Genomic DNA, 144,179 nt, shown 5'->3' with positions numbered 1-144,179 from the left:
AATTAATATGTATAATATATTTATATATTATATATTATATATATGTGTATATATATAATTATATATATATAATTCATCAGAGAAAAGCTTCCTGAGCCCAGAAAATAGTTAGGTTAGATCTTAAATAGTGAAGTTAATGTAAAGCTTTCTTTTTAACAAGTTTCGAAACCACACATCCAAAACTTAATACGGCTAACTCTAGGTAGGTTTTATTTATTTATTTATTTATTTATTTATTTATATTTTTTAACTGAATGAAACTTCTGTCTCGTATCAGCTTATATAAGAATTAAGTAGGGTATATATACATGTAAATAATAACTAAATTTTAAAAAATAATAAATGTGTTGCACAAATACCATCAACAGAGATGGATAAACAAATGTGATATACACATACAGTGGAAGAATATTCAGCCTAGAAAAAAAAGAAAATTCCAACACATGCTGCAACATGGATGAGCCTTGAGAACATTCTGCTTAGTGAAAGAAGCCCATCACAAGAAGACAAATACTGTACGATTCCACTTATGAAGTACCTAGAGTAGTCAAATTCATAGATACAGAGAGTAGAATGATGGTTGCCAGGAGCTGAGAGGAAATGGGGAGTTACTGTTTAATGGGTACAGTTTTAATTTTGCAAAATGAAAAAGTTCTGGAGATTGGTTGCACAACAATGTGAATATACTTAACACTACTGAACTACACTTAAAAATAGTTAAGATAGTAAATTTTATGTTATGTATATTTTACCACAATTTAAAAATTTTTAATTAAAAAATAAATGTCTCGAAACATACCAATTCTTACTTAATAAAATCTTTTCAAAAACATACTTCCCACCCAACTTGTGGGCTGCTGATATTCTGGCAAATCATAATGTTGATGCCAATGGTTCTTCCTCCTATTGTCAAGGCTTTCCTGTCCCCAATCACTTTTTAAAATTGATACATAATAGTTGTACACATTTATGGGACACATGATATTTTGACACCTGTATACAATGTGTAATGATCAAATCAGTGTATTCAGGATATCCATCACCTCAAACAGTTATCATTTCTTTGTTAGGAATATTGCAATTCTTCTCTTCTAGCTATTTTGAAATATACAACATATTATCGTTAACTATAGTCACCCTACTGTGCCATCAAACACTAGAACTTATTCCTTCTATGTAACTGTATGTTTTGTACCCATTAACTGATGTCTCTTCATCCCCCACTCCCCTCTTCCCTTCCCAGCCTCTGGTAACCACCATTCTACTCTCTACCTCCATGCAACCATCTTTTTTTTTAGCTCCCACATATGAGTGAGAACATGCGATGTTTATCTTTCTGTGCCTAGATTATTTCACTTAACATAATGACCTCCGGGCTCATCCATGTTGCTGCAATGACAGGATTTCATTCTTTTTTAAGGCTGAATAGCATTGTAGTATATGTACCATATTTTGTTTATCCATTTATCCATTGATGAACACTAACGTTGATTTTGTATCTTGGCTATTGTGAATACTGCTGCAATAAATATAGGAGTGCAGATATCTCTGTGACATACTGATCTCCTTTCTTTTAAATATATACCCAGCAGTGGGATTGCTGGATTGTATGATATTTCTATTTTTAGTTTTTTGAGGAAGCACCACACTGTTTTCCATAATGGCTATACTAATTTACATTCCCACCAACAGTATGAGAGTTTTCTTTTTTCCACATTCTTGCCAGCATTTGTTATTTTTTGTCTTTTTGATAATAGCCATTTTAACTTGGGTAAGACAATATCTCATTGTGGTTTTGATTTGCATTTTCCTGACGATTAATCCATTTTGAGTTGATTTTTGTATATGGTGAGAGAGGGGGGTCTAGTTTTTTTCTTCTGCATATGGATATTCAATTTTCCCAGCACCATTTATTGAAGAGACTGTCCTTTCCCCACTGGATGTTCTTGATGGCTTGTCAAGAATCAGTTGGCTGTAAATGTGTGGATTTATTTCCGGACTTTTTTATTTGGTTCCTTTGGTCTATGTGTCTGTTTTTATGCCCCTACCATGTTATTTTGATTACTATAACTTTGTAGAATATTTTGAAGTCAGGTAGTGTGATGACTCCAGTTTTGTTCTTTTTGCTCAGAATTGCTTTGGCTATTTGGGGTCTTTTGTGGTTCTATACAAATTTTAGAATTTTTTTTCTATTTCTGTGAAGAATGTCATTGGTATTTTGATAGAGATTACATTGAATCTATAGATTGCTTAAAGTAGTATGGGCATTTTAACAATATTAATTCTTCCAATCCATGAGCATGGGATGCCTTACTGTGTTTTTTGGTTGTTTGTTGTTTGTTTTTGTTTTTGTTTTTTTTTTGTCTTTTTGAGACAGAGTCTTGCCCTGTCGTCCAGGCTACAGTGCAGTTGCATGATCTCAGTTCACTGCAACCTCCGCTTCCTGGGTTCAAATGATTCTCCTGCCTCCACCTCCTGAATAGCTGGGTGTATGGGCACATGCCACCATGCCTGACTAGTTTTTGTATTTTTACTAGAGACAGGGTTTCATTATGTTGGCCAGGCTGGTCTTGAACTCCTGATGTCAAGTGATCCGCCTACCACAGCCTCTTAGAGTACTGGGATTACAGGCATAAGGCACCACATCTGGCCTAAATTATGATTTTCACAGAACTTCATTATGTTTTCAATTATCATCACAATCCTAAAGTTTATGCATTTACTACAAAGACTCTATTAGTCAGTTCCTTTTGCTAATATTCAGTTTCTAGAGTACGTTTGACGTCAGCTAATATATTTGTTGCTAGATTACATTTGATGTCAGCTAATATATTTTTGTCATTTACATATTATTACTTACATTTGTCCAATTTGGATTTTTTATTGTAACCATAGTGCAATAATATCCCCAGTTTTTAAAAATGGATCAACAGTTCATTATAGCATAAAAGGGGTTAAGAAAAAGTTAACTAAATACTGCAGTGCGGGATAATTCATAGATATAAATAATACATAAGAAGTCAGTGTGAATATAGAGTATGACTCTGTATTACTGGGGCAAAAGAATATGTAATAGTGGTGGCAGAAAAAAATGAATAGGAATGAGAAATACAATAATTATATGAGAATTAGATGCTATCTATAGATGCCTGTGCTTCACCTATTATGAAACTGTCAAATAGTGGCAGGAAGCCACCACAGCCTTTTTATGCTTTTCAAAAACAATGCACAATGACCTCTCTGGTGAACCCACTGAGATTTTCCAGAATAAGCTAAAAATTGTGCTTTCCAGGATTCTAAAGGTTCAAGTTGTACTGCTGCCAAGAACTTTGTAAAACCACTCACAAAGTTAATAGAAATGTTGTGCAAGAAGGAAAATTGAATGGTCTGTTGGCAAAACTCTCTTATCAAATGATGGTGTTGTACATCATCTAATATCAATGGCATTCTGCAAAAACAAGTACTTATTATGGTGTTTATGTGAGCAGATATTTTACATTACAGCAAAAATATGTTTGCTTTTGGCATATGTAATGAGCATACGTGAGTGAGATGTGCTCAGTGTTTTCTTCTGTTGATCTCTGAATACCCAGGTTATAAAAGTGATTTTTTATTTAGGTAAAAATTATTGTGGGCGCCGGTACTGAGGTAGCGCCCGCTATGCAAGCAGCAATGCCAAGCTTTGCTAGGTGAGTCAGATTGATGGCAAGTGATAGAAAAATAATTGCAACTGCCTTAAGCCATCGAGTGTTTATTCGCTCACACAATTGAATTCAGATACTCAAGAAATATCATCACACTGGTTTTGTCTCCATCTTTCCTCTCTGCCTTCTGCCATGTTAGCTTCAATTTCAGGCTCTGCAGAGTGTCTTCCAGCTATTCTAGTCACATATGCTCTCATGTTGAAGTCCAACATGCCACTCTTCCAATAGCCCCAACTAAAGTTTATGAGAATTTATTGGCTAAGTCCAACTGGGTCACATGCCCATCCATGAACCAGTTTCTATGGCCAAGGCAAGGCAATGCTTTGACTGGTCACACCTAAGTCACCATCCACCCTAGGAGAAGGGGGTTAATTCAACTCTCCCCAAAGCACAGTGTCTGACATGCAAGGAGGGCTGGTATCCCAAAGAAAACTCAAATAATTATACCAAGAAAAGTTTGAATGAATGATGGAGATGCGCCAATAATAGATGTCAACTCTAGTGTCTTAGTAAAATGACAGTTTTTTCACACTCCTTTATTCACTTAGGACAGCTGGATGTTAGCAATATGCTTCTTGAATCAGTATGGAAGTAATCTGACTAAATTGCCACTACTCAGAGCATGTTTCTTCAACATATTGTGAAAAGTCATAGGAGCATGCGTAAGATGGCTTTTTCACACCAGAGTGCATTAACTATCAAGCAAAAGATGCTGACACTGCATACAAGTGTGACACTGATAATGCCAGCAAGGACCATTTCTGCATGTCCCAGTGCTTGCTACTTTCCAAAGTGCAATTCAGTGGTGCATTTATTTATGTATTTGATACACTATATATGCACATATTTCTGAGGCACATGTGATATTTTGTTACATCCATAGAACGTATAATGATCAAGTCAGGACATTTAGGGTATCCATCACCTGAGTATTTATTATTTCTGTGTGTTGGGTACATTTCAAGTCTTCTCTTCAGGTTATCTTGAACTATCCAATACATTGTTGTTAACCACAGTCACCCTACTCTGTTATCCAGCATTAGAATTTATTCCTTCTATCTAACTGTATGGTTGTACCTATTAACTAATCTTTCTTCATCACCTCCCGCCCCATACACCCTTCCTACCCTCTAGTTTCTATCATTCCATTCTCTATCTCCATGAGATCAACTTTTTCAGCTCCCACATGAGTGACAACATGCAGTATTTGTCTTTCTATGCCTATTTCACTCAACATAAGGACCTCCAGTTCCATGCATGTTGCTGCAAATGACAGGATTTCAATCTTTTTCATAACTGAATAGTATGCCATTTTTGTATATATCACATTTTTTTCATCCATATGTCTGTTGATGGACAGTTAGGTTGATTTCATATCTTGGCTATTGTGAATAGTGCGTCAATAAACATGGGGGTGCAGGTATCCCTTTAATATATTGATTTCTTATTTTATTTATTTTCTTATTTATTTATTTTTTGGAGAAAGGGTTTCACTCTGTTGCCCAGGCTGGAGTTCAGAGGCAAGATCATAGCAGTTGCAGTCTCCAACTCCTGGCCTCAAGCAACCTTCCCATATCAGCCTCCTGAATAGCTGGGACTACAGGCACATGCCACCACACTCAGCCAATTTTTAAATATTTTTGTAGAGACAGGACTTCACTATGTTGCTCAGGTTGGTCTTGAAATCCTGGCCTCAAGCGATCCTCCTGCCTCGGCCTCCCAAAGTGCTGGGATTACAGGTGTGAGTTACTGCACCCAGCCTGATTTCTTTTCCTTTGGAAAAATACCCAATAGTGGTATTGTGTTTAATACATTGAATAGTCTGAATTTATCACTTGAGATCCAAAATACTGTGATTTATAATGTTCAGCATAAAATATTGGACATAAATATTTTTTTAAATATTTTTAAGGAAATCAGACCAAGGTCCAAACAGCTCAATCACAAGGAATTTGGCCCTCTTTCAACCTTTGATGAATTTCTTCATTTGTGGAGAAAGAAACCACTGCTGTATTTTGGGGCTACATTTTGAAATCACATTCAGTTCTAGTTAAGCAAGGCAGATTGATCTCATATATGTATACATCTTAGGCCCCTCTTCAAATCCCACTAGAAAGACTGAAAGGAAATTTTTTAGGGCATAAACTCACAAGGAATCAAAACACCCATCAAAATGACAGCAAATGAGATATGACAACAAAATTTTGAAAGCTGGAAAGTAGATGGCCAAGTGGCAAATAACACAGTAAAGCAGAAAAAGCTAAGTGCCTGCAAGGTGGGAAGCCAAGAAGAAGCAAGGTGATTCGTGTCACAGAACCCCAGAAAAGCTTAGGAATTAGAAGGAGAGAGCCTGCTGAAGGTGGGTTGCAGGGTAGAGCCAAAAACAGAGCTGGTGAAAATTCTTTAAAGGAACAGCTAGACCTCAGATCTTTGTCCCACCCCGACATAGTCCTAAATATAGATGAATGTGTGTAAAAAATTTACTTGACTTATTCATGAAGAAACCTGCAGCATATGAAAGCTGTTTCAAAGATCATTTGAGAAACAGAAATTTATATATTCAAACAAGAAAAAAGTGCTGATATAAGCACATTAGCATCAAAACCCTTAATACCCTACAGGGCAATAAAGCCATAACCTTTGGGGTTATCCTTTCTACTGCTCTTGGTCAAAAATCTACACGTTTACTTGTAAGTTTACAGAGTATGAACCCTAATTAAAAGTGTCAAACAGGGCCGAGCGCGGTGGCTCACGCCTGTAATCCTAGCACTTTGGGAGGCCGAGGCGGGCAGATCATGAGGTCGGGAGATCGAGACCATACTGGCTAACACGGTGAAATCCCGTCTCTACTAAAAAAATACAAAAAATTAGCCAGGCATGGTGGTGGGCGCCTGTAGTCCCAGCTACTCGGGAGGCTGAGGCAGGAGAATGGCGTGAACCCAGGAGGCAGAGTTTGTAGTGAGCCGAGATCGCGCCACTGCACTCCAGCCTGGGCCAGAGAGCGAGACTCCGTCTCAAAAAAAAAAAAAAAAAAAAGGGTCAAACACAGATACATTCTCCTAAAGAATGAAATAAACCTTGGGCAGGCCTGTTGGATAGTGCTGCCATATGACATTTGGAAGACTTTCAGTCACCCTCTTGCCTTGTTATATCTTTCACATTATTTTTTCTTGATAAGAGAAATAAACATCTCTTTGAAAGGCCGTTCTAACTTAGCTTTTTTTTTTTTTTTTTAGCTTGCAGCTGAACACAATCACAACTAATAAGCCCTCTTCATTGCAGGGAACTTGGCTACTGAGAGAGAGAGAGAGCTCCCGAATTTCAAATCGTACAATTCCCACCACAATAAGGGATTGATTTAGGCTCTTTCTAATCATGAATTGGAATAGCAAAGGCATGTTGATACAAGTAGTAAGCTGTGTGGAAATTGTTTTCACTGTCAACCACAGCCCCTGAAATGGGTTTCAGAGCCTATTTTGGTGATTAAAAGTTAGATATTTACTTTGTTTTTGAATTCCTGCTGTAATAGTCTTTAAAAAAATCTTCAAGACAATGAATGCCTCTGGCTTAATGTGGCAAAGTTCACTTTTAGAAAGTACCAACATGAACTCACATTAACAATCCTCTAGATTTTATCTTCCTACCTAAATATGGTCAAGTCTCTTCAACTTTTAAAAACAAATCTCTCCAGGTAACCTGGGGGCTTGTCTTAGTCCATTCCAGTGACTATTATAAAATAGTGTAGACTGGGTGGCTTACATACAACTTTTATTTCTTACAGTTCTGGAGGCTGGAAGTCCAAGATCAAGACACAGGCAGATTTTGTGTCTGGTGAGGGCCTCCTTCCTGATTCATAGATGATGCCTTCTCGCTGTGTCCTCACATAATGGGAGGGGCAAGTGAGCTCTCTGGGGTCCCTTTTATAAAGACACTAATCCTGTTCATGAGGGCTCCACTGTCATGATCTCATCACCTCCCAAAGGCCCCACCTCCTAATACCATCACCTTGAGAGTTAGGATTTCAAGATAGGAATTTGGGAGGGATACATATATTCAGTATATAGCAGGGCTCATAGGGCATTCATCATCTTCAGTGATGCCCATTGTGCTTCGCTTCTCTTTTTCTTCATCCTCAGATATCTGTTCCTGGAGGACGGGGAGGAGCCTTACCATCTCTGCATCCCAGCAGCTCCAGGAACAGCTCCTGTGCATGGCAGATGCACACTAACTGCTTGAAAACTGGCACTAATAAAGCAGACAGGGAAGAGCAAAAATCAAAGAAAGAAAAACCCAAAGTAAACAAAAGCAACAACAATCTCCAAATTTTAGAAACAGAGGCTCACAGGCGCTGTTGCTACCCTTCCTTCCATCCCTTACAATCCATCTACTGTCTGCTCTGCTGCATGATTTTTGCTAACAGCATGGATGGCATCATAACCACTAACTCAATGGTCATTTCTTATTTTTTATCCTGCTTGATCTCTCTCTGCCAATTTAGAGTTGAGAAGGAATTATCAGAGAGGATGAAAGATAATCTGGAAAGCACAGTGTCATGAAAGTCTACAGAAGAATTTTGAGAAAGAAGTGATCAACATCATCAAATATTGTAGAGAGGTAAGGACCAAAAATCATACCATAGTTTTTGACAGGTAGGGGGTCATTTGTTTGAAAAGAGATTGTAGCCACTTGGTATTCAAAACTTCCCTAATGTTCTTCTACAGTAGTTTTTCACCATTCGATCATGGTTTGTCACTGTCTGCAAATGCAGAGGCCTGCTCTCCTCAAATCAAGGACAATGGCTAATTTTATTGGTTGATTGCTAATTCCAAGAAGTTTATACCTAATAAACTTTGCTTCAAGTTGTATTTATGGTTGTTCCTGTTTTGTCTTTTTTGCCCACTCTTCACTTTTCTTTCTTTCTTTCTTAGACAGGACCTTGCTCTGTTGCCCAGGCTGGGATGCAATGATGCAGTCTTAGCTCACTGCAGCCTCTGTCTCCTGGGCTCAAGCAATCCTCCCACCTCAGCCTCCCAAGTAGCTAGGACTACAGGTACACACCACCATGCTCAGCTAATTTTTTAACTTTTTGTAGAGACAAGGTCTCACTGTATTGCCCAGGCTGGTCTCCAACTCCTCAAATCCAGCAGTCCTCCTGCCTTGGCCGCCCAAAGTATTGGGATTACAGGCATAAGCCACCAACACCTGACCTCACTCTTCATTTTCTATACAGCAATGCACCCATTGACTTTTGCAAAGCAACTCACAAACACCACCAGAGCCACCCTTTGATGACACAAAACTAAATTTATTAAACTTGCTGAGTAAGGAAGAGCCCTGAGTTTACAACATCTCAGTAGCGACTCAAAAGAAGGAAGTTAGATGGCTGGGCTCAGATGGTTCTAAGGCTGGGCTGGGTAGAGAAGGAACATATGTCAGATTTTGTAAACCACACAAGTTGCTGAATCTTGGAACACATGGGTTGGATGGGTTGGTACTAAAACAATTTGGGCTGAAGCAGTTTTTGTTGTAAGTTTATGGCCTGCCTTTCTAGAGCAGAACGTTATGTTATCCATTATAGAAAAGTATGCTATAAACGGTGCTCTAATATGACATTGAAAGGACATGTGGCCGGCATTTTGCCTATTTCTAAGTTTTGCATATATTTTTCTTAACAAAAGTAAGAGATCTGGGAGCAACATGAAATAGCACAGGGATGACAAATAGATTTCACCAATAGATCCAATTTTGCACCATTGATGGCACAGTGTTAAGTTGAGAAGGATTTTTGAAGACCTTTTTGGGATCTTAAAGAAAGAATCCCCTGGCCGGGTGTGGTGGCTCACACCTGTAATCCCAGCACTTTGGGAGGCCAAGGTGGGCAAATCATCTGAGGTCAGGAGTTCAAGACCAGCCTGGCCAACTTGGTGAAACCCTGTCTTTACTAAAAATACAAAAAATTAGCAGGGCACGGTGGTGCGTGCCTGTAATCCCAGCTCTTTGAGAGGCTGAGGCAGGAGAATCGCTTGAACCCGGGAGGCAGAAGTTGCAGTGAGCCAAGATCGTGCCATTGCATTCCAGCCTGGGCAACAAGAGTGAAACTCCGTCAAAAAGGAAAGAAAGAAAGAGAGAGGGAGAGAGGGAGGGAGGAAGGAAGGAAGGATGGAAGGAAAGAAGGAAGGAAGGAGAGAGAAAGAGAGAAAGAAAGAATCCCATGATCTATTACAACATTATTTTAGGGTGCTTCCTGTCCTGAAGAAATTGGAAAGCTAAAAACTACATTTTCTAGGTTCTCCTGAAACTTGGGTTTCAGATGTGCTTTGGATTCTGCCAACCAGATGTCCCCAAGCCAGCAGGGCATGAGGCACCCCCAGATTTTATTTTGTTTTGTTTTTGTCTTTGACTTTGTTTTTTGGTTTTTGGTTTTTGTTTTTAGTCCAAGTTCTAGGCTTAACCCCGAGATTTTGGCCTAGGCATGGCTGTGCCTGTCTTCCTTGAACTATATGAGCCAAACCAAGACCCTGCCATGAAACCCCTTTGTTACATAAGTGAATCCTAGCTGAGCTTCTGCCACTTGCAATCAAGGATCCTGAGTGACATATCTATTTGCACATAAAATCTTGCATGCAATTTCAGGCCCTCACAAAACCCATCCACAAACTTCAGATTAAACAGCTCTACTCTAAAGACTTAATTATTAAACAGCCCTACTCTAAGGACTTAATCATTTTACTCTGGACGTGTCTCCACAATACTGAAATCTAGTAGAAAGTTTAGAAAACCCCTATTCATATACGTAGAGTCAAATGGTTATAAATACTGTCACTTCTGGGAAAAAATGATTATGAATAATACCTTTGGAAGGTCCAGAAAAAAAAATTAGTCTTTTTTCCTCCATTTGCTCACCATAGTACCTAAAATCCAGTCAGAAGTATATATTTCTCAGTGTTAAACAATGACACCTTATTTATACTTTTTTTTTTTTTTTTTTGAGACATGGTCTCACTCTGTTGCTTAGGCGGAGAGCAGTGGCACAATTACAGCTCACTGTAGCCTCGACCTCCCAGGCTTAAGCAAGCCTCCTAGTAGCCTCCTACCTCAGCCTCCCTAGTAGCTTATAGTCCTTGTAGAGACTATAAGCACACACCACCACATCCTGCTTATTTTAAAATATTTTTGTAGAGACAAGATCTCACTTGCTGCCCAGGCTGGTCTCAAACTCCTAGGCTCAAGTGATCCTCCCACCTTGGCCTCCCAAAATGCTGGGATTATAGTCATGAGCCACCATACCCAGCCTATACTCTTTTTTTTTTTCAACAAATAGGCACCACATACACTGCACTACATGAAGAAGATAGGCTGGTCCGAGTGCAGTGGTGTTTACAACGACGTGATCACAATTAGTTATGGATGTCTTTGTTCTTTCTCCACTCCCACTGCTTCATTTTGACTAGCTGAAAAAAAAATTAAAAATAAACAAATAAAAATAAAAACTTTTAAAAAGAAGATAGATATGATTCATGCCACCATGGAGCTTTAAGTCAAGTGGGTGAGAAAGACAAGTAAGCAGGGGGGCTCTTACTTAAATGCCCCTGAGTTGTCATTATCATTTATTAAACTAAATAGAAATCTATTTACAAAATATTCAATCAGTTTGGCATTATCTACTGAAGCTAAACATATGCCATCCCACGACCCAAAAATCCAACTGCTAGATATAGACCCGAGGAAAATGGTGCACATGTCTGTCCAGAGACTTATATAAGAATGTTTAAAGCAGCTGTATTTATAAGAGCCAAAACCCAGAAACATCTACAACAGGGCAATAGGTAAACGCAGTATGGTATATTCATACAAATAGAAAACTACACAGCAATAAAGGAACCAACCCAAATGTCCAACAATGATAGACTGGATTAAGAAAATGTGGCACATATACACCATGGAATACTATGCAGCCATAAAAAATGATGAGTTCATGTCCTTTGTAGGGACATGGATGAAATTGGAAATCATCATTCTCAGTAAACTATCGCAAGAACAAAAAACCAAACACCACATATTCTCACTCATAGGTGGGAATTGAACAATGAGAACACATGGACACAGGAAGGGGAACATCACACTTCGGGGACTGTTGTGGGGTGGGGGGAGGGGGGAGGGATAGCATTGGGAGATATACCTAATGCTAGATGACAAGTTGGTGGGTGCAGCGCACCAGCATGGCACATGTATACATATGTAACTTACCTGCACATTGCGCACATGTACCATAAAACCTAAAGTATAATAATAATAATAATAATAATAAAAGAAAAAAAAAAAGAACAAATTTGGCCCGGCGCAGTGGCTCACACCTGTAATCCCAGCACTTTTGGAGGCGGAGGCGGGCAGATCTCGAGGTCAAGAGATCGAGACCATCCTGACCAACATGGTGAAACTCCATCTCTACTAAAAGTACAAAAATTAGCTGGGCATGGTGGCGCACGCCTGTAGTCCCAGCTACTCAGGAGGCTGAAGCAGGAAAATCACTTGAACCCAGGAGGCAGAGGTTGCAGTGAGCCGAGATTGCACCACTTCACTCTAGCCTGGTGACAGAGCGAGACTCTGTCTCAAAAAAAAAAAAAAAAGGAACAAATTCCTGTTGCACCCAACCATGTGGATGAGTCACAGACACAACAATAAGTGAAAGAAGACAGACACTAAAAAGTATGTACTGTACCGTTCCATTTAAGTGAAGTTCAAGAATGTGTAAAACTAATATATGGCAATAGAACTCAGGAGAGTGGCTACCTCTATGTCGGGGAGTGGCATTGACTGGGGAGGGACCAGGAGGGAACATTCTAGGTTGTTGTAAATGTTCTATATCTTGATCCGATTGATTTTTTTTTTTTTTTTTGAGATGGAATCTCACCCTGTCCCCTCGACTGGAGTGCAGTGGCACGACCTCAGCTCACTGCAACCTCCATCTCCTGGATTCAAGCGATTCTCATGCCTCAGCCTCCCGAGTAGCTGGGACTACAGGCATGCACCACCGCACCTGGCTAATTTTTGTATTTTTAATAGAGACGAGGTTTCACCATGTTGGCCAGGCTGGTCTCGAACACCTGACCTCAGGTGATTCACCTGCCTTGGCCTCCCAAAGTGTTGGGATTACAGGTGTGAGCCACCACGCTTGGCCCCAAGTGATCTTTATGTATGGATTTGTATATGTAAACATTCACTGAGCTGTATTAGGTTGATGCACAAGTAATTGTGGCTCTTGCCGTTGAAAGTAATGGCAAAAACCTCAATTAATTTTGCACCAACCTAATATAAGATTGGTGCATTTGGCCAGGGGCCCTTTATCCTTCCGTAACATTTCTCCTAATAAATCTCCTGCACATATAATTCAGTCTTGGTGTTTGTTTCTTGGAGGATCCAAACTGACAGGGCTCCCAAAAACAAGTGTTCCAAGAGAAAGGAACCAGAACCTACCAATGCTTCTAAAAGCCAGGCCCAGAACTGGCCCAGGGTCACTTCTGCCACATTCTCTTGTTTAACTCAAGTCATGGGCCAGCCTGACTCAATGTGGGAGGGGACTGCCACAGCATGAAGATTGGAGCCATCTTTGCTGACTAGCTGCCACAACTGTATGTATGTTATATCTCTATTTTTAAAGTTTTTTTAAAAAATATCCTGTCATCTGGATAGACCTTGGATTCTGAAGCTGCAGATGAAGAGTGTGATGTGGAGGTCAAACAGCATAGAGGGAGACCTCTTGAGGACACCACCTGTGTTCTTGCCATGCAGCAGCATTGAAAGAGAGACATTTGCAAGTGCTGCTGATCACATTTGGCTTCTGTGAACTATCTGTACTCCATTAACAGGGGTCATTCATCTGTCAGCTCAGCCTTGTACGCCCTCTGATGATGAGGCAGCATACGCAGCCAAGGATAGGTTAAGACAAGCACTAGCTGATTTCGGCTGATTTCATTTGTGAGCTCTTGTCATGAAATTGTTCAATTTAATCGTTATTTGAGTTTAATATAAACAGTAATCTAATCTAATTAAGTAACTGCACTGGATCAAATTTGGCAGTTAGAAAAGTAAAACACGGCCAAGCACAATGGCTCATGCCTGTAATCCCAGCACTTTGAGAGGCCAAGGAGGGAGGATCACTTGAGCCTAGCAGTTTGAGACCAGTCTGGGCAACACAGGGAGACCTCGTCTCTACTAAAACACAAACAAAAAAAGTTAGCTGGGCTTGGTGGCGCGTACCTGTGGTCCCAGCTACTAAGAAGGCTGAGGTGGAAGGATCACTTGAGCTCTGGGAGGTCGAGGCTGCAGTGAGCTATGATGGCACCAATGCACTCCTGCCAGGGCAAAGAGTGAGACACAGTCTCTAAAAAAAAAAAAGGAAAGAAAAGGGCTGGGCGCGGTGGCTTGCGCCTGTAATCCCAGCACTTTGGGAGGCCAAGGCAGGCGGACCACCTGAGGTCGGGAGTTCAAGACCAGCCTGACCAACGTGGAGAAACACTGTCTCTACTAAAAATACAAAATTAGCTGGGTGTGGTGTTGCATGCCCGTAATCACAGCTACTCGGGAGGCTGAGGCAGAAGAATCGCTTGAACCCGGGAGGTGGAGGTTGCGGTGAGCCGAGATCACGCCATTGCACTCCAGCCTGAGCAACAAGAGTGAAACTCCATCTCAAAAAAAAAAAAAGAAAGAAAGAAAGAAAAGAAAAGTCAAACACACCATTGTGCTTTCTTTTTAAAAAAGAGATGGAATAAGTCTCAAAAAAGACAACAAATTTTTTTTCATATATATCATGCCTTATCAACAAATGTTTGTAGTCAAAAGACCAGAAAAGCTAAGACAGAAAAGGAAAATAAAAATTGAGGTAGGAAAGGCAGCTTTTACTAAAACACCAGAGTAAGTTAGTTAAACCACAGGATCCTCAGGTTCAGAAAGGACAGAGCCATAGTGCATGTTGGTTAATTCCTACCTGGAGTTCAAGTCCAACAGAACTTATGTCTTACCTGGAGGGACTTAGCTGAAACAGAATTTTTTGCACTAGTTAGGTTGTCTGGGCAGACATCCTCTTTGGCAGGGTGGGGACAAAAGGGGGGTCTTACTTTTTAAATTGAAGTATAATTGACATAAAACATATATAGTTTTTGTTTTGTTTTATTTTGTTTGTTTGTTTGTTTGTTTGGAAACAGGGTTTCGCTCTGTCACCCAGGCTTGAGTGCAGTGGTATGAACACGGCTCATGCAGCCTTGACCTCCCAGGCTCAATTGATCCTCCCACCTCAGCCTCCCGAGTAGCTGGGACCACAGGTGCATGCCACCATGCCCAGATAATTTTTGTATTTTTTGTAGAGACGGGGTTTCCCCATGTTGCCCAGGCTGGTCTCAAACTCTTGACCTCAAGTGATCTGCCCACCTCGGCCTCCTAAAGTGCTAGCATTACAGGCATGAGCCACTGCACCTGACCTACATAGATCTTAAGTATACAGTTCTATGGGTCTTGGCAATTATGTATTTGTGTAACTGATACCAAAATCAAGACCTAGAATATTTCATTTTTTGTTTTCTGAGACAGGGTCTTGCTCTGTCACCCAAGCTGGAGTGCAGCAGCACCATCATAGCTTACTGCAACCTCTGCCTCCTGGGCTCAAGTGATCCTCCCACCTCAGCCTCCAGAGTAGCTGGGACTACGTGCATACCACCATGCCTGGCTAATTTTTTGTATTTTTTGTAGAGACGAGTTTCACCATGTTGCCCAGACTGGTCTCAAACTCCTGGGCTCAAGCGTTCCACCTGCCTTGGCCTCCCAAAATGCTGGGATTTTAGGCTTGAACCACTGGGCCAGGCCGATGTAGACTATTTCTTCCATCTTAGAGGTCCCTTTTGCCTCTTTCCAGTCAATCCCCATGTACCTACCTTCCCCACCCCTGCAAGTCCCTCCAATTACTTTCTGGATTTTATCACTATAGGTTAGTTTTGCTTGTTCTAGAATTTCACTTACATGGACTCTGACAGAATGGCTTTTTTCATTCAACATGATGTTTCTGAGACTCATTCATGTTGTTGCATGTGTCCTATTTATTTCCTTTTTATTACTCAGTAGTATTCCATTGTATCAATATGCTGCTATTTGATTATTAATTCTCCTGCTGATGGATATTTGAGTTGTTTTCAGTTTGGGGCTCTTAGGAAGAAAGTTGCTAATGAACATTTTTGTGCGAGGTTTTTTGTTTGTTCGTTTGTTTGTTTTTGACAAATGGTTTCATGACTCATGAGAAAATACCTAGGCGTGGAATTCATGGGTCCTAGGGTAGATGTAGGTATAACTTTATAAGAAACTGACAAAAATTGTTGTACCTTTTTTTTTGTGTGTGTGACAGAGTCTTGCTGTGTCGCCCAGGCTGGAGTGCAGTGGCACTATAGAACTCAGCTCACTGCATCCTCCACCTCCTGGGTTCAAGTGATTCTCCTGCCTCAGCCTCCCAAGTAGCTGGGATTGCAGGTGCCCACCACCACGCCTGGCTAATTTTTGTATTTTTAGTAGAGACAGGGTTTTGCCATGTTGGCCAGGCTGGTCTCAAACTCCTGACCTCAGGTGATCCATGTTGTACCATTTTAAGTTCCTACCAGCAGTTCAAGAAAATTCCAGTTGCTCCACATTGTTGCCATGACTTGGCATCGTCAGCTTTTCAAAATTTTAGCCACATAGTGGTATCTCAACTGGGTTTTAATTCCATTTCCGCGATAACTAACGATGATGAGCACTGTTACATGTACTTCTTGGACATTCCTATGTCTTCTTTCATGAAGTGTCTGTTTTTAATGCCTTCTATCTGCCTTTTTTTTTTTACAGCCTGCATTAATTTCCCTTAAAGAAGCAGTTCTCCAAGTCTGCTGCCTGGAAGAGTTCTGTGATGAAACAGATCAATTCAAGCAATACATTTAGCCAAAATAGCTTTCTATGCTGGTCCAGTTTCACCGTTAAAAAGCAAATATGCTTGCTGACATAAATTGGTATAACCTTCCCAAAGTAAAATGCTGACTCTAGCGTTTTACTTCCAACTTTGGGGTATGTATGTACTATAAGCAGTTTCACCACAAGCATGACCACTATAGACTATGGTCTATTATAAATAATGTTTCAAAAAAACCAATGTATTTGCTTTTAAATGAACTCTAGCCTGGGGCAACATTGAAAATCATTAGTATTTCTATTCTGAAAAAAAGAGGCTGAGGCAACAAGCATAATCAATAATTAATAATCAATGAGTCTTAAAATACTTTAGAATGATTGGCATAAAATATACTGTAAGAGCTCATTAAAAGATAAATGAGAAAACTTCATTTTCACCCACTACAAAGTGTTTCAATAAAGAATTAAAATCTTACAGAGAGGAAGTCGTGGTCTTATGAGGTAGGTTTACAGCAGTTCATCTAACTTTCATGTTGGCTATCACTGGTGACACTAGCTTCATCTTTGTACTTAAGGATTAATCAGTTTGAATGCTTGATTATTCCGTCTTTGCTGGTGAAGACTTATTAAATGGCACTTTTATATGCTATAAGGAACTTAGTATTACTGAATGTAATCATAAATATGACGTTAGGGTGTGATACAATGGCCATCAGGTGAGTCTCATTCCACTTGACCGAAAAAATAATCTCTTTTCTTCTCCTGTATCCATTGCATTATGCTCACATTACAACATTTCAAAGTTTTCTGATTTTTGCCCACTGTTCTTATATTTGAACTTTTATTTTCTGTGCTTTTGAGTACTGATGCCAATTTGTCCCTATTTCACAATAGCAATTTGCCTGATCTAGAGTATTTTAGGCATATTGTACTGAGTCACCTCAGCCGGAACATCTCAAACCTTAGTGTGCATAGGAATCACTTGGAGTTCTTGTTAAACTGCAAATTCTAATTCAGTAGGTCGAGGGTGGACCCTGATTCTGCATTTCTAACGCTTTCAGGGTACACCCATTCTGCTCACCAGGGAGCCCACTTTAGTAGTAAGGGACTATAGAATAATTGCTGTCACCATTTTGACTGATATTCAAATGTAATTTACCATTAAAACTTTTTTCAGACAGGGTCTTGCTCTGTCACCTAGGCTGGAGTGCGGTGGTGAGATTTTTGCTCACTGCAATCTCCACCTCCTGGGCTCAAGTGATCCTCCCACCTCAGCCTTCTGAGTAGCTGGGTGCATGCTATCACACTCAGCTAATTTTTGTAATTTTTGTAGGGACTGTTACGCCATTACTCAAGCTGGTCCCAAATTCCTGTGCTCAAGTGAATCACCAGCCTCAGCCTCCCAAAGTGCTGAAATTACAGGCTTGAGCCACCACGCCCAACCAAAACATTTTTATTGATCACAATAATTGCACTTATTTATGGGATGGGTCCATGTGATATTTTGATACACGCATACAATGTGTAATGATCAAATCAGGGTATTTAGGTATTTGATACATACATACAACGTGTAATGATCAAATCAGGGTATCTATCACCTCAAATATTTATCATTTCTTTGTATTGGGAACACTTCAAATCTCTTCTAGCTATTTTGAAGTATAAAATAAATTACTGTTAACTGTATTAGGCTGTTCTTGCATTGCTATAAAGAAATACCTGAGACTAGGAAAAGAGGTTTAATTGGCTCACGGTTCTGCAGGAAGCATGGTGCTGGCATCTGCTTGGCTTCCAGTGAAACCTCAGGGAGCTTTCAATCATGGCAGACGGTGAAGGGGGAACAAGCATGTCACATGGCAAAAGCAGGAGCAAGCAAGAGAGAGTTGGGAGAGAGTTGCCACATGCTTTTTTCTTTCTTTGGAGAAGGAGTCTCGCTCTGTCACTGAGGCTGGAGTGCAGTGGTGCAATTTGGGCTCACTGCAACCTCCATCTCCCGGGTTCAAACAATTCTCCTGTCTCAGCCTCCCAAGTAGCTGAGACTACAGGCACATGCCACTACACCCAGCTAATTTTTTGTATTTTAGTAGACACGGGCTTTCACCATGTTACCCGGGCTGGTCTCGAACTCCTGAGCTCAGGCAATCCACCTGCCTCGGCCTCCCAAAGTGCTGGGATTACAGGAGTGAACCACCACACCCGGCCAGCCACATGCTTTTAAACAAAGCATCTCATGTGAACTCAGAGCAAGAGCTCACATATCATGAAGGGGATGGCCTAAGCCATTCATGAGGGATCTGCCCCCATGATCCAATCACCTCCCACTGGCCCCACTTCCAGCATTGGGGATTACAATTCCACATGAGACTTGTGTGGGAACAAGTATCCACACTATATCATTAACTACAGTCACCCTGCTGTGCTGTGGAACACTAGAACATATTCATTCTATCTAACTGCATTACAAGTTTTTAGCTACACAAATATTGCATCATGGCAGGTGATGTACTTTGCCTGCCTAACTGCCATCTCATCCCCACCTCCTCCACAAACCTTCTGTTTATTGATACAACTCCCATTTTATTTAGGGAACAATCTGACATTAGCTATTATGCTCCTCTTATCCACTTTACCAGACCCCCTGCATCTAATAATGGCCACGTTACCCAACACTGGCCAACAAAATGAAGGGAAGAATTCTCCTAGGACGCTTCTGGGAAAGCTTTTATTTTCCTGCTGAAAGAGACTGTAATTTAAAAAACACCACCCTCCCCCCACTTTTTTTTTCTTAGAGACAGTATCTTGCTCTGTCACCCAGGCTGGAGTGCAGTAGCATGATCATAGCTCAGTGCAGCCTCAAACTCCCAGGCTCAAGTGATCCTCCTGCCTCAGCCTCCCAAGTAGCTGGGACCACAGGCATGCACCACCATGTTGGGCTAATTTTTTATTTTTTATAGAGACAGGGTCCCACTATGCTGCCCAGAATGGTCTCAAATTCCTGAGCTCAAGTGTTCCTCCCACCTCAGCCTGATTACAGGCATGGGCCACCACACTCGGCCGGGTTTATATATATTTTTAAAAGAAAAGGCCACCCATATGTTCTGAGGATCCTGGAAAACATTGGGATAGGTCCAGAAGTTAAAAACAAACAAAACAAAAATAAGCACCTATCAAAATATCACATTACTTTATCTTCTTAGTCCAATTTAAATACCATTTTTTTTAAGTTCTCAGATGTTCTATGGAATGGGGAAGCTCCTGACCAAAGTCTTCTGGCTTATGTTTTAAAAACTGTCACCAAAGAAAATGTTAGCTTTGCAAAGCCAACCACAAGCTGAAATGCAAGAAGAAATGAGAACTAAGACATTTAGGGTGTTAAAAATAGAAATTATAACTAGCAATAGTATCACCCTGCTTCCTGGGCTTTTTGTTTCCATTTCTTTCACAAACATAATTATGAAAAATATTTAAGCTGTTAAAATTTTTTGAGATGATTGATTTTCTGAATTTAAATGTTGTTATAACTCTTAATGGGTGTCCATTCTAAAGAAACTTGACAAAGTTTAAAATTTTCTACCTACGTAATGATTTCTACATTTAATATGTCAAGCTGAGTTTTGTTTCTGTCAGGGCTGCAAAGCTATATATTTCTTTTTTTTTTTTTTTTTTCTGAGACAGAGTCTCACTCTGTTGCCCAGGCTAGAGTGCAGTGGTGCGATCTCGGCTCACTGCAACCTCCGCCTCCCAGGCTCAAGCAATTCTCCTGACTCAGCCTCCCGAGTAGCTGGGATTACAGGCACTTATCACCACGGCCCAGCTAATTTTTGTATTTTTAGTAGAGACAGGGTTTCACCATATTGGCCAGGCTGGTTTTCAACTCCTGACCTCAGGTGATCCACCCACCTCAGCCTCCCAAACTGCTAGGATTACAGGCATGAGCCACTGTGCCTGGCCCAAAGCTATATATTTCTGTTTTCAGTGTTAAGTAGTAGTAGGTTTCTTTCTCACAAAGTTTGCTATGAAGTTTTCAGTATTTCAAGCTTGTTGTTTCACAAAGCGAATAAAATGGGGGAAGTTGGAGCAAGATGGTGGAATAGGACTCTCCAATGACTGCCCCACCACCACCTCTGCCAAAACATCAATTTGAACAACTATCCGTGCATGAAAATACTGGCCGGGCGTAGTGGCTCACGCCTGTAATCCCAACACTTTGGGAGGTCGAGGTGGGCGGATCACCTGAGGTCCGGAGTTCGAGACCAGCCTGACCAACATGGTGAAACCCCGTCTCTACTAAAAATACAAAAATTAACCAGGCATGGTGGTGGGCGCCTATAATCCCAGCTACTCAGGAGGCCGAGGCAGGAGAATTGCTTGAACCTGGGAGGCGGAGGTTGCAGTGACCCAAGATCACGCTACTGCACTCTAGCCTGTATGACAGAGCAAGATTCCATCAAGGAAGGAAGGAAGGAAGGAAGGAAGGAAGGAAGGAAGGAAGGAAGGAAGGAAGGAAGGAAGGAAGGAAGGAAGGAAGGAAGGAAGGAAGGAAGGAAGGAAGGAAGGAAGGAAGGAAGGAAGGAAGGAAGGAAGGAAGGAAGGAAGGAAGGAAGGAAGGAAGGAAGGAAGGAAGATATGAATATAAGAAAGATATAGTCCCTACCTTTGAGGATCTTAGAGTCTACCAAAAGGGAGATGGGCACGTTAACAAATGAGCACTAAAGTTATTTAGGTGCAAAATTAAAAATCTGGGCTGGCACCGTGGCTCACACCTGTAATCCTAGAACCTTGGGAGGTCGAGGCGGGAGGATTGCTTGAGTCCAGGAGTTCGAGACCAGCCTGGGCAACATAGCAAGATGTTAAAAATAAAAATTTAGCCAGGCATGGTGGTGCGTGCCTGTGGTCCCAGCTGCTCAGGAGGCTGTGGAGGGAGGATCACTTGAGCCTAGGAGGTTGAGACTGCAGTGAGCTGTGATCACGCCACTGCACTCCAGCCTGGGTGACAGAGCAAGACCCTGTCTCAAAAAACAAAAACGAAAAAAACTGCATGTGGCTCTATGACTTCCAAAGAAATGAATGTTCAATTCTATCCAAAGCAGAGGGTAGGCTTCTTTGAGGAGGTAAATCCTGTTGTGTCTCTAAAGATGTTCAAAGATCAATGGTGGGTTAGTCTGTGGGACTCAGGGTGGGGGATTATATGCGAGTTGAACCAGCAGGAGCAACGATACAGGGTGTGAAACAGCAAGGTGCATTCCCCATTAAAAAAGCTCTGTGTGCCCATTCTCTATAGTTTTGAGGTGGGGAGAAGGCATTATAGTGAGATAACATGTAGCAGGTAGTCATGTATCACAGCTAAGGACTTTGAACTTTATCTTAGAGGGACGCAGAAGCCATGGGCTGGCCATTTTTATTTATTTCCTAGCCTAAATCATCCTGATTCTGAGCAGCTACTATGGTCTATGATTACTGCAATAGACTGTTTTCAAAATGGTACCATCATTCCCCTCCCTATATCCCTGCCTTGGGTAGTTCTCTTCACTCTGACCCTTGAGCTTGGCCACGTGACTTGCTTTGGACAATGGGGAAATAACAAACATGACACTTGGAAAGTGCTTGCACTGCAGTAATAAAGACACTATACACTATGATCCAGCAATAGGACTCCTTTGTATTTGATGAGTTGAAAGCAGGTCCACAGCAAACCTGCACAGAAATAATAAGAGTATATAAGGAAATTGGGAGAAACTAACAAACAAATGAACTAAATGTAAGACATTGACTGGAAACTGTTTCACAGAAGTTCAAAGACTATACATGAAAATTTATTAACCTCATAGTTAATTAGTAAAAACCAATATAAAAACACAAGACGATCCCATTTCACATACACTAGATAGACAAAAATAATTCATTAAAACATTAGATCGTTCCAATGTTGCCAATTATATGGAATAAATAGACACATGTGCAAGAATGGTGGAAGGGTCAACTCATACACTGTATTAGAAATTACTGGTAATCTTGAAGTTTCCCAGAACCTACAACCCAGCAAATTTTCTCTAATGTAGAAAATTTGTTATGTATAGGCACTTGCAAACTTAAGTATGATTCGAGTAACATTTTTCATAAGAGAAGAACATAAAATCAAAGAAAGCCAAATACTATAATAAATGGAATGGATGAGCAAATTGGGTTGTCCAAGACTCAGACACCAGCAGGTGTGAAATATCCTAGGGGGAAGAAAACAAAGGGATGCCAATCCATTTACTTCCTTTCATGGAAAGTGCAAATGAGGCAACATTAAATAAAACACTGCTTGGTGATAAATAGTGGATAGTAAAGCCATAAAAAATATCCACAGAATGATAGATAGTGGTCACCTCTGATGACAGAAGGCAAATGAAGTCAGGGTAGAGCACCACAGGGAGACTACGAAATGCCCAATGTCTGTTCATTACTGTGAGCCTCCAGTCTAAAGAATTTTATATGATGTTTACTAAATGTAAAACAGAATATTTTATGCATTTTTCTGAATAAGATATAATTTATTATACATATAGGCCAGGCACAGTGGCTCATGCCTTTAATCCCAACACTTTGGGAGGCTGAGGCAGGCGGATCACCTGAGGTCGGGAGTTTGAGACCAGCCTGACCAACATGGAGAAACCCTGTCTCTACCAAAAATACAAAATTAGCCAGGCATGGTGGTGCATGCCTGTAATCCCAGCTACTCGGGAGGCTTGAGGCAGGAGAATTGCTTGAACCTGGAAGGCGGAGGTTGCAGTGAGCCGAGATCACGCCATTGCACTCCAGCCTGGGCAACAAGAGCAAAACTCTGTCTCAAAAAAAAAAATTATTACACATATATAAAGAATGACTTAAGCACTAAAACTATAATTTATTTATTTATTATTTATTTATTTATTTGAGACAAAGTCTCACTGTCGCCCACACTGGAGTGCAGTGGTGCAATCCTAGTTTACTGCAACCTCCGCCTCCCAGGTTCTAGCGATTCCCCTGCTTCAGCCTCCCCAGTAGCTGAGATTACAGGCGTGTGCCACCACGCCTGGCTAATTTTTGTATTTTTAGTAGAGACAGGGTTTTGCCATGTTGTCCAGGCTGGTCTCAAATTCCTGACCTCAAGTGATCCAGCCGCCTCAGCCTTCCAAAGTGCTGGGATTACAAGAGTGAGCCACTGCACCTGGCTAAAAACTATAATTAAAAAAAAGAAAGTCCTTGCACTTTGGGGTTGTTCCTGGGACCCATGCGGTCATCATCTTGTGGACAAGGTCAGGATGCCCTTCCAGAGACATGTAATCCAGTCACCTTCATCACTCTAGCCAACAGCCAGCACCCACTCCAGATATGTGAGTAATGCATACTACATCAATCATTTCTATTAATGCATAATCGTTAGGGAAACTCAGAATGCTAGAAAGAAGGAGGCATGTCACTCATAATTATACTACCTAAATATAACTACTATAAGCTTTTTTAGTATTTTTATTTCCAATCTTTTTTTTTTAAGTTTTTTGAGACGGAGTTTCACTCTTGTTGCTCAGGCTGGAGTACGGTGGCGCAATCTCAGCTCACTGCAACCTCTGCCTCCTGGGTTCAAGCGATTCTCCTACCTCAGCCTCCCAAGTAGCTGGGATTACAGGCGCCCACCACCACACCCGGCTAATTTTTTGTATTTTTAGCAGAGACAGGGTTTCACCATGTTGGCCAGGCTGGTCTCGAACTCCTGACCTCAAGTGATCTGCCCGCCTCAGCCTCCCAAAGTGCTGGGATTACAAGTGTGAGCCACCGCGCCTGGCCTATTTCCAATCTTATCTGCCCAGATTTCTCTATATGGTTATAATCAATATATATGGACAGTTTTGCAGCCCGCTTTTTAATTTGTATTAAACAAGTATATTTTCGGCCAGGCACAGTGGCTCACACCTATAATCCCAGCATTTTGAGAGGCTGAGTCAGGCAGATCACTTGAGGTCAGGAGTTCGAGACCAGCCTGTCCAACATGGCGAAACGCCATCTGTACTAAAAATACAAAAACTAGCCAGGTGTTGTGGCAGGTGCCTGTAATCTCAGCTACTCAGGAGGCTGAGGCAGGAGAATCGCTTGAATCCAGGAGAAGGAAGTTGCAGTGAGCCGAGATCGTGCCACTGTACTCTAGCCTAGATGACAGATCAAGACTCTGTCTCTACAAAAAAAAAAAAAAAAAAAAAAAAAATTATATTTTCGTATATGTTACACTTTAAATATACCATGTTTAATGGCTGGGTAATAGCCCATCTGATCCGGCAAATGAACTATAATTCCTTTGCTGTTGTTGAAAAATTAGGTATATGATGTAATAAACCTTTAAAACCTTTAAAAGTAGGCACCCTGGTCAGAGCAGACCTGGGGACCTGTGAGCCCTGCACCCAGTTAACCGCTGAAGGGGTTGGCTCAGGCTACCAGCCCCTTTGGTGAGAACTCTGCCTGGGGCTCCGCTGTTGGTTCTGAATCATGGAGGTGAAGAGGACTTCTCTAGCCAGGTGACGTTCTTGTTGAAAGCCATAGTCTACCTCAATCGGCTCTTCCTGCAAACTGTCTTTAAGAGAGGTGCCTGCCCCCACTGATCCAGGAGCTAGGGTGTAGCAGCTTCCATGGATAGGGAGGTGGGCCCTCTTGTGACCTTTGTGTGGAAGGCAATGTTGACTATGCTTCTGCACTGGCAGGCATCGCCTTCCACAATGAAGGGCGCTGGTTGAATGATCCAGCCACAAGACCCTCGTGGTGCTGAGCTGGACCTACTACCTCAGAAGAGTGGCTCCCACAGCACTGGCAACAGTACTTGACATACGGTTGTCCAACTGGAGCTTCACAATAACCAAATCTTTAGCTGTCCTCTTCATCGTCAATCTTCTCTCTGATCTCCAAGCTGGAGAAGCTGCAATGGCACTGATCCTTGTGATCCTCCTCATCACCAGGGGTCTCTTCATCTTCACCTTCAAGTCCACACAGCCCAATGTGGAGGGCTTCGCCTTGGTGCTGGAGACCTTGCTCATTGGTGGAATTCGCTGAACCCTCACCCGGACATTCCTGCAGAAGGCTGATCTTGGCTTCCAGGACTCCATCGACAGTACGTTCCACCTGCAGCCACTCACGTTTCTGGGGCTTTTCCCTCTCTTTGCTGTATGTGAAAGTTGCCATTTGTCCACATCTGGGGAAATATTTCATTTCCAGGATACAGGGCTGCTCCTGGGGTACTTGGGAGCCTCTTCCTTGGTGGGCGTCTCACCTTTGGTTTGGACTTCTCTGAGTTCCTCCTGGTCTCCAGACCCTCCAGCCTCACTCTCTCCATTGCTGGCATTTGGAAGGAAGTCTGCACTTTGCTGTTGGTAGCTCATCTGCTGGGTGATCAGATCAGCCACCTGAACTGGCTGGGCTTCCTTCTCTGCCTCTTGGGAATATCCTCAAAGTCCTGCACTCCAGAGATGATGACAGCTCTGAACCCTTGAAGGGGCTGGGCTCCAGTTCCCACCTGGAGCCACTGCCCTGAAGCGGCCAGCAGGAGGAAGATGACAATGGGGAGGAGGAGTACTTTATGGCCCAGAGGCAGCAGTGACCAGCCAAGGGGAGCAGCTTGAAAGCAGGCCACTCCCCACTAACTCTTGGCAGTAGCTCAGGGGACCTGGGTGGCTGGCTCTTCATGGCAGCTGGGAGCAGTGGACCGGGAGTCACCAGGGCATGACCATGTGGTGTGGCCAGGTCAGGGACTTGTGGCTCCTGCCCCTCGCTTTGGAGCATGGTCAAACAGAGAGGGTGAGCACCAGGCCAGCTTGGGGCCAGCCAGAGCTGGGCCCAAGCTGTGCTAGAATCACAGCAGGAGATGGGAGTGGGCTGGTTCTCCTCAACTATTTCCCAGACTCTGACAGCCAAGTCTCATTTCTGCGGCTTAGCAGCTTTCTAAGGGGACTGGGTTTGGACAGCAGAGCAATTGGGAAGGGGATCTGGAGAGGCTGGGGCCCTCATCACCTGGGCAGCATCTTTTCTCAGAGAGCAAATTTATTTATACTTTGGAAATACATGGTTCACGGTCCAGAGAAAAGGAACAAAAAATCCCTCATAAGCATAAAGGTTTCTTCAACTTTAGGATTATTCCACATAACATTCTCATGAAGCAGAGCAATTGGATCAAAAGGTGTGGATATCACTGAGGACCAATACACATTACCAACTCACATGAAGGATTTCATACCAGTTTACACACCCATCAACATTGTCTGAGTGGTCATTTCACCAAAGCCTCAAAGTCCCCATGGGTTTCTGTAGTTGTTCATTTTGTTTTGTTTTCTATCTTTTTTAATTTGGGTGAGAAATTAATTCTGGTTTTCATTTTAATTATTTCTTCAATAATTAATAAGGTGGAAGTGTTAGAAAGTCACATTTTCCAGTGCCTATCAGAGCACTAGGCTAGTTGATTTAAGTTGTGTTAAAATAACTTTCTTCATATCCACACAATAGCTGCTTCCAAATTTCCATACAGTGTCTAGAAATAGCTGTTTGAATCTGTATTTGCACAGCAATTTCAAAATATTGAGAAGATGTCAGTTGTCTATAACTAAGAATAAGCCTGCCCAGTGAAGATTATTCGGGGGAGACCTAAACTCCCAAGCTACCCATTGGTATTGCCAGGAAATCCACACCACAATATTGCTGCAATTTACAGATGAGTACCCTAAGCCTTGGAGGTTTTAAGAAACTTGCCTGGCTGGGCATGGTGGCTCAAGATTCTAATCCCAGCACTTTGGGAGGCAGAGGCAGGAGGATCACTTGAGTCCAAGAGTTCAAGACCAACCTGGGCAACATGACGAAACTCCGTCTCTACAAAAAATACATAAATGAGCCAGATGTGGTGCATGCACCCGTAGTCCCAGCTACTAACTAAGGAGGCTGAGGCAGGACCGTCCCCTGAGCCTAGGAGGTCAAGGCTACAGTGAGCCATGATCACACCAGTGCACTCCAGCCTGGGCAACAGAATGAGGAAGAAGAAAAAAAGAAAAAGGAAACTTTCTCAAGAGTCCTGTAGATATATAAACGTCATAGAATGTAAATAGACGATCAGGGCAGAGTGGATGGGGGTCCTCAGTTCATAGAACAAAAATCAAATCAAGTAGCAAGAATGACATAACATCGTTACAAGATCTTTCTGGTACATCTCAAATACAATCACTTCTTATATCTCTACTGCTACTACCCCATCCAAAGCACATCCTCTCTGTCTCTGCTGGATTACCACAGTAGTCTGCAAACTAGTTTCCAAGTCCATCCATAATCCTCTACAGTTTACCTTCTACATGTCTCCTAAAGATGTTAGCAACCTTCTTTTTTTTTTTGAGACGGAGTCTCGCTCTAGCCTAGGCTGGAGTGCAGTGGCGCAATCTCGGCTCACTGCAACCTCTGCCTCCTGGGCCCAAGCAATTCTTCCGCCTCAGCCTTCTCAGTAGCTAGGACTACAGGCTCATGCCACCACACCTGGCTCATTTTTTTTTTATTTTTGGTAGAGACGGGGTTTCACCGTGTTGGCCAGCCAGGCTGGTCTCGAATTCCTGACTTCAGGTGATCCACCCACCTTGGCCTCCCAAAGTGCTGAGATTACAGGCATAAACCACCGTGCCTGGCTGCAATCTTCTTTTTCCTTTTATTCATTTGGCAGTGAAGGGAACTTGCGTAGGTGACTCTGGTCAGCTTCCTCTGACATCTTGTAGGTCCTCCCCACCCACAGTGGAAAAAAAGAACCATAAGTACATGAGCCCAAGCTGATGCATTCCCCACCTGTAGGACTTGGGCTTTGCCCATGCCTGGGTAGGAAGAGCAGCCAGACCATCATCTCGGCCACCCGAAACAGTCTCCCTCATTCTCCCTGCTCAATTTCCAGCCTGCCAGATGGAGGGGTGTCTTGAGTACCTGCTATGGGACAGACACCATGTCAGATAATAGGTACAAGACAGTGAACAAGACACAAGTGATTCTAGAATTTTGGCACTTATTTTCTAGCAAGGAATACTGACAAAAGTAAATAAACAAAGAAAATTCACGCAGTGTGATAAGCATTAGGAAGAAAGTACAGTATGAAATTAGCCTAGAAAGTAATAGGGAGGGCAGTCAACTGACTTATATTGGGTGGTTGACAAAGGTCTCCCTGGGAAAATGACATTTAAGCTAAGACTCAAAGGAAGAGAAGGAGGAGTGGGGTTGGGGTTGTGGAGAGGCTGAAAGAGAACAGTAAGTTCAAAGACCCTGAGGTGGAATAAAAATGGGCAAGCTCAGTGATCTGAAAGATCAGAATGTTCTTGGTGCACAGTGAGCAAAGGGAAGTTTGATATGAAACGTCCCTGAGATGTAAGCAGGAGTCCAATCACATAAGGCCTTAGAGACTATGATAAGGAGTTTGGACTTCATTCAAGGTACAATGGAAAGGCATAAGAAGAGTTAATGAAGGGAAGAAAATTAATCAACTATCCTTTGATGTTTTATGAGAAATGGATTGTAATGTTCATGAGTGGTGGTGGGAAGACCAGGTGGGAGCCTGTGGCTCTGATCAGGTGAAAGTTAATGGTGGCTGGGACTGGGCTGGTGGCCATGAAGATGGAAAGAATTGGAGGGCTCTCAAGATACATTTTAGAGGTAGAATCAAAAGAAATTGCTAAAAAGGAAAATCCACATTCACCAAATACTAATAGATTCGTTTGTGTCTTTAACAATTAAAAAATCACTAAACACCCCTAGATCAAAATGGCAAAAAAAAAAAAAAGAAATGTAAAGACTGTCCTAGAAAGAAATGTTGGTCAGGCGCAGTGGCTCATGCCTGTAATCCCAGCACTTTGGGAAGCTGAGGCGGGCAGATCACAAGGTCAGGAGTTCGAGACCAGCGTGGCCAACATAGTGAAACCCAGTCTCTACTAAAAATACAAAAAAATTAGCCGGGCCTGGTGGCGGGCACCTGTAATCCCAGCTACTTGGCAGGCTGAGGCAAGGAGAATCGCTTGAACCTGGGAGATGGAGGTGGCAGTGAGCTGAGCCGAGATCATGTCACTGCACTCCAGCCCGGGCGACACTGCAAGATTCTGTCTCAAAAAAAAAAAAAAAAAAAAAAGAAGAAGAAAAAGAAAAGAAAAGTTATACTGCCATTTGTGATTTAAATTTTAAAAAATCATTCTGAAGGACTTCGATGAAACAGTCACTTATAATTGGATGGCTGATGACTCACAACATGCATAATCATTAAAAAATAAACTTTTTGGCTGGGCGCGGTGGCTCACACCTGTAATCCCAGCACTTGGGAGGCTAAGCTGGGTGGATGCCCTGAGGTCAGGAGTTCGAGACCAGCCTGGCCAACATGGTGACACCCCGTCTCTACTAAAAAAATACAAAAATTAGCCAGGTGTGGTGGTGGGCACCTGTAATCCCAGCTACTCGGGAGGCTGAGGCAGGAGAATCTCTTGAACTCGGGAGATGGAGGTTGCCATGAGTGGAGATCGCACCATTGCACTCCAGCTTGGGTGACAAGAGCGAGAATTTGTCTCAAAAAAAATAATAAAATAAATATAAATATAAATAAATAAATAAACTTTTTTTTTAATTGAGGATGACTCCAAGGTTTCTGGTTGAATAATGAGTTGGTTGGCATTGCCCTTTACTGAGATAAGGACAACTGGGCAGGGAAATAAGGTAAAGGTTGTGCACAGGGATTAAGAGTTCGACTCTAGACGTGTTAAGTTTGAGGTGGGCTTAGTCTTCTTGACTCTGGATAAGGTAAACACACGATAGGTCTTTATAAAAATAAATGTGACAACAACAAATAAAGCACTAATAACAGTGGAGAACAATCTGTAAAAGACCTTCCAAGAGTAAAAGCACCCAAAACTGCTGTGTTTCTCAGAGAATTTATTTGAAACTTGCAAATAATAACACTATGAGATAGGTACAGGATTATTGCTCTCTTATTGTAGATGAGTAAACAGAGAGTGGAAATTTTAAAAACTCATCCAAAAAATACACATCTAATAAGGGGAGAAATTGGGATTATATAAATTGTAACAATCTACGGTACATGTAGGAAAAGATTATTTTTCGAAGACCTTGTGCCTGATAGTACGTTATTGTCTCCCAGTTCCAAACTGGTCCTTGCCAGGGCTGGGGCTCTGCAAACATTTCTGCTTTGCCAGCTGCTCTCTGCTAGGCTCTGCCAGTAGGGAGAGCTAGATAGAGACTGTAAATCGGGAAAAGGGAAAATAGTCTTGCTCCTCCCCATCTGCTTTCTACATCTTGACTGCAGCAGTTCCTTGCAGCAGGGGATGGTACCCTCTCCCCTGAGGTCTGGGTCCCAGTCCCTTCCTCGACGTTTCTAAGTTTTAATAATTCCAACCTCTTCCTTTGTTCACTCAGCCTTCCTTTGCTCACCTTAGAGTTCTCTTTTGAGTCTTTCCTAGGTCAAGATCCTTTATATTAATTTCTGTTTAAGTGACTGATGTGGTTTCTGTCTCCTGATTGACCCATGGCAGATACAGGCCTAAAAAATGAAAATTCCCAGCCAGTGTCACTGATGAATATAGACGCTAAATCCTAAATGTAATTTTAGTAAACTCAGCAGCAAAACAGTTAAGGCTCATGACATGGATCATCCTGGTGAAGCAGGCCTAATTTAATATGTTAAATTAATGAAATTTAACATATTATTATGCAAGACACAATCAGGAACAGGGGAGACAATTATGACCAAAATCAAAGTCCTGTCCTTCACGGAGCTTCAGCGAAGCCAGATATTTCTTGAATAGTCACACAAACACATGCTCTGTGAGAGCTTTTTATTTATTTATTTATTTAATATATATATATATACATTTTTTTTTTTTGAGGTAGAGTTTCCGTTTGTCACCCAGGCTCGAGTGCGGTGGCACGATCTCGGCTCACTGCAACCTCTGCCTCCCAGGTTCAAGCGATTCTCCTGCCTCAGCCTCCTGAGGAGCTGGGATTACAGACACCTGCCACCACACCTGGCTAATTTTTGTATTTTTAGTAGAGACGGGGTTTCGCCATGTTAGCCAGGCTGGTCTTGAACTCCTGACCTCAGGTGATCCGCCCGCCTTGGCCTCCCAAAGTGCTGGGATTACAGGCATGAACCACCAGGTCCAGCAATTTTATATATATATATATATATATATATATATATATTTTTTTTTTAGACAGCGTCTTGCTCTGTCACCCAGGCTAGAGTGCAGTGATGTGATCATGGCTCTACTGCAGCCTCCAACTCCCAGGCTCAAGTGATCCTCCCATCTCAGCCTCCCAAGCAGCTACGACTACAGGCACATGCCACCACACCCAGCTAATCCATGAGAGCTTTTAATAGGGTATGTGACATGGTCAGGAAGGTCAAAGGTCAGAGAAGGCTTCCCTGAAGAAGTGACACTTGGACAGATATTTGAAGGACACATAAATAGCTATTGAGGCAAAGAGACAAGGAAAGAGCATGTGCAAAAGTCATGTACTATGCTGGGCACAGTGGCTCACGCCTGTAATCCCAGCACTTTGGGAGCCCGAGGTGGGCAGATCGATTGAAGTCAGGAGTTTGAGACCAACCTGGCCAACAGAGTGAAACCTCATATCTACTAAAGATACAAAACTTAGCTGGGTGTGGTGACATGCACCTGTAGTCCCAGCTACTCAGGAGGCTGAGGGAGGAGGATCACTTGAGTCTGGGAGGCAGAGGTTGCAGTGAGCCGAGATCTCACCACTGCACTCCAGCCTGGGTGACAGATCGAGACTCTGTCTCAAAAAAAAAAAAAAAAAAGAAAGAAATCTCCACTGCAGTGTGCTCATCTGGGGTGCTTTTAAATATCTCACACTGCACAGCAGACTAATTATGTCAAAATTTGGGGGGAAGACCCAAGCATCAGCATTTTTTAAAATTCCTCAGGTGATTCCAATGTGTAGCCAAGGTTGACAATTGACAGACTATCATTGCATTCAAAGTCCTATTCTAAATTCTAGTGGTGTTAAAATAAATAAATAAATAAATAAATAAATAAATAAAGCCTGCAATGTGTGCCTCAGCTGGGCGTGGTGGTTCACCACTGTAATCCCAGCACTTTTGGAGGCCGAGGCACGAAGATCACTTGAGCCCAGGAGTTTGAGACCAACCTGGACAACATAGTGAGACTGCCATCTCTAGTTTTAAAAGTAAATATTCCTTTTGGTAGGAGATAGCTAAAATAAAAAAATACGTAACATATTTTTAAAAAGAAAAAAATGTATGCCTGTATACGGAGTTACTTCACTTATTAATAACATGCTATTTTCACATAAAGTAATTTTTCCTTGAGCATTCTGGTCTTATACAATTAAAGATAAGCAGGTTGGTCAGACATTTAAACTTATAACTGTTTGAACCTTATTAATTGCCCACTTCAACAGAACTAGTGAACTTAAGATGCAAATGAAAACTGCAAGTTCAAAGCTATCAAAAAATTAATGATTGAACCTCTCTGTTGTTACAGAGAGATGATTATTTGATAACACTCATGGTTATTTCAGAACGAAAGGAGATGCCTGTTATAAAGAAAGATTCTAATCTCCAGTCCCTTCATCTAGAATTTTAAAATTGTAGTCACTTTTTGGAAAAAGTTTTTATTGTGAAATAATTTCAAATTTGCAGAAAAGTTGCAAGAATAGTACAAAGAATTTCCATATACCCCCTTCACCCAAACTTATCAATTGTTAACATTTTACCATTCTCTAGATAGATAGGTAGACAGATGATAGATGAATGTAGATAGCTGTAAATAGTTTCGATTTATAAGAGAGTAAGTTTATCATGTCCCTTTACCCCTTAAATACTTCAGAGTGTACGTCCCAAAAACAAGAACATTCTCTTACATAATCGCAGTTCAATCACAAGAATTTGGAAATTTAATGGTGCTATAACACTATTATCCAATCTACAGCTCATATTCAAAATTTTTAATTGTATCAATAATGTCCTTTCTAGCACTTTCTCCCAGTCCAGGATCTAATCCACAAGTACACATGGCATAAATCATGTCATGGCTCTTCGATCTCCTTTCATCTGAAATGGTTCTGTTAACATGTTGCAGAAAATCCTTCAGTCTGGGTTTGTGTGATGTTTTCTCAAGAGTAGATTGAGCTGCACTTTTTTTTTCTTTTTTTTGAGACAGAGTCTCGCTGTGTCGCTTAGGCTGGAGTGCAGTGGCATGATCTCAGCTCACTGCAACCTCCACCTCCCAGGTTCAAGCAATTCTCCTGCCTCAGCCTCCTGAGTAACTGGGATTACAGGCACCCGCCACCATGCCCGGCTAATGTTTGTATTTTTAGTAGAGACGGGGTTTCGCCATGTTGGCCAGGCTGGCACATTTTTTTTTTTTTTTTTTTAGGCAGAGTCTTGCCTCCCTCTGTCGCCCAGGCTGGAGTGCAGTGGCATGATAACGGCTGAGTACAACCTCTGCCTCCTGGGCTCAAGCGATTCTCATGCCTCAGCCTCTCCAGTAGCTGGGATTACAGGCACCCGCACCCACGCCTGGCTAATTTTTTGTATTTTTAGAAGAGACACGGTTTCATCATGTTGGTCAGTCTGGTCTGGAACTCCTGACCTCAAGTGATCTGCCCGCCTCGGCCTCCCAAAGTGCTGGAATTACAGGCGTGAGCCACCGCACCCAAGTTATACATTTTTGGATGGGGATACCACATAAGAGATGATGTGTTCTTCTCGGGGAACCACATCAGAAGGTTCATGACGTCAACTTGCCCGATTGCTGGTGATGTTTGCTTTGATCACTTGGCTAAGATGCTGTCTAGTGTCTGTCAGGTTATCATGATAATGTTACTAATTTCCCTTTGTGATGTCATCTGTGGGGATCTACCTGCAGAGTCCAGACTAGGCTGAGGTGAGTGAGGCTTAGGGATGTAAGCAGTACTCCAGGCCCTGTTGGGGAGATCCTAGTCTCCCTTTTTAAAGACACCTTGTCACGTAATCAGTTCACCTACCGTCTCTTATCAGGTTCAGGAGGAAGTCTTGCAAAAATAAAATTATGCTATCAAAATTTTAACAGGAAATTTAAATCAAATCAAGACATCAAATTTGGCATAATTGAGAAGAAAAGAGAAAGCAGGAAGCGTAATCTAGGCAGGTGGGGATCAAATAACAAAAGCAAAGCAAGCAGGACAGGGCAGGGTCTGCTGGGCAAACTCGGAGCAGAGAGTAGTTGTTGGGATGACTGTGAAGGCCTCCTAACTGGGGCCCCTAAGTCCATCCTTGTCCCCCTACAGTCTGTCTCAGCATAGAAAGCCAAGTGATCCTTTAAAACTCGAAGTTACACTTGGAAGGAAAGGCTAATGGCTCACAGGGCCCTGCCCGAGCCACCCACACCCACCTTGCTGACCTCTTCGCCCACTGATTGCCATAGCTCAGTGACCTTGCAGTGCAGAGCTGCTCTGCTCCAGTCCTGCAAGAACAGAACAAGCCCACCCACCTCGCCTCGCCTCCCCTGCCTCGGGGACTTTGCGCTATGTCCCTGGGCCTGGGACATTGTGTCCCCAGATAGCAATGTGGCTCCCTCCCTCTCCTCCTTCAGATTTCTGCTCAACCTTCTCAGCAAGACCTTCTCTGACCAACCCCCGCAAAATCCTCCCTGCTACCTCCCTACCTCCCTTCTTTGCTTTACTTTTCTCCAGGACACTTATAAGCAGCCAACAGACAAATGGGGTTCTTTGCTTCGTCTTCGACATCCCACTAGAATGCAAACTCCATGAGGCGAGGAAGTTTTGTGTCTTGCTCACTTCTGGATTCCCAGAGCCTAGAACATGTCTGGTGCATAAGAGCTCAGTAAATGTGTGTGTGTGTGTGTGTGTGTGTGTGTGACAGAGAGAGAGAGAGAGAGAGACTGAGACAGAGAGAGATAGAGAAAACGAAGGGAAGGGAGATCAGATAAGGTTGAGAGGTAGGTTGGAACCAAATTTTATTGGTTGTCTGACACGATGGATTTACCATGAAGATAATGAAGATTAAGGAAAGGTCCTAGCAATGTGCACATGGCCATGTGTTTAAATTTGCAAAAGTAGGCTAGGTTCGGTAGCTCATGCCTGTAATCCCAGCACTATGGGAGGCCAAGGCTGGAGGCTCACTTGAGCCTAGGTGTTCGAAACCAGCCTGAGCAACATAGTGAAACTACAACTCTATAAAAAATACAAAAATTAGCTGGGCATGGTGACATGCACCTGTAGTCCCACCTACTTGGGAGGCTGAAGCGGGAGCATCGCTTGAGCTCAGGAGATTGAGGCTGCAGTGAGGCGAGATTGCACCACTGCATTCCAGCCTGGGTGACAGAGTGAGACCCTGTCTCAAAAATAAAATAAAATAAAATAAAATAAATTTGCAAAAGTAAAATGCTTAAACTGCAATCAGTTAGAAACACTGTCTCCATTCCAACTTCCCCTCCATTTCAATATATGCACAGAGCATAGTGCTAAGCTGGAGCTTTTTCCCGGGGTTCTCAGCTCTATGTGGTTCCAGGTTAGCACTGGCCACTAGAGACATTCTGCAGGCGATGTGGAGGGTAGATGTACACCAGCGGGCATATTTTTGAAGTTCTGAAGGTTAGTCTGGGGGTGTGGGGGTAGGCACTGTGGCAGCTTGCAGGCAACGTCACTGATCTGATCCCTCACTTAGGCGACACTGGACAGCTCCTTCAGCGACTCCAAAGCCTGGGTCAAATGCATGTGTAGTTCCACGGCAAAGAGTACCAGCTTCTCGTGCAGGCCACACACGACACCATGACAAGAGGTGGTAAGAGGTTGGACACGTGTTCCAGTTTGTCCCTAAGCATTCCAATTGTTATCCACATGCAGTTCTCCTTCCAAATGCTGGTGTGGCTGACCTACAGCAACTTCAGGCTCAACAATAAACACGGAGGTTTACACATACTCTTCCCCCAGTGGCATAGGATCAAATCCCTATAATAAATCCCTTATTCTAGATCTCTCATGGCAGTTCTTCTTGTCAGATCGACCCCTGGCTGATACACTTCCCGCTATGCTCAGTGACATTAGAGTGGCTACAGGCATTTTGGGGATCTAGCTAGGGGAAGTCGAGTTGGAGATATATTTGGCTAGGGTTTACAGAAACATACGTGTTTGGCAGTCATTTCCACGAATGATTAAGTCATTGATTAGCCATCCAAATAAGGAATAGCTCTCAGGAATACTCCTACACCCCACTGCCAGAGGACATATCACAATATGATCATGTCCGAGGGCACCTGGCACCAGATGCAGGTAGTGGACAAAAAACAAGGCTTATGGTCAGGTGCAGGGGCTCACGCCTGTAATCCCAGCACTGTGGGAGGCCAAGGTGGGCAGATCACCTGAGGTCAGGAGTTTGAAACCAGCCTGGCCAACATGGTGAAACCCCATCTCTACTAAAACTACAAAACTTAGCCAGGCTTGGTGGCGTGTGCCTGTAATCCCAGCTATTCAAGAGGCTGAGGCAGGAGAATTGCTTGAACCCGGGAGGCGGAGGTTGCAGTGAGCTGAGATCACGCCACTGCACTCCTGTCTGAGCGACAGAGCGAGACTCTGTCTCAAAAAAAAAAAAAAAAAGGCTTAAAATGCACAAAGCCAGAAGCAAGTCTGGGGAAAGTTCTGCCAAGCATATTATGTGATTTTTCCAGATTTTGTGATGTTTCTGGTATTTGTCAGTTTTTTGACATTTGTAATGTGTCGTGATTTCTCATTCCAAGTAATTATTCACTTTTGTATCTAATGTTGTACTATGAAGTTCGTATTATTGTTCTTAAAGCGGGCCCCCAAACTGCATAAGCTTCAGCACCCATGAGATCATATTCTGCTCTTAAATATCGAGCTGGAGAAACTGGAATCCACTCTGGAGCCAATCAGAAACCATCACAGGATTCTGGCAGAAGAATGGAATAATCAGATCTGTACCAAGCAGTGATGTGTTGGAGAAGGGTCATACTGGCTCATGAGAGCTCATTGTGAAGTTTTCAGGAATTTTATGAGGTGACTGACGTCAGATCGGTAGCTTGAAATCAGTCACTGCAGGAGTATTTATACCACAGAAATTGGCAAGTGCTGCAAATCAGGCCTTCCCCCACCACCAGAGAGCCGGTTATTAAACATATACCAACATATCACTGGTATAATACCAGGTGATTCCCTTGGTCATAAATCTTCATGAGAAAATATCCCTGGAATGAATTGACTCTCAAGTGTAGCTGATAGAGGTGGGGGTTAGGGAGGGAAGAAAGGGTAGAAGGCATCGCAGAGGAGAAGTTGCTTAAAAGCTTTAAGTACCTGAAGGAGAGAAATAAAGAAAAAGGATGGGAAACTCAAGAGAAACAAAATTGTACCCATCCCCCAACTTTGTCTGAGATGAATCCTGCTGATCTTCCATTCTACATGGGAGTGCACTGCAGTGAAGCTTTTTGTTTTTGTTTTTGTTTTTGTTTTTGTTTTGAGACAGAGTCTTTCTCTGTCACCCAGGCTGGAGAGCAGTGGCGCGATCTTGGCTCACTACAACCTCTGCTTCCCAGGTTCAGGCGATTCTCCTGTCTCAGCCTCCCAAATAACTGGGATCACAGGTGCATGCCACCACACCTGGCAAATCTCTGTATTTTCAGTAGAGATGAGGTTTCTCCATGTTGGCCCACCTGGTCTGGAACTCCTGGCCTCAAATGATCTGCCCACCTTGGCCTCCCAAAGTGCTGGAATTACAGGTGTGAGCCACCACACCCAGCCTGCAGTGGAGATTTTTGAGTTTGTGTGTTGCATGGTTACTTGGGCAAGCTCTGATTATAACATATGTAATTTAATATTCTAAATTGGATTTAGAATCACAATCAAAGGTCATTGTCTTTGTTTCTGGGGGACTTTGAAGATATATTAAAATAAATATGAAGATACGTATTTTCAATGACGTTATTAAATTACACAGATCATATTTTGTCTAGTTTAAGGTGCCATGATTATAAGATACACCATTATTTTATATATAAAACTAAGAAAAAAAATGTTGCCAACTATACTATGACGTATTTCAGATGAAACGCTAATTCAGAGATGTTAAAATGTGGGGGAAAAAGAGAATGAGTCTCATAATCAGTGAAATATGAAATAACCTTTGGATCTCTCCTGGGCTAAAAACATTGTTTGAGAAACGAGGAAATTATAGATCCGGAAGAGCAAACCATCTACTTAAGGGGATAGGCCTAGTTAGTGACAGAGTTGGAAATGAAATGCAATTATCTCCCTGCCTTGATCAGAGCTCACAGTGATTAGAGAATTTCATACATCAGAGACAGCAATAAGGGGCTAATGTGGAAGTACCTTTTACTTCTGAGAATACAATGTGCTAAAATGTACGGATTGTCCTCTGATAAATCAGCAAATGCTATATAGGACAAAATGACAGCATCTGCTAAAAAGGTCCCCATATCTAGCATTGGTTTCTTTTTTTTTTTTTTTTTTTTTTTTTTTGAGATGGAGTCTCACTCTGCCTTCCAGGCTGGAGTGCAGTGGCGTGATCTCAGCTCACTGCAACCTCCGCCTCCCGGGTTCAAGTGATTCTCCTGCCTCAGCCTCCCCAGAAGCGGGGATTACGGGCACCTGCCACCATGCCCGGCTGATTTCTGGGTTGGTTTTTTTTTTTTTTTTTTTAAGTAGAGACAGGGTTTCACCTTGTTGGCCAGGCTGGTCTTGAACTCCTGACCTCAGGTGATCCACCCACCTCGGCCTCCCAGCGTGCTGGGATTACAGGCATGAGCCACTGTACCCAGCCTAGCATTGGTTTCTATTATAGATTTCCAGTGTCTGTAATAGTGCCTTGCTGAAATATTTATTGGCATATTGTAGGTTCTCAATGAATGTTAGATGCATTTATCTAGCTCAGTGACTTTCTTGATGACTTTGAACCAGTTACTTCATCTCTCTGGGTCTGCTGCATCTTCATCAAATGAGCATACTAATATCCTTCACTGAGGGGCATAGCAAAGGTTAAATGAGATGGGAATGTAAGTCTGCCTGGCACAGAAGCTGGCCAATGGTGGAAACATCAGTGTTAGTTTTCTTTACCCTTAAGGTGTTGTTGTTAGATTCAAAGTCGTTTAAATGCCAACTTTGTAAAGCCATTCAGAAAAATCAATATTCCTATACAATCTAATGCTCTTCTCCAATATAGTAGCCAGTAGCCATGTGTGGCTATTTAAATTTTTAATTACCCAGGTGTGGTGGCTCACGCTTGTAATCCCAGTGCTTTGGGAGGCCAAGATGGTTGTGTGAGATCAGCCTGAGAAACATACAGAGACCCTGTCTCTATAAAAAAATTTAAAATTAGCCATGCACGGCGGCTCAGGCCTGTAGTCCCAGCTACTTGGGAGGCTGAGGTGGGATAATTACTTGAGCCCAGGAGGTTGAGGTTGTAGTGAGCCGTGCTTTCGCCACTGCACTCCAGCCTGGGTGACAGAGCAAGACCCTGTCTCAAAAAATAAAATAAAGTAAAAATAAAAATAAATGTATAGTTAAATGAACTAAAATTAAAATTTCATTTTTTCAGTCATTTTAGCCACATATCCACTTGTGGCTAGTGGCTGACGTGCTGGACAACACAGATATTGGACATGTCCATCATTGCAGAAAGTTCCATTGGATAGTGCTGCTCTACATTCATGAGAGGACCACGATGCCCCTGTTTTTTTCCTCAACCCAAGCAAGGATGTCCTAAAACATGTTATACCAAACGTCACTTGATTTGTGCGCCCTCCCGTGGCTAGAGGTGGAAACTGGTCTGCGTTTAGCTAATGAAGCCGCACATTTATAAAAGGGATAGCTTAGAAATCTTCAGTAATCTGACTACTAGAAAGAAAAGTGATATAAAATAGAATATGCATTTTGAATGCTCTAGAGACTGCTAAGGAAAATCTGTTTGAGAAGGTTTGATCACGTAATCCTATTATTCCTATATCTCGGTATTTCCTGGACTACCTACCCTTGTAGGATAAAGACATTCTCTATTTAAACAAAGGATGGTACTATATGGCTGTTTAAAAGTGCGGAGAGACGGGCAGGATTATTCGATGAATGATCCCAGGCGCTCTCTCAGTGGCACCTGGCAACAAACAAGCTGGAACCTGTGGCTCCCCCTGTGGGGACTGGGAGGACTAGACTGAGACTCCACTTCCCACTGGATGAAGGAGACTCCTGTTTCTGGGTGCCGGGCACCTGGCCCTTCCGGGCACTCCCCCACACAGCTGGCACCAGAGCTTAGCCTGCCTGGAGCCTGAGCCCAAGAGTTTATGCCCGACCTACCACCCATGCAAGGCTGTTCTCACGCTTGCGCATTAGAAATGAAGAACCGTGGAGGCGGGGTGGGGCTTCCCGCGAAGCAGTCCCTGCCTGAGTTCTGCGGGTCCCCGAGCACCCTCGCCACAGGATGCACAAAACATGAGGGACCTGGGCGGCCGCTGACTCTTCTGCCTGGGATTTCAGCCTCACCAGTAACACCCCTGGTGCTGGGGAGGGGTGGGGCGGGGGGAGAGCTAAACCTCTTTGTACAGATTTTTTTCTGAAGACATTAATATATTAATATTTCCACACACACACAAAATCAGTAAACACAGAGAAATACAAAGAAAATAAAGATCACTCAAAATCCTGTCACCGAGATAAAATCACTAATACAGCTAAATATACGGTTGTACTACACATAATGACATTTCCCCCTACACTGGTTTACTTAGCTTTAAGAGATAGTCAGTGAGCAATGCACGTGGCCAAACAGCAGCTGCCTCCTGAGGTCTGGCACAGCTTCCGGGTCCCTCTCCCACGCAGGACATGCACAGTACAAGAATTGGGTTGAACTTGGTGCAGTTCTTCAACTCAGAACAGCTACCCCTTCAAATGGGCACCTACGTGTGTACACTGTGTTCGGTGCATTGTCCCTGTCTGGGAGCAAGTGCCAAGTCACATCCCTTCTCGTGCAGCTGCAACTCATCAATCAAGAGTTTCACAAAGAATGTTTTTGGAAACCAGGTACACACTGACCCGCTAACGTTCCACATTTATCTGAGCCCACTACATTCTGGGGCACAGAGACACATCGTGTTGGCTCTTCTTTTTTAAAAAATTAGCTTTATTGAGATGTAATCACATACTATACAATTCACCCAATTAAAGCATACAAGTGACTAGCTTTTAGTACATTCACAGTCTAATTACAGAACATTTTCATACCTCCTAAAAGAAAGCGGACAAATTAGCAATCACTCCTCATTTTCCCCCAAACCTACCAACGTTAGGTAATCACTAATCTATTTTGTGTATTTATGGGTTTATCTATTCTGGCCATTTCATATAAATGGAACCATACGGCCGGACGAGGTGGCTCACGCCTGTAATCCCAGTACTTTGGGAGGCCAAGGTGGGCGGATCACCTGAGGTCAGGAGTTCAAGACCATCCTGACCAGCATGGTGAAACTCTACTAAAAATACAAAAAAAAAAAAAAAATTAGCTGGGCGTGGTGGCACACGTCTGTAAAACCAGCTACACGGGAGGCTGAGGCAGTAGTATTGCTTAAACCCAGGAGGCGGAGGTTGCAGTGAGCCGAGATCGCGCCACTGCACTCCAGCCTGGGCGACAGAGTGAGACTCCGTCTCATAAATAAATAAATAAATAAAGGAACCATAAATTATGTTTTTTTGTGTGTCTGGCTTCTTTCATTTAGTATGATGTTTTCAAGGTTTATCCATGTCGTAACATGTATCAGGACTTCATTTCTTTTTATTGCCAAGTAATATTTCATTGTATAGACACAATGCATTTTATTTACCCATTTGTCAGTTGGTGGAATCCCATTAATATATGTGTATCCTTACACCAGTACCACACTGTCTTGATCACTGTAGCATGTAGTAAGTCTTGATCTAGGGAAGTGTGAGTCCTCCAGCTTTGTTCAAGATTGTTTTGGCTTTTCCAGATCCCTTGACTTTTCATATGAATTTGAGGATCAGCTTATCAATTTCTGCAAAGAATTTAACTGAGTTAGGGATTGCATTAAATCTGTAGATCACTTATACTGTTTTATAACCTGCTTGCTTTTCAGTTAAATATATTGTGGACATCTTTCCATTTCAGTAATTACAGAGTTCATCTTCTTTCTTATGTAATAATTCAACAAATATTTATTAAACAATTACAAGACACAAGGTGGTCTGGTTTCCTAGGTAGAAAGCTTCTTTTTTTCTGGGTGTACATGTACCAAAAAGATTACTTACAGCTTTGCAAAATGAGGTAAATATAGATATAGCCTTTTAGCTAGACTAAGGTTTCTTGGTCTCAACATTATTGATATTTGGGGATTACTCTTTGTCGTGGGGGGCTGTCTTGTACATTGGAAGATGTTTAGCAGCATTCCTGGCCTCTACCCACTAGATGCCAGACGCATCCCCCTCTCCCAGTTATGACGACCAAAAATGTGTCCAGACATTGGCAAATGTCCCCTGGGAGGCAAAATTACCCCTGGTTGAGAACCACTGAGCTAGACCTTACATAATCATTTATGATGATTCCATAGTACATCCCATGAATAATCTACAATTTATGCAACTAATACCCTATAATTCCACGTTCCTGTTGCGCCCAATTTTTTACTATTTTTTATAAAACATTACTTTTAGAAAGTACAACATCAGCTCGTTGGGGTAAATAACTATATCATGTTAGATTTTTTTTTTACTATAAAAGTTCTACGTGAAAATTATTTTTTCAAACAATTTTGAAGCTAAAATTAAAAGGATTTATCTCTCAATCCTACTCCCCAGAAATAGTGTATGGTATGTTAGTTTTAAATTTTTACATTTATTCAGAAGTGAAGTGGTGAAAACCTTCTTTTAGTGCATTTTTATCATTACATGTGATAATTTTGTCTATTCACTGCACATTTTATCTGGAGCTCTCCAAGCCACATTTTTCGAGCTGCTGGTCTTGGCCCATTCGTGGAATCAAATTAGAAGGTCATGAGCAGCACTTTTAAAAATGAAATAGAACAAAACAGATCATATCAGAGTATATTATACATAACAAAAATAAGTACTATTTTTTGAAAAAAATGTTTCAGTATCAGATAGACAGATGAGATAGACATATAGATGAAAAATGTATGCGTAACTATAGGTTGCAGCCAAGAAAAATGTAAAAGCCACTGCTGTAAGCAATCTAAATATACATATTTAACATTCCTTTCTATAATGGTAGTAAAGTGGTGGATGGGGCAAGTCTCTTCTTTCTTGACTAGAGAAGAATAATTAATATAACATAAGCAAAAATATTTAGTGTTAACAGTTACCCCCAGAAAAACAACACCTATTTAATGTAAATTTAAGTTACCCCTAGAACAACAAAATACTATTTAATGTAAATTTAAGGTCCATCAACTCAAATTACCCTGACTCCTTAGGAATTAAATGATAACATATGGGCTGGTGCAATGGCTTACGCCTGTAACCCCAGCACTTTGGGAGGCTGAGGCGGGCGGATCATGAGGTCAGGACATCGAGACCATCCTGGCTAACACAGTGAAACTCTGTCTCTACTAACAATACAAAAAAATTAGCAGGGTGTGGTGGCACGCACCTGTAGTCTCAGCTACTCGGGAGGCTGAGGCAGGAGAATCGCTTGAACCTGGGAGGCGGAGGTTGCAGTGAGCTGAGATCGTGCCACTGCACTCCAGCCTGGGCTACAGAGTGAGACTCAGTCTCAAAAAAGCAAAACAAAAAAAAAAACACCAGGCATAGTGGCAGGCGCCTATAGTTCCAGCTACTTGGGAGGCTGAGGCAGGAGAATCACTTGAACCCGGGAAGCCTGGGCAACAGAATGAGACTCCGTCTCACAAAAAAATAAAATAAAATAAAATAAATGATTCAATAGGAATCATCCACAGCGCATTTATACATTTACAACTTAAATAACATTATGATATACATTATGATGGTTGCTGATTTTTTTAAATCTAGTTCTCTAATACCTCATCCTTCACTCAGTTTGACTCATTAAACATGACCAAACACTTATGACTGCCAGTAGGGAGAATGGGACACGGTAGCTTATATAAATGTTGTACTTCCCTTCAGCAAGGAGAAGTTAGAATGGCAGAGTTCATATGGCCATGATGCTCTTGAATGTCTTTTAATTTAATGCCAGGATGAAACAATAAAGTCCATGTGACCAATTTACACTACTATATAAATCTTTATGTTCATTTAAGACTAAATTACTGTGATATTTGGCTACACGGCATGGTTAACAAAGGATTTCACTAAAATCATAGAATAATTAAGATTTCCTGGCCGGGTGCAGTGGCTCACTCCTGTGATCCCCACATGGGAGGATCCCAGATGGGAGGATAGCTTAAACCCAGGAGTTTGAGACCAGCCTGGAATATAGAGAGACCATGTCTTTACAAAACATGCAAAAAATTAGCCAGACGTGGTGGCATTTACCTATAGTCCAGAGAGGATTGCTTGTGTCCCAGAGGTCAAGTCTACAATGAGCTGTGGTCACATCATTGCATTCCAGCCTGGGTGACAGAGAGAGACTTTATATCAAAAAAAAAAAAAAAGAGAGAGAAAAGAAAAGAAAAAAAAAGAAAGGATTTCCCCCCAAAATTTGAATATTTACTCTAACTTGAAATGATCATATTTTCAAGGTCGCTGAAGCTGAATTATAGATGAATACACAAAATGACCTTCAAACTAAGCAACAGAAAACATTTGCTAGACCTGAGAAACACGTTTTCCCCCAAAGTTTTATTTAAAAGATCACCAAAAAGACTTGATAAAGAAAACTTTTGAATCCTCTGTGTGAGCCTATTCTTTGCCGGAACACCCACAGCCAAGTGATGCCAGCTTGGCTGATCTATCAATGCAATCATTGAAAGCCACATGGCAGAGAGAGGAAAAAATAATAAAGTGAACCCTTTTGGAAATGTAAGGGAATAAAAAAACAATTTATCTCTACTTATAAATACAGGATTTCATTCTGAGATCTAGTCCAACTCCTCACTTCAGAGATGAGGAAAATGAGTCTTAGAGAAGATAAGGCTTTTTAAATTAATAGACTATTTTTGTGAGCAGTTTTAGGTTTATAGAATAATTGAGCTGAAAGTACAGTTCCCATTAATAGTTTCCCATGTTAATCTCTATTACTTTAATTTCACACTTGTTAATCTTGCATTAATATGGCACATTTGTTATAATTGATCTGCCAATATAGATGCATTATTATTAACCAAAGTCCATAGTTTACATTAGGGTTCAGTCTTTGTGTTGTACATTATATGGCTTTTGACAAAGATACAATGACATGTATCCACCATTACAGTACCATACAGAATAGTTTCACTGTCCTAAAAATCCCATCTATTCATCCCTCCCTCCCCGCTCCTGAATCTCTGGCAAGCACTGATCTTTTTACTGTTCCATAGATTTTAGCCATTTTAATATATGTGTAATGGTATCTTCTTGTTTTAATTTGCAATTCTGTAATGGCGTATGATGTGGAGCATCTTTTCATATGCTTATTTGCCATCTGTAGATCTTCTTTGGTGAGGTGTCTGTTCAGATCTTTTGTGTTTTTAAATTGAGCTGTTTGTTTTCTTAAGGTTGTGTTTAAGAATTGCTTATGTTTTGGATACCAGTCGTTATCAGATAAATGTTTTGCAAAAATTTTCTCTATGGCTTATCTTTTTGTTCTCTTAACAATGTCTTTTGCAGAGCAGTTTTAAGTTTTCATAGAGTTCAATTTATCAATTTTTCTTTTTGGTAGATCATACTTTGGGTGTTGTGTCTAAGCAGTGATCACCAATCCCAAAGTCATCTAGATTTTCTCTTATACTATCTTTTAGGAGTTTTGTAGTTTTGCATTTTACATTTAGGTCTCTGATCCATTTTGAGTTAATTTTTGTGAAAGGTGTAAGGCCTATATCTGGCTTCAATTTTTTTTTTTTTTTTTTTGCATGTGGATGTCCAGTTATTCCAGCACCATTTGTTAAAAGGATTATCCTTTGTCCATTAATTGCCTTTGCTCCTTTGTCAAAGAGAGGTAAGACTTTTTAGCAACACCTCGAGGTGTTATTTTCGTATCAGTTCTTTTTGCTGATAAACTGACTACCGCTCAGTGTTTAAGGGAATTGTCTCTGGAGTCAGACGATCTGTTTTTTTATCTAAACATTTTCAATTGCAATCTGTGAGATCGTGGGCAAGTTACTTAACCTCTCTCGGCCTCAGTATACTCAACTGTACAATGGGTTTGATGATAATAACATGATTAATAATAATTGTAAATAACATGATTAACAATAATTGTAAGGTTATCAGGAGACAGATTAGATAATATAGGTAAAATATCTCGCATACAGTATGCCCCCAAAAAGTGTTGAGTAAGGGCTGCTACTATTGGAGTATTCCAAATTTAACTTGCTTTCTGCCTTGGGGCTCACTATTGAAATATACCAGACAAAAATACATACACATCTTTCTTCATTCTCTAAACATCCTTCTAATTTTTATAAAATTATGTACCATTTAAGTAGGTTTTTTTCCAAAATCACTTTCTCTGCAAACTCATCTGTGGTGGCAGCAGCCAGATCCGTAGTTGCTCAGTGGTCATTGATGGAGGAAGGGGCACAAGGAAACTTCTGGGTGTGATTGAAATGTTCTGTTTTTTTGTTTGTTTGTTTTTAATTGTAGTTGTGGTTTCATGGGTGTTTACATCTGTCAAAACCCGTTGAATTGTATACTTTATATGGGTGCAGTGTATTGTACATACATTATACCTCCATATAGCTAAGACACACACAAGCAGGAAATGTAAATACTATCTGAATATTGACATCAAGGAATTATTGTTAGTTTTTTACATATGAGTGGGTATTGTAGTTATTTTGAATTTTTTGAAAAGTCTTTATCTTTTAGAGATGCATAGAGAAATACTTGCATATGAAATAGTGTGATATGTAATATTTGCATCAAAATAATAAGAGATGGGAAGGGTGATTGGGGAGAGAGATGAAACACATTCGACTATGAGCTGATAACTATTGCAGCTGGATGGTATGTACATAGATAGTTCATTCCACTATTCTGTTTTCTTTTGTGTGTTTAAAATTGTCTATAATTTTAAAGCTTTTTAAAGAACCACTCCACACATACAGGAACTGTTGCCTTTCTTTCAGTTGATAAATGGAACAGTACTGAAAGCATCATTAAGGTTTTTTTATTTTTTTCTACACACCATTTATTTTTTATTTATTTCATTTTTTTATTATACTTTAAGTTCTAGGGTACATGTGCACAACATGCAGGTTTGTTACATATGTATACATGTGTCATGTTGGTTTGCTGCACCCATCAACTCGTCATTTACATTAGGTATTTCTCATAACACTATCCCTCCCCCAGCCCACCACCCCCCAACAGGCCCTGGTGTATGATGTTCCCCTCCCTGTGTCCATGTGTTCTCATTGTTCAATTCCCACCTATGAGTGAGAACATGCGGTCTGCACACCATTTATACTTTTTAATTACAATTTTTGAGATAATTGTAGATTCACATACAGTTGTAAGAAATAATATAGAGAGATCCCCTGTACACTTTGCCCAGTTTCCCACAAAGGTAACATCTTGCAAAAGAATAGTATAAGATCTCAACCAGGATAGCCAACCCCTCATCTGATTTAGATTCTCCCAGTTTTACTTGTCCGTGTGTGTGTGTGTGTGTGTGTGTGTGTGTGTGTAAAGTACTATATAATTTTATCACCCAAAATTGTAGGTTCGTGTATCTACCACCAAAGTCAAGATACTGAACAGTTCCAATACTACACAAGCACAAGGATTCTTCATTTTGCCCTTTTATAACCATACTTACCTTCCTATACACCACCCCCCATCCCTATCCCCTGGCACAACTAATCTGTCCTGATTTTTATTTCAAAAATGTAATATGAGTGGAATTATATAGTATGTAACCTTTTGATATTGGCTTTTTTCACTCAGCCTAATTCCCTGGAGCTTCATCCAAGTGATTGTTTGTATCAATAGTTTCTTCCTTTTTATTGGTACATTGATGATATGTATGTACCACGGTTTGTTTAACCATTCACTAGTTGAAGGACATCTGGGCTGATTTCAGTTTTTAGCTATTACAAATAAAGCTGCTGTGAACATTCACAGATGCATTTTCACCTAACATTTTGTTTTCTACTAGTATAATAATTTTCCCCTCTATCGATTAATTTCAGATGAGTAGTAAGTTTGCAAACTTTCTGAATAAAATCTGTTGGCTTAATAGATCTGTACATTTGAAGCATGTATAATTTCCCTTTAGAGATTGTAAAGTATTTTTTCAACAATATAATTAATGTCTCTGATTTTTCTTCTAACCTATTTTGAAAAGCAATTCTCAATAGGCATTTGTAAGTGACCTTACAATTATAGACCTTTTGATGGCTATAATAGCTTTACATCAGTGCCAGTTTTCTCTTTGTAATAATCAAACTAAACAATCTTGCCGTACCTGCTGTACCTCATAAATATGTATCAGAAGGCAAATTTTCCGACTGATATATCCATATGCCGTCACTGAGGGCCAGAGAACATGTTACAGATTTGAAATTTGTGCCCTTAGGTCTTTCAGTATAGTACAATAATGAAGTAATTTACATTCAGCCACAGTTATATTGCAAATTTCCAATTTACTAGGGAATTCTATTTTCAAAAACCATTACTGATCCTCTTAAAAGTGAAGCACGGTTTTGTTGTGGTTATTTGCCTGCCTTCTCTTAGTCCTAAGCTAACCCCCTTTCACTTTGTTTGTGATGCTAGGGCTGGCACTGCAATCTGCTTTTCCCAAACTCCCTTGCTGGTTGCCTTCCTGTTAGGTTCTGTCAATGGAAGGTTCTGATGGGAGATTGGAAGGGGTGAGAAGGGTCTTCTTGCTGCCAACTCCTATCAACAGCCTCCCAACACACATGGCTCTGGCCTCCACTTTCTTTCAGCCTTCCCAGCACCACCATACCACACAGCTGCCAGCACCAACCAGCCACACCTTCGTTGGTGATCTGAGTCTCAGCCGAGTACTACTCTTCTCAGTTGTCGGAGTAATGACTGTGGGGAGTGCCAGCCAGCAGGTGAGGTAGCTGGTATGTACCCAATTATCTGTATTGAATCAGCTCTATGTGAAATACTTAGCATAGCTTTTGCTTTCCAGAGTGTTGTATCTTTCTTATACAATTGCAAGCACAATTTTTTAGTATTGTGTCTGTGTCCTCTCCAGCTACAAATGTCACGTTCCTTATTCAGGATAATCTGTGGTTAAATTCAGGACTTGGAGAGAGAAGGAGGTAGGTTTACGCAAATATCAGATTTCTTTGATGGTAGGCAACAAATGGACACAGGCTAACTTAAGGAAAAAGGAAATCTATAAAAGCTACGTAGGAGCTTTGCACAGTGGCAGTATCGTAGCCAATGAGGTTTATCTGAGGCGCGATTATTGCTCATTGAAAAACTACGTAAGAGCTCACAGAATCAAAGGAGCCAACTTGGAAAGGGGAGGAACCAGAGCCATTCCAGAGATCCAGGAAGCAGGAATCAATGCACTTGCACCTCCAGGTGTTTCACCAGCATGAATCTATAGAACTCACATTCCAAGAAGGGTGTTGCCCACTGGGGTCGGGTGCCCTACCTTTTAGCTGGTAGAGAGTGGGACATCCTGATGGACAGTCCTCCCAAACTGTAACTGATTAGGGAAGAGTAGTTCACTCAAAAGGAATCAAGCATGCTGTTTCCTGGAAAAGGAAAAATGGATGGTGGCCAGAAATTACAACAAACGTACACTATAATGAATTTCAGAAGAGGTCTTCAGTGGTAAATAAGAATGCATTGTATATGAAAACTTTGAATAAAAGAACATTGTGCTTGGAGTGAAACACTCAGGGCTATGTGTCTACAAGAAGATTCTACAGTTAGGAGAACTAAGCTTTAGTGATCTATTCTACAGAATGGTGACTATAATAAATATTAATGTGTTATATATTTCAAAATTGCTGAGCGTATATTTTAAGAGTTTTCACCACAAAAAATGTTAACTATGAGAGGTGATGAATTTGTTAATTAGCTTGATTTAATCATCTCACAATGTAAACATATATCAAAACATCACATTGTACCCCATAAATTTATACTACTGTGATGTCCATTAAAAATAAAATTAAAAAAAGAAGGTTTACATGCGAAGCTTTCTCATTGCTGCTTATGGATTGGGACAAGCCTAAGAGGAGTTTCTTGTTCATTATTTTTCGTTTGACAAATATTTATTTACCACGCCCCAGTGATTCTAAGTCTAAGCCTCAGTAATTCTGGTCTAGGTCATTTCCTTTATTCACTGTCCCCAGTGCAGAGCTCAAGTGGCTTAGCCTCAACAGCTAGCAACAGGGTATGCTGGTCTTTTAGAAATCTAGAGGGACACCCCACAAAGGTTACATATTAACACATTTGTAAGTATAAAACAGTTACTTCACTTTTCCTAATAAAATATCACAATAGTCAATGCAAACAAAGTACGAGTTCAAAGAACAGTGTATTTTCTATTAAAATAATTTTCCTTCAACTCCCTCTCACACAATTGCATTAAACAATATTTTAAAAGACATTTCTTAGAATTTTATCACATTAAGACAACTCTTCATTTGTATTACTCCTCTGACATTTTTTTTCTAAAATGCATGCGTTTTTTCTATTTATATGAGCAGTATGCATCCAGTGGAAAAAATTTTAAAATAGGGCAATATATGAAGAATAAAATAACAATATACTAGTATCAAGAGACAACGGCTATTAATATTTTAGAGTATTTTCTTCTGCTCCTAATGATGACTGGATGAATTTGGCCAGAAACAAAATTGGTATTCCTTATGCTCCTCTTTTGCTTGTATAATTTTCAGATCTTTCTGTAACAAGCTTTGTTTTTGTAATAAGAAAAACAAACAATAAAGGAGAGTATAAAAGAGCAGGGTCTCTGTATGTCTTGTTCATCCAGCTAGCTGCAGTTTCCAGAACACTGCTTGGCTCACAGTAGGTACTTCAAAAATTTTTTTGAATGGCTAAAACTTTTTTGCCCCCAACCTAGTGAACCATAGCTGCTAATGAACATGGAATCACTCTGCAGGTATGTCTGGGTATTATGTCTCTGATTCCTTTTAGTAAATAGTTTATTCTATCCATAGGATCACTTTCACTGTCTTAATATAAGACTGATTAAATTCAAATTCCAACTCCAACACTCACTAGCTATGTCACCTTGGCAAGAAACGTCACCACTCTGGCTCAGCTTCCTCATCTGGTAAGCACCGGTCCAGGTGCTGAGGGCACAACAAAACAAGAATCCTACCCTCTAATCTACATTCTAGTGTGCAAGAAAAAGCCTGTGGACAAACATCTGTCAGATGGCGATAAGCGATAAGCGCTGTGAAAAAACAGAAAATAGAGTAAAGGGGATAGGAGGTGATTACCTGTGGGGGTGGATGAGGGCGTGTTGCTATTTTATAAAGGGTAGTCAGGAACAGCTAAAGGTTTAAAAACTAGGCCCAGCACGGTGGCTCATGCCTGCAATCTCAGCACTTTGAGAGGCCAAGGTGGGCAGATCCTTGAGCTCAGGAGTTCGAGACCAGCCTGGGCAACACGGTGAAACCCTGTCTCTACTAAAAACAAAACAAAACAAAATCTGGGAATGGTGGCCTGTGTCTGTGGTCCCAGCTACTTGGGAGGCTGAGATGTGAGGTTTGCCTGAGCCCAGGAGGTTGAGGCTGCAGTGAGCTGTGATCGTGCCACTGCACTCCAGCCTGGGTGACAGAATGAGAGCCTCTCTCAAAAAAAAAAAAAAAAAAAAAGAAATAGAAATTTAAAAATCATAGTGTAGTGTTTTTCAAACTTCAAGTTGTGACTAAGCGCAATCATGAAGTCCATTTAGAATTTGCATTTTCGAAAAAATGAAATAAAATTCATCCCTTCCTTGTGTGGGTGCACCTGTTTGTGCCTTACTCTATTAGCTGAGCACGGGAGAGACAAAAAGAACCCCAGAAAAGTGCCAGAAAAGATTAGGACCAGAGCTAAGAGGTTGGGGAGAAAGGCAAAACAAACCCAACAGTTAAGCAATCCAAGAGAGAAAACACATCACTTTTTTTAACGCAAAAAAAGTAGTACGGAAAAAAGGCCAAAAAATTAAATAGAATTGACAGATTCAATCTAACAACAACAGAAATGCAAAACTAATGAAATATGCTGTACATGATACTTTCCGATTAAATGCATGATAGTGTGTGAATATTCTCAGAAATTCCCAAAATATTTGTTCCATATTTCCTTCTCTGACCCTCACTGAGGTAAACAGTATCAAGATTTTAAAGCCAAGTCGTCTGGGAAGATTTCTTTTCTTTCAGTCCTTTAAACATTTCTTTTAATAGGTTTTGGAAATCATGTCTACTTGTCAGAAATGAGTACACTGTATTAAAGGGATACAAATCATCTCCCAAGCCGCCTCTTGCTTTGCACACGAGGTTCTCTTTGAAGCAGAGCCATAAGGTACAATTATTCTAGAACAAGGTGGGCAAACTACAGTCCTCCGACTAAATCTAACCTACCACGTTTTTGTATGACCCGCGAGCTGAGAATGGTTTTTCCGTTTTCAAGTGGTAGAAAAAAAAAATCAAAAGATTTTGTGACCCGTGAAAACGATTTTAGTGTCTGTAGTTTTATTGGAACACAGCCAAATGCATCCATATTTTCCATGGCTGCTTTGCGCTGCAACGCGACAGAGTCGAGCAGTTGCCCCCAAAGCCTAAAATATTTACTATCTCGGTCCTTGTAGAAAAAGTCTTGCCAACTAATGTCCTAGAATATGAGGGCTGTATTGCTTAAACACCCTTCCAACTCTCTTCCCTCTCTAGCCACCCCCTCAGCCTTAGGCACTAACAAGATTCCTTGACCCAGAATGGGGGGAGGGCGCTATAATAATGAACTGTATTGTATCGGAAACAAGACAGTAAATATCTACAGAAGGGAATGTGACTGGTTCTGCCACTGACTAACGTCTGGGTTTGCGTCCCAGTCAGAAAAGTGGGCATGACAGCGGCATCTGCAAGATAGCATCTGAGCATGAAGGCACTTGGAAAGGTATCAAGGCAGCAAATGTTCCGGGGGTGCTTTTGCAAGAGGAGCCTCTCTCGGAGCTGGACGTACACTTCGGTTCCCTTTGCACGCAGGCACCTTGGTTGCCTCCCCCAACTCCGTCCCCTCTGCTCCTGGCCCTCATTTTCTTCTCTCTATTCCCCTTTTGGCCTTGCAGCCAGCTTTCTCCTCCCCCGACACACTCCTCAGGGGCTACGAAGTTCCCGAGCAGAGCAGGGCTCAGGTAAGCAGGCCCAGGGTAGTTCAGCCCTGCTCTCTCCAGCTCCGCCAGCTTGGGGTGGGGTCGCGCTGGGACCCCTGCAGGTGACAAAAATGACTCAGCAGGGGCCGAGGCTGGGATGAGAAAGGAACACCAGTGCAGGAACAAAATCCCCTGAAGCACGAAGAGGCCGCAAACCATCGTCGTAAGGACCCAAACATCTAACAAATTAAAATGTAACAGTGTAAATCGGCTTCGGCCCGCCGGCGGCCTGTGCCGCCACAGGCTGCACATATAGCCTAACAGGGCGGCCCGGCGGCTTTTGCAGGCAGAAAACGCCCGCGGCCTCTCCAAAAGATCTCCTCCGTCTGAGACCAGCCCCACCTCGGCCCGACCGGGCCCCAGGAAAAGCCAGTCGGCTGGAGGAGAACATTTCAGGGGTGCAGAGAATTGCATGTCCGTGATTATCAGGGAGACTTTGAAGGCACAGTAATCTCTCGAGAACAGGAACCATTTTCCCCTCTTGCTCTGAGATTTTGCTTGGCTAAGCGGCGGCAGCCTCCCTGCCCCCCTCTCACCCCCACCACCGCTGCCGCTACAAGCAACCACGCCCCGCGGGCCCCAAGGCTCGTCGCCCCGGGGCTCGCGGCCCCCGCTCAGCAGCCAGCCGCGCCTCCATCCGCCCCGCCCTCGCGCGCCCCCATCCGCCCCGCCCCCTCGGGCCCTCATCCGCCCCGCCCCCGCGCGCCCCATCCGCCCCCGCGGCCGGCCCTGGGAGCGCCGGGCGAGCCCTCGCGCCTGCGCATCGCCAACTTCCTGCCGCGGCACGCTCCGCCCTCCCCCAGAAGCCCGCCTCCGAACGCCGCGTGAAACCCGCCCGCCGCGCGTCATTGGTCTCGGTGCCGGAGCCGTTGGCTCCCAGACCCGCCTCTCCGCCTCCTCTCACTTTTCCCAGGGCGGATGCGCCTGCGCTCAGCTGCCTGGGCGGGCTGGGAGGCGCGGGTTGAAAAGTCTCGTTCCAAGTTTGGAGAGAGAGAGAAGAGCGCCTCAGACCTCGGTACCCGCGAGCGGGGAGGAGGCAGGAAAGAAGGACGCGGCGTCTGGGGAGCACCCAGGCAGCAAGACGGGGCCCGGGCTTTCGACAGCGGGGAGTGTGACGCGCTTGGGAAAGGCAGGAGCGCCAGCGGTCGGGCTGCTCTTGGCTAACGAGGGGAGTCCGAGGCGGCGGCGAGGGGCGAACGACCCGACGCAAGATGGCGAGTAAAGAGAGTAAGAGGCCCTGCGGGGCGGCGCGCGCCGGGGCCGCGGGGGGCGGCGGGCGCGCGAGGCCGCGGCACGCGCCGGCGAAAGGCGCGAATTGGCGTGCGGAGCAGGGGGCGGGGCCGGGCGCGAGGCTGGGCGCGCGCCTCGAGGGGCCTGCGCGGGACGGGACCGCAGCGCCGAGGGCTCCGAGCACTTCCGGAGCCGGGCGCGGGGCCGAGGGCTGGGCCCCCCTCTTCCCTTCCCTCCTCCAGCGGCTGCGCTCCCTCCGGCGTCCTCGGCCCCGGGGCGGAGGCGGCCCCCGCCGCCGGGAAGCGAGCGCCGCGGCTCCTTCTACGCGCGCGCGCGTTGACCGCCTCGGGGTCGCGGCCCTTGTCCGGGGGTTGCTGGAGCCCTCAGGCCTATGGCTGCCGAGGCGGGCGTCGTGGGAACTGGGGCCTCCCCTGATGGGGATTGGAGAGACCAGGCCTGTGGGCTTCTGCTACACGTGCATTTGTCTTCCCGACTGAGTCGCGCAGCCCCTGTACGTACAGATCGTCATCTTAGAACAGGTGCGAACAGCTGTAACAGGATAAACAATTTCCATGTCCGTGTAATTGACTACCCAACATGGTGTACGCAGGGGGTATTGATCTCAAAGGAAAAAATAGGCTTCCTGATTGTTAGTATTTTCTCCACCTTCTGGAAGAGCAGTTAGTTGTCCGTGTCCAAATTAGAGGTAAAAGGAAAGAGTACATGAGGTGTGGCCATCTTGAGGTGACCTCCAATTTCTGACTTTGATCCATCTCAGCCACTTAATCGTGTGGGCTTTCTCCAAATTTCAGTGTTTGAAGATACTGTGGAGGAGCGTGTCATCAATGAAGAATATAAAATCTGGAAGAAGAATACACCGTTTCTATATGACCTGGTTATGACCCATGCTCTTCAGTGGCCCAGTCTTACCGTTCAGTGGCTTCCTGAAGTGACTAAGTAAGGGTTTCTGGCAACTTTTATTTTGTTTAAATTTAACTGTCGGTCTGAATTTCCTAGTTTTGGCGTTTTATGCATAGAATATAAGTATGTAATCAGCCCTTGCATGAGGTGGCAGGTGGTTTTTATTTTCAAAACTTACGTGATTTGTGGGATGATTTCTGGTGTATAGTGTGGTGGTAAAAGGGGAGAAAGAAGCTGTTGTGAGATTAATGGTGTTTGGAGGAAAGACTGAATATATTTGACGTTTCCTGGTCTTGAATGTAGAGCAGCATCTCTCTGGGCCCAAACTAATGCGTTTCTTTAAAACTTTATTGAAAAATAGAATATTTACGGAAAAGCTAACACATCGTAAGTGTTGTATGGCTTGATAAATTTTTACAAAGTGAACACACGTAACAGTTACCCAAGATAAATACATTTTAATTGGTAAAAGGAAAAAGATCTTGTCAACAATTGACCAAAGAAAAGATGTTATCGGCTTATGGAATACACTTAGAGATTGCTGTTAGTCTTCATAAGAGTATTCTTTTCTGTTAGATGTGCAGTTTCTCTGGTAATAATTGCTGGCATTTATTGAGCACTCAGAACAGGGCCTGGCACATCTGAAGAATCTGCGTCCTGTTGTTTGTTGTAATCCTCATAATAGTACTATGCTGTAGGTACTTTTCATCATCCTTGTTTTACTGATAAGGGAACTGGGAGTGAGAGTTTAAGTGCCATCCCGAGATCACACAGCTGGTCCCTGCATTAGACTGCCTTTCTCATTCACTTGCACCTTTTCTAGTAGGCACTTGACCATGTACTTTTAAAGTGTATTAAATATGGGGCCAGGCACAGTGGCTTATACTCCTGTAATCCTAGTGCTTTGGAAGGTTAGCTTGAGCTCAGGAGTTCAAGGCTGCAGTGAGCCATGATTGTGCCACTGCGTTCTAGCTTAGCCAACAGAGTGAGACCCTGTCTCCCAAAGAAACAAAAAACAAAAAAGCATCTTAAATTTGGGTGTTGCGGGCATATAATTTAAAGAGGATTAAATGAAACTCTAACCTAGAAAGAGGATTTGCAACAAGTTATAAAAATAATAAGCTAATTTTGGCCGGGCGCGGTGGCTCACGCCTGTAATCCTAGCACTTTGGGAGGCCGAGGCAGGCGGATTGCCTGAGCTCAGGAGTTCAAAACCAGCCCAGGCAACAAGGTGAAATCCCATCTCTACTAAAATACCAAAAAAAAAAAAAAAAAAGAAAAAAAAAAAAGCCGGGCGTGGCAGCGTGTACCTGTAGTCCTAGCTACAGGCTACAGGGAGGCTGAGGCAAGAGAATTGCTTGAACCTGGGAGGCGGAGGTTGCAGTGAGCCAAGATCGCACCACTGCACTCCAGCCTGGGCGAGAGCGAGACTCCATCTCTTAAAAATAAAAATAATAATTATAATAATAGTCTAATGTATATAAAACTGCACTTACAGTGGCCAGGTTCTCCATATGCAAACATTGATTTCCATACAGATAGGAATTTCCACTAGGCTTCCCAAAAATCTAAATGTAAATGTACAGATGTGGGAAGAGTAGAGAAGAACTAAATGATGGCGACTTGGAAGCATTGACGTTTACAGCCACCTTTGAACAGATTGAAAAATAGATTAAGCATCATATACTCGGGTATTCAAGTTCTGGTTTGGAGCATCGTGTGCATTTGCCTCTTTGGTCTGTTAAGCAGATTTAAAATGTATTAACTAAATTTACCTTTTGGGGGATCTTTTTGACCCACTGTAACACAATAGAAAACAGCAGGGGCTTTAAACTTAGAGACCTGGGTTAGAATCATGCCCCTGCTTCTTCTTAGCTTCATGAACTGGGGCCGTGTTGTCTGGGCTGTAAATGGAGATGTTGGTCGTACTGACTACCTACATTTGAGGGAATGAAATAAGATCATGTTAAAGTGCCTGGTGCAGCATAAGTACACGGTAAGTGGTGACTGATGCTGATTCTCCCACCCCTTCCTGTTCAGAAATAATTTGTCAGGATTGAAATAGCTCTGTGTTTCTTCATTTGGATTTCAATGAAAGCTACTTGCTGAAGTTTTTTTTTTTTTTTTTAAATGTTACCTATAATATGTAATACTTATGAATGTAACAAAATGCTTTAATTAAATTATTTAATGTGTATCATGGTGTTCTTTGTATACAAAGCTGTTGTGGGATTGGGTTGTGGGATGTGCAGTGGCTTAGAGAATGTAGGAAAATGCCAAGCAGCCTGCATTCTTGGATGTTGAGGATTGCTGTGTGGTACTTTGCAGGGTTCAGTTTGGGGTATAAAGGGACTGTGTTTTATCACCATACAGAACAGTAAAAATGTTGACTGTTCTCAATGCCTGATTCTGAGGAACAAGATCCTACTCCACCTCATAGGCCTTTCTTCTGCTGACTTACAACATGCTTCATAATGATTACTTGGACTTTCTTAGCTATTGTCCTTCAATTGAGTTAGGTGATTGTCCAAATAATTGATTTGGCTTGCTTGCTTGCTTGCTTTTTTTTTTTTTTTTTTTTTTTTTTTTTTTTTTGAGACAGAGTCTCACTCTGTCTCCCAGGCTGGAGTGCAGTGGCGCCATCTTGGCTCACTGCAACCTCCACCTCCCGGGTTCAAGCGATTCTGCTGCCTCAGCCTCCTGAGTAGCTGGGATTACAGGTGTGTGCCACCACACCCAGCTAATTTTTGTATTTTTAGTAAAGACAGGGTTTCACTATGTTGGTCAGGCTGGTCTCAAACTCCTGACCTTGTGATCCGCCCGCCTCGGCCTCCCAGAGTGCTGGGATTACAGGTGTTGATTTGGCTTTTAAAAGGTTTTTTTTAAGTATCTCTAAGAAATTTGTTTTAATTAGATAGTTATTTCATATCTCTTGTTGAATAATGTCTTAAATATATTGAGACTAACTTACTGTCTACCTAAAAAGCTTTGTAATTTTTCAAATTCAGGAAGTACAAAAGGACATAGAGTGAAGAATAAGTCCCCTTTCCACATCCCTTACTGTCCTACTTCCTTTCCCCAGTCATTGTTTTCAATTTCCTAACCCATCCTTGCCAGCGTGTAGAAGTGCATACCTGTATCTTCATTTTTTATGGTAGCAAGTTCTTCACTTGAGTTTGTCAGTAAGAGTATATATTGGAGATTTTCCTGTCAGCATGCTTGGATATGCTTGTTCTTTTCAAGGGTGCCATAGAATTTTGTTTATGGATACACTGTGTAATGTATGATACCAGTTCCTTACTGATGGATATGTAGTTATTTTCAGTCTTTTTGCTGCTATAAACAATACTGCTGAGAATAATCTTGTAATAGGCTATATTTATGTGATGCTTGGCTAAATTTCCTAGTGGTAGTTACTGGGGTCAAAGGATTCTGCACTGAAAATGAATAGGCTTTCTTAACCATTAGTGCTTCTGCAGCCTTTAGGTACATCCAGTATTGGAGGAAAATAGTGTCATATTGATTAGTTTAGGAAAACAGGATGTGTTTTAATGATGGAGGTGAAGGGATTTCTAGTAAAAAAGAAACGTCCTCATATGATGATCAAGTTAGGGAAAACTGGAATAATTAAATTTGAGTCCAGAGGGATTTTTAAGCTCCTCCAGTCCGTCTTGGGACAGTATTCCTTAGAAAGGGCCTGTTACTGACCTACCTGTAATTTTTTACCTGTTGGTCTTACTTTTCCTGCTTAACTCCACAAAAAACAAGTCACTTTTTTCCTTTGATGACAGTACCAGCATTTTTCTGTGGTGCCTTCTTTCCCTCAAGCATTATTATTTCTCTTTTTAAATATTTATTTAAATTTTTGTTTTTATGGTTTTTTTTTTGTGGAGATGGGATTTTGCCACGTTGCCCAGGCTGGTCTCGAACTCCTGGGGTTCAAGTGATCCGCTTGCCTCGGCTTCCCAAAGTGCTGGGATTAGAGGCGTGAGCCACCGCATCCGGCCAAATATTTATTCTTTCTTTCTCTTTTTTTTTTTTTTTTTTTGGAGACAAGGTCTTGCTATGTTGCCCAGGCTAGACATGAACTCATAGGCTCAAGGAGTCTTCCGTAGTAGCCCTAGTAGCTGGTACTACGGGTGCACAGCACTGTACCTGGCTTACCCTTTCATTTTAAGCCACTATTCCCTGTAAAGGTTTGATTTTTGTCCAAGTCCTCATAAAGTATGTTGCTTAGAGCCTAATTTTAATGGTTTTACTGGTTAAAAATAAGTGGGCAAGCCAGATATGCTGGCACACATCTGTAGTCCCAGCTGCTGAAGAGGTTGATGCAGGAGGATCAACTTGAGTCCAGGAGTTGGAGGCCAGCCTGGGCAACATAGTGAGACCTTGTTTCTTAAAAAAAAGAAAAGGTCGGGGGGGAGGGGGGGGCACATGTGCTCATGTGCATTGCCCCCTACACACATATAAAGACCACCTAAGATGTAATTAATGAATTTTTTGATAGCCACATCATATTCTTGGTTCACTGTGTATGTATCAACCAAGACCCATGTCTTTTTTTTTTGGGATACGGAGTTTCACTCGTTGTCCAGGCTGGAGTGCAATGGTGTGATCTTGAGATCTTGACTCACCACAACCTCCGCCTCCCAGGTTCAAGTGATTCTCCTGCCTCCGCCTCCTGAGTAGCTGGGATTACAGGCATGCGCCACCATGCCCGGCTAATTTTGTATTTTTAATAGAGATGGGGTTTCTCCACGTTGGCTAGGCTGGTCACGAACTCCCAACCTCAGGTGATCCACCTGCCTTGGCCTCCTAAAGTGCTGGGATTACAGGCGTGAGCCACCGCGCACAGTTGTCTTTTTTTCAAACACGTTGCTATTGCTTAGTCACGGCTGCCTTATTCTGTTTTTGGGGGAGTGTGTGTGTGTGTCTCTTCTCCGTGTGCACGCACTTTTTTACCGAAAGCCAAATTTTGGTAAAATTGCATCTTGTATTTTTTTATTACTAAATTACTTGCCTAGAAATAATCTTCAATCTTTTTAGAAAAAAAAAATTGAATCCTTTGTGCAGCTGAAATTTAGAAACAGATAAATGGCCTAACTTGTCGTGTGTTAGGGCCTAGACCCTTACTTCTCAGTCCTCTTCATTGAAGTGGGACCATGGAGCACAGTTGAAAATAGTGTTCTAGATAATACAAATGGGAAAGCCTTTTTGATAGATACTGATGCAAAAATCACTGCTCGGACCAAGGTGCCAAGAGGTTTGGGCAAGTTCTTCAGCCTCAAGATGTTTCCACAGAACAAGGTAACAGATACCTCAGTAAAATTGAGAATGTTCGTTTCATAAACTTAGGTATCATAAACGTCAGGGAGTTTCATATCATGCCATTTGCACTTATAACCTGTTTTATTCAGTGAAGAAACTGAGGCCCCAGGGAGGTTGTGTTTTAAGCAACTGCATTTTAGTTTGATCCAGGATTTAAGCTCAGTTTTTTTGATTCAACACTTTCTGTCCATACTACCTTGTAGAATTTCTTATTGGGAAATAAGAAACATCTAGTGTATAAGATATTTTTAGGTGGGAAGAAGATTTCTTTAGGTGGGAAGTTGTGATTTATGAGTGTGGGGATTGTTGGTGGATTCCTGTGTAGATGTTTGTCTGTGTTTACTGAGTTGGGCCTACCTTCCCCAGAGTGCTGCTCTATAAAAGGTAGTGTTCGCGCTGACAATTGAGGCACAGGAGGATGACTCTTTGGGAAAGAAGCAAGCCCTCTGCATGTTGTAGCTAGAATATTTTCTTATATTTGCATCTGTGGGGATTGTAAAGTTGGTAACCAGAGGGGGAGAAGATACACAGTTGATGCTAAGTATATATTTGCTAAAGAAATTTGAATGTATTTTGAGGGAACTATACTGAATTTGTTAGCAATTGGAGATTTCTTGTAGGATTAGTGTGACTTATTTTCTTTCTTAAACAGACCGGAAGGAAAAGATTATGCCCTTCATTGGCTAGTGCTGGGGACTCATACGTCTGATGAGCAGAATCATCTGGTGGTTGCTCGAGTACATATTCCCAATGATGATGCACAGTTTGATGCTTCCCATTGTGACAGTGACAAGGGTGGTAGGTATATCATATATTCCAGTATTGGTGTCAAAGGGAAAATGCCTCTTCCAAAGCATATGCTATTAAAACTATACTATTAGCTTTTGGCCCAGTAATTTAACTTCTAGGACTTTATTCTACAGAACTACCCACCCACATGTGCACAAGGATTTTAGTCATAATTGCAGAATTGAAAAATTAGGATCAACCTTGTAACCCAGATGTTGGTTCATAGAAAGTTGGTTAAGCACATGGTATGTTTGAAATACTACTCAGCAATTAATAAGAAAGAAAGGCCAGGTGCCATGGCTCACGCCTATAATCCCAGCACTTTGGGAGGCCAAGGTAGGAGGATTGCTTGAACTCAGGAGTTCAAGCCCAGTCTGAAAAACACAGACCTCATTTCTGAGAAATGAATTTTAAAAAAATTAAATTAAAATTAAAAAAAAAATTTTTTTAATGAGAAAAATCTGTAGGAACTGGTATAGGAAGGTATCCAAGATAAATTAAGTGACTAACTGCTATGTGTAATTACAATATTCCACTTTGGTAGAAGTAATATGTGTTGGTGTGTGCAGTGGATATTTTTTGTTTGAGGAGAGAGGCAGTAGGGTTAATTTAGGAATCTGTTGGCTGGTTTTTTCTTTTTTTAATTTGTCAAGCATATACTCTCCTGTTTCGGTATTCCCATGACTACCCCAAGTTTGGTGATTTCGCTAGGACTCCCAAGAGCAAATTATACTTGTGGCTAAAGTTTGTTACAGTAAAGAACACAAAAGCAGCAGGAAAAAGATGTACATTGACAAGTTCAGGGAGGTCTGGCACAAGTCTTGTCCAAGGCCACACAGGATGTGCTTTCTGGCAGCAAACTGCAGGGACATGTGTGAAATATCTCTGCTCAGGGAAGCCTGTTTGGGTCTTGGGGTCTGAGGCTTTCATGGGGGACTAATTGCATAGGCACATCCTGCTGACAACCAGCCACAGCAACTGAAACTTGAGGACCCCAGTAATACAAACTGAGGACCCAGTAATAAAAGAAGGTATGTGTCATCAATCTTGATATCTGCAAAGTAACCTCGACAGACTGGTACAATGCGGTCCATTGCTCCAGGTGCACACCACAAAATCATCAGTTCATCAGTGACAGAACATTCTGAGGTGCATGTTCCCAGGAGTTAGCCAAGGGTCAGTAATAGGGTCCCAGTGTTCCTCAGAGACTCCAGGGCTAAGCACCCAGACTGCTGTATTAACTCTTTCTTCACAGTCCCAAATGGCTTAACACTATTAGCACTTTCTAATACATGCCTTAGGGTTTTTTTCTTATTGAAAATAAAATACTGGCCAGGTACAGTGGCTATGCCTGTAGTCCCAACACTTTGGGAGGCCAAGGCAGGAGGAACGCTTGAGCCCAGGAGTTTAAGACCACTCAGGGCACACAGCGAGACATTGTCTCTATCAAAAAATAAAATTAAAAATCAGCCATGTGTGGTGGCACATGCCTGTAGTCCTAGCTACTTGGGAGGCTGAGGATTGCTTGAGCCGAGGAGTTCGAAGCTGTAGTGAACTAGAATCACACCACTGCACTCCACCCTGAGCAACAGAGCAAGATCCTGTCTCAAAAATATTACATTCTTTAGTGTAGTGAAACTCCTAGGTTGTATGGTGTATTCATTGTCAGCTTCATAGAAAACTATTTTCCAAAGTGATTTACCCAGTTTACTACTCCCACAATTTACTGTTCATTCCCTGACAACTGTATGCATTATTTCTTTAAATATTGGGGGTTTTTTGTGTTTTGTTTTTGTTTGTTATGAGGCAGGGTCTCGCTCTGTCGCCGAGGCTGGAGTGCAGTGGTGCGATCTCGGCTCACTGCAACCTCCACCTCCTGGGTTCAAGTGATTCTCTTACCTCAGCCTCAAGAGTAGCTGGGATTACAGGCGCCCACCACCATGCCCGGCTAATTTTTGTATTTTTAGTGGAGACTGGGTTTTGTCATGTTGGCCAGGCAGGTCTCGAACTCCTGGCCTCAAGTGATTCGCCTGCCTAAACTTCCCAAAGTGCTGGAATTACAGGCATGAGCCATGACTCCCGGCCTGAATATATTGTAATCAGAAATTTTTAAATGGCTTTTAGCCCTGAAGTATGTATTTACCGGGCTTGCAGTTTAACAGTCTTTGCATAATGATGTTAATATATTATTAAAGTTACACATCCAGTGTATTCTAACAAGCAGCTGAAATCAGTTAATACCTTTGTTAATATTCAGTATAATATATATATATATATATATATTTTTTTTTTTTTTTTGAGACGAAGTCTCGCTCTGTCACCCAGGCTGGAGTGCAGTGGTGTGATCTCAGCTCGCTGCAACCTCTGCCTCCCGGGTTCAAGCGATTTCCCGAGTAGCTGGGACTACAGGCGCCCGCCACCACACCTAGCTAATTTTTTGTATTTTTAGTAGAGATGGGGTTTCACCTGGTTAGCCAGGATGGTCTTGCTCTCCTGACCTCATGATCCACCCACCTTGGCCTCCCAAGGTGCTGGGATTACAGGCATGAGCCACCACGCCCGGCCAATATTGAGTTACATTTTTTAATGGATATTATCATTAAGACAGTGACTTTTCAAAATTTTAAGTTTGAGAAAACAAAGCTGTGTGTTCAAAGTAAATCCTACTTGGAAGCCCCGCCCCTCCCCCTTTTTTTTTTTAAAGGAGAGCTCTTCAGGTTGTTTTAGCTAAAGGAATCAGGAAACTTGAGTATCTTTGTAGCAGAAGGGTTAGAGCCACTGGAGTCCATGGAATGGGATGTTGAAGGTCAAAGTGGAGCAGATTTGGAGCAGTCTTAGGAGGGAGGAGACGATTGGATCAGGAGGGGTCTTAGCATGCCGAGGCACACTTCTTCCATTGACACCATGGAACAGAAGGTGCTACGAGGAAAAAGGATCCTTTTGCATGTGGTCACATGAGAGTAGTGGGGTAGAGGAGCTTTGGAGTAATCGTGGATTTGAGATATGGTTTTTTCAGCCACACTGAAATAGTAAGCTATGTTTGCTTCAGAGAGGAACAGCTAGATACTGATATTAAGACATGGAAGCGAATGTTCATTAAGCATTCCACATACAAGGAGCTGCCTGGAACTGAGAAATGGTTTGCTCCTTTTGGTGGTTGCTCCAGGCCCTGGTCTATTTTACTTCTTACCTGCCTGGCTCCAGTAGGCATTTGTGTTAGTTGTCCCTGACCTGAGACACAGGGTGAGCTAAAATGGAATGTGCTAAGAAAAGGCAATATAGGTCAGGAAGAATAACACAATTGTAATGTGAACCCTCCTATCTTTTTAAGCGTCAGCAACTAATTCAAGTTTTTTATCTGTAAGCACAAAAAAGAATGTTCTTGTTTGCTCTATTTGCTTAGATGTTCTCTACTTGTATTCTTTCTGCTACCATGTTGCTACTTCTTGGAAGTTACCGTACTTTTTATATGACTTTGTTACTTTACAAGGCCTTTTTCATGATTATTTAATACTATAGTCTTATTCACACACCAGATAGGCGGAGAGGTTAACCTTGGCACTGCACTAGCAGTTAAACCAAGTATGCTAGCAGGGCCAACGTATGTGTGTTTAGGGACAGGTAGGGGTTAGCGTGGGTTTCTGATTGATTTGAGGATGCTTCTGACTTCAGACTCAAAGGGTGTTCATACTATGGAGGGTTAAAACCTTTCCTGTTTTGATGAATCCTAAAATAAGATGCTAATTCAGTGCAGTACTTCCAGTGAGTTGTATTTGAACTAAAAAGCTGTTTGTCATCACGCCACTGCACTCCAGCCTGGGCGACAGAGCCAGACTCCGTCTCAAAAAAAAAAAAAAAAAAAAAAAGCTGTTTGTCTGCTTATTATATGGTTACTTGGAATTTCAGTGAATAACTATATCATCATCATAACTGAAAGAGGACAGTTGTTTTAGATCCAAGGTGAAACTGAATTAAGTTGCATAAGGCAGCTACCAATATTTTCCAGTGCAAATGGGCTTTAAGAATAAATTGATGTGGCAAATGAACCCACATTTTTGAATTTTCTCTATGTATGTTTCTGTCTTTGTCTTGTCAATTTGTGTTGTATTCTGCCAGGTCAAAATCTGTTAGGTTGATTGAACTAAGTGATTTGTGAATTTTAATCCTGAGTGTGTGTGTGTGTGTTTCTTTCTCCTCACATTAGAATTTGGTGGCTTTGGTTCTGTAACAGGAAAAATTGAATGTGAAATTAAAATCAATCACGAAGGAGAAGTAAACCGTGCTCGTTACATGCCGCAGAATCCTCACATCATTGCTACAAAAACACCATCTTCTGATGTGTTGGTTTTTGACTATACAAAACACCCTGCTAAACCAGGTATTTAATAATAGAGTCAGGTCATTACTTGAGCAGTTTTCTTGATTCAAACTGGTAATGTTTTTAAGGTCAAAGTAGCATACTTTATAATATTTAAAGGTCTAAAAATTGCTTTGGGGGTCCCATAACCATCCTCAAGTTCAGGGATTTGCCAGAACTACCTAAAAGCAGCTTATACTAACAGCTAAAGTTTATTACAGCAAAGAATCCAGAGCAAGAGTAGGAAGAAAAAGATACACATCAGGGGAAGTCCAGAGGGGTTAGCTACAGACGTCTGAGTCCTTCCCATCCAGGGCCACATGGGACATGCTTTGTCTCTAGCAGCAAACCATAGGAACATGTGCTAAATGTCTCTACCCAGGGAAGCCCATTTGAGTTTCAGAATCTGGGATTTTTGTGGAGGTCTGTTGGCGTGGGCACATCCTGTTCTATGACCAGCCATGGTAACAAAATTGAGGACCCCAATAGTGAAGCCAAATACATTGTGAATCTTGCTAAACAATCCTACAAGTCTTGACAGGTCCCTATGGCATACCCCACTGCTCTGGGCTTACACAACTTTATCAGTCAGTGACGTGAAGAACTTTCTGAGGGTCACATTCCCAGGGGTTGGCCAAGGGTCATTTATGGTTGCAGGCTACCCTAGAGGCATGCAAGGACTGAGCAACCAGACCTGCTGTGTTAGAAATATTTCTAAAAAACGGGGGGGTTGCGGGGATAGGGTTACCACTGCCCATATTTGTAGGATAGCTATAGTTTTTAATATTTTTGTGTTGGGGATAGTATTAGGTTTTCCAAAGAAACCAGTCATTTAATGGTCATGAGGCTCAATTTGCATTGGGTATTAAAGACCAGATCTTGTTCATGTGCAATTGCTGTAATGGTTCACTCAATGAAGGAGTGAGAATTTACTCTCACCAGTTCTGATAAACAGAGAATAACTTAATGTTTTTCATCTTTTCTTAGACCCAAGTGGAGAATGTAATCCTGATCTCAGATTAAGAGGTCACCAGAAGGAAGGCTATGGTCTCTCCTGGAATTCGAATTTGAGTGGACATCTCCTAAGTGCATCTGATGACCATGTGAGAAACGTGTTCTTTGTAATTTGTTCATATAGTGAGAGCTGACGTGTCACAGCTGTACTGAAGGAGGACTATATGGATGAAAGGTTTTCTAAGATAATACTGCTGATTATTGTGGTAACATTCCCCCAGGACTTGAGAGAGATGGTTTTCATATTGCCCTGTATGAGTCTTCGGATTCCACAAAGCTCTTTTGAAGTAGCCTTAGAATGGAGGGAGCATAGGCAAAAGGCCTCCCATTATTTAAAAGAGGACCCTCCAGGCCCTTATGATGGAAACTCTAGAGTGTTTGTGGGACCTGATTAATATAAAGTATTTTTTAAGCGTACAATTCAGTGGGTTTTAGTATATTCACAAACGTGCACAACTATTGCCACTAATTCTAGAATGTTTTCATTCGCTCTCTGAAAGAGAAATTCCATACCCATTAAGCAGTGACTCCCCACTCATTCCCTGCCTTCCCCCAGCTCCTAGTAAGCACTAATTTATTTTCTGTCTCTAGAGTTATCTGTTCTTGATATTTCATGTAAATGGAATCTCGTATATGGCCTTTTCTGTTTGGCTTCTTTCGCTTAGCATAATGTTTTCAAGTAACATTACTTACGTTCCATTCCTTTTTATGGATGAACAATATTCCACTGTATGGATATACCACAGTTTGCTTATTTGTCAGTCGATGAACCATTTGAGTTCTTTCTACTTTTGGGCTATTTTGAATTATGTTACAAGCATTTGTTTACAAGTTTTTGTGTAGATATATGTTTTTATTTCTCTTGGATATATACCTAGGAGTGGAATTATTGGATCATATGGTATCTCTGTTTAATTTTTTGAAGAACTACCAAACTGTTTTCCAAAGTGGCTTTCCATTTTACATTTCTACAAGCAATGTACAAATGTTCCAGTTTCTCTACATCCTCACTAATGCTTGTCTTTTTTATTATAACTATCCTAGTGTGCATAAAGTGTTATTTCCTGGGGGTTTTTTTTGTTTGTTTTTGGGTTGGGGGGGGTTGGTTTTTTTGTTGTTGTTTTTTTGTTTGTTTTTTGAGACGGAGTCTGTCTCTGTCACCCAGGCTGGAGTACAGTGGCACGATCTCAGCTCACTGCAACCTCCACCTCCCAGGTTCAAGCGATTCTCCTGCCTTAGCCTCCCAAGTAGCTGAGATTACAGCCATGCGCCATGAAACCCAGCTAATTTTCGTACTTTTAGTAGAGACAGGGTTTCACCATGTTGGCCATGCTGGTCTTGAACTCCTGGGCTCAAGCAATCCTCCTGCCTTGGCCTCCCAAAGTGCTGGGATTACAGGCATGAGTCACTACGCCCGGCTCATTGTGGTTTTAATTTGCATTTCCCTGATGACTAATGATGATGAGCATCTTTTCTTGTACTTACTGGCCATTTGCATATCTCCTTTGGAGAAATAGGTATTCAAATTCTTTGTCCATATTTTAATTTTGTCTTTTTACTGTCGAGTTATAAGAGTTTCTTATGTATTCTAGGTATAAGTCCCTATGATTTTCAGAAATTTTCTCCCATTCTGTTGTCTTTTCACTTTTTTTTTTTTTTTTTTTGAGACAGGGTCTTGCTCTGTCACCCAGGCTGAAGTGCAGTGGCTCAGTCTCAGCTCACTGCAACCTCCACCTCTCCAGCTCAAGTGGTTCTCTACCTCAGCCTGTCAAGTAGCTGGGACTACAGGCACCCACCACCACACCCAGCAAATTTTTGTATTCTTTGTAGAGATGGAGTTTTGCCATATTGCCCAAACTGGTCTTGAACTCCCGGGCTCAAATGATCCACCTTCCTTGGCCTCCCAAAGAGCTGGGATTAATAGGCTTTCTGAAAGGATGCTTCCCTCCAAGTGTGTATGAGACAGTTTCCCAAGTAGGGAAAGTGGATTGTACTCAGTAACCCAATTACTAGTACCTTTTGAAGAGACCAGGTTGGGAATTGGTAGTAATAATAATAGCTGACATTTACCAGGGGCTACCCACTTGCCAAGCATCATGCTAATCTTGCCAGGTCCTTCTGAGTCGGTGTGAATGGCAGGAGCACCACATGTTCCTTTCTCTTCAGTTCACACACATTGAGTGTCTTCATGTGTAAGTAACAACAGAGACTGAGGGCATATGTATTGTGTAAAAAAAAAAATTTTGTTACTGGGAAAATAGCCGTTACTGGGAAATAGCTTTGTTACACAAAGTCGTTCATGTGGCCGGGCACAGTCGCTCACGCCTGGAACCCCAGCACTTTGGGAGGCCAAGGCGGGTGGGTCACCTGAAGTCAGGAGTACAAGACCAGCCTGGCCAACATGGTGAAACTCCGTCTCTACTAAAAATACAAAAAAATTAGCTGGGCTTGGTGGCACACACCTGTAATCCCATCTACTCGGGAAGCTGAGGCAGGAGAATTGCTTGAGCCCGGGAGGCAGAGGTTGTAGTGCACCGAGATTGTACCCTTGCATTCCAGCCTAGGCAAGAGAGAGAGACTCCGTCTCAAAAAAAGGTGATTTAATAAAAACAGATGAAGCCCTTTCATGATCACATGCTATGAATTAAAAAAAAAAAAAAAACCATACCAGTGTCGGTGGAACTATAATTAGTGCTAATATACCTTCATGGGATTATTTCTTATTAACTATTGAATGAGAATCGTTGCCCTATACCTTGCAATATTTTTTCATTAAAAACTTAAGACTTTCCTCTTAACTCTTTCTGTGATAGGATGTCAAGGCCCACATCATGAGGCCTCCTTATTTGTGGGCTGCTGTGACCTTTGAGGCCCAAGCAAGGCCCCATGGCCTCTCCTTGGGCTCTGCTGACGTTTCAAGGAGCACATCACTGGGGATCTGTCTGTGGGCCCCAGGCCTTGACCTCTCAGAGTAGACTAGTAGAGGTTTCTGGCCCACTGTCGTTTACCTGTCCCATCTCCTGATGTGTGTGGTGATTTCTGCCATGAAGTGAAAGACTTGTCCATGAGGCTTTTGCTATGTGAGAGGCAGAGTTTAATTTTAGTTCCCAGTCTTCCCATCCCAGTGTAAACTTTTAGGATGTGCATTTGTGTTCAGTAGATGCTGAGCACCGGACTCTTGGTAATTTGTTGTGTTGTCTAAGTGAATTTGGGGTACTTGAATGTCTGAATGTATGTAGGTAGAAACTCCAGCATCAGTGTCCTTGCCTGCCACTGTACTCAGTCTCCCCTCCCCCTCATTACAGTGGAGTGTCCTTTTCCTCTGCACCTCACATGGAGGCTGTACCCACATACTCTTCTGTTTGCTTATATTTTCTCTCTCGTGTTTACCTCAAACTTTTATATAGTTGAATAGTTTTGTTTGTAATGAAATTATTTTAAATAAGATGTTAGCATTTAAATTCAATCTCTTGACCGGGCACAGTGGCTCCCACTTGTAGTCCCAGCACTTTGGGAGGCCAAGGCAGGCGGATCACTTGAGGCCAGGAGTTCAAGACCAGCCTGGCCAATATGGTGAGACCTCCGTCTCTACTAAAAATACAAAAAAAATGAGCCAGGCATGGTGGCTTGCACCTGTAATCCCAGCTCAGGAGGCTGAGGCAGGAGAATCGCTTGAGCCCTGGAGGTGGAAGCTGCAGTGAATCGAGATCGCACCACTGTGCTCCAGCCTGGGTGACAGACTGAGACACTGTCTTGAGGAAAAAAAAAAAAAAAAAAATCAGTCTTTTATAGCCCTTGTTTTTTTTTTCTCTCCTTCTCTCTTAGACTGTCTGTCTGTGGGATATAAACGCAGGACCAAAAGAAGGCAAAATTGTGGATGCTAAAGCGATCTTTACTGGCCACTCAGCTGTTGTAGAGGACGTGGCCTGGCACCTGCTGCACGAGTCATTGTTTGGATCTGTTGCTGATGATCAGAAACTTATGATGTAAGGTGGAAAGTTCAGTGGGATCTTGTTAAATGGGTGACCTGAATGACCATCAGTGATTGCTGCAGGCTGTAGTTTGATTTTTTTTTTTTTTTTTTTTTTTTTAAGTTACGGCTTTAAAAAACAGCTTTAGGTAGCTTACTCCTGTAATCTCAACACCTTGGGAAGCTGAGGCAGGAGGATTGTTGAGACCAGGAGTGTGAGATTCTGCTCTACACAAAATTTAAAAACAAAAAATTAGTTGGGTATGGTGGTGTGCACCTGTTGTCCTAGCTACTCAGGAGGCTGAAGTGGGAGGATCACGTATTATTTAGAAAAAAAGAAAAATAGGTATGGACATGTGAAGGAACATACTTGGTGTGATGGTAAATATCAAAATTGAGATCCAGAGTGATGCGAGTTGGAGGTCAGGGAGGAAAATGATTTCATCAAGGTGTGGCCACAGGGCTTCATTCACTTACAATCTTATAAAGAAATACCTGAGGCAAATGTGACAAAATACTGGGCATTTGTCAAAACTAGTTTTAGGTATCAGATTGTTACATTATTCTCTACATAGTCTATATTTTGTGTACGCTTGAAATAGTTGGTAATTAAAATAGGAATCTAATTAAAAAAACAGGACTAACAGCCCTAGCTTGTTCTCTGTAGGTTTCGAATGTATCATTTAGTGGTCGATGTCTGAATCACCAGCTGTGTGGTTGGTTTCTTCATGAAGGGGAGCGCATAGTGGAGCTAGTTGTGGAGTGCAGTGACAGTGATGTGAGGCCGAATGTGAGTGTGTCCTCCCTGGGTGCTGTGTGCCTTTACCTTTGTGTTTTAGATGGGACACCAGGTCCAATACCACCTCCAAGCCGAGCCACTTGGTGGATGCGCACACTGCCGAAGTCAACTGCCTCTCATTCAATCCCTACAGCGAATTTATTCTAGCCACCGGTTCTGCGGATAAGGTTTCGAAGTTTTTACATTATTTGGTGTTTATAAAACCCAGTTCTCTTGTGCCTTAATCAGATATTTGAAAATTCTTAGGTAAAGCATAGAAATCATTTTCACTTGTTATTTTTCTTTAGACTGTAGCTTTATGGGATCTTCGTAACTTAAAATTAAAACTCCATACCTTCGAATCTCATAAAGATGAAATTTTCCAGGTATGTGACAGTTTTCTGGTGTCTGTATGTCAGGAAATGAAATCCAGGGATTCATCAGTTAAGCTATATCAGACTTGTGGGTCCACTATTGAAAAAAATGTCTTGTACATGGTGTTACATGGAGATGTTCATAGGGTAAGGTACACCTTGTTGAAGAATTAAAAACCTTCTGGGATGGTTATGGGGTCAAATAAATTTATTGAGATCCCAGGCTGAGTTCCTCAGTGCTGGGGAGTGCTGCCTTCCTGAGGACAGGATGGAGCTGAGCCCTTTCGGAGCACTTGAAAGTCGGGGACAAGAGAGTGAGGCCATCAGGCCAAAGATAAGATAATAGCGTGCAAGATGGGAAAATATCAGATTAGAACAACAGCCACAAACCTAGCAGCGGATGATTCTTTAAATACATTTTCAAAATTATCTATTACTAGGTCCACTGGTCTCCACATAATGAAACTATTCTGGCTTCAAGTGGTACTGACCGCCGCCTGAATGTGTGGGATTTAAGGTAACTTACAGTCCTGTGACAAGATACTGCATAAATACGCTCATCTGACAAGTTACATAGTAATTCATAAACTAGAAAAGCAATTTGGTAATCCCCCCTTCAAGAAAGCTAATGTTAAAGAAACTTCTAAGCATCTTCCTAAAGAGCCTTTGTTCTGTAAAATAGAAGTGAAGCAGCAAATGGACCATAAAATAAATTTCTCTGGTGTGAGTTTTGTCTCTTAATATTCAGGCGTGAAGGTGTATGTGTCTGTTTTTGTTTTTGCATTCAAATGACTGTATTTGAAACACACTTGATATAGAGAAATCAAGATGTTAGCTGTTTTATGTCTCATTGGATCTCATCGTACGTGTAGGCAGGGCTTTTTTCTGGGTTTTTGTACCATTTACTTTGCTTTCAGTGATTCATTCTGCAGATGTGCACTCCTGCTGTGGGTTGTGTAACTGCTGGGGAGACCTTTGTGAAGGGGACAACGACAGCCCAAGCCGTCAGAGAGCTTATGTTCTCTGGGGCCTCATTGTATAAAGAGTTTCTCCCAATTTTTAAAGTTCCTTTACTTCAGACTTGCTGTTCTAAGAATTTTAGACTCCTTTACTTTTTTCATCTGAGCCTTTACAACTTAATAAAGTTGCTCAGTTACATACTCCTCCGTAAGATGTCATCTTAAGTTTAAATCATAAAATTACCAAAAAATAACTTATTTCCTGCTTGTATTAAATATATTGCTTTGAAGTGGATTGAATTTAGTACAGGTTGAGTATCCCTCATCCAAAATACTTGGAATAAGAAGTGTTTGGGGTTTTGGAATTTTTAGGATTTTGGAATATTTGCATTATACTTAATTGGTTGAGCATCTCAAGTCTGAACTGAAAGTCCAAATTCTTCTTCTTCTTCTTCTTTTCTTGTTTTTGGAGACTGAATCTTGCTCTATCACACAGGCTGGAGTGCAGTGGCGCAATCTTGGCTCACTGTAACCTCTGCCTCCCAGGTTCAAGCGGTTCTCGTGCCTCAGCTTCCCGAGGAGCTGGGTCTACAGGTCTACAGGCACTGCCACAGCCATCATACCCGGTTTTGTATTTTTTACTAAAAAAAAAAAAAAAAAAGCTTTGCCATATTGGCCAGGCTGGTCTCAAACTCCTGACCCCAAGTGATTCTCCCGCCTTGGCCTCCCAAAGTGCTGGGATTACAGGCATGAGCCATTGCACTCGGTGTGAAAGTCCAAATTCTGAGTGTCACGTGGTGCTTAAAGTTTTGGATTTTGGAGCATTTTGGATTTGGGATGCTCAACCTGTATATTAAAACCAAGACTGCCTTAATTATAGAGGCAGTAGTCCTCAGTATATAGAAGAGACGCTGGAGAATAAAATGCTTGTATGTAAAACTTAAAATAGCTAATGTTCAGGGTTCTGATGGAGCAAACTCTTGTCGCGATAAATACTTGAAGATGTAGAAAACCTTTAAAGCAGACAGTTGGGGGCGTTGTATTTGATTTAAAAACAATTTTAGTAGTAAAATAAAACCTAAATCAAAACTATAAAGAGGTCGTATGAAGCGTACAGCAAGGTTTGGAAGTCTGATGCCCTGGCAACTGAATTGCCCCTGAAGGTGCCAATAATTTGTGAGCATTGTGTAATTTCTTCTTAGAATTATTTCTTAGCTTGTTTAATATTAAAATTACATTAGATAGGGGGCCAGGCATGGCGGCTCATGTCTATAATCCCAGTACTTTGTGAGGCTGAAGCAGGAGGATTGCTTGAACCCAGGAGTTCGAGACCAACCTGGGCAACATAGACCCTGTCTCTACAAAAAAAGTGTAAAATTACATTAGATAAAATTTGGGATTAAAATGGTGAGTGTTAGCAACTGTACTAACAGGTGGAAGAGAAGTATTGTCTAGCAATCCCACAGGTTTGAGATTGTTTGGTTAGTTTTATGGGAAGGAAAAAAAATGTCTCACTTGGAGGGCTGGGTTTTGTTTTTTAGTTACTAGTAAAGTCTTTGGGCCTAGGTATGAGGACAGGGCTGATATTGATACATAAAGAGTGATTTCACTGTTGAGCACTGGCAAATTCTACAAATTGAAGTTTTTGAGAGAAAAACCATAAAAACCTTTCCTTGGCTTACACATTTTGTAAAGTTTTATTGCCATATCTTTAGACAGATCTATAGTACTGATGTGTAATTATATTTTACTCCTGAGATGCAAAAGGCTTTGAGTGAAGTATAGGGATTGCACATCAGTTCAAGTGTAGATTTTTTTAACTATACATTTCACCTTTTAATTCTAAGGCAATAAACAGTTAATGAAGGGATTTGAGTTAATGTTTATTATTAACAATAATTCCTCATTCTGCAGCTTCAATTATGAACAACTCTAACTTATTTCCAGAAAGTAAACATCCCACCCTTACACCAAATATAAACAGTAGCCAGGTGTGGTGAGGCCGAGGCGAGAGGATCGCTTTTGAGCCCAGGAGTTCAAGGCTGTAGTGCACAGTGATCGTGCCTGTGAATGAATAGCCACTGACTGCAGCCTGGGAAACATAGCGAGGCCATGTCTCTAAGGAAAAAAAAAACCTAATTGATTGTAGTATAGAAATAAGTTGTTTTTGTGAGTGTGTGTGTGTTTTAAGATTACTTTCTGGGCTGATACTGGTTTAGCAGATGCTCGTGCTACAAGAATTTCACTGATGAAAGCGTTATATTCTTTATTCTTACAGTAAAATTGGGGAAGAACAATCAGCAGAAGATGCAGAAGATGGGCCTCCAGAACTCCTGGTACGCATTGGCTTATAGAAGATGAAATGCCATATGCAGATTGGATTGTCATTGATCTCTTTATTTCGAGAATGAGTCAGAACTTTGAATTCTAGCTCTTGCAGATGGTTTCAAAATGGAGGCCCTGAAGGTTATTGCAATTGGGCTTTGACGTTTATCAAAAATAGTAAATGGAGCCCAGTAGGTTTTTATGAATGTTTCACTGAGAATGGTTTGAGGTCCTGGAAAATAGTGTATAGTAATTTCTCACTGATTTCAACTCTGGTATTTGTGATGGTTTGGGGATGGGGAGTGAGTATAATTGCTATTCAGTTGGCAGTACTTAACATTTCCTAACAGTATAGAAAAATTTTAAATGCTTTTTAAGTTTCCTGCCCAGAAAAGGAGTGCTTTCTCAATCTTGATGCTAGCAGAGCCCACTATCTCCCTCCCATGCCTGATTGAAGCATCACGCATCTCCTTGGCCCTTTGAAAGCTTATGTGGTGGTATCTGCCCATCCTCATTCTTACCGTCTGAGTCCTTCAGTGCTCACTTCGTCATTTTTCTATGAAGCATTGCCGGATTTAGCAATGGTTCCCTGTCCTTGCTCTGAATCCAACATTTGTCTCCTCCCATTATTTGGCAGATAGTCACTCGTCACTCTGTCATTTATGATTTTAGTTCTAATGCCAGTACTCATTTTTGGCACACTTGTACTTTGTCCATGAGTTTTATTTATTCATTTTTTCTGTGAACCTATGGAGTGTATTGAATGTCCACAAGTTTTCAAAGGTAAAGAAGGCCCTTGAGAGCAAGCCCTGCACACACAAGATGTTCACTAAGCCCACCTTGTAAGAATGCCCCAGTCCCTTTTATTGTGATGACAGCTTTACTGAGATAGAATTTACATACCACAGTTCACTTCTTTAAAGTGTACAGTTCAGTGGGGAGGGAGTGTTCTTGGATTTTGGGGTTTTTTTTTTTTCTTTTTTTGTTCTTGAAGTCAGTGGTTTTTAGTATATTCATAGACTTGTAAAACCATCACCACAAATCAATTCTAGAACATTATTCATCCCCTCCGAAAGAAACTATAGCTATCACCTCCCAATTCTCTTCTTCCTCCAGCCCTTGGCAACTACTATGCTACTTTCTGGCACAATAAGATTGGGCTATTCTAGATATTTCATATAAATATGACTTTTGTCTTTTGTCTTTTGGGACTGAGTCTTTCACATAGTACAATGTTTTCAAGGTCTCCAGCTATTTTTTTTAGGGAGAAAGGAAAGCGTATTACTTTGTATATTATGGCTCTGCAACAATTCCAAGGTCCTTGAGAAAATACACTAGGATTTTGCTTTTCACAAGAGAGCTTGAAATCAAGGGACATTTGAGAGTAGTAAACTGGGCCTGGGCATGGTGGCTCCTGCCTGGAATCCCAGCACTTTGGGAGGCCAAGGCAGGTGGATCACGTGAGCCCACAAGTTCAAGACCAGGCTGGGAAACATGGCAAAAACCCTGTCTCTACAAAAAAAAAAAAAAAAACATAAATTAGCCAGGTGTGGTGGCGCGTGCCTGTAGTCCCAACCACTTGGGAGACTGAGGTAGGAGAATCACCTGAGCCCAGGAAGTTGAGGCTGCAGTGAGCCATGATCACACCACTGCACTCCAGCCTGGGCAATGGGAGTGAGACCCTGTCCCAAAAACAAAGTAGTAACTATTCCACCAGTATGCTTTGATAACCCCTGTATGTATTCTAAGCCCCAGTGATCTTAAAATATATTCACTTGTGTACCCCTTAAGAGTACTCACTCTGTCGCCCAGGCTGGAGTGCAGTGGTGCAATCTCAGCTCACTGCAACCTCCGCCTCCCGGGTTCAAGTGATTCTCCTGCCTCAGCCTCCTGAGTAGCTGGGACTACAGGTGCGCAACACCATGTCCAGCTAATTTTTGTATTTTTAGTAGAGACGGGGTTTCACCATGTTGGCCAGGATGGTCTTGATCTCTTGACCTCGTGATCCGCCCGCCTCAGCCTCCCAAAGTGGTGGGATTACAGGTGTGAGCCACCGCACCTGGCCAATATATTCACTTGTGTACCCCTTAAGAGTACTTTAAAAAGCTGTTTACCTCTTTTTTTTTTTTAAGTCAAGGTTTGGTTCTATCACCCAGGCTGGAGTGCAGTGGCGCAGTCTTAGTTCACTGCAACCTCCACCTCCCAGGTTCAAGCTGTCTTCCCATCTCAGTCTCCTGAGTAGCTGGGACTACAGGCACACCCCACCACGCCCCGCTAATTTTCGTATTTTTTGTAGAGACGGGGTTTTGTCATGTTGCCCAGGCTGGTCTTGAACTCCTGAGCTCGAGCCATCCGCCTGCTTTGGCCTCCCATAGTGCTGGGATTACAGGCGTGAGTTTTACCCAGCCCCACCTCATATTTTTAACCCGATAAGATTATTCGGTAAAATAGATACATTGCATAATACCTAGTTGGCAGGCAGAGACCTCATTGTCAAACTAGAGTCAAATCAGACTTTGTCAGAAAGTGTGATGTCCCAGTTCCAAACAATGTATTTTGTACTGTCCTTGTGAAGAAGTGTTTCGTTTAAATCTTAATTCTAAGATAAATAAGGCATAGTGCGTTCCCACGAGGTTGTCTCTTGCAGGGAACACCTGCTGTCTTCAGAATTGTTGAGCGAAGCTGTCTCACCTTAGGCATAGCTTATGAGGGACTATCTGGAGCTATGCTTTTGGAGCCAGGGATTTTCTTTTGCCCTGGTGCTATCTGTGTACGTTGGAAAGATGGGCAAGAAGTATGCCTCTCTTAGTAAAGTGGAGAGGGGAAGAACCAGAAGACTCCTCAGGCCCCTTGTATAATAGCAGAGTATGTTACATGGCATATAACAGATTGATTACCTTAGATGTTTGCACCTAACTGTATATGAGCAAATGATGCCGGATTAATGTTCATCATAATCAGTATGGAAATGGCATTTTGATTATGTAGGAAAATGTTTTCATTCTTAAGGGATGCAGACTGAAGTCTTCAGCCATTTCATTGTATAGGCTCTTGGATAAAGCATCAGTTATGCTAGTAGTACTTGGTGAATCTAGGTAAAGGGTATACAGGTATCCATTGTACTATATTCTGTCACCTTTTCTGGAGGTTTGGAAACTTGCAAAATAAGTATAAATAGATCACTGAGCCTGTACCAGCCTCTCTCTAAAACGAGACAGCACCCACCCCCAGTTGAAATACTGATGGCTCTAAAAACTTAGTAAAATCTTTGTTAAGATTAACAGGAGAGTATATGAAACCAAAGCTTTTTTTGTTCTTGTAACAGTTTATTCATGGAGGACACACTGCTAAGATTTCAGATTTTAGCTGGAACCCCAATGAGCCTTGGGTCATTTGCTCAGTGTCTGAGGATAACATCATGCAGATATGGCAAATGGTGAGTTAAAATGTTTTTCTTGAATGACTGTCTTGTAAAGGAGAGATTTACTAATTACATAATGTAATAAAGTTATTTCAAATATGTAGGTGCATATTATCCCAAACATTTACAGAAACCGTTTAAAAGAACTTTTTCCATTTCAACAATACAATCTTTAGTCCCGTATGTTGCTTCGTCCACTGTTTGCTATTTGTAGCACCTGTCAGGTCAGGAGAAATCTCTGCATCTGCACTGATTTTCATTGTTGTTGTGCTCTTCATACACTGGAGTCTTGGCATCGCTACCGTCTCCAGTGTCTGTTCTGTGTGGTAGGCATGAGAGATACGGGAAGGAGATGTCAAGGCATTCAAATGACACCAAGTTCTCTGAGGATGAGCACTAAGTACCTGACATTTCTAAGGTGTTGTTAACCAAGGCTTCCATAATATCTGGGCTACCACTTCCTCTAAACGATGCTTGAAGTGCCTTTGGAAAACATCTCTTATGAACAGTGATTGAAATAAGTAGTGCATGGATGGGTGGCTAAGTATACATATGGAATTACACACTGGCAAAGAATTTTTCAAAATACTGGCTAGCCTACCATTTCCTTATTGAAGTTTTTAAGAGAGAAATGTAAAAATCAAACTAGTAAGTTCTAAATAGATTAAATTGTCTTTACATGACCTTGTGAAAACCATAGGGAGTTTTTACCTGTGAATTTATTTGGTTATCTCCAGGCTGAAAATATTTACAATGATGAAGAGTCAGATGTCACGACATCCGAACTGGAGGGACAAGGATCTTAAACCCAAAGTACGAGATGTTTCTGTTGAATGTAATGCTACATGAATGCTTGATTTGTCAAGCGCCAAAAAGGCATTGTATAGTAGGAAATGTAAGTGGGGTGGCTTATGGCTTCTGTATCCTCTGATTCTAGCACTTTCAAGTGAGCTGTTGCGTACTGTATCATATTGTAGCTATTAGGGAAGAGAAGAATGTTGCTTAAGAAAGAACATCACCATTGATTTTAAATACAAGTAGCAGGGTATTGCCTTTGATTCAACTGTTTTAAGTCCTCATTTTCTCAAACTAAGTGCTTGCTGTTCCCAAATATGCAAGAATAACTTTTACACTTTTTCCTTCCAACACTTCTTGATTGGCTTTGCAGAAATAAAGTTTTAAAATAAAACTTGTGTTTTTTTAAAAGCTTAGTAGGGGTGTGGGGGGGGGCGGGGGAGTCTGCTTTTTGAGTAGAAATGGGTAAAATGGTACCTTTGGACTCCTACAGTTAAGGCCACATGGATAATAAAAGAATACACAGAAGCTGTTAAGTTTATCATACATATTTACTTAATCTATACAGAATCAAGTAGATAAAATCAGATTCACATTAGTGAAAAATCTCTACAAAATGTCTTTGAAAAGCAAAACAAGACTGCCTCTTAACAATTCGTATCCTCATGAAAGACGTGGGCTGTAAAAATAAAGCAGTGTGTTTAGCACAAACTAGAAGATATCTGCATCATTTTTTTTCACAGTTATTTCCATCTACAGTCTGAAAGAGGTAGATTTTTCTGCAACACCTGAGAATTGAATTGTGATAACCAGGTGTAATAAAGGCAGTTGCATACATAACTGAAAAATACTGGTCTCAAGACCAAGAAATGTACTCCTAACAAGTCTGAGGATGAAATGGTCCATATTACCCAAGACCCAAGTTTTCTCTACACCTTGGAGTCTACCGTCACTATAAATAATACACATCACGATTCCATGATGGTGCAACAATTGCAAAGTGAATTCAACATTTAAACCTTTTCTGGGCCAGCCTAGTAGCATTACAGTGTTCTAGAATATGGTAGATATGGGGTGTGCTACAAAGCCCCAACACTGGGCTGGTGAGGTGATCACTGTAGGAGGATGTCCTTCTCAGAGGGTCCCATTTGTTTTTATTCACAGGGTAATGGGAGGAAGGGTTCTGAAAGGACAACAAATGCATCCCAGACAGAATCCATATCCTTTCAACACTATAATAGCATCTAGCTAAAAATACAAAGTAAGCCAAAAGCAGCAGGCCAAGTACTGTTAATCAATCACATTGCTTTAAAGCCCTTGGAAGTATGCAACAGGCCCAAGATTTACAATCATCTTCCACACAGGACAAGCACCACAAAGAAGCGTGGTGGGCTACACAGATGGCTTAATAAAATGTTAAGAGCTGTACATCCAGCAGAGTTCTTGTGAAATGTGATCATTAGTACTAATTTTAAGGTAGATTATATTTCTGATCTATACCTGCATTCCCCCCCCGACCAGGGAAATGAGTCTAGTATTTTAGTAGCAGAACAGGGTGTACTCACAAGAGGCTGTTGGAGGGTGTTGTTTTTTGCTTCTGACTCATTTTGATGGTAATTAGATAATCTACTTTACTTTGTGGATTTATTTTCCTCCACTGTCTGGCCCCTTGAATTAACATGACTGATGGTGAAGGCTTAGATACAACCCTCCTCCACTCCAGGCGGTTTCCTATCTGTTGGACAATTTTCAATTCTTTCAACCCAGTTTAGACCATGAATGTGACAGGACTTTACAAATAACACTTGTAACAAAGAGAAAACCCTTTTAACTGGACAAAACAGAGTTTATTCAGTCCAGTAAGCAATTTAACAAGTGTCAGTCTGATAGTTTTGCTCAGTGGAATGTGCTAACATCAGTTCTAGTAGAACCTTTTATTTCATAAAGCATTTCAATGCAAATTATACCAGGGACAAAGTCAAAACTTCCATCAGTGCAGCCTGATTAATCATCTGCATAACTGAGCCACATTCAACATTGAAACAAAGAACTAATTCAAAAGTTATATGCTTAATTTCAAGTTTTCCCCCAGTCCAAGTGTACAGACCATGATAATACTGTGGCTTTTCTTTTTTCTTCTTAAAAAAGAGATGGTAACTAAGAAGGGGGTGAGAAACAGACTGAACGCATAAGTAACAGATCCTGACTAACACTCTGCCAAGTCTTCCCAAAGTAAAAATGTTGGTGCCAGTGTTTGTTTTGGAAATGAAAATCAATTTCGGTTGGTACTGATCCATAATGAAAATTCCCTTTTGAAAAACCTGGAGTACTTTGCTGGTGGAATTTTTGTAATAACTTTCAAGTAGCCAGAAGGTATTGGAGAAACTTCTGCCTAGTGAAAGTGACACGTGAATTGACCGTCCTTGTCTTTGACAAGGGACTTCATTGAACGGCAAAACATGAACACCAGTTTTCAAAGAATAAGTGGGCTTCTATGGGAAGTGCAGAATATGTACTGAAATCCCAAATCAGAATCAAACACAAACCGCCATCCTCTACGGGAGCCCCTCATGGTCCAAATCCCACACCTGAAACCAAAGCAGGATGACTGTTCAGTCACATAAACACTAAGCTTATTTGTCTAGTGATTTGCCTGTATGTACTATTTTGTCCACAAGTGACATCTTTATATACATATTCTGCTGAAACTTAGGATTCTAGGCATGTGGCCATCTCAATTTGTCCCGAGATATGTTTTCAAAAAGCTAATTTCAATCAAATATGCTTCTGACCCAACACTAGTTTTATTTTTACTTGGCATTTAAATGGGTTATTAGACAAAACTAATCACCTTGGTATTTTCTTTTTCTGAATAATATTAATGGGGGGGCTAAGACGTTTAAATTAATATTGTTTTCACGTCAAGGAACCATCGTCAGAACAAAGTTCCCTTGTAATGGTCGGCCCTGTCAGTGAAATTTTCATTAGGATGATAATGTGCAAGGAGCAGGAAGAGAAGGACAAGGCAATGAACACATGCATTCCAGTGGAAGGAGAATGAGGCCGATGTGCAACACAGCTGAGGAAAATTTATAGATTAAACTATTCAAAACTGCTAAGCAGCCTCCTGTACCACATAAGTCCAGTAGTTCTAAGAAAATACAGATATGGTAGAAAAAGTAAGAAAATTTTCACCACAAAACCAATAGTTAACTACTAACAGAGAAAGTTATACACAAAATATATCTCTCAATACAGTGATCACACCTCATCTTAGTCAACCGACTCAATGGCCGGAGCAGAGCCTGTGGACGGGGGCTTTTGCACGGCGCTTCTCTGGCTCTTGGGCTCAGCCTCCAGGTGCGCTCCCAGGGCTCTTTTCGAGGAAGTGTTCAGCTCCTTGTGAGAATCCAGGGCAGTACAGGGCTGCATCACAGGTGTTGCTAAATCCCTGTTGGCCGCTTTGATGGATACCTGCTCTTTCAGGACTTCCACCTTCTCATTGAGCTCATTCCTTTCTGTTTGAAGAGCCCTGCACAGCTTCTCTAACCGTTCCAGTTTTATTTGAAGGGCCTTGTACTCTTTATCACGGACTGTTTTCTGTAAGAAAAAAGAGGATTTCTGTAACCTTGTTAAATATCAATCAGGTTACAAAAAAATTAAGCCAGCTGAGCCATATTGGACACTTCTCACCTATGGAACATGTTCCATCTCTTCAGCCCTCCTAACATTCTAGCTAGCTAGCATGACTGCACCCATAACTATACCGAATGAGATTTAGCATATTGTTTCGGGGGGACAAAATTAAATTCCTTTTGTCACTTTTTTTTTTTTTTTGAGACAGAGTCTTGCTCTGTTGCCAGGCTGGAGTGCAATGGTGTGATCTCGGCTCACTGCAACCTCTGCCTCCTGGGTTGAGGTGATTCTCCTGCCTCAGCATCCCAAGTAGCTGGGATTACAGGTGCACACCACCACACCCAGCTAATTTTTGTATTTTTAGTAGAGATGGGGTTTCACCATGTTAGCCAGGATGATCTTGATTTCCTGACCTCGTGATCTGCCCGCCTTGGCCTCCCAAAGCTCTGGGATTACAGGTGTGAGCCAAAGATAAACTTTTTAAGACATTTCCTATTGAACTATTAAGGAAATTCAAGATATCACAAACAGTAAGCAGACACAAAGGCCTACATACAGAAAATGACTCACATCTACATAGATTTCTCCTCTACCAATTTTTAGATGAGAAGTTTGTTGTTTTTTTTTTTGAGACAGAGTCTCGGTCTGTCGCCCAGGCTGGAGTGCAGTGGTACAATCTCGGCTCACTGCAACCTCTGCCTCCCAGGTTCAAGCAGTTCTCCTGCCTCAGCCTCCTGAGTAGCTGGGATTACAGGCACCTGCCACTATGCCCAGCTAATTTTTGTATTTTTAGTAGAGACGGGGTTTCACGATGTTGGCCAGGTTGGTCTCGATCTCTTGACCTCGTGATCCGCCTGCCTCAGCCTCCCAAAGTGCTGGGATTACAGGCATGAGCCACTGCGCCCAGCCGAGAACAAGGTTCTTGTACACATGTGCCCCAGCGTTTTCTTTCTTTCCTGAAGTGTTATATAAAACAGGCAAAACGTACTTTGTTGCTTTTTTTGAAAGCCTAATAAGCTAGAAAGGCCCTACATGCTGCATCAGCACCACCTGCATGCTTGTAAGAGAGGCAGATTATCTGCCTCCGCCCCCAAGAACTAGTGACTCAGCCTCTGGGAGGAGCCCAGCAATCCTGGTCTTAACAAGCAGGAGTTTGATGCAAGCTCAAGTTTGAGAAATCACTGCTGTAGAAGAAAGCAAAATCTAGATGTTTTATGCTGTCTCCAACACAAGCCTGGGCTGATTAACTGGGTGGTAGGAAGCTCAGCCCCTCACTCAGGGCCCTGTCCCTAACCTAACTGCCAGGAAAGAAGTCACAGATTCTACCCAGCAACTCATCCCCACCCCCACCCCAGCGCGGGCTGGAGTCCTCAGCTATGGCAGTAGTGTTACAGCACACGTCCCCGGCCCCGATAGGTACCTGAACTCAAGGAGTCCCCATGACTAAGGCTACACCTTAGTCGCAGGAAACCATCTCACCTCTTCAGCCATTTGCAGAAGTGCTTTATTATTGTTTTCCCATTTGGTACGCCATATTATTGTTTCTTTTTCCAGTTTTTTAATTTTCTTTGTCATCTGTGAACACAATTGCACATTTAAATTCTAAGTTCCCTTCCTTATCTCTACTCCCTGTCCACAAAAATGTTTCTGTGCCCCTCCCCTCCCCCATCCCTGCACCTCCCTCACCCGGCTGACAGCTGTGTGTGTCTTTATAGAAGTAGCTGTGCCTGCCTGTCGGTAGCAGAGCTTATCTCAGAAGCTCCTAGGGTGGAACCAAAGAAGGGGGTTTGTATTATGAGAAAAACAAATTTAATCTCCTCAATTTCAGAGGCAGCAGCACATGGAGGAAGCTGTCAGCCACCACACTCTGAACTCAGTTAAGGCTGAAGTGCAGCTTTCATCCCAGCTCCGGGTAGCGAGAGACAAGCCCTCCTTCTCCCTAAGTTGTATGAAAAAATGCCCATGACTGAGTTTTCTGTCCATTAAACGAATTCCTCAGATTCCTGGGAGGACAGCGATCTTCAGCCCCACAAGACATTAAGAACTGACACTCCATCACAACCTCCAAGAACACATCAGTTTCAGAACTCAAGGCAGCATGATTCAGGTAAGACTCCAGTGACCAAGAAGATAAAAGTAGTTAATACCTCAGCTTTGGTCATCCTCACAGTTCGTGAGGCCGATTTACTTCAGATTTTGCTAAAGATAAAGTGGGTCCCCAAATCAGGGAAGTGTTAAACCTATGCTACCAGAACACAATTTTCAGAAATTCAGAATGCATTTATCCATGCCTGTAGCTAGCTACTTTCTCAATATGCCTTCATCCACTGTTGACTGCACACCAGCTTTGATCCAGGTCGGGGCACTGAGCCAGGTGGTGTTAAGGGAAACAAGGGTAAGACAGAGCCAGCGCCCCGTGCCTTGGGTAATTACCCACAAAACTGTAACACAAGGCAAACTAGGACAAAGGCCGTGGGAAGAGCTGGTGGAAGACCTAGGTTGACTGCTGACCCATGGTGATCTCTGCAGCCACGGACAGAGAGGAATGTGTTCCAGTCCCAGAGGACCAGAAGGATGGCAGATACAGGAGGCGGGAACTCTGTTCCACCTCAACAGTGAGTCTGTGCTGGCGTCCAGCTATCACCTGCACTGTGCCTAACAGCGCCCCCTCAATTGCAGCCTCAACTGAAAGGACTGGCAGGCAGAACGAATCTGCTGCTCATGGAATTCTCCAGATTACCAGGTCTAAAAATACCTGGAGGTGGTAATTTGAGCACCAATCAGCCACATGGTAACTGAGTACATGTTAATGTGCCAAGCACTGTCTGAAATACTCTATTTCATGAAGGGCAGGTTTTTTGTTACCATTTTTAACAGTGAAGGAACAGAAAGGTTAAATAACTTGTCCATAGTCACACGTTCTATGATGCAACTGGGACATTAACCCAGGGCACACGGTCTCCACCACTATGTGAGATCTAATAATAGTCATGACTAACATCTATTGAATGCTAACAAAGTGCCAGGCACTACTGTACTTCTCCCCAACCCAACACTATGTTTTTAAATCCCCCATTTTTAAGGGAAGGATGCCAAGTAAAGTAAGGCTGGCTGGCTGGCTGGCTATGTATAGAATTATATATTTTGGTCCTTAGCTTGATCTCAAGGATATCTCTTTCCTTAACATAGGCAGGAAAATGCAACAGAAGCAAAAGAATTGGTTTGGTCAGGGGAGAAAGAATTCAGTGGGAGTAAAGATAAGAAAAACAGAGAAACTAAAAAAGGTAGAAACACTGATACATCAACCAACCAAAATATATGATTATTCTTCTGGGCTTGGATGTCTTTCAATAGTTAATCTCCAAGGACACAGAGTTTTATGAGAGGGCTGAGGATGATCCTCTAAAGTGGTTAAAACAAACAAAAAACAGCAACACACCAAAAAAACCACCACTTTATTTCTAACAAGTTGCATTTAATATAGGATTTCACTATAATAAAGGTAGAATTCTAAGAGCATAGAGAACATTAGCTACTTGGGGTACACTGAAGGCAAAATGACCAAAAATGCCACTGGAGGATCACTAAAGAGAAAATGAAGACAGTATCATAACAAAGGAAACGCAGCAAAGTAGTAATCACACTTAAAAGAGCTTATATAAATTCCATTTGATGTAATATTCTACTAAAAATATGTAAATACCTTTTCCATTTCCTGTCTGAAGGTTGTAAACAGTTCATTGCTTTTTGCCATGGTAGTCTGGAATTCTTCAAACTTATCCATATAAAGAGAAAGCTATAGGAAAAAAAAGTATGAAACATTCTGAGTTCCATGCAAACAATTCCAGTTCCCAAACTTTCAAAAGAACGTAGTATGGTTACTTATTACAAGTGATAGAAATACGAACAAATGCACATCCAATCCTTGGACACCAGACATAGATGGCTGAAGTTCTGACAACCCACAGAAATGCATTAAAACTGAGGACATTCTGTTGACTTTAATATTAGATCTCCACCCATTGATCATAACATAGCCTGAAGGATGTGGTGACTATAAACATCATGCATGTGGAGTGCTCGCCCAACTACCCCTCTCCTGCCACGTGAAAACTGTCCTTGGGAAAAGATCATTCCTTTAGAATACCACCTGCAGAGTTCTTAGTTTGATAGCAATGGTATCTCTTTCCTTAATGAAGGGAGGAAAATGCAACAGAAGCCAAAGAATTGGTTTGGTTGGGGAAGAATTCGGTGAGAGTAAAATTAAAAGAAAACGTAAAGAGATCTACTCTTAACATAGTCCTACCCTCAAGGAATTTTTATTTAAGGATGAGGAAAAAAATGCTAACCAACAAGGCAAGCAAAATATAAAATGGAGTCACCATCTTCTCCCCCTTAGAAAGGAGTCCAGAGAAGTACACGGGGAAGGGCACACTGAGGCTCAGGATACTTAGGGGAAGCTTCATGTGAGAGGCCTGAGCTGGGCCTCATGGGTGAGCTGAATGAGTTCATCTTAGACCAGGAGGGAACCTTTCAGAGACTATCCAACATAATCACATTATTTTCAGGATAGGGGAACAGAGAGAGACCCAGAGGAATAAAGTATTTTGGGCAAGATCACACGACAGATATAAGAAAAGCAGAGAAGAATAAAGGATCTTCAGAGGCCAAGAAACAGCATAAGCAGTGCTGGATGCAGAATATTCACCAGCACCACCTAGTGCATAGGATGCAGGGCAGGGTGGAATATGATGGGGCCCGCCCAGCCACAGCCAGCAGGGGGACAGGCCATCCAGGAAGCACTTTAGCAGCACGCACTGTGGTGTGGTGGACGCAGAAGCCAACTGAAAGTTAGTCATCTCACAGTGACCTCGTGCTTGTTAGGCTAGACGAGGTCCCTATGAGATGGCCAAGCCACGTCTGCACAAGGGCCTGGCCTGGGATGAGGACAAAGCAGGAAGAGAAATGCAGGGTGACCTGGAGAACACACAGGATTTGTTAGCAGACACTGACGGGGCCTCTGACATGACAGGCCCAGAGTTGGGGCAAGAGTGGTGCTCACGCAGAGGGAGGGAGCAGTATTAGTGCCTGAGGGACATTAGAAATTACAGCAGTTTTGATGTGGTCCTTTAGGGTCTCACTCTGTCGTTCAGGCTGGAGTGCAGTGGCGCAATCACGGCTCACTGCAGCCTCGACCTCCCTCTTGGGCTCAAGCAATCCTCCCATCTCAGCCTCCTATATAGAGGGGACTATAGGCACACACCACCACACCTGGCTAATTTTTATATTTTTTATAGAGATGGGGTTTCACCATGTTGCTCAGGCTGGTCTCAAACTCCTAAGCTCAAGCGATCCGCCCACCTTGGCTAGGATTACAGGCATGAGCCACTGCACCTGGCAGGCATGGTCCACTTTTATTGAAAATGGAACATCCAAATAAAGACTCTCCCATGTGAGAGTTCAACGCTGGCCCAGTGGGTAGCCAGTAAGTGGCCACTATCATCACACATGGACCTCCATGGCTAGATTACAAAACAGCGGGTCAAGACAGCACAAAGACTTTGAGTTTCACCAGCAGATGCTGGGAAATGACATGGTGAGGGCAGAGAAGGTGAGACATGCTTGGGAAGGACAGCCACATTTAGGTAGAGGAAAACAGGAGGTGACAGCAAAGGAAACAAATAGTGACTGGATAAGAGGACTCTGAATGGTACAGATCACAGACAACAGAAGCTACAGTGGTGACAGTACAACAGCATTGGAGCTGGCCTGGGGGCCTGGTAAAAGGGCCCTCTGGTGACTTCCGCAGCATTATCAATGACACCCACGTTCAGGAACATCTTCCAAAGCCATCTGGAGACTTCGTACCTTCTCCACATCAATTCTCATCTCTATTTATATGGACAACTGACTGTATAGGGCTTATAAGTAAGGGATTCAAATCTCCTAGAAGCTTTCTGGCATGATCTTCAGTTCCAAAGACTCCTCATATCTGACACCTCTTGAATATTCACTCTAAGTTAGGCTAGCTTTATAAGACCTTAAATTCATCACATTGTAAGATGTTCCCAAAGAAAAGCAGCACTCCAAAGAGGTGCTCATGAAGATCACGCCAGTCTCAAGGTATCAGTGTTATTTTACAGCTAATCTAGAGTCTTCACAAAAACTTATATGATAAACTTTTAAATAACACTTCAGCCAAATGTAATCTAGTTACCTGAAAAAAGGATGAATGTATAGGTACAAATGCCTAATTTTACCCATCTGTAAAGCCACGGCAAGTCTTTCCTGTACCTTTTTTTTTTTTTTAAGGAGATAACTCCTCCTACACTCATTCCACACAAGGCAACCACAGAGAGAAATGACAGTAGGACACACTTACAGGGTCTGGAATGAACAAGAGGGAGGGCCCTGATGAAAAATACGAGCACAAGTGATCCTGCCGCCTCAGACTCCTGAGTAGCTGGGACTACAGGCGTGCCACCACACCCAGCTATATGTAGTTTTTAAAACAACTTACGTGCTTATAGCACAAAACTCTAAAGATATTAGAGTTCACTATATGAAATTGCCATTTTTTTAGGCCAAGGACATATTCTTGTCTTCTTTAGCAATTTCATATGGTTCAACTTGATACAAAATAAATAAAATATGCAGATGTATCAGTTTTCCTTTAGTGGGAAATTTAGTGGTAACCAACTGAAAAAGGGAGGAATTATCTGGGCTCTTAGAAAGGGTCACTGAAGACAGGTTGACCAACCATCCCAGGCTGCCTGAGACGGGGCATTTCCTGGGACACGAGACTTTCAGTACTAAAACCAGGAAAGTGCTGGGCAAACTGGGATGAGGTAGTTAACCTAAATGAAGTGGAAAATACCAAGAGGGACATGAGATTTCTGCCTCAGTCCTGGTCAGCTCTGGCTGGGAAAAAGCAAAAAGCAAAACCATCTTAGAGGAGATTGAAGATATGCAGAATCAAAGGAACCACAGATTTTTTTTTTTTTATTATTATTATACTTTAGGCTCTATGGTACATGTGCACAACGTGCAGGTAAGTTACATATGTATACATGTGCCATGCTGGTGTGCTGCACCCACCAACTCGTCATCTAGCATTAGGTATATCTCCCAATGCTATCCCTCCCCCCTCCCCCCACCCCACAACAGTCCCCAGAGTGTGATGTTCCCCTTCCTGTGTCCATGTGTTCTCATTGTTCAATTCCCACCTATGAGTGAGAACATGCGGTGTTTGGTTTTTTGTTCTTGCGATAGTTTACTGAGAATGATGATTTCCAATTTCATCCATGTCCCTACAAAGGACATGAACTCATCATTTTTTATGGCTGCATAGTATTCCATGGTGTATATGTGCCACATTTTCTTAATCCAGTCTATCATTGTTGGACATTTGGGTTGGGAACCACAGATTTTTCTTACAAATTGTACTATCCCCTGCTGTGGAGTTACCTGCTGTTTTAGTTGTACTTCTTGCTGTTTCATTTGTTCGTATTTGTGCCTCGATTCTGTCGCTTCTTTTAATAACTAGAAAACAGAAACATTCTGGCAAAATGCTAATGGTAATTACAAGCAGGACTAAATATCAAATGATCAGAGTTAGGCTTCATCCTTCTGCTATTTTAGCAAGAACCGCAGGTCTACAGATGAAACAGTCTGTTCCACAAATTGCCATTTACCTGTATCTTCTATCTGTCCCGCTGGTTAACACTTAGGAATGCAGGAATAATCTTTTATTGCTGAAGCAGAAAAAGTACCCTGGGGACCTAATATGGTTTATAAAACTCAGAGTTAAATTGTTGTGTTTTAGGTGAAAATAATTACACGTACAGTATTAGCAGAGAACATGGCTGATAATCTTGATATTATCTGGGTGACTTAGAAAAACCCCGCTATTCCCTGAGGCAAGATGAGGCAGAGTGAAAGCGTATGGGGAAAGCAACGCAATCAATCTGAGACCTGGTTTCTGAGCACTTTTTTAGAAAGCGGGGAGGGGGTGGACATTTTCATTTATATATAGTACTTGTGCTTTCAAGAAAATTACAAAGTTGCATAGTAGGCAGTTGTGAAATTCAGTCCCTGAAGTAAAATATCACACATAGTCCAAAGAAGCCTAGAGAAGTCCTACTGAAGCAACCAGGAAGTACACACATGTAATGAATGTGTGTGTGTGTGTGTATAAAATTTATACTCCAACTTTGGAAATGATAACCATTTCTCAGCTGAACACTGGATACTATTGTCAGTGCATATGGAAGGATCACACTGTGAAAAACATGTCTCTCTAAACCCTAGATGCACTCAGTGTGACATGCCCACATGATGAGGGCCACTCAGGAACTGAATCTTCACACTGTGCTCATGTCAGGGCTGTGGATCCAACAGTCTGCATTATTGCAATCATTTCTCCCTTGTGGATAAGCACACTTAGCTGAATTTGCACATGGTAATATACATACCCAATGAGATTCCACTGTATTCACAATTACTGCCAGGCAATAGAATCTGAGCATACACTGGCAACAATGCTGAGTGATTAGGGTAGAGAATTGTTTAAATTTTATCAGAAAATTATACCAGATTAAGTAAATAAATGACTTCCCCAGTTTCAAGTTACTTGTTTGAAAACAAAATGTAATCGTATATAGGAGACCTGTGGCTTGGTAAGCTTGTTGTTAAACCGAATCACTAAATTTAACATGCTAAATGTGAGCACAACTCTTGAACCTGATGACCGTTATCTAAGATGGGAACTAAATATTCTAAGCACAGGAAAACAACGAGTGCAGGTCTTCCCACTGATTTGGTGTAATCTTTCCAGTATATTTTCTGTATAAAAGGTTAAATAGAAATAAACAGCCAAATGCTTTCTAACACACACACACCACACACTCTCTTCTCAATCTACAGCAAAACACCAGCTGGCATGCCTCCAGGCGCTACATTAAAGGGAGAATAGATCAATGTTTCAAACGGCCTTGGTTACAATTTGATGTTTCAAATGGCCTCAGTTACAATGTTGGCAATAATGTCTTTGTTTTTAAGAAGTAGAACTTACAAACTCTCTCTCTCTCTGATGTTTTTCATCAGCTTCTTTTATCAGTTGTGTCGTTTGCTGCAGTTTGGCATCCACCAGCTGCTGTTGCAGTTCCTTATGTTTGAACACCTTATCAATGTGCTATGGGAAAAGGAGAGTTTCTTCCATCACTGACCAAAGAAAGGCACACAGTGGGGAGGAAACATCACAGCAGTTACCCTGCTCACCCTGCTGTTCTGCTGCTATCACTGCAGCTAAGAACACCAGCTCTCTCTCTGTCCCTGTATACTCCGCTTAGAGAAGCGGCGATTTGACACCACCTTGCAAACCATCCCACACGGGCAGAAGCGCGGCCCTCTGACTGTTGCCCGTTCCCCCACCCTGTCAGACATGGGCTGTCCCCCTCACTAGCGTGGTACTTCCTATTTCTGCCCCACACTGAAAATAAGGCTCAGAGTGCACCAAGACAAAGGATAAGAAGAGCAAAGTACTATACCATACATCATGCACACAGTTCCTTTTTTCCCTCCCCATATTTTCCCAAATTCCTCAGCTGGAGGCAGCATGGTATGACAGTAGGAATGGCCCAGGTCAAATCCTGGCCAGTGTGTGGCCCTGGGCTAATTCCTCTCCACGCTGGAGCACAGTGCCCTCCTCTGTACAGGGGGATACCTCCACCTACCTTGCAGAGCTGTAACAGTAAATGCGATGGTGGCACTAGGTAAGGTGCTTGGTGCCTGGCACACTTTAGACATTTGGTAAAAGCTCATTAGTATTTCCAAACAAAACTGTTAAGTGGTTACTGATGTATAATAAAGTCAACAGAACAATCCCTTCCCAGCTGGAGAAACGGAACTCTTCCAGTTACAGTACCCTATATGAGAGGGGAAAATGCTGGTTGGTGAAGTAAGGTGGTCTAACTATGTATTGAGAGCACCACAGACAGCTGATCTTCGCCTGCAAGTAATTTGATCATTATATTCTGACCAAAGAACATAAGACACATACAATATGATTTAAACAAATCTGATTTTCAAATCTGCTACATCAGTTATGAGGTACATAGACTGTCAAAACAACAAACTAAAAGAATCATTTTAAGACAATTAAGGGCTTTATAATCTAATAAAAAGAAAATTTAACCTCTATGACAAAAAAGACGTTTCTTCAATAAATACACTGTAAGAATAAAGGGGGGGAAAACTATATTTTAGAGACTGGCGTTATATAAACCAGTGAAATGGACTTTCTTTGGATCTTGTTTCAAACAATTTCTCTTTTAAAAAGAAGCTGATCCAAAAAATTTGAATAGTGACTAGATACTTAATATTCAGTAATTGTTATTTATTTGAGACAGTCTCACTCCCGTCACCCAGCCATGAGTACAGTGGTGGTGATCCTCCTGCCTCACTCTTCTGAGCAGCTGGGACTACAGGTGAGTACCACCTCACCCGGCTAGTCTTTGTATTTTTTGTAGAGACAGGCTTTCACCATATTACCAGGCTGGTCTCGAACTCCTAGGCTCAAGCAATCCTCCTGCCTTGGCCTCCCAAAGTGCTGGGATTACAGGCGTGAGCCATTGCACCTGGCCTATTTGTTAATTTTTTAGGTATGAAACTGGTATTGTGGTTATACTTAAATCCTGACTTTTTTGAGCTACACATTCAAATATCAATGGAATATTTGACATCTTGAATTTGCTTCAAAATAATCTAGGGGAACAGAGATGAAATTATCAGCCATGTACAGTGGCTCACATCTACAATCCCAGCACTTTGGGAAGCCAAGACAGGGGGATCACCTGAGCCCAGGAGTTCAAGAACAACCTGGGCAATTTAGCAAGAAACTGTACACACGTACACACATACACACACACACACGGAATTATGGTTTCATCTGCTGAAGCCAGGTGCTATATTATCTCTCTACTTTTTGTTAAGCTTGAAATTTTCCATAATTTTTTTTTTAAAAAGCAAAAGGCAGTAAGAAAAATAAAATCTTAAAAAAAAAAAACAGCAGTTTTTGAAGGGCTGTATGTAAAACTACAAAGTTTGAGTTGAAAACAAGATAAAGTAACACACAGATGCCTGATCTTTTTTTTTTTTAATTTGAATCAGCTTTTTGAATCCATTTCTGTAAGGAACATAACATAAAAGCCCAACATTTTACTAATGTTAAAGGCAGAGATGCACCATTTAAAAAAACCTAAAGCCTCTAACCCCGTCCATCGGACCTCTAAAAGTGACGAACTTTAAAAACCAGGTTAGTACCTTCTAGCAAATAGGTACTAACCTGGTTTTTCAAGTTCCTCACTTTGTTCAGAGGACACTACCTCTGAACTTCCAGATTAGCTTATAAAATAATTCCAAAAGTCTTCACTGAAGGCCAATGGCCAAGTTCATTAGCCATGGATCTTCCCAGTAAACTTTTTACCATCAATGGGCTTATGTGTGAGGGGTTAGAAGTAGGTTTTTCCTCCCAAATAATATAAAGCCCTCATTTAAAAAAAAAAAAATCTGAAACATTAACTGTACAGGTATAATGCAATGGTAGTGGATACTGTACAGATTATCATAGATGTCTGAGATACAGGGTATTTGGGGCCCAAATATTTATTCATTATTAGTCTGGATAAGGGAAAACAATCTACATGCAAAAATTGCAATCTTCCAGTATTTCATGGAAGACAAGCAGTACTTAAATGGGTCTCCTAGAAATAACCTCAAATAAGTTCCAAACCCAGTGACTCCTGGGACATCAAGTGATGATCTCACTTGTGGTGCCTGATCGTTTCCTAATAAATAACCGACTGCCACTATGCATATGCAAAGTTCTGAAACACCTGTGACAGCGGTTTTACTTTAGGTGTGAATGGTGACAGTTTTGCCAATCTTGAGAAGCCATTTAAATAAACCAAACGCCATTACCTCTTCCCTCAGTGCATACTGTTCGATGAGCTTCTTTAGCTTCTCCCCCAGCTCGATGTTTTCCTGTCGGAGTTTGGCGTTGTGGATGTCGTGCTGCTCCAGCTGGGCTTGAATTTCATTTAAGGTAATCTGGAAATGTGCAGTTGCTTCTTTACGTCGTTCTTCTTCCTCTCGTGCCTGCTGCATATTTTCCTCCTTATTACCCAAAATAATTTTTGTTAATAATACTGCTGCAATGTGGGTTCATTTGTTGCTGCTCTGACGTGTTGCTTCTGAACTACAATTCCTCCCCCTTATTTATGACCAGAAAGCTATCATTGAAAAGCAAGCAGTTTTTCCTAAGTAGACAGATAACCAGAGAGATGCAAACTGTCCTGCCACAAAATAAATGTTACGGCTGTCTACAATTCACTCTACTGCAATACTCGCCGGTTACACAGGCCATCATCTTAGATGGGTCGGAAGAGATCCTGCCCCCTTGCAGCTTACTTTCTGGGTCACACCTACTCCCTAAAGGGCAAAGGACAAATGGAATCCTCATCTCAAAAAGCTTCCTTTCTGTAACTACTTTCTGATGATTAAAAAGAGAAAACAAAAAAATTCAAAGCTTACTTTCAGTTCTTGCTAGGATATGTCAAAAGACCTTTACATGTCTGAACTGTTATCAGCCTACTCAAAATATTGATTTCCTATGGGAAAAAAAAAAAATACCACTTACTTTGACATCTAAATCCAAGGGCTCAAAAGCAAAGAAGATAATAATGGCTCCCATACCAGGTGAAGATCCATTTCAAGAGTGCACTTATAGTCTAGGGCCTTGGAAGTTTGTTGGGGCATAAAGGGAGTTTGATCAGAGATCCTGCTCAAAGTCATATTGCAACTGTACATGGGAACAGGCCTGTCCCATTCTAAGAGGCAGATTCCTTCCCACGGCTCTGCTCCTTTCCTTCTTCCCCTGTTGATATCAATGAATCTTTGGATACCTATTCCCTCTTCCTTTACAATCAGCCAAGGTATAAGTGGTTTCCTAAAAGTACTTAGAAACTGAATGGCTGGGGGTGGGCCAGTGGAACTGGGCAATGCTCCACCCAGGAGCTCAGCAGTTCTCCCTTCCCAGACTGTCTGTTACTAGTTTCTCATTTCACTGCAGCTTTTCCTACTTGGTGATCAGCTGTATCAGTGCTCAGCAGAAAACTGGCAATTCTGAGCTTCCTAAGCCGTGGCTCTAAGCAGGAGGGCCTTGAGCGTAGATTCCCGGGAGCCAAGTATGAGGCAACTAAGGTGCTCTTCCTTGAACAGGAAACCAAAACTTACGTAGAAAGAATTGGTCTTACATTTACAATGACCTCACACAAGGCATCAGGCCAAGCAAAATAAAAAGCAAGGCAGTATCTGTCTCCAAGTAGAGACAAGGATTTATTTCAGATAGGCACAAGGTTGATTATGAAATCAGCTAAGTCCCTCCTGAAAAAAACAGACAAATGAAGCAACTAACCTTTAACGTCTTATTGTGACGCTGAAGTTCTCTGCAAAGAGACTCTAGCTTGCTTCTTGCCAAGATAGCCTTGCTATGTTCACTCTGCAAGTGAACTTTCTCTTTCACAATCTGGGCTTGCTTCTTCTGCAGGATCTTCATTTGCTTCTGAACACTCCTGCTCTCCTCCAGCTAAAATTCATAAGCACTTTATATTTAGGAAGTACAGTAAAAATCTTACAGTTACGGCTAGAATTATAATGAGAGCTATGGAACACATTTTCAAAAAGTCAAATACTATGGTGTAACATATTATTTAAATTGTTTCATGCCATGCTACACTGCCACCCTTCTCTTCTCTTCCAGTTGTGACAAAAAAGTAAGCAAATTTAGGGCAGCAGAAAATAATCTTTTTCTTTTTTAAAAAAAAATCCTTTAGACAGATTTAATTTTCACAACCCTTTATTATCCAGGTTTTATAGAAGAAATGTATAAGCCTGGAGACATTAATAAGTTGCCTAACATTCTTTAATCAGTACAGATAATCAGGAAGGGGTGAGGTGGGATTTGAACCCAGCAGCCTGAATCTCTGGCTTTCTTGACTTCCGTATTGGCCTGCTATCCCCTGGGGTCCTGAATTTTGCCAGGTTCCTGACTTCAGACACTGATCACAGATCTTCTCCCTGCTTTCAACCCAACAACTCACAAGCAACATGGGCTCCTCAACTTCCAGCTACAATCTTGTGCTTTTTGAAGGATGATGCCCTTCAACTGGATACCTCCTGCCCCAGAATTGTCCTGGGCCCACTGGGAACAGTGCCTAAGTATTCCAGCCTTAACCACCCTTTGGAAAATAAACCAGCTCCAGTTCCAGCTGAAACCTACTCCAATGTTGAAGGCCAGGAGTGACTCAGTACTAAAGCCAGGCATGTCCCGAATTGCTGTTTGCTGGGTGAATGTCTGTCTAGATCATTTCCTACCTGGAAAAAAACCTGCTGAAATCCAAATATTTTAACAATCAATTTATTGTGCTTTGGGGTTTTGATTTTTTATTTTCGTTATCATTTTTTTAGACGGACTATTATTCTGTTGCCCAGGCTGGAGTGCAGTGGCACAATCTCGGCTCACTGCAGGCTCCACCTCCCGGGTTCAAGCGATTCTCCTGCCTCAGCCTCCCGAGTAGCTAGGACTACAGGCACCTGCCACCATGCCCAGCTAATTTTTGTATTTTTAGTAGAGACAGGGTTTCGCTATGTTGGCCAGACTGGTCTCAAACTCATGACCTCAATTGATCCACCTGCCTTGGCCTCCCAAAGTGCTGGGATTACAAGTATAAGCCACCATGCCCGGCCAGGTTTTGCTTTTTTGAGATGGAGTTTCGCTCTAGTTGCCCAGGCTGGAGTGCAATGGATCATGCCATTGCACTCCAGCCTAGGCAACAAGAGTTAAAGCTATTCTCCTGCCTCAGCCTCCCAAGTAGCTGGGATTACAGGCATGCGCCACCACGCCCAGCTAATTTTGTATTTTTAGTAGAGATGGGGTTTCTCCATGTTGGTCAGGCTGGTCTCGAACTCCCGACCTCAAGTGATCCGCCCACCTCGGCCTCCCAAAGTGCTGAGATTACAGGCATGAGCCACTGCGCCCGGCAGGGTTTTTTTTTTTTAATGATGTTTTAGGAGTCAATACCATCAAGTTTTACACCCACAGGCTACTATACTGAAACAGTCATCAGAATCTAAAACTCAGTAAACAGCACTCAGGGTTCTTTGTAAGAAGAACTGCTGCAATTTTGGGTATGGAACAAATCAGTCTGTTGCAAGGTTAAATCAACATGAACAGATAAGATGGCAGCCTTACTGACCTTTCAATAAAGCTTTTACTGAAAAAGAAAATGATGCTGAGTCACAATTTGAAGAGCAAGAGTGACATCTTGTGGCCTACCAAAACATATCACGCATCCTTACAGCCACATTTACAGATATTAAAAACACCTTTACTGAAATTCTTGCAGGAAAAAAAATCATTGTTTTTGCATAATTTTGTAAAGCAAAGTTACTGCGAACTGTACGCGGCCGCCCAGTTTAAGAGGCTGCAGGTCTGGCACACACTAGCTGTAATTTCACCAGGGTGCAGAGCTCCTGCCTTTGCTGACCCAGGGTTAGCGCAATCCTGAATCCAGTGTTCATTATTCCTTCGCTTTCCTGTCTATATAATTTCATTTCATCTGTGTGTACTTCTCTAAAAAAAAATCCTTTTGGTTTTAGCTGTTTTGACTTTATTGTAGCTAGTGCAAATGAAGAATTGAAATTTTCATTTAATTTACACTAATTTAATAAGCCACATGTGGCTGATGGCTACCGTCTTGGACAGCACAACTCGATTACATTGCTAGGACTCATCCACATTGTTGGCGTGTAGCTGCAGATCAGGACTTAGCAGATTTTTTCTGTAAAGGGCCAGCAAGTAAATATTTTAGGCACTGCAGGCCACATATGGTCTCTGTCATGTGTTCTTCTTTATTTTTAAACATCTTAAAAATTAAAACCATTCTTAGCTTGTGGGCAGTGTAAAAACAGACTTTGGATGCATTTGGCCCACACGCTGTTTAATAGTCCACTTTTTAAAAATACAGCACGTACACAAACATACCACACAAAGTGAGATCTTGTCTCTAAAAAATAAACAGTGAGCCATGATTGCGCCACTGCACTCCAGCCTGGGTGGTAGAGTGAGACCCTGTCTGAAAAATAAACAAACAAATAGATAAAAAATAAAAACACACCACACATACACACAAAACTCTTTATTAATCCATCTTCTTGCATAAACGGGCATCTGGGCTGTTTCTAGGTTTTGTTATTACTCACAGTGGTATGAACATTCTCATGTATTTCCTGGTATACACATGTCAGGAATTTCTCTTCTGTGCAAACATCAGAAATGAGGTTGCTGGGCAATGATTTCTAAATGTTTGATTTCACATGACAATGGTGAACTGATATTCCCAACAGCAATATATAAGAGACCACGTAGATCCACATCCTCTCCAAAATGATCAGATTTCCTCATTTATGCCACTATAATAGACATAAAATGGCATCTCATTGTGGTCCTGATTTGCATTTCCCTAATCACTTATCAGGTGGAACATCTCTTTGAATGTTTATGGACCTTTATGTTAAGGTATCTTTGTATCTTTGTTTATCCACTTCTATGAAATGTCCCTTTCATGTCTCTCATCCAGCTTTCCATAGGGCTATTTGTCCTTTTCACATTAGTGTTCTTTAGATATTCTTGATACTAAATCGCCTGCTGGTTATATTTGTTGGAAATATGTTCTCCTCAGTTTGTAATGTCGTCTCGCTTTTTTTTTCTTTTCTGAGATGAAGTCTCACTCTGTCGCCCAGGCTGGAATGCAGTGGTGCGATCTTGGCTTACTGCAACTTCTGCCTCCCCAGTTCTCCTGCCTCAACCTCCTGAGTAGCTGGAACTACAGGCGTGCAACCATCATGCCCGGCTAATTATTTTTTAATTTTTTTAGTAGAGACGGGCTTTCACCATATTGGCCAGGCTGGTCTTGAACTCCTGACCTCATGATCCGCCTGCCTCAGCCTCCCAACGTGCTGGGATTACAGGTGTGAGCCACCGCGCTTGGCCATCTTCTCACTTTTTTTCAGGGCATCTTTTGACGAAAACAAAGTTCTTAATTTCAATAAAGCCAATTTGTACAATCTTTCCTCTGACAGTGCTTTTTGTGCTATAAGAAATATTTCCTAAACTCAAGGTTGGAAAAATATTTATCTATTGATAAATCAAAATAATATCTACAAATTTCAAAGCTTAATTGTTGACATTTAAGCCTTTAATCTATTTGGAATTGATTGTTGCCTCTGGTGTGTAAGGATCTAATCTTACTTTTTCCTCATAAGGATAACTTTTTTTTTTTTTTTGGAGATAGCATCTTGCACTGTCGCCCAGGCTGGGTTGCCATGTGGCACGAACTCACTGCAGCCTCCAATTCCTGGGCTCAAGCGATCCTTCCACTTCAGCCTCCCAAGTAGCTGGGACTACAGGCGTGCGTGCGTGTGTGCGTGCATGTGTGTGTGTGTGTACAGGGTCTTGCGACGTTGCCCAGGCTGGTCTTGAACTCCTGATTGTAAGCAATCCTGCTTCAGCCTCCCGAAGTGCAGATGTTACAGGGCTGAGCTACCATACCTGGCCAGGATAACCACTTTTTAAGTTACATTAATATCATGAGGATGGCAATTCTCCCCCAAATGTATCTACAGATTCTGTGAAATGCTCTTTGAAATCCCAAATAGTGCCCCCCAACACACGGAACTACTAAATTGAATCTAAAATCTATAGAGAGTAAAGGGCCAAGAATAGCCAAGATACTTCAGAAGAGTAAGGAGAATGGAACCTACCCAAGCATATATTAAGATTATTACGCTATAATAATCTATACAAACTGACTACAGGATAGGAAAGAATAGCATTATAAAGTACTTAAGGATCATGTTAATGGTATCCACAGCTAAAAGCAAAATGCTACAATTTCATGAATCCATGTGATCTGGTGAACATGTTGGCCACAGGGTCTCTCCAATGGACAATCCCAGTTACAGTGCACAGAAATCCATTCCAACTGCTCCACAAAACAGTTATGCATGTCAGTGCAACAAGCACAATGACATCAGATGATATATGTCATAAAGGGGCAGAGGACAGTGATGGCAAAAGGGAACTTTTCAGAATAATCCTTGGGAAAACGCTATGCCTCCCTTGGTGACCTCACCTATATATACTCTACTTTTTTTTTTTTTTTTTTTTTTGAGACAGAGTTTCACTCTTGTTGCCTAGTCTGGAGTGTAATGGCACGATCTCGGCTCACCACAACCTCTGCTTCCCAGGTTCAAGTGATTCCCCTGCCTCAGCCTCCTGAGTAGCTGGGATTACAAGCATGCGCCACCACGCCCAGAAAATTTTGTATTTTTAGTAGAGACGGTTTCTCCATGTTGGTAAGGCTGGTCTCGAACTCCCGACCTCAGGTGATCCGCCTGCCTTGGCCTCCCAAAGTGCTGGGATTATACACCCAGCCTATATCTACCTTTTAAGTGAAATATGTGTCGCTTCAAGAAATCAAGCTTTAGAACATTTTCTGGAAACAATACACATTTTGTCTTTCAAATTTCTGGCACAAATCTGTATAAAAAAGAGATTACTCACTAGGCAAGTCTTCAATGTGTCACATCCTGAAATGAACACAGTCATTACTGCTGGTGCTTAGTAATAACCTTATCCATAATCAAAACAATAAAACCAAAAGCCACAAACAAAAACACCCTAGACCCCTGCTACTTCAAGTGTGATCCAAGGTCTGGCAGCATCATCACTGTTGCCCGGGCATTTGTTAAAATGCAGATCCTCAGGCCCCAACCAAGACCTAGTGAATCAGAATGTGCATTTTAACCACAAGTTCAATGATCGGTGTGAGTTTGAGAACAACTACCGCAGATCACTGTTTGTTCTCTCTTCTAACCAATTCATGGCTGGCTGTCATTGTCACATCACTGGGTTGGGTAGCTAACCTTCGACACTGCTTTTTCTGGTTTTTACTCTTTTCTCCATTTTTTCTTGTCCCTTTTCTGTTCTTGTCTTTCTTCTTTTTCCACCATTTCTTGCATGATTCTCCCCATGTGAAAGGCACCAAGGGGGACTGGCTTCCACAGCCAATGGAAGCATTCCTTTCCTGAAGCCATCAATCCAACCACGCTGTGTTTTCTGCCATCTTTGCATTTGTGACTGCTCTGGGACATTTTCACTGATGCACAGGGCGTCCTGTTGCTACAAATAGTGGAAGGTGCCAGGCTGCTGAATGCCAGCTAAGTGAGGTATACCTGGACCACTTCATAAACTAAGGGAAAGTAACTGTCATTTTTTTTTTTCTTTTTGAGACAGTCTCACTCTGTCGTCCAGGCTGGAGTGCAGTGGCGCAATCTCGGTTCACTGCAAGCTCTGCCTCCCGGGTTCATGCCATTCTCCTGCCTCAGCCTCCCGAGTAGCTGGGACTACATGCACCCGCCACCACGCCCAGCTAATTTTTTTTGTATTTTTAGTAAAGACGGGGTTTCACCGTGTTAGCCAGGATGGTCTTGATCTCCTGACCTCGTGATCCACCCGCCTCGGCTTCCCAAAGTGCTGGGATTACAGGCGTGAGCCACTATGCCTGGCCTGTAACTGCCATTCTTGAAGCAATAAACTAACAGAATTCAGTTTATTTTTTATTTTTTTGAGATGGAGTCTCGCTCCGTTGCCCAGGCTGGAGTGCAGTAGCACGATCTCAGCTCACTGCAAGCTCTGCCTCCTGGGTTCACGCCATTCTCCTGCCTCAGCCTCCCGAGTAGCTGGGACTACAGGCACCTGCCACCACGCCAGGCTAATTTTTTTTTTGTATTTTTAGTAGAGACAGGGTTTTACCGTGTTAGCCAGGATAGTCTCGATCTCCTGACCTCATGACCCACCTTGGCCTCCCAAAGTGCTGGGATTACAGGCGTGAGCCACCGCGCCCAGCCTCAGAATTCGTTTTTTTAGAGCTGATCATTGATTTAAAAAAAAGTAATGGCTTATGATATGGAATTAACTGTTTTAACAGATGAAGATGCATATAAATTGTATATGATAATTCACCTATTTCACAAAGGGCAATAATTTTAGCATTTATATTAGAACCACTTATTCTAAAAGTTTCCCACAACCATTCCTTCAAAGGGTTCTATGATTTTCCCATTCTTCAATTCAAATAGGATGGCAGGGTTTCCAAGTTGAAACTGCCTTCATGGGCCAGGCACGGTGGCTCACGCCTGTAATCCCAGAACTTTGGGAGGCCAAGGTGGGCAGATCACAAGTTCAGGAGATGGAGAACATCCTGGCCAACATGGTGAAACCCATCTCTACTAAAAATACAAAAAATTAGCCAGGCGTGGTGGCATGCGCCTGTAGTCCCAACTACTCAGGAGGCTGAGGCAGGAGAATAGCTTGAACCTGGGAGGCGGAGGTTGCAGTGAGCCAAGATCGCGCCACTGAAATCCAGCCTGGGCGACGGAGCGAGACTCTGCCTCAAAAAAAAAAAAAAAAAAAGAAAGAAACTCCAAAAAGAGAATTAATGCTACCTATAATACCTGTAATATAGCTGAGAACGGACGGGCGTGGTGGCTCATGCCTGTAATCCCAGCACTTTGGGAGGCCAAGGCGGGCAGATCACGAGGTCAGGAGATCGAGGCCATCCTGGCTAACACGGTGAAACCCCATCTCTACTAAAAAATAAAAAAACTAGCCAGGCATCGTGGCGAGCGCCTGTAGTCCCAGCTACTCGGGAGGCTGAGGCAGGAGAATGGCGTGAACCCGGGAGGTGGAGCTTACAGTGAGCTGAAATCACGCCACTGCACTCTAGCCTGGACCACAGGTGAGACTCCGTCTCAAAAAAATAAAATAAAATAATATAGCTGAGAACAAACTCTTTGATAAGGTCAATGTTTCTGGAAGATGGAAAAAAGGATGCTTGACACATAGTAGATGCTAAATAAGTATTTCTGAGACAAAGTATTGTTTTAGCAGACGATTTCACGTAACTCACAATCTCAATCAAAGCAGTCTTCAATCTCTAGAATTCCCTTAGGAAAAGTTTAAGACAGGAACCACTACACCCCAACTGAGTGGCACCTAAGGCATCACAACATAGCAATGGAAAGGTTGACTTAGACTCTAAAACTAAGTTTTAGAAAATCTATGCCACATCTTAGTATTACAATGTTCCCTATATATTACCTCATAAAATGAAACTATACAACCAATAAAAAGCCCCAACAAACCAGATTCTCTTCTTCAATTTCAGAATAAAATATAATTTTACATTTAAGGTCATATCAAATTTGTACTTTAAGAAACTTATCAAGCACACACACATTTTGCTATATTTTATATGGCTCTCACATCCTTGACTTAATACTCACAAGATCAGCGTATTTCTTACAGAGAGCTGCCAGCTTCTCCTCTGGGGTTGAAAGGGTGTTTAGGGCTTGCATCAGTAATAAAACTTCTTTTCCTGATGATTAACAAGAAAAGAAATAAGTCCCAGAAGAATGAGATCAAATCTAACCTGTAAATTCTACTAACAATTCCCGTGCTCTGACAGCCAGAGTAAACTAATTTACACCTATGATTATAAATAAGAGATTTACCAGCTCAATGGAAAAGGCAATTTTTAAATTCTGGATTAGCAGGCCTCGCTCCCCTCCCCATACCCACCCCAAATTTCTTAACTCACTCACTAACACTGCTAGCTATTTATAAGAACTCTTGTTAAAAGCTTATAAATTTCCTTGCCTAATCACTGATGTCCAAGTTAAGACAAAGGGCAAGTTACAAAGGGCATGGAATTTTTTTTAAAGCTTCCTCCTAACCAAGTTCGAATATAGAAGCAAGTTCAAAGGGAGTTTCAGTTGGTACTACACTTTGCCAAAGACACACATAATCACAGGAGAACATATCTTTTCCTATGAACAATTTAAAAACGTGTGCTTTTCTTATGATTTACTAAGTATATTCTATGTGTTAACTAAGGTTAACTAACCAAAGGATGACAAGATAGCTCTTCCCGTGGGGAAAGACCTTAACAATACTGTAAGGACTTTGGCAGAGAGAGGCAGGTGGCTGAGATAGGAGGGGACTAATGGCATTTCAAAGTAAGGGGTAATCTTTTATTTCTTAAGCTAGGTGATAGGTACCATTTTTATTTTTTTAATGTTCATTCTTATATGTAAGATATTACATCAAAATATATATCTCAAAATAACTCTGACATACAGACTGCTATGGGGGAAAAAGGGTGACTTCAAAAAAGAATGCTTTTCTACTCACATAAAATTTTATTAATGAAATCTTCTCTCATTTAACCCAAGGCCAATAAGACCTTTAAGAGACGATTAAACACGATTACTGAAAATGATCAGAAATAACTGCAATGTGGCCGGGCACAGTGGCTCACACCTGAAATCTCAGCACTTTGGGAGGCCGAGGCAGGAGAGGACTGCTTTAGCTTAGGAGTTTGAGACCAGCCTGGGCAACACAGTGAGACCCTGTCTCTACAAAAAAATTTTTTAATTAGCCAATTCTTGATTATTTGGAAAAAAAAAACCTAAGCGTCCTCTCTGCTGTTTTCGCCTCCTGCACATAACTGCAGCAGACACATGGACTGACCTCACCGAAGACACTAGGTGTGTTGGCTAAGCACCTCTAAAGTGGCTGTGTTCAAAATTATCTGGGCTGCAGAAAACACAAGTAAAATGATTAGCATGTGAAACATCCAACCACTGAACGGATTATTACCTAAGGTTTTTTCTTTGTTCCTGTTGCACTCTGAATCTTGCTGACCATCAGGGGGATCTGTTCGAGCTTCTCCCCCAGGGATTTCCTCTCTTGACTCTTGCGTGCAGTATGCTGGGCTCACCAAATTCCTGTTCTCTGTTATAAAGTCACTGCCTTCATCCTCTTCCAATGAATGCTTGTTACTTGTGCCACCACAGTTTGAGCCTTGATGTTGAAGAATATCATTTGATTGAGAGTTACACAACATATCTGCTTTCACCCCTAGCCCACAAATTCCAGCTTCTTCCATTGTGCCAATTTCAAACTAGAGGAAAGGAGAAGGAGAAAAAAGATGGAGAAGGGGTTAAATCAAATGTAATCAATGTTTACAAGCAATGGAACATCATAGCCTGACGGTTTTTTCTTCCTTAGTGGTTTGCAAAATTGATGTAAATATGGTACTTTCTAGATTTCACTGAGAGGTGACCTAACTATAAAGTATAAGGAAATTAGTTAAAATGAATCACACAACTATGCAGTACCAAAGGAGGCAAGAAACCCATTTAGTTATAAATCTAAATTGATTTCCATATAAAAATTCACCACTTAACATAATTAGCACCTTAACAGAAGTGAAACTGTCCCCAGTTAATGAATATTAATTATTCTGATCTTATCCTCAAGGAGACAGTACAGCAGGGATGGCTAACTAGCTATCCATCAAAACCCCGTGCTCCCCCAAGTTCCTGTGGAGTTGGCACTATGAGACAAGTGCCCAGCCAGGGACTATTCCCCAGCCCCCTTACACCAAGGGGCGACTTCCACGTGAAGTTCCACCAACTGAATGTGGGCATAGGACACAACTGTCCTTTCTGTAACAAGACTTTTATTCTTAGAAGCACAAGTTCTTTCTCAACCATCTCTCCCCGACTCTGGCAAAATGCAGATATCTCCAAGACCCTAAGGGATGGCAGAGCCACAGGATAAATGCAGCCTGGGCCTCCATATCCTATGTACATACAGGAAAGCCACCCTACTTACAAAGAAAACCTACACTGGACTATAGGTGAATAAGAAATAAACTTCTCTCATGCTAAGCCATGGAAATTTTGAGACTGATATTTTAAGCAGCTATCCCTGCCCTAATACACATGGTAAAGATGCCTTTATTCCAGTATGTTATTCTTATGTCAGTAATTTTACCTTACTCTGTCTTCTACCACATTGTTAACCCTATTTGAGTTTTTTCCCCTTGTGAACACTTCCTGGTCATGATGTGGCACAAATTTAAATTCTGTGCATTTACTCTCTGTATAAAAGAGGGCCTCTTCCTTTTCTGAATAATACAGTTGAGGTGAGGAGGTGTTTAGTATCCTTCTCTTATCACAAATGGAAAAAAGCTACTTTCAAAATTTATGGGAGAGCAGATATTTGAGATTTTAGGCTATAATCATTTTGTGCAACTGAAGAACTCAAAATATCAAAGTAGGAGGGGATGGAGAGGTTAAGGAAAATAAAATCTTATATTTTATAGTCTAATGTTGATAAATCCAGTACTGTGCTTTCATAAGAACAAATTGGCAAGGACACTTTGAAAAACTCTTTGGCAATATATGGATACCTTCTAACCCAGTTAACTCTACTCCTGGGATTTTGCCCAAGTGTATACATATGTGTATCCAAAGGCCAAGAATAAAGGAGCACTATTCCTAATAGCTCCAAAATGGAATCAACCCAAATTTCTATCAGTAGCAGAATGGATAAACTATAGTATCAAAGCAGTGAGAATGAACTACTGTTGGATGCAACCACATAGATGAGTTTCACAGACCTATGTTGTGAAAAAGGTGCTAGAAGAGTATGTACTGTAGGAAATCATTTATGTATAAAGTTCAAAAACAAGGCAAGCTAATAAATGGTGCTAGAAATCAGGATAGCGGTTACCATTGGGGATGGGGCCTCCTGGGGTGCTTGTAGTGTTCTATTTCTTGGTCTAGATGAGGTGACGCAATCACTTTGTAAAAATTCATCAAGCCTAACATTTATGATTTGTATACTTTTCTCAATTTATGTATTTCAGTAAAGTTTATTTTAAAAGTTGCAATTTATACATTATTCAAGAAGAGGAACCAAAACAAATATTTTCCTCTAAGAAGAGAGATTAAAGATATGCTGCTTTTCATGACACTTTTAAAATAATGTGCATGTAATACTTTGATATCTTAAAAAAAATTAACACATTAAGGGGAAATGGGTTATCTATTTCAGAGTTATGGTTTGATGCCACACTCTAAGCCTAATTCAGATGAAAAAACTTACAAATACTGAAACTCTTAAATTATTTGAAAAGATTTTAAAAATTCACTTCCATATGTATCATATTCTATAGAGCAATGTTTCTCAAGCATAACCCATAAAGTTTTTCAAAAATTCACAATGGCACGCATCGTGGGGGATGCTTGTAGTCCTAGCTATTTGGGGGGCTAAGGCAAGTTTGAGGACAGCCTGGGCAATATAGTGAGACCTCGTCTCTTGGGGTGGGAGAGGATTCACAATCAACTTTTAGGAAAAATCATTTGTAAGATTTCACTACTGTAGAAACTTCTTAAAATTGTTAATAGGCCGGGCGAGGTGGCTCATGCCTGTAATCCCAGCACTTTGGGAGGCTGAGGTGGGCAAATCACTTGAGGTCAGGAGTTCAAGACCAGCCTGGCCAACATGGTGAAACCCCGTCTCTACTAAAAATACAAAAATTAGCTGGGCAGAGGTTGTAGTGAGTCGAGATCGCGCCACTGCACTCCAGCCTGGGTGACAAAGCAAGACTCCATCTCAAAAAAAGAAAATAAAAAAAAATCATTAATATACCCAAATAACATACTATAGCAGTATTATTAACAGAACAGGTGCAAAGTGATAATTTCAATGCTACATTTCACATGTAACTACTAGTTTCGCCTCTACTTTAATCAAATATTGAAATATCATGTACTAATTGGGCGCATAGATATATAAAGAGACCCTTTACACAAAAGCAATAGAAAGGGGAAAAGTGAGTACTATCAATACCATTTTCCCCAATTTAAAAAAAAAATTTTCGGACAGGCGCAGTGGCTCACACCTGTAATCCCAGCACTTTGGGAGACCGAGACGGGCAGATCACAAGGTTAGGAGTTCAAGACGAGCCTGACCAACATGGTGAAACCCCACCTCTACTAAAAATACAAAAATTAGCCAGGCGTGGTGGAGCATGCCTGTAATCCCAGCTACTCGGGAGGCTGAGGCAGGAGAATGGCTTGAACCCGGGAAGCGGAGGTTGTAGTGAGCTGAGATCGCACCACTGTACTCCAGCCTGGGTGACAGAGCGAGACTCCATCTCAAAAAAAATAATAATAGTTTCAAATCTATTCCCTGAAAACCATTAGGTATAAGAATGGCACTACAGGCCGGTCGCGGTGGCTCACGCCTGTAATCCCAGCACTTTGGGAGGCTGAGGCAGGCAGATCACTTGAGGTCAGGAGTTTGAGACCAGCCTGGCCAACATGGTGAAACCCAATCTCTACTAAAAATACAAAAATTAGCTTGGCATGGTGGTGGGCACCTGTAATCCCAGCTACTTGGGAGGGTGAGTCAGGGAGAATCGCTGGAACCCAGGAGGCAGAGGTTGCAGTGAGCCGAGATTGCGCCACTGCACTCCAGCCTGGGAGACAGAGTAAGACTCTGTCTCAAAAAAAAAAAAAAAAAAAAAAAAAAAAAAAGGCACTACAAAATTACAATGTTGGCCTTAAATATTGATGAAAAGTGTATAAAGAGGTAATAGAAGGGCTGAGCGTGGTGGCTCACGCCTGTAATCCCAGCACTTTGGGAGGCTGAGGCAGGCGGATCACCTGAGGTCAGGAGTTTGAGACCAGCCTGATCAACATGGTGAAGCCCTGTCTCTACTAAAAATACAAATTTAACTGGGCGTGGTGGTGCATTCCTGTAATCCCAGCTACTTGGGAGGCTGAGGCAGGAGAATCGCTTGAACCTGGGAGGCGGAGGTTGCAGTGAGCCTAGATCATGCCATTGCACTCCAGCCTGGGCGACAGAGCGAGACTCCATCTCAAACAACAACAACAACAACAAAAACAAACAAACAAAAAGAGAGAGAATAGAAGACTGTTTATCTCTAACACAGAATTTCTCAGACATGTAATGATAATAAAACCCACACGATCCCAGAAAATATGGTGTCAAGCCGTATCAAAAATACAGTGAGCATGAAATTTGTAGAAAAAAGGGGAAGCATAAATAATTTTCACCAAGAAAACCCTGAGGCCTGTCCTAACCCTGAGGCTACTTGAGGAATGAGATTGGTTCATTTGTAGTTTTTCAATTCCATTAGTGATTTATTTTGTGACACCTTTATTGTGATATAATTCACATACCATACAATACCCCAACTTAAAGTGTACAGTTCACTAATTTTTAGTGCATTCACAAAGTTGTGCAAACATTACCACAGTCAACTTTGCAACACTTTCATAACCTGAAAGTGAAATCCAGTTCTCCTTAGCTATCAACCCTTAATGCTTCTATAACCTTCAGCACCAGGCCACTAATCTAGTTGCTGCCTCTATGGATTTGGCTATTCTAGACACACTTCATATAAATGGAGCTATACAGTATGTGGCCTTTTGAGTCTGCCTATTTTTTCTTTTGAGATGGGGTCTCACTCTCTCGCCCAGGCTGGAGTGCAATGGCACGGTCTCTGCTCACTGCAACCTCCGCCTCCCGGGTTTCAAGTGATTCTCCTGCCTCAGCCTCCCAAGTAGCTGGGATTACGGGCACCCGCAACCATGCCCGGCTAATTTTTTGTATTTTTAGTAAAGACAGGGTTTCACTATATTGGCCAGGCTGCTCACGAACTCCTGACCTTAGGTGATCCACCCACCTTGGCCTCCCAAAGTGCTGGGTTTACAGGTGTGAATCACCACGCCGGGCTGAGTCTGCCTATTTGCACGTGGCAAATTTTCAAGGTTCCTCCATGTTATAGCATGTATCAGTATTCAATGCATGTAGCTGAATAATATCCCTTATACAGACAGACTACATTGTATTTATCCATTCATCAGATGGACATGTGGGTTATTTCCAATTTTTGGCTACATTGTATTTATCCATTCACCAAATGGACATGTGGGTTATTTACAATTTTTGGCTATTATGACTACTTCTTTTTATTTTTTTTTTGAGATGGAGTCTCGCTCTGTCGCCCAGGCTGGAGTGCAGTGGCGCGACCTCGGCTCACTGCAATCTCCATCTCTCGGGTTCACGCCATTCTCCTGCCTCAGCCTCCCGAGTAGCTGGGACTACAGGTGCCCACCACCACGCCCGGCTAGTTTTTTGTGTTTTTAGTAGAGACGGAGTTTCACCGTGTTAGCCAGGATGGTCTCGATCTCCCTGACCTTGTGATCTGCCCGCCTCGGCCTCCCAAAGTGCTGGGATTACAGGCGTAAGCCACCGCACCCGGCCAATTATGACTATTTCTGCTATGAACATGAATGCATTCATTTTTGTGTGGACATTTCTCCAAGGTACTGTCCTAGGAGTGGAATTGCTATATGGCCACTCTGTGTTGAACCTTTTGAGGAACTGTAAGACTATTTTCCCAAGCAACTGTACTTTTTTTTTGGGGGGGGGGGAAAGGGTCTCGCTTTGTTGCCCAGACTGCACAATGCAAGCTTACTGCAGCCTCAACCTCCTGGGCTCAAAGGATCTTCTCGCCTCAGCCTCCCAAAGTGCTGAGATTACAGGTATGTGCCACTACGCCAGGCTTATTTATTTTTTTTTTAATTTTGTAGAGGGAGAGTCTTGCTATGTTGCCCAGGCTGATCTCAAACTTCTGGGCTCAAGCAATCCTCTTGCTTCAGTCTCCCAGGGCACTAGGATTACAGGTGTGAGCCACCACGTGCAGCTCATTGGTACCATTTAAAATTCCCACTAGAAGTGTATGAGGGTTCCAATTTCTCCACATCCTCAGCAACACTTGTTATTTTTTTATAGCCATCCTACTGACTGTGATGGTACCTCACTGTGTTTTGGATTTGCATTTCCCTAATGACTAACAATATTGAACATCTTTTCATGTGCCTATTGGCCATTTGTATACCTTCTTTGAAGAATGTTTTTCAGATCTTTTGCCCATGTTTAATTGGGTTGTTATTTTATCGTTGGACTGTAAGAGTTCTTTATGTAACTAGCTACAAGTCCCTTACCAGATATATTTTTCAGATGACTTCATGGTTACCTCAACTTGGAAGAAAGGAACAATAGGCCTGGCGCAGTGGCTCATACCTGTAATCCCAGCACTTTGGGAGGCTGAGGCGGGCAGATCACCTGAGACCAGGAGTTCGAGACTAGCCTGACCAACATGGAGAAACCCTGTCTCTACTAAAAATACAAAATTAGCCAGGCATGGTGGTGCAAGCCTGTAATCCTAGCTACTAGGGAGGCTGAGGCAGGAGAATCACTAGAATCACTAGAACTCCAGCCTGGGCAATAAGAGCGAAACTCCACCTCAAAAAAAAAAAAAAAAGGCTGGCCGCGGTGGCTCATGCCTGTAATCCCAGAATTTTGGGAGGCCGAGGCCAGTGGATCACAAGATCAGGAGTTCGAGACCAGCCTGGCCAACATGGTGAAACCCTGTCTCTGCTAAAAATACAAACATTAGCCGGGCGTGATGGCACACACCTATAATCCCAGCTACTCGGGAGACTGAGGCAGGAGAATCACTTGAACCCGGGAGGCAGAGGTTGCAGTGAGCCGAGATCGTGCCACTGCATTCCAGCCTGGGACAGAGCGAGACTCTGTCTCACAAAAAAAAAAAAAAAGGAATAAATATTCACTTATTTCAAAACATCATTAGGAGATTTAATTAAAAGTTACTCTTGTTTTCAGATTAAAAGTATACAGGTCATTGGCCAGGCATGGTGGTTTACACCTGTAATCCCAGCACTTTGGGAGGCCGAAGCGGGCGGATCACTTAAGGTCAGGAGTTCGAGACCAGCCTGGCCAATGTGATGAAATCCCGTCTCTACTAAAAAAAAAGCAAAAATTAGCTGGGCGTGGTGGCGGGCGCCTGTAATCCCAGCTGCTCAGGAGGCTGAGGTAGGAGAATTGCTTGAACTCAGGAGACAAAGGTTACAGTGAGCCAAGATCGTGCCACTGCACTCCAGCCTGGGCAACAGAGCAAGACTACATCTCAAAAAAAAAAAAAAGAAAAAAGTATACAGGTCATTTACTATTACCACTATATAGCAAAAAGACAATGTAAAGACTCAGGGTCGGGTGCGGTGACTCACGTCTGTAATTCCAGCAGTTTGGGAGGCTGAGGCAGGCAGATGACGAGGTCAAGAGATGATCAAGACCATCCTGGCCAATATGGTGAAACCCCATCTCTACTAAAAATACACAAATTAGCTGGGTGTGGTGGTGCGTGCCTGTAGTCCCAGCTACTCGGGATGCTGAGGCAGGAGAATCACTTGAACCCGGGAAGCAGAGGGTGCAGTGAGCCGAGATCGGGTCACTGCACTCCAGCCTGGCAGCGAGACTCCGTCTCAAAAAAAAAAAAAAGGCCGGCCACGGTGGCTCACACCTGTAATCCCAACACTTTGGGAGGCCGAGGCAAGCAGATCACCCCAGGTCATGAGTTCAAGAACAGCCTGGCCAACATGGTGAAACCCCATCTCTATTAAAACCACAAAAATTAGCTGGGCGTGGTGGTGCATGCCTGCTACTCGGGAGGCTGAGGCCAGAGAATTGCTTGAACCTGGGAGGCGGAGGTTGCAGCAAGCCGAGATTGCACCATTACGCTCCAGCCTGGGCGACAAGAGGGAAAACTCCATCTCAAAAAAAAAAAAAAAGACTCAAGGGCCAAAAAACTATTGTGTAATGCAGAATAATAGGCGGTGTCATATGGCATAAAGAAGAATATTAAATTAATCTGTATAGTGCACAAACACCACATCACCTATTTTCCTTTTAATTGTATGTCATCACTTCCTATTTGTAGTTAATACTTCCGATTTTTTTGTCTTTCCAGACACTCCTGCCTCTGAACTCTTATCACATATTACAATATCACGTATTTGATATATACAGCCTCCTAAGTAGCAACAGCTTATTATGCACAAATGGTACTCAAATGCCAACTGATGGGGAGCATACAGAGGCAAAAATGGCTGTTGAAAACAATCCACGAAAAGAACCTAGGCATTAATACACAAGTTATAGAAAATACCACTATTGGCCAGGCACGGTAGCTCATGCCGGAAACCCAGCAATTTGGGGGGCCGAGATGGGTAGAACACTTGAGGTCAGGAGTTCAAGACCAGCCTGGCCAACATGGCAAATCACCATCTCTGGTAAAAATACAAAAATGAGCTGAGCATGGTGGTACGTGCCTGGAATCCAGGTTTACTCGGGAGGCTGAGGCACAAGAATTGTTTGAACCCAGGAGGTGGAGGTTGCAGTGAGCTGAAATCACACCACTGCACTCCAGCCTGGGCAATAGAGCGAGAAATGAGAAATTCTGAGAAATAGAGCAAGAAAACAAAAAATGAAAATACCACTATTTTTATTTTATCATTAGAAGCAAGACAGTATTACATTTCCCTTCTCTCTTGTACAACTAATTTTGATGTGGTATTGGGGTATTTTTTACATTTGCTAATGAAAGATATACTTTCGCTCTATAAAATCTTTTTGTTTACTAATAAGCCCAGTTCCAACAGGACTTGATTCAAACCACAATCTACAAATACTCTTGAAATAGCAGGCCCCAATTTTTCTACCACAAGGACTATTCAATTAACAACCTACTTGAGGCTCTGTACCTGGGCTATTGAATATTAAGCAAATTCTTAGGCCAATAACTTTATTAAATTGTAAATGATTTCTCAGACCTCATCTCCTCAACCAGAGAATTCTATATCATATGCCCAGTACAATTTCCTACTCTGTCTTCTCTCTCTGATGCCCATTCTGGATGCCTTTTCTTGGATCAATCTCTTATATAAATAATAGTAGTAGCAGCTAATACTTACAGCTAATACTTACACAGTAAATAGTACATCCAGGCACTACTGTAAGAACTTTCCTATATTAACTAGCTTAATCCTCACAACAATGCCACCAGGTAGGCACTATTATTTTCTCCATTTTAGAGATGAGCAAACTATGGCATGTAAAGTTAAGTAAGTATCCTGCCTAAGGTCACAGTTAGTAAATTGCAGGGCAAAGATTTGAACTCTAGCAGTCTAGCTTCCGAGTCCACGCTCTTAACCACAAAAATATACTGCTTCGTAACTACCTTCTGTCTACTACTGTTCAAACATCCTTCTCCTGGCCCAGCCATCTTAGAGAAACCTATTTAATAATGGGAAGAGATGCTCCCAAAATACAATGTACAAAAATGAATTACAAAACAGAATGTACTGTATATTTTGTATATGCACTATATATATGTATACAGATACTGCTCAACATACATTGGGGTTACACAGTGATAAATCCATCCTAAAGTCAACAATGCAAGTTGAACCACAGTAAGCCAGGAACCATCTGTGTGTATGTATATACACACACACAGAAGTGTTGGAAGAAAATATTGGAAGAAAATATCTTGGCCTGGTGTGGTGGCTCACACCTGTAATCCTAGCATTTTGGGAGTTTGAGGCGGGCAGATAAACTGAGGTCAGGAGTTCAAGGCCAGCCTGGCCAACATGGTGAAACCCCGTCTCTACTAAAAATACAAAAATTAGCCAGGTGTGGTGGCGGGTGCCTGTAATCCCAGCTACTCGGGAGGCTGAGGCAGGAGAATGGCTTGAACCCGGGAGGCGGAGGTTGCAGAGAGCCGAGATCACGCCACTGCACTCCAACCTGGGCAACAGAGCAACACTTCATCTCAAAAAAAAAAAAAAAAAAAAAAAAAAAACAACTATAAGATATCATTTTACACATCAAAAACTTCGACAACACTGTGGGAGGGGTTGTGGGACATTCTCAAGCATTCCTGGTGGGAGAATAAATTGACTTAACCACCAAGGAGTCCAGTTGGGGAAGGGACTGACTGGGAACCAACACAAGGGAACCTCTAGGGTGTTGGTAATGCTCTGTATCTTGATGGGGATTTGAGTTACAGAGCTGCATGCATTTGCTAAAACTTAGCACATAATGCACTTCTGATGGCTTCATGGATGAAGGGACAGATAAATGGACAGATAACTGAAAAAGCAACCAGAGTAAAATGTCAAAGGTAAAATCTAGGTGGTGGCAAAATTGATGTTTAGTATCAACTTTGCAGTAGCTTTGAAATTTTTCATAAGATGTTGGAGGGAGAAAACATCAAGTCACATATGCTTTGATCCAGCAAATTCATTTCTTACCAGTTTTTCCTACAGATATACCAGTACATTTGTGAATGACATAATACATAAGGTTATTTATGCAGCATTGTTTATGGTAGCAAAAATTCAGAAATATCCTAAATATCAATAAATAATAGACTGGATGAATAAACTGCTGTACATCCATCCGAGTATCACACTATCTGTTAAAAAAAAGAATAAAGCGGTTATATAATTACTGGTAAGGACAGGTTGATAAGGGAAAAAGCAAAATACCCCGTAGTACATGCCATATGTCATGATATGAGGCTTGAGAAGGTGCCATATAAATGTATGAGCAGAGAAGTATATCCAATCTCTGGCCGGACACAAAGAAACATTACTGGAGACAAACTGAGTGAGTGGGGACAAGACTTTCACAGCAGGCGTGTTTTCACCTTTTGAGTTAGGTGCCATGAGTTACCTTTACAAGAGCTTTAACATGTTTTTTAACAGCAAAATGAAGAGCTCTAATATACTGCCTTATTCGGAAAAACAAAAGAGGAGGAAATGTTTATTTAAATTCCAATCTCAAATGAAAATGAAACCAACACTGAGTAGTTTCCAGATGGATTTCTATTAGAACCCTTCCCTGCAGAAAATCATGACATAAAAGCTATCACATCTTCATCTTGTGAGCAGCATGTGTACCTTTTAGAGAAGCACAACACTGTGCTACAAGTGTTTATTTACAAGAGCCTTAAACACCAATAATCCCCTACCCTAGCCACTCCCCTCCGGTCAAAGGATATATTTTGCAATCTTCCTTCCACTGTCTCGATACTTGGAGCTAAGAGGACTCACTAACTGACCAAGAGATGCCTTCAAAATGGGCGGTCACCAGTTTATCAATAATAAATGACAGGAGCAAAGAACAACTATCATAGAAACTTTTGCAAATGAACATGAGGAAGTACTCTGCATTCATCAACTACTTGTAACAGCTTTTTGGATCAAAACATTCAAAACTGAGAACATGGAAATTAAAACCTAAAGGAAAAAAAATGTTTTAGGTTTCTTTCCCTTCCACCAACACCCCCATTCACTTCCTAATTATTTCAACTACTGCTTACTCACATGAGCTCAAACACCTTTGACCAGGGCCAAGCATGTGCAGAGGACACAAATTACCCAGTCCTTGCCAGTAAGAGCTAGAGTGGACCTTCAGAGGGAGCAGTTGGGAAAGGTTGTGTGTATTTCTGCATTTTCCTAGACAGACATCCTTAGCTTGTCTCAGATTCCCAAACAGACTAGGAGGAACTTATCAAATAAGTAAAGGGAACCTTTAGCACCTCAGGACGACACTGTGTGAGGTGTTCTCAAAGTGACCCCATTTAACCTTCCCTGCCTCACTGAGATACAGGCCTTATTGTTCCCAGGTACAGAAAATGAGACTTGATGAGATTAAGTAACTCGCTCAAAATCATATTAAAATCAGTAAAAGGGGCTGGGAAAATTCAAAACCAGGTCCACCAAACTCAAGAGTCAATGTTTTCTCTATTACACTGTTTCCCTCACTTTATAAATCAGCTTTGGAAAATGCAAGTTCAAAGTCAAACAGATCTCTGACGCAGTTACAAAATAAATCTAAATTAAATGTCTAAAAATACACAGCACACTAGAAATACCAATATGCATTCAGAAAACATCATGAAAGATATGTAGAATTTTTAGCAGGGATTAACTCTGGGATTTAGGGAGGTAAGACATGTCTAATTTGGGGGTAGGGACAGCTTCAAATAATTTGAAGTGATTATTTAAGGAACTGGAGTTAGTTTGTTGTTGTTTTTTAATTTTGTGGTTTGTTTTTGTTTTGTTTAAGGCAGAGTCTCGCTCCATCACCCAGGCTGGAGTGCAGTGGCCCTATCTCAGCTCACCGCAACCTCCACCTCCCGGGTTCAAGCAATTCTCCTGCCTCGGCCTCCTGAGTAGCTGGGACTACAGGCGTGTGCCACCACGCCTGAATAATTTTTTTTTTTTTTTTTTTTTTTTTTTTTGAGACAGAGTCTCGCTCTGTCCCCCAGGATGGAGTGCAGTGGCACGACCTCGGCTCACTGCAACCTCCGCCTCCCGAGTTCAAGCAATTCTCCTGCCTCAGCCTCCCGAGTAGCTGGGACTAAAGGCGCGCACCACCATACCCAGCTAAATTTTTTGTATTTTTAGTAGAGATGGGGTTTCACCACGTTAACCAGGATGGTCTTGATCTCCTGACCTCGTGATCCACTGGCCTCAGCCTCCCAAAGTGCTGGTATTACAGGCATGAGCCACCATGCTTGGCCTTAATTTTGTGTTTTAGGATAAAACAAATTATCTCTAAAAATCTTTCCAACCCTTTGTTTCTAATAATTTACCCTAAGAGTTGTTAACTTCAACCAGGAGTGTACGGACAACAGTGTATGTGCAACCATGCTCGCACTGCCCTGGGAGGGGCAGTGGAGGCAGAAATGGATGAGGAAATAGTGAAAGATATCAAAGATACTCCATACTCTCGGGGCATCAGCTATTGGCCTTATTTGGTTTTGTAAAACATAAACCTTCCTCCTAAACCCTTCCAGTATTTTGAGGGGCTTTCACATTTCCAAATACAAAGTTTTACAAACAAACCTATTATAAAAATTACATTGTCATGTGGCTAAATTACAAAAATGACTTTAGCTTCGTATAAGTCATTTAAAACAGTGTATACACTAAGGCTATTTTAATCTTCCAAAGAACTATTGTGGATGCACAGTTTTCCTCACAGCTAATGCTTTATCAATCATTTATCTCAAATTCCTGTTTTAACCATTTTGGATCAAAGCCTTTAAAATATGTATTACATAACTCAATGCCTCCTTAAATAGTAGTCTGTTTTACTGTTAGAACAAAGAAATGAAATGAAAGGATATTTATTTTTAACACATAAAATATTACTGTGCACTATTATATAATTAGATTCTGGTATACATGTCTCTACAACATGCCTATATTCTTTAAGATAATAAATTCTCAATGTTTCCAAATATAAACTCCCAAAGGTGAGATCTTATTTATTTATTTATTTATTTATTTTATTTTTTTTTTATTAAGTATTTATTGATCATTCTTGGGTGTTTCTCGGAGAGGGGGATATGGCAGGGTCATAGGATGATAGTGCAGAGAAGGTCAGGAGATAAACACATGAACAAAGGTCTCTGGTTTTCCTAGGCAGAGGTCCCTGCGGCCTTCTGCAGTGTTTGTGCCCCTGGGTACTTGAGATTAGGGAGTGGTGATGACTCTTAAAGAGCATGCTGCCTTCAAGCATCTGTTTAACAAAGCACATCTTGCACCGCCCTTAATCCATTTAACCCTGAGTTGACACAGCACATGTTTCAGAGAGCAGGGGGCTGGGGGAAAGGCCATAGATCAACAGCATCCCAAGGCAGAGGAATTTCTGGTAGTCAGAACAAAATGGAGTCTCCTATGCCCACCTCTTTCTACACAGACACAGCAATGATCTGATCTCTCCTTCCTTTCCCCACACTTCCCCCCCTTCTCTTCAACAAAACCGCCATCGTCCTCATGGCCCGCTCCCGATGGTCGCTGTCTCTTTGGAGCTGTTGGGTACACCTCCCAGACAGGGCGGCCGGGCAGAGGCGCTCCTCACCTCCCAGACGGGGCGGCCGGGCAGAGGCGCTCCTCACTTCCCAGACGGGGCGGCCGGGCAGAGGCGCTCCTCACTTCCCAGACGGGGTGGCCGGGCAGAGGCGCTCCTCACTTCCCAGACGGTGTGGCAGCCAGGCAGAGGCGCTCCTCACTTCCCAGATGGGGCGGCCGGGCAGAGGCGCTCCTCACTTCCCAGATGGGGCGGCCGGGCAGAGGCGCTCCTCACCTCCCAGACGGGGCGGCCGGGCAGAGGCGCTCCTCACTTCCCAAACGGGGCGGCCGGGCAGAGGCGCTCCTCACTTCCCAGACGGGGCGGCCGGGCAGAGGCGCTCCTCACTTCCTCCCAAACAGGGTGGCAGCCAGGCAGAGGCGCTCCTCACCTCCCAGACGGGGCGGCCGGGCAGAGGCGCTCCTCACCTCCCAGACGGGGCGGCCGGGCAGAGGCGCTCCTCACTTCCCAGACGGGGCGGCCGGGCAGAGGCACGCCTCACTTACCAGACGGGGCGGCCGGGCAGAGGCGCTCCTCACTTCCTCCCAAATGGGGTGGCAGCCAGGCAGAGGCGCTCCTCACCTCCCAGAAGGGGCTGCCGGGCAGAGGCGCTCCTCACTTCCCAGACGGGGCGGCCGGGCAGAGGCCCTCCTCACATCCCAGACGGGGCGGTCGGGCAGAGGCGCTCCTCACTTCCCAGACGGGGTGGCTGGGCAGAGGCACTCCTCACTTCCTCCCAGACGGGGTGGCAGCCAGGCAGAGGCGCTCCTCACCTCCCAGACGGGGCGGCCGGGCAGAGGCGCTCCTCACTTCCCAGACGGGGCGGCCGGGCAGAGGCGCTCCTCACTTCCTCCCAAACGGGGTGGCAGCCAGGCAGAGGCGCTCCTCACCTCCCAGACGGGGCGGCCGGGCAGAGGCGCTCCTCACTTCCCAGACGGGGTGGCCGGGCAGAGGCGCTTCTCACTGCCTCCCAGACGGGGTGGCAGCCAGGCAGAGGCGCTCCTCACCTCCCAGACAGGGCGGCCGGGCAGAGGCGCTCCTCACTTCCCAGACGGGGCGGCCGGGCAGAGGCGCTCCTCACTTCCTCCCAAACGGGGTGGCAGCCAGGCAGAGGCGCTCCTCACCTCCCAGACGGGGCGGCCGGGCAGAGGCGCTCCTCACTTCCCAGACGGGGGGCCGGGCAGAGGCGCTCCTCACTTCCCAGACGGGGTGGCCAGGCAGAAGCCCTCCTCACATCCCAGACGGGGCGGCCGGGCAGAGGCGCTCCTCACTTACCAGACGGGGTGGCCGGGCAGAGGCGCTTCTCACTTCCTCCCAGACGGGGTGGCAGCCAGGCAGAGGCGCTTCTCACTTCCTCCCAGACGGGGCGGCCGGGCAGAGGCGCTCCTCACTTCCCAGACGGGGCGGCCGGGCAGAGGCGCTCCTCACCTCCCAGACGGGGCGGCCGGGCAGAGGCGCTCCTCACTTCCCAGACGGGGCGGCCGGGCAGAGGCGCTCCTCACTTCCCAGACGGGGCGGCCGGGCAGAGGCGCTCCTCACTTCCCAGACGGGGTGGCCGGGCAGAGACGCTCCTCACTTCCTCCCAGATGGGGTGGCAGCCAGGCAGAGGCGCTCCTCACCTCCCAGACGGGGCGGCCGGGCAGAGGCGCTCCGCGCCTCCCAGACTGGGCGGCCGGGCAGAGGCGCTCCTCACTTCCCAGACGGGGCGGCCGGGCAGAGGCGCTCCTCACTTCCCAGACGGGGCGGCCGGGCAGAGGCGCTCCTCACTTCCCAGACGGGGCGGCCGGGCAGAGGCGCTCCTCACTTCCCAGACGGGGCGGCCGGGCAGAGGCGCTCCTCACTTCCCAGACGGGGCGGCCGGGCAGAGGCGCTCCTCACTTCCCAGACGGGGCGGCCGGGCAGAGGCGCTCCTCACTTCCCAGACGGGGTGGCCGGGCAGAGGCGCTCCTCACTTCCTCCCAGATGGGGTGGCAGCCAGGCAGAGGCGCTCCTCACCTCCCAGACGGGGCGGCCGGGCAGAGGCGCTCCTCACTTCCTCCCAGATGGGGTGGCGGCCGGGCAGAGGCGCTCCGCACCTCCCAGAGCGGGCGGCCGGGCAGAGGCGCTCCTCACTTCCCAGACGGGGCGGCCGGGCAGAGGCGCTCCTCACTTCCTCCCAGATGGGGTGGCAGCCAGGCAGAGGCGCTCCTCACCTCCCAGACGGGGCGGCCGGGCAGAGGCGCTCCTCATCTCCCAGACGGGGCGGCCGGGCAGAGGCGCTCCTCATCTCCCAGACGGGGCGGCCGGGCAGAGGCGCTCCTCACCTCCCAGAGCGGGCGGCCAGGCAGAGGCGCTCCTCACTTCCCAGACGGGGCGGCCGGGCAGAGGCGCTCCTCACTTCCCAGACGGGGCGGCCGGGCAGAGGCGCTCCTCACTTCCCAGACGGGGTGGCCGGGCAGAGACGCTCCTCACTTCCTCCCAGATGGGGTGGCAGCCAGGCAGAGGCGCTCCTCACCTCCCAGACGGGGCGGCCGGGCAGAGGCGCTCCGCGCCTCCCAGACTGGGCAGCCGGGCAGAGGCGCTCCTCACTTCCCAGACGGGGCGGCCGGGCAGAGGCGCTCCTCACTTCCCAGACGGGGCGGCCGGGCAGAGGCGCTCCTCACTTCCCAGACGGGGCGGCCGGGCAGAGGCGCTCCTCACTTCCCAGACGGGGCGGCCGGGCAGAGGCGCTCCTCACTTCCCAGACGGGGTGGCCGGGCAGAGGCGCTCCTCACTTCCTCCCAGATGGGGTGGCAGCCAGGCAGAGGCGCTCCTCACCTCCCAGACGGGGCGGCCGGGCAGAGGCGCTCCTCACTTCCTCCCAGATGGGGTGGCGGCCGGGCAGAGGCGCTCCGCACCTCCCAGAGCGGGCGGCCGGGCAGAGGCGCTCCTCACTTCCCAGACGGGGCGGCCGGGCAGAGGCGCTCCTCACTTCCTCCCAGATGGGGTGGCAGCCAGGCAGAGGCGCTCCTCACCTCCCAGACGGGGCGGCCGGGCAGAGGCGCTCCTCATCTCCCAGACGGGGCGGCCGGGCAGAGGCGCTCCTCACCTCCCAGAGCGGGCGGCCGGGCAGAGGCGCTCCTCACTTCCCAGACGGGGCGGCCGGGCAGAGGCGCTCCTCACTTCCTCCCAGACGGGGTGGCAGCCAGGCAGAGGCGCTCCTCACTTCCCAGACGGGGCGGCCGGGCAGAGACGCTCCTCACCTCCCAGACGGGGCGGCCGGGCAGAGGCGCTCCTCACTTCCCAGACGGGGCGGCCGGGCAGAGGCGTTCCTCAGTTCCCAGACGATGGGCGGCCGGGCAGAGGTGCTCCTCACTTCCCAGACAGGGCGGCCGGGCAGAGGCGCTCCTCACTTCCCAGACGGGGCGGCCGGGCAGAGGCGCTCCTCACTTCCCAGACGAGGAGGCCGGGCAGAGGCGCTTCTCACCTCCCAGACGGGGCGGCCGGGCAGAGGCGCTCCGGTGAGATCTTATTTAAATTTTAGGTATGAAATACTTGTCTGAGACTTCCTAAGTTATATATAGCACTGTCTTTAAAAACAGACCACACAGACCCATACCTGCGAATTTACTACATTAAAAATGGTGTCATTTCAAATTGGTAAAGGAAATAAATGATTTATGATATCTCCAAAACCATATGGGGGAACAAAGGGGTATCCTGTCTTACCCCCTCCAGATATACCAAGATTGAAACATGAAAAATGAAAACCACAAAGAGCTTGAAGAAGTCCTCAACAAATTTTTTTCCATAACCTTGGCATGAAGAAGGCCTTTCTTTTGTTGTTGTTGTTTTGGTTTTTTTATTTTTATGAAATTATATAAAGCAGAATGACTGCTCCATAAACAGAGCAGGGCTATCTCAGTAGCACAGAGTAGCCAAGAAGGCCTTTCAAAGGAAAGCAAAAAACCCAGAAGCTATTTTTAAAAAGGGGGTGGGGGGCGGGTGCGGTGGCTCACGCCTGTAATCCCAACACTATGCAAGGCCGAGGTAGGAGGACTGCTTGAGCTCAGGAGTTCAAGACTAGCCTGCGCAACACAGCAAGACCTGTCTCTACTAAAAATAAAAAAATTAGCCGTGTGTGACGGCACACATCTGCGGTCTCAGCTACTCAGGAGGCTGAGGTAGGAGGATCACTTGAGCTTGGAAGATCAGCAAGCTATGACTGCATCACTGCACTCTAGCCTGGGCAACACAGCCAGGCTCTGTCTCAAAAAAAAAAAAAAAAAAAGGTGGGGGGGTGGTGGTGACTGGAGATTAGTTTGCTAAATAATTAAAATCTTTGAAATTCCTGGGGTGGAGGGACAACGGACAGTGAGGTATGAGAAATTACCTATTGGGCCCAACTTATACTATTCCTAGTGATGGTTATACCAAAATCCCAGACTTCAGAGTTCACCGCTACATAATGTATCCATGTAACGAAACTTGTACCCCTTACATCTACAACAAATTTTTAAAAACTAAAAACTTTCAGACTAGCCAAAAGACTGCAGGAAGCCCTTACAAATCAGCCAGAGACAGTTTTCAAGGGTTTGTGAACAGGCAGATCACAATTAAAGAACTAAAAATGCCCAATATACAAATAAAAATGCAAAGCAAACCAAGGTACCATCTTTAACTTACCACATTTTAAAGGAGTAAAAAAACAACCTTGGTGTGGGCAAACAGGTCACTCAGCATACTTTTGGCAGGGGGTGGGGGGCTCTAAATTGGTAGAGTGGGTTTGTAGAGGTATTAGCAAGCTCTATCAACGTCTGAACTCACATGCACTTTCATCCAGCAATTCTACCGCTTTGAGTTTATTCCAGATATTCTCACTCAAGTGTAAATGGTTACTCACCAAACCAGAAAACAACCTAAATGTCCACCAATAGGGAACTGGTTAAATAATGGTCATCTATACAAGGTAAAACTATGCAGCCATTCAAAGGAATAAAACAGATCATATGCCGACATAGTATAATTAGGTAGGAAAAAAGGCAAATGGCCAGTACAGGATGAATACATCAGTATAAATTTAAAATATCCATATACTGTATAAGCCAATAGATGGATACAATTTTCCTACAAGAATATCCCCAAAATTGTTCACCATAATTACCTTTGTTTGGATTGTGGACCTAGAAGTTGGAAATGAAGAATTATTTTTTCTTTTTATAATTCTTGGCTCTGCCTTAATTTATTTTACTTTTTGGCTGTCAAATGATCCTTTATTGGAATATTTTCCTTTGTGCTTCTTTTTTTTTGAGACGGAGTCTCACTCTGTTGCCCAGGCTGGAGTGCAGTGGCACGATCTCAGCTCATCACAACCTCCGCCTCCCAGGTTCAAGCAATTCTCCTGCCTCAGACCTCCGAGTAGCTGGGATTACAGGCGCGCGCCACCATGCCCAGCTAATTTTTGTATTTTTAGTAGAGACGGAGTTTCACTATGTTGGCCAGGCTGATCTCGAACTCCTGACCTCGTGATCCGCCCGCCTCGGCCTCCCAAAATGCTGGGATTACAGGCGTGAGCCACCGCGCCTGGCCCCTTTGTGCTTCTTAAATAGCTGGGTATTGGCCAGGCGCAGTGGCTCACGCCTGTAATCCCAGCACTTTGGGAGGCCGAGGCGGGCAGATCACGAGGTCAGGAGATCAAGACCACGGTGAAACCCCATCTCTACTAAAAATACAAAAAAAATAGCCGGGCATGGTGGCGGGTGCCTGTAGTCCCAGCTACTCCGGAGGCTGAGGCAGGAGAATGGCGTGAACCCAGGAGGCGGAGCTTGCAGTGAGCCAAGATTGCGCCACTGCACTCCAGCCTGGGCGACAGAGCGAGACTCCATCTCAAAAAAAAAAAAAAAAAAAAAAAAGCTGGGTATTGCACTGCATCACTGTTGATGTCATCTATGATGTCATGAGAGTGACAGCCATCAACATTGCAATCCACAGACTGGGCAGTCCCCAGGATCTCTAATGGTTACGGAGAGTTCTTAAAGATCCGTGCCACATCTGTAAGGCAAAGTTTGTTAGGTCAAACTTAGGCTGCATGGTGGAGGCAGCGGGTGTCCGACGAACCCAGATTTGGGACAACCAAAGAAAGTAGCAGGCCGGGCGCCATGGCTCACACCTGTAATCCTGGCACTTTGGGAGGCCGAGGAGGGTGGATCACAAGGTCAGGAGTACAAGACCAGCCTGGCCAAGATGGTGAAACCCCGTCTCTACTAAAAATACAAAAATTAGCCAGGCATGGTGGCAGGTACCTGTAATCCCATCTACTCGGGAGGCTGAGGCAGCGAATTGCTTGAACCTGGGAGACGGAAGTTGCAGTGAGCCACGATCGCGCCACTGCACTCTAACCTGGGCAAAAGAGCAAAACTCTGTCTCAAAAAAAAAAAAAAAGAAAGCATCTTGGCCTCCTCCGAGCAGAAAACTGAAAGCACTATTTTTTATTGTATGAATGTATTACTTTTATTTTTTAAAAAAGACCTTTTAAGTTGAGATTTTGGTTGGATATCACAGTATCATACTTACTCGCTTTTCCATTACTAACGCAAGCTCAGAATCTGAACACGGCAGGAGGTCATACCTTATTTCATGTCATCTTTTCCCTTTGCCTTGCTCTATGCCAGTGGGAAATGCGACCAAGCCAACTTAACATAAGTAGCAGTCAGAATCACTAATAAAAGGGGCCGGGTGCACTTTGGGAGGCTGAGGTGGACGGATCACCTGAGGTCAGGAGTTCAAGACCAGCCTGGCCAACATGGCGAAACCCTGCCTCTACTAGAAATACAAAAATTAGCTGGGTGTGGTGGTGTGCGCTTGTAATCCCAGCTACTCGGGAGGCTCAGTCAGGAGAATTGCTTGAACCTGGGCGGCAGAGGCTGCAGTGAGCCAAGATTGTGCCACTGCATTCCAGCCTGGGTGACAGAGTGAGACTGTGTCCAAAAAAAAAAAAAAAGGCCAGGTGCGGTGGCTCGCCCTTGTAATCCCAGCACTTTGGGAAGCCGAGGCGGGCAGATCACGAGGTCAGGAGTTCGAGACCAGTCTGACCAACAGAGTGAAACCCTGTCTCTATTAAAAACACACAAAAAATTAGCCGGGCGTGGTGGTGTGCGCCTGTAATCCCAGCTCCTCGGGAGGCTGAGGCAGGAGAATTGCGTGAACCCAGGAGGCAGAGGCTGCAGTGAGCCGAGATCGCACCACTGCACTCCATCCAGTCTGGGCGACAGAGCAAGACTCTGTCTCAAAAAAAAAAAAAGAAAAGAAAAATCACTAATAAAAAGTATCCCTTATTTGCCCAAGATTATGCAATGGTTAGGCCAAGATCTGAACACGGGGAGTCTGGCTTTGTTCAAAGCCCGGGCTTTTTATTACTGTCACAGGGTTCACAGGCAACACTAACATTAAGAATAAAATACATGCAAGACATGAGCTTCAGGAGAACTCACCAACGACTGTAGACTCGTTTATAAGCAGAGAAAATAGCCAACCTCTTTCCCTCCAACCCCACTAGGTGGAGAATTAATCTATCATAACGCTAAAGAAATCACTATCTTTGGGAGAAAGGTAGGTTGCCTTTAAATAAATCAGTTGACCACTGAGTAAAGGGGGAAAGTCCTTGACTATCTGGATGTTTTGGGGACTAGACTTCAGGTAAGCGTAATGGAAAGGGAGGTGTGTTAGGCCATTCTCATATTGCTATAAAAGAAGAATGCCTGAGGCCGAGCTCGGTGACCCACACCTGTAATCCCAGCACTTTGGGAGGCCGAGGCGGGAGGATCACCTGAGGCCAGAAGTTCGAGACCAGCCTGGCCAACATGGTAAAACCCCATCTCTACTAAAAATACAAAAATTAGCAAGGTGTGGTGGCATGTTCCTGTAATCTCAGCTACTCAGGAGGCTGAGGCAGGAGAATTGCATGAACTCGGGAGGTGGAGGTTGCAGTGAGCTGAGATCGCACCACTGCACTCCAGCCTGGGAGACACAGTGAGACTCCGTCTCAAAAAAACAAACAAAAAAAGAATGCCTGAGACTGGGTAATTTATAAGAAAAGAGGCTTAACTGGCTCACGGTTCTGTTGGCTGTACAGGAAGCATGGTGCTGGCATCGCTTCTGGCGAGGCCCAGGGAGCTCTTATTCATGACGGAAGGCAAAACAGGAGCAGGCGTGCCACACAGCGAGAGCAGGAGCAAGAGAGCTAAGGGGTCCGGGGCGCCACGCATTTTTAAAAACCAGATCTCACTAGAACTCACTATCAGGTGGATGGTTGGCACCAAGCCATGAGGGCCCCTATGATCCAATCACCTCCCACCAGGCCCCACCTCCAACACTGGGATTACAATATAACATGAGATTTGGAGGGAACAAGATCCAAACCACATCAGGTCTGAGGCTGCTGAAGCCAAGAACTGCTCCACAGGAAATACACTAACAAATAAGCATTTTTCAGAAGTATCTCCTCTTGGCCAGATGTGTTGGCACACGCCTGTAATCCCAGCTACCCAGGAGGCTGAGACAGGAGAATCGCTTGAACCCGGGAGGCAGAGGTTGCAGGGAGCTGAGATAACGCAATTGCACTCCAGCCTGGGCGACAGAGTGAGACTCCATCTCAAAAAAAAAAAAAAAAAAGTTTCCTCCTCTCCAGGCCTGGCTCGGTGGCTTACGCCTGTAATTCCAACACTTTGGGAGGCTGAGATGGGCAGATTGTTTGAGTCCAGCAGTTCCAAACCAGCCTGGGCAATATAGCAACACTCCGCCTCTAAACAAAAATTTGCCAGGTGTGGTGGTGAACGCCTATAGTCCCAACTAATCGGGAGGCAGAGGCAGGAGGATCACCTGAGCCTGGGAGGTGGAGGCTGCAGCGAGCTGAGACTGTGCCACTGCACTCCAGCCTGGGTGACAGAGTGAGACCCTGTCTCAAAAAAATAAAAAATTAAAAATAATAATAAAGTGGCTGGGCATAGTGGCTCACGCCTGTAATCCCAGCACTTTGGGACACCAAGGTGGGTGGATCGCCTGAGGTCAGGAGTTTGAGACCAGCCTAGCCAACATGGTAAAACCCTGTCTCTACTAAAAATACAAAAATTAGCTGGGCGTGGTGGTGGATGCCTGTAATCCCAGCTACTCGGGAGGCTGAGGCAAGAGAACCGCTTGAACTCGGGAGGCGGAGGTTGCAGTGAGCCGAGATCACACCACCGCACTCTAGCCTGGGCTACAGAGTGAGACTCCATCTCAAAAAAAGATTTGATGATGGATAATTATTCCCAAGTGGAATTACAGGGTCAATATCTAAGTTTACTATGTGAGATAAATGGAACACACAAGATGGCTAACAGAATACATGCAAGGCTAAGTTCTGAGTGAAAAAAAGGAATAAAAAAACTAACATTACTAACTGCCTGACATTTTATTTATTTTTTTGAGACAGAGTCTCGCTCTGTCACCCAGGCTGGAGTTCAGTAGCGCGATCTTGGTTCACTGCAACTTCCGCCTCCTGGGTTGAAACAATTCTCCTGCCTCAGCCTCCCAAGTAGCTGGGAGTACAGGCGCCTGCCACCATGCCCGGCTAATTTTTGTATTTTTAGTAGAGACGGGGTTTCACCATGTTGGCCAGGCTGGTCTCGAACTCCTGACCTCGTGATCCACCCGCCTTGGCCTCCCAAAGTGCTGGTATTACATGCATGAGACACCATGCCCGGCCTAATGCCTGACATTTTAAATACATTATTTAGTTCAGTGTTACAATTCTAAGACAGTAGGAACATTACCCCATTGTATAGCTAAAAAAACTAAGGAGCAGAGTAGGAAGTGAGGGGAGGAAGCCATTATTTCGGACCTACATTTATTAAGCCTGGCATGGAGGTCAATGCTTCTATAAGGGGACGTCCTAAAGAACCACATCTAAAGCTAAAAATCATGATGAATACCCAAGTATCCATCGCCAGATGAATGGATATACAAAATGTGGTTAATATATAAGGTAGAATATTATTCCACCTTAAAAAGGAAATGCGGCTGGGCGTGGTGGCTCATGCCTGTAATCCCAGCACTTTGGGAGGCCGAGGTGCGCAGGATCACCTGAGGTCCGGAGTTCGAGACCACCCTGACCAACATGGAGAAACCCCGTCTCTACTAAAAATACAAAATTAGCCAGGCATGGTGGCGCATGCCTGTAATCCCAGCTACTCGGGAGGCTGAGGCAGGAGAATCGCTTGAACCCAGGAGCAGCGGTTGCGGTGAGCTGAGATTGCGCCATTGCACTCCAGCCTGGGAAACGAGTGAAACTCTGTCTCAAAAAAAAGGAAATGCTGGCTGGGCGCAGTGGCTCATACTTGTAATCCTAGCACTCTGGGAGGCCAAGGCAGTAGGATCACTTGAGCCCAGGAGTTGGAGACCAGCCATAGTGAGACCCTGTCTCCACAAAAAATAAAAATATTAGCCTTGTATGGTGGCACATTCCTGTAGTCCCAGCTACTTGGGAGGCTGAAGCAGGAGGCTTGCTTGAGCCTAGGAGTTCAAGGCTGCAGTGAGCTATGATCATGCCACTCGCCTGGGTGACAGAGCAAGACCCTGTCTCTAAGGGAAAAAAAAAACAACTTTTGCTGTACACCACAGTATGCTGGTGGTCTTCGAAAAAAGCACGAGTGCAGCTGTTTGAATTATGAACCCAACTTGCTGCTCTTTCTATGGAACATTTTTTAAATAGACAAACTATGGTTGTTTGTTCGGACCTGGGTATTTGGCAGACATTTTCTCCAAAATATACGAAGAAAGCTTGTCACTTTAAGGCAAGCAAACAACAGTACTTGTTGCCAATGATAAAATTTGAGCTTTCAAGCAAAAAATAGAATTTTTGAAAATTATCTGCCACCATGAGCTAAACAGCTTCCCAATTCTTAAAAAGACTTTTCTGATGAGATCAGTGGTGATTAATTAACAAATGTGATTTTCATATAGTATACCAAAACGTACCAACGTTTGGAAGATGAACACAATTCAGTTAACCAATATTTTCGAAATGACTAATGGATGGTATTACAAAATGATACATGGGGAAAAGAGACCCATTTGACACGCAAGACAGACCAACAGAATCAAAGGATTTCCACAATTATCCCCAAAGACTATTACAATACTCCTCCCTGTTCCAACTACGTACATGTGTGAGGCCACATTCTCTTCATATACTTAGGCTGAAAGGGCATATTACAACAGATTGAATGCAGAAGCAGATGTCTTCTATTAAGCCATTCATTATAGAGATCTGCAAAAATGTGAAAGAATGCCACTCTTTCCAGTAACATTTTGGAAAATCAGCTATTTTTAATTTTTTTAAAATGTTACTTATGTTAACATGTATGGCAGCTTCTGCCATGGCCCCCAATGGTCCCCTCCCCTTGAGTGTGGGCTGAACCTAGTGACTGGCTTCTAATGAAGAGAGAATTTATCAAAAGTGAGAAGATGTCATTTCTATGATGACGATACAAAAGCCTGCAACTTCCTTCTCTTTCATGCTGGCACTCTCTCTTACTCACTCTGATGAAGCAGCTGCCATGTTGTGAGATGCTTACAGAAAGACCCATGTGGCAAGGAACCAAGGAAGGCCTCTGGCCAACTGCTCATGAGGAACTGAGGCCTCAGTCCAACAGCCCACGAGGAACTGAATCCTGCCAACAGCCACAAAAGTGAGCTGGGAAGTGGATCCTTCCCAGTCAAGCCTTCAGGTGACTGCAGCCCTCGACAAACCCTAAAGCAAAGGACCTGGCTAAGCCACACTCAGATTCCTAAACCCCGAAACTGTGAGATCACAAATGTTCCAAGTCAGTAAGTTTTGGGGTGGTCTGTTACACAGCAATAGATAACCAGAGTACAACATTTCTTCTTTTTTTTTTTTTTGAGACGGTCTTGCTCTGTCGACCAGGCTGGAGTGTAATGGTATGATCTTGGCTCACTGCAACCTCCAACTCCTGGGTTCAAGTGATTTTCCTGCCTCAGCCTCCCAAGTAGCTGGGATTATAGGCATGTTCCACCACGTCTGGCTAATTTTTGTATTTTTAGTAGAGACACGGTTTCCCTGTGTTGGCCACACTGGTCTCAAACTCCTGACCTCAGGTGATCCACCCACCTCAGTCTCCCAAAGTGCTGGGATTACAGACATGAGCCACGGCACCCAGCCTCATTTCATTTTTTAAGTGAATTAATAATGTTAAAATTTGTATTGAATTTCCAATATGGTAAATTAGGTAAAGAAGCCCACAAGAACAAAAGCTCCTTGGGACTGTCAATAATGTGTAAGTGTACAAAAAGATCCCCAAATCGAAGTTTGAGAACTGCTGTCCTGGTTGTGGTGGGAGCAGGACTAGAGAGACTAGAAGGCCAGCTCTGTCAAACCATGACCAGAAAGGGGTTCACATCTTGGCAGCAATAAGCAGGCAGATCTACCTCTAGGGAATATGCCCTGGGACCAGGGAGGAGAACAGGGAGAAGAGTGCCACTTCCTTCTTATTCAACTACACCTAACAAATAGGCATCTTTCCCCCTTTTTGTTAAGTGACAGATGTGCCAATCAGTGGAATCCAAATGGGTGGTGAGGGACAACTGGTATAAACACTTTCCCTTGACCTTCATTGCTCTGGCTCATTCAGAAGCCTCTGTAACAGTATTTAATAGACTACTTCCTCATTTAATTCTCAGAACTATCTTATAGGTAGGTATGATAAACAAGCAGCCTCAGTGATAAGGTAATTTAAGTACCATGTCCACGGTCAGGAACCTAGGAAAGGAAAGCAGAGACTGAATGGTGGCTGTTAGGTTTATCCTGTTGTTAGCTTTCAATTCTAAAGTGAATACGGGCTGTGTGCGGTGGCTCACGCCTGTAATCCCAGCACTCTGGGAGGCTGAGGTGGGTGGATCACCTGAGGTCAGGAGTTCAAGACCATCCTGGCTAACATTATGAAACCCCGTTTCTACTAAAAATACAACAAATTAGCCGGGCGCGGTGGCGCATGCCTGTAATCCCAGCTACTCGGGAGACTGAGGCTGGAGAACTGCTTGAACCTGGGAGGCAGAGGTTGCAGTGAGCCGAGATCGCACCACTGCACTCCAGCTTGGGCAACAAAAGTGAAACTCCGACTCAAAAAAAAAAAAAATTGAATTATACACTATAAATGGGCAAACTGTATGACATGTTACCCAAACAAATTAATAAATAAATGAAGCCAGAGAAATGATGGAGTTCTGAGGAGGGATCATAAATTGGAGGCAGGGTAAGTTCTAGGAGTTGTCCTAACTACTACCTGGGGGCAGGCAGCTAAAGGATCCAGAGTAACTGTCACAGCACGTAAGAGCACAAAGAACACACAGAACCATTAGTAGGTAAATGACAAGAAAAGAGAGGCAGACTAGTGCTAAACTAAGGGATGAGGGAACCTGATCTCCCCCACTGGTGAAGAAGCCAAGAATGAGTAGAAGGATCCGGGAAAGGTCTACTTTGGACACAGCTTCTTTAGTCTCATAACCTAGCAGTATAAGTGCTAATATTGTACATTTACTGGTAACATCTATATTAGACTGTGTACATCATTTGCCTTTTAATAAGTGAATGTTAATGACTGCATTAAATTTTGCATTTAACTTCTGTGGCTATTTCTTTTATAAAAATAAATTATTCTTTTTTTAATTTTTTTTTTGAGATGGAGTCTCGCTCTGTTGCCCAGGCTGGAGTGCAGTGGCGCAATCTCGGCTCACTGCAACCTCCGCCTCCCGGGTTCACACCATTCTCCTGCCTCAGCCTCCCGAGTAGCTGGGACTACAGGCGCCCGCCACCACGCCTGGATAATTTTTTATATTTTTAGTAGAGATGGGGTTTCACTGTGTTAGCCAGGATGGTCTCGATCTCCTGACCTCGTGATCCGCCGCCCGCCTCTGCCTCCCAAAGTGCTGGGATTATAGGCGTGAGCCACCGTGCCCAGCTAAATTATTCTTTTATAAAAATAAAGGATGCTGGATTACATGATTTGCAAAATCACTTCTAGTTCTAAAACTGTAACTCAATGAATATCTGCAATCTAAAAGATACTTGTATTAGCATAAGTACCTATTTCAGCAGCAAAGGAGCAGGACATTCAAAGATTTTAATGCCCAAAGCCACTGAAATATACTTGGACCTGATCTATTTACAGGACAGGGGCTGGGTCACACAACTAGCATCTTTAAGCCACAGACTCTTAGATGTAAAATGGTTCTTTACTTTTATGGGTTACCTAAGTGAATATCCCTGTCCCAATTTTATGAAGTCATCCCTCCCTAGCTCCATATGGACCAATCCTGATACACCTCTGAAACATCAAGCCTTCTTTTTATTTGTCTTACTTCCCCAGACCACTTCAACTCTTTGCTAACACCAGGTTATATGAACTTTATTTAGAAGAAGTTAAAGAGAGTCTCTCTAAACTCTCTACCTTTCAATTTATTCAAATTACACTTGGAGGTACTGTTGCAGGAAGCTGTAGCATGGCATACCTCCTAAATCATAAATCTCAAGGTTAACCTAGGGCCTAGGTGAATGAAGCGAAAGATATTAAGAGGCTCAAAACTCCTCTGATCCCCAAATTACAATCAATTTTCGATATCCCCTAATCATCCAACTCCATCCTCATAATTTGTCTTCGTTTAGCAAAAACTATTACTATTACTATTTTACCTACCAGCATGTTTTGCTCACTTTCAACTAGGGGCACTTTTGTGACCTTTACTATCTGAGGAAATGTTAACATGAGAGATAACGAAATATGGACAATGGCTTTGGAGCCCAAAGAGCTGAAACTCTGAATATACCACTTAGCATCTCCTGTGTGGCCATAGGGAGGCCAACCTCTCAGTTTCCTTATCTGTAAACTGGGATGTACAGTACTTACCTTCTTAGCGCCATAAGTAGATATAATAGGTATAAATTGCTGATAGATATAAATTGCTGACACATAGCAGAACTGTTATAATATTTGAATGAAGACATTTTACAGGCTGGGTGCAGTGGCTCACGCCTGTAATCCCAGCAGTTTGGGAGGCCAAGGCAGGAGAATCATGCTTGAGCCTAAGAGTTTAAGACCAGCCTGCGCAACATAGGAAGACCCTGTCTCTCAAAAAAAAGAAAAAAAACAGCCAGGCATGGTGGCACACACACCTATAGTCCTAGCTACTAGGAAGGCTGAGGCAGGAAGATCACTTGAGACCAGGAGTTCAAGGCTGCAATAAGCGTAACTGCACTCCAGCCTGGGCAACACAGGGAGATCCTGTCTCAAAAAAAAAAAAAAAAAGATATTTTACAAAATGCATTCATTCTCACTTTTAATATGGCCCATTTTGCAATCCAAAAGACCCATAAAGAAATGAGTTTCTAAGCTACTGGCACATCTTTCTTGCCAAACCATTCTACCATGAGAGTACGGAAAGAAGAAACATGAAAAAAAAGTAGCCAGTAAATATTACTCAGGACAGACTATAAGGTGGGAAGTAGGAGATAACAGAGGTCATTCTAGGGACGTTTTGGAAATGCAACACAGAATGCAAATCAACACCCTAAGCAATAAATGCTAATACAATTATTCTGATAGCATAGGAGGACAACACCAGTTATTTTACGTATCTTTTCCTTCAAGTAATAAAATGTAAGTATTTATAAGTGCCAACACAATTTCAACTAGGAGGTAGATTCAAACATAAAAATATACTCCAGGGTCTTAATGGATCTTAAAGGTCACCTTACCTATTTCTACCCTCTTCTAGAAATGTCCCATCTCAATGTTGATGAATATGATATTAAATTTGCATATTATTGTATACTTTTTTTTTTTTTTTGACACGGAGTCTCCCTCTATGTCACCCAGGCTGGAGTATAGTGGCACGATCTCGGCTCACAGCAATATCCACCTCCCAAGCTCAAGTGATTCTCCTGCCTCAGCCTCCCGAGTAGCTGGGATTACAGGCATGCGTCACCATGCCCAGCTAATTTTTGTATTTTTAGTAGAGATGGGGTTTCACCATGTTGACCAGGCTGGTCTTGAACTCCTGACCTCAGGTGATCCACCTGCCTCGGCCTTCCAAAGTGCTGGGATTATAGGCATGAGCCACCGCGCCCAGCCTAGACTTTTTATTTTTATTATTATTATTATTATTTTTTAGAGACAGGATCTCACTCACTTGCCCAGGCTAGAGCAGTGGCCCAATCGTGGCTCACTGCAGCCTTGACCTCCTGGACTCAAGTGATCCTTCCGCCTCAGCCTCCCAAGTAGCTGGAACTACAGGCACATACCAATGTGCCTAGCTAAGTTTTTTATTCTTCATAGAGATGGGGTCTCCCTGTGTTGCCCAAGCTGGTCTCAAAATCCTGGCCTCAAGCAGTCCTCCCGTCTCGGCCTCCCAAAGCACTGGGATTACAAGCATGAGCCACCATGCCTGGCCCATACTTTATAAATACTGACACATCCGTTATATTAACTAAAAGTTATTCATAATCACATTAGAACCAAACAAGAGGAATTAGGGGGAGGGCAGCAGGAAGAGGAGGAACAGGCAAACAGATTTCTTGAGGTATTAAGTTAAAACTTAACGAGGTAAGCAGAAACTTCCCGTGCATTAGAAGACATCTGTCATATTATCAATTACACAACTATACAGTAACTCTAGCAAACTTCACCAACTGTGGGCTCTATTATTCAAGCAAGTTTGTTTCTGACTGAGACTCAGATGCCTTATCTATATACCCGGGGATACCACCTACCTTGCAGAGTTAAGGAGATATTAGAATGCATTCACATCTTAAGTGACTAACACAGTGCATGAAACACAAATGAAATTTGAGGTCTCAAAATTTCTTTCCTTTGAAACATAACTCTGAGAAGTGTACAACTGTGACAGCATATCTATTTAATAGAAGCCCATTATAGTGAATCTTGTGAAGAATCCCACAAAAGCAGTTTTATGTCATTTGGATTTGATATATACCTTCCTAAACCAAACTTCTCTATGCAAGACCAATATAAATAACACACAAAATAACATATAAAACACCTTCCAGGCCGGGCGCAGTGGCTCACGACTGTAATTCCAGCACTTTGGGAGGCCGAGGCAGGCGGATCAATTGAGGTCAGGAGTTCAAGACCAGCCTGGCCAACATGGTGAAACCCCATCTCTACTAAAAATACAAAAATTAGCCAGGCCTGGTGGCGCATGCCTGTAATCTCAGCTACTCGGGAGGCTGATGCAGGAGAATCACTTGAACCCGGCAAGTGGAGGTTGCAGTGAGCTGAGATTGCGCCATTGCACTCCCGCCTGGGCGAGAGAACAAGACTCCATCTCAAAAAAACAAAATAAATTAAAAATAAATAAATAAAACATGTTCCAATAACATAATAAATATGGCATAATATGATATGAAAATGTGGCATGAATAGCAGAATATGCTGTATCTGGTTTGTTCTCATTACTGCTTGTCCTATTTGATCCCAGTAAAAGAAAAAAATAAATCTACCAAAGCTTGGTGATACAATTAGAAAACAATGGTGTAAGCAGAAGATCACTTTACTTCTCATTACTTAATCTCTGTACCAGAAGAGTGGAAGTTCATCAAGTTGGCAAATGGGGAGAAAAACAAGATTAATGAAATGGCTTCTTCCTGCCCCCATACTCTTGCCCAACCCTGACCTGATTTCTCCTCATTATGTCTATCACGGAGAGATTCTGGGAAGGAGAGAGAATATAAAGGTTGGAAGATGGATTTACAAAATTAGCACCCTAAATGCAAGAGAAATTAATCTCTTCCATATGTCCTCCCCTCCAGACCATGTAAAATTCTACATATACCACACTGTGCCAAATGTGTCCCATCAACTCTTTCTTCACAGTAATCCCCTGTGGTAGGTATGAGCATTATCCCCTCTTTACAGATGATGCAACTGAAGCTTAGAAAGATTGAGAAACTTGCCCAAGGTTGCAGAGCTATGGGCGGCAGAAAGCCAGGAGTCCCAACTCCAAAATCCATAGATTTACCCAGTACTACACTACTCATTACTGTAGTATAGATGAAAGAGTATTGGGTTCCAGACTCAGCTTCACCCCTTAGGCAAGTGAGTTAACATCGTTGAGCAGCTTGTCATCAGCAAATGAGGGCAGTGAAAGCTGCCTAGCCTTCTCCACAGCATCTGACTGGTGCTGAAAGAGTTAACGTATGTGCAAATGTGCCATAAAAACTACAGGGCATTATGTAAATGCAAGATTTTGTTAATTTGAGCCTGGGTACCTTGTATTATCCTTCCACATGGTTTATGGACCTAAAAATTAGTTTAACAGTAGTTAAATAATTTTTAACATTCCCAAGCAAAAATCTAGTAAAGAAAAAAATACCAACCTTAGACATCTGGAAAAGGCAAAACTATGGAGACAGTAAAAAGATCAGGCCAGGTGTGGTGGCTCATACTTATAATCCCAGCACTTTGGGAGGCCAAGGCAGAACGATCGCCTGAGCCTAGGAGTTCAAGACCAGCCTGGGCAACATAGCAGGACCCCCATCTCAATAAAATTTAAAAAAAATAAAATCAGTGGCTGCCAGTAGTCTAGGGGAAAGGAGAGAGGGACGAATAGGTAGAACACAAGGGATTTATAGGACTGTGAAACTCTTCTGTGTGATACTGTAATCGTGGATCCATGTCACTAAACATTTGTCAAAATGCATAGAATATATAGCACCAGAGTGAACCCTAACATAAACTATGGACTTAGTCAATAATAATATAGCAATATTGGCTCATGAATTTTAACACAAGTATCACACTAATGCAAGATGTAAATAATAGGGGATAAGGGTCGGGCACAGTGGCTCACGCCTGTAACCTCAGCACTTTGGGAGGCTGAGGTGGGCAGATGACTTGAGGTCGGCAGTTTGAGACTAGCCTGACCAACATGCAGAAACCCCGTCTCTACTAAAAATACAAAAAAAATTAGCCAGGCGTGGTGGCACATGTCTGTAATCCCAGCTACTCGGGAGGCTGAGGCAGGAGAATTGCTTGAACCCGGGAGGCGGAGGTTGTGGTGAGCCGAGATCATGCCATTGCATTCCAGCCTGGGCAACAAGAACGAAACCCCATCTCAAAACTAAGAATAATAATAATAATAATAATAATAATAATAATAATAATAATAATAAGGGGAAAGGGTGTGTGTGAGGGGGTATATGGAAACTGTACTTTCTACTCAATTTTTCTGTAAAACTAAAAACCATTCCCAAAAAAAGTCTATTAAATTTTTTTTTAAATCAACCTTACAAAGCAAATTCTACATAGGGATTTAGGAAGTAAAACGATGTTCTAAAAAATGCCTGACATACTAGATACTGTGTACTCATCTTTTTAGACAAATGCTGATAAAATTTTTATGCAATGATGGAAATATTCTAGATCTGCTCTAATACAGTAGCCACTAGCCACACTGGCTACTGAATACCTGAAACTTGGTTAGTATGACTGAAGAAAAAAATTTTTAATTTTAATTTTAGTTAACAAATTTAGCTACATGTCACTAGTGGCTACTATCAGCACAGTTTTAGACAATTCCTCAAGAGACCCCTAGTAATGTACTGTAACATTACCTTTAGAAGCAAAAGGTTACCTCAAGAGACCATTCAAATGGATGTAGTTATGAAACAATGCCACAATTAACTGAGCAGGTCACGAGTGACTAGGCAGATGGTTAAAGCAAGCAGGAACCAAAAAAGCCCATCTCCAATTGTTCCTCACTTCGGGTCCCATAATGTAACTAGATAATGACAAAACACTCACTTTTTTTTTTAATTCTTTCAATATTTTCAAAAAACTCAATTCATTAAACATTTCTGCTTCCTGAAAAAAAGGGTAGAAGTTAAGTTGGAATTAAGGAATATTTTTTCAAGTCAGTGACCCAAAAGAAATTTTAAAATTAAGGGACACAAGGAAGTAATGTAAAAATGATGTTTAAAAAAATTTTTGGCCAGTTGCAGTGGCTCATGCCTGTAATCTCGCCACTTTGGAAGGCCAAGGTGGGTGGCTTACCTGAGGCCAGGAGTTCAAGACCACCCTGGCCAACATGGTGAAACCCTGTTTCTACTAAAAATACAAAAATTAGCTGGGCGTGGTGGCACGCATCTGTAATCCCAGCTACTCAGGAAGCTGAGGCACGAGAATCGCTGGAACCCAGGAGGTGGAAGATGCAGTGAGCCAAGATCGCATCACTGCACTGCAGCCTAGGTAACAGAGCAAGACTCTGACTCAAAAAAAAAAAAAAAAAAAGTTTGTTTTTTTAAGAGACAGGGTCTCACTCTGCAGCCCAGGCTAGCCTCCTGCTTCAGTCTCCCGACTAGGTGGTACTACAGGTGCATGCCACCATAGCTGGCTTAAAAATGATTTTTGCAACCACAAGATATTCACCCAATTTGTTAAATGAAAATTCAAAGATTAATATTTTACATGTATTTGAATGCCGTCACTGTCAGTTAGAAATCAAAAGGAAAAAGATGCTCAGAAGAGCATAAGCAAAGAAGAATGGAGTATGAGGTACATAAAAATAAGTAGACACACACATGACTATTCCTGTCCAGCTGTTAACCAGAGCTCTGCACCTCAAAGGGTCATTACCTCCTATCTTGGTTATTTTAAATGCTAGTTGATTAAACTTCAGTTCCTAATTCAACGACTTTTTGTCCTTATCCCAGTGTCATAAAAAGGAAATTATATCCTCAATTGCAGTGGCTTTTTATCAGAGTCCTCCTCCCCTGGGGAACCTACGAAATCAAACACTGAGATTGGCACCCCACCCTTAGGGAATAAGTGAAGTGTCCAAAGTGATGGTGTTGAATCCCTTACAGGACATTGGTCCACAGCTTCTTTTTCAGTCCTGCAAGCACTGGATCTTTCTTTTAGAATACAAAGAGAGGGAGAGAAAAAAAGAGAGGTAATTGAGAAGTAGTAACACTGGCATGCAGAAACATGAAAATATCTGACCTTATAAACAGGTCCCAAAAAGCTAATTCTTAACACTCTGCTCAGACGTAAACTGGACCTTTATTCTCCCATTTGAAGTTTATGAATTGCATTAGAAAAATATTCTTTCGTAATTTCATACAGGAGTTAAGAGTGTTCAAATACATAATTAAGTAATATTAAATAGCCCTCGGTGATCAAGCAAGACATCCAACAAGTCGAACGTTTCAGTATGTTCACCTGCAAGGAAAAAAAGAGATGGGGTTCCCACCTTTCCAGTCTCAGTCCCCGCAATTATCCATTCCAGGGCCCCGAAAACCCTGTACCCCGTTCGTTGTGCAATCTTTTTCAAACTCCACCCACTGAGCTCCAGAACAAGTGGAATTGTCCCGTTCTGAAAGAGGTCTCAATTTTCCTGTATCTAGGGAGGGACTGAAAACTCCTTGACGTGAGTCAAGTAAGGCAAGGGGAACAGTCCGGCCTGTTTCCCAGATTAAGAAAGACCCAAGGCCAGGGTCGGGAAGGCGTTCAAGTTTCCACTCATCAAATTAAAAAAACTAATAATAAATGAAAGAAAGAAAAGAGGGGAAAAAAGAGGAGGGTGGTAAATAGGACTGGGAGGACCAGCTATCATGCGATATCACAACTCTGCAGGACCGAGGTCCTCCAGTATCGCCTCCCCATCCATCCCCGTCCCCACGTGCAGCCAAGCCCGCAGAGCCCCGGGGTCTAGATCCCGGGGGCCGAGCGTACCGCTCGCACCGGCCCTGCGACACTCACCCGCTCGCCTGCCCGCCCGCGCAATGGCGGGGAGCGCAGGGGGGCGGGGGAAGGGGGGCCAAGCACACCCCGGCTCCCGCGCGGTTATCTTACTGCGCAACAGCCTAGCCTGTGCAGCCCGGGGGCACCCCGCAGCGCGCCCTGCGCACCTGCCCGACGCCAGGAGGGCGAGCCCACGACCCCAGCGAGCCCCCGGACGGCGGCGCTCAGCGCCGGGAGCACGATGACGGCGGTGACTGGGAGACGGAACGCCTGGCGCCCGGATCCCCGCGGTGCTGGCCGCACGTGGCTGTCACACCTGGCGCACCCCCGCCTCGCACCCCTTCTCCCTTAGAACCGCGTGCGCCCCCTGCCCTCCCTCCCGGCTTCCCCGCCGCGCGCCGCCAAACCCCAACCGTCGTCCCTTCCCACCCCATCCATCGCGGTCCCACCACCCCCCACCTGCTCCCACTGTCGTCACCCCCGGGAGGGAAGAGGACCGGATGTTCGTCCCGTGGCTATAGGTAACCAGGGAGAGAGAAGAGGTGGACCCTGCAAAAGGGAGCCCAAGCATCCCCCGGGCCCGACAACAACGAGGGCGTCCCCCTGACTGACCTTCTGCCGCGGGCTGCGTCGCCATCCGCCCCGTCCGGCCTCAGTCGCCTCTTCGGCGCCGCCGCCTCTTCCCCGCGCTGCCTCCTCTACCCGCGTCGCCATGAGGTGACGGCAGCAGCCAAACAAGCGGCCCGACAAGGGGCACAGAATCTCGCAGGGCCTTTCGCCCCGCCCCCGAGCCCCCATGACCAATCGCCGCATGCGAGACTTCCCACGTGACCGGAGGAGGTTGGCCCCCGAGGGGACGGAGCGAGATGGGGGTGGGGAGCATTGAATACTGGGCTGGGCTTCAGCAAGACCGAAGGGCAGATAGAGGCCGTGTGAGTCTGCGCGGATCGGGAATGGGACTCGGGAGTGGACTACAAGTCCCAGCAGGGCGTGCGGCCACAGCTCGCAGGCTCGGATCGGGATTGGAACATAAAGCGGCGTTCTGAAAAGGGGAGAGTGCTGCACCCAGTGTGCTTCGTGTGTAACCTAGTGGGATTTGCGGTTTCTGGGGGCAATGTCTGGCTATAGGAAGGTACTCGTTATGATCCTTCGGGGAAAGTTTAGAAATATCCTCGTGTTTGAGAAGGAGCACGATCGGCGACACATTCTTGTGTTTTTGTTTTTTGTTGCCATTCTTAGGAATTGGGCGCGAATGATTTGGGGATAAGAGAAAATACTTCGCGACTTTCAAGACGGAAGGTGTATTGGCTCTTAGAATTTGAAGTTTCGTGCTCGGGCACCTGGCCCGAGCCCTGCCCCTCCACCAGAGTTGTTAACCACGGTTTACTTGTCCCGAGCTCCCGCGGGATAGGTGCCGCATTCTATTCACCTTGGTTGAACCGCCCCGGCTTCTGCACACTTACTTGGCAGTTCATTCATGTTGAATGT

At 43.2% G+C, this 144,179-nt stretch overlaps 2 protein-coding genes and 2 pseudogenes across 3 annotated transcripts; 3 read left to right on the top strand and 1 right to left on the bottom strand.

Moving 5' to 3' along the window:
• The first annotated feature begins 17,330 nt into the window (after positions 1-17,330).
• On the top strand, positions 17,331-26,232 carry LOC129025431 (solute carrier family 35 member C2-like; annotated as a pseudogene).
• Positions 26,233-50,184: 23,952 nt separating this feature from the next.
• Positions 50,185-50,257, top strand: LOC129025465 (U4 spliceosomal RNA; annotated as a pseudogene).
• Positions 50,258-54,962: 4,705 nt separating this feature from the next.
• On the top strand, positions 54,963-80,826 carry RBBP7 (RB binding protein 7, chromatin remodeling factor). Of its 2 annotated transcripts, none has more exons than XM_054470734.1 (12): positions 54,963-55,398; positions 56,214-56,358; positions 62,303-62,448; positions 66,644-66,817; positions 67,784-67,899; positions 71,636-71,796; positions 72,620-72,746; positions 72,867-72,944; positions 73,373-73,449; positions 76,170-76,227; positions 79,542-79,652; positions 80,375-80,826. In XM_054470734.1, the coding sequence occupies exons 1-12, from the start codon at positions 55,383-55,385 to the stop codon at positions 80,441-80,443; spliced, it is 1,278 nt and encodes a 425-aa protein (XP_054326709.1). In that variant the 5' UTR covers positions 54,963-55,382; the 3' UTR covers positions 80,444-80,826. The 2 variants fall into 2 exon arrangements, with proteins under 2 accessions (XP_054326709.1, XP_054326708.1); XM_054470733.2 differs by lacking the exon at positions 54,963-55,398 and adding an exon at positions 55,519-55,940.
• A 138-nt stretch (positions 80,827-80,964) lies between these two features.
• Positions 80,965-143,604, bottom strand: TXLNG (taxilin gamma). Its single transcript, XM_054470731.1, has 10 exons — positions 143,304-143,604; positions 106,909-107,212; positions 105,534-105,625; positions 97,543-97,713; positions 96,048-96,242; positions 93,142-93,261; positions 91,536-91,610; positions 87,772-87,864; positions 85,548-85,643; positions 80,965-84,032 (listed from the first exon to the last, which is right to left on the bottom strand). Exons 1-10 carry the CDS (start codon positions 143,502-143,504, stop codon positions 83,706-83,708), a joined length of 1,674 nt encoding a protein of 557 aa, XP_054326706.1. The 5' UTR covers positions 143,505-143,604; the 3' UTR covers positions 80,965-83,705.
• Positions 143,605-144,179: the final 575 nt, after the last annotated feature.

The sequence above is a fragment of the Pongo pygmaeus genome, chromosome X, assembly GCF_028885625.2.
Source record: "Pongo pygmaeus isolate AG05252 chromosome X, NHGRI_mPonPyg2-v2.0_pri, whole genome shotgun sequence".
NCBI classification, from domain to species: domain Eukaryota; kingdom Metazoa; phylum Chordata; class Mammalia; order Primates; family Hominidae; genus Pongo; species Pongo pygmaeus.
Note: the sequence above shows the minus strand (reverse complement) of the source record. Positions and strands in the feature narration are given on the sequence as shown.

Bases quoted from the DNA above. Each gene is read 5' to 3' on its own strand.
- RBBP7 (XM_054470733.2), top strand. From the start codon at position 55,793: ATGGCTGCCGAGGCGGGCGTCGTGGGAACTGGGGCCTCCCCTGATGGG. The intron at 67,900-71,635 runs GTGAGAAACGTG...CTTCTCTCTTAG, and splicing joins TAAGTGCATCTGATGACCAT to ACTGTCTGTCTGTGGGATAT. The intron at 72,945-73,372 runs GTATGTGACAGT...ATCTATTACTAG, and splicing joins ATAAAGATGAAATTTTCCAG to GTCCACTGGTCTCCACATAA.
- TXLNG (XM_054470731.1), bottom strand. From the start codon at position 143,504: ATGCGGCGATTGGTCATGGGGGCTCGGGGGCGGGGCGAAAGGCCCTGC. The intron at 93,262-96,047 runs GTAATGGCGTTT...CTTTTCCCATAG, and splicing joins AGTATGCACTGAGGGAAGAG to CACATTGATAAGGTGTTCAA. The intron at 85,644-87,771 runs GTATTTACATAT...TTGTGTTCACAG, and splicing joins TCAGACAGGAAATGGAAAAG to ATGACAAAGAAAATTAAAAA.